Here is a 132506-nt window from a genome sequence, read left to right as displayed (position 1 = left end):
TGCTTTCGTCATCTTTTTATAACCATCACCACCCGTTTATTCTTCCCCTCTTTCCTATGGAGACTTTCTTGTAGATCATGAGTGACCATATTGCTGGCCTTTTCTCAATAGGCAATCTCTTTAGTATTTACCATTTTTTGTACTTCCTCATCCTTAAAACTTGTCTCCTCCTTGACTTCTGAAATACTCTACTCTCCTAGTCTTCTATCTCTTGGGCTGCTTCTCACACCCTCCATCCTCACTAGTTCCCCTTCCTCCACTTTATCTCCTACCTTTGCATCTACATTTCCTCTTATGTGAATGATTCCCAGACCAGCGCTTCCAGTACTGATGTCTCCCCTGAGCTCTTGTCATAGATTTCTAAATCTGCACTCAAATGTGTTCCTATCACCAAGTCTCACATAGCATAAACTTCACTGAACTTCTTTGCTCGCTGAACTGCACTCTCTGAATTTTCCTATTTGATTCTCTCCAGAGTATCATCATTCTCCTTTCCCTCCTGCATGAAACCTTATAGTGCTGCTGGCCTCCTTGCTCTTGTTCCATATCTAGGCAGACACCAATTTCTTTCCATCCCCACTGCCAACACCTCACTGCATACACTTTTTAAGATGCTATAGCTCTTTATCACCCTCACTTTAAGTATCACAGTAGTGTCTGAATTATCCCTGCCCTTTATTTTTTTATTGATCTACACAGTTCTTCCAAATTGATTGTAAAAACATATACAAACATGATACAAGTCAGTCTTCATTCTAAAACCTTCAGTAGCTCCCCATTTTTGTAGGATAATACCTGGATTCCTCAATAGATTCCTAAAACTGCTTTTTAGTTATTCCCTAAACATTGTCAAGCACGTTTCTTGGTCTTTGCCAAGTTGTCCGCAACATTCTCCTTCTTTTATTATTTAAACCTACCCTTCCTTCTATGAAAGGCCTACTTCACACTACACCCTTGAAGCTTTCTCTTATTTCAAGGCCCCAGATTCAAGCTGAATAGCTGTTTTGCCTATATTATTCACTTTGCAGTTTGTGCTACCTTGCGGTATTGTTTTTATTTATTATGTGTATATATATATATGCATGTGTATATATTTACACACTATATATATCACATACATACACGTATACTCTGTTAAGATGGAAAATCTTGGCAACCTAGACAGTAGTCATTTAATAAAGACCTGTTATTGATGAAGGAGAGAATGGTGATCTCAAGTAATGGGAGGACAAACAGGACCACCTTCAACCAAGAGTTTCGTGGATAGTGAAGACCATAAGTGATACGGGGTGACATCATAGGATGAGAGAGGATTTGTTAAAGATGCTCCTTTCTCAGAATTAATTCGGTGTCTTCTTCCATGCTCACACATTGCTTCATCTGTCTGGGGACCCCAGGCAGCAAATAGTTAAAGGGAAGTGCAAAAGTCATGGGATTAGAGGAACAGGACTGATGAAAGTGACCAGGGTTCATGAAAGTGTCTAAAGATGGCTGGGCACGGTGGCTCATGCCTGTAATCCCAGCACTTTGGGAGGCTGAGGTGGGCGGATCACGAGCTCAGGAGATTGAGACCATCCTGGCTAACACGGCGAAACCCCGTCTCTACTAAAAATACAAAAAAATTAGCCGGGCGTGGTGGCGGGCCCCTGTAGTCCCAGCTACTCGTGAGGCTGAGGCAGGAGAATGGTATGAACCTGGGAGGCAGAGCTTGCAGTGAGCCGAGATCGCGCCACTGCACTCCAGCCTGGGCGACAGAGCAAGACTCCATCTCAAAAAAAGAAAAAGAAAAAGTGTCTAAAGAGTTTCAGCCTACCCCTGTTGCCCAAGACAGGGATGATACTGAAGGCAAGAAAGACAGGAAGGGAGAATGACTCATCAGGAAATCAGGCAAGCCTGGTTTGGGCACTTTGCTTGATCAATACCACTAGACATTGAGTGGATATATGGAAAGGGACCAGAGAGCTCTGTCAGACTTATCTTTCACCATTCCATCTGTCTCTGTTGCCATCCTTCCTTCTTTCCTTCAAAGGAAGGAGACTCCTTTCTCCTAAGACCTGTGCTCTGAAGTTCAGCCCTGCCTGCCTCCTCTCTCTCTTCTGTCTTTATTTTCTTTCTGGTGGATCTTTTTTTCCTCTCATGTCCATGCTTCAGTCTCTCCTTCTACCCTGTGCCCCTCTCTAGCTCCCAATCTCTACTTCTTTATAGCCAAGCTGCTTGAAAAGAATAATCCACATTTGCTTCTCTTCTTCTTCTTGCATTTTACTCCTAAACACAGCTCTATCTGGCATTTGCTCTCACCATTCCTCTGAACTTGCCTTTGCCAAAGTTACCAATAACTTCATATTTGCTAAACCCATTGGATGCTTTTCAGTTTTTAACTAACTGAATTCACTATAGCTTTTGACAGTGACAGTTTTTTTGTTTCTGTTTGTTTGTTTGTTTGTTTGTTTGAGACAGGTTCTCACTCTGTTGCCCAGGCTGCAGTGCAGTGGTGTGATCACAGTCCACTGCAGCCTCAATCTCCTGGACTCAAGCGATCCTCCCACCTTAGCTTCCCAAGCTGGGATTATAGGTGTGTGCCACTATGCCCAGCTAATATTTTTATTTTTGTAGAGATGAGGTCTCACCATGTTGCCCAGGCTAGTCTTGAACTCCTGGGCTCAAGTGATCCTCCAGCCTTGGCCTTCCAAAGTGCTCAGATTGTAGGTATTAGCCACTGCGCCTGGTCTGACACTGACAACTTTCTTCTTGAAACTTTCTTCTTCCTCAGTTGCCATATGCTATTCTTGATTTTTCTTCTACCTTCTGCCGCTCTGACCACTTCTCTTTTTCTCTGCAGGACACTGCTTCTTCCACTTGGCTCTGAAATGTTGCTAGTTCCCAAGGTCCTTAGCCCTCCCTCTTTTTTTTTTTTTTTTTTTTTCTGAAATGGAATTTTGCTCTTGTTGCCCAGGCTGGAGTGCAATGGCACAATTTCAGCTCACTGTAACCTCTGCCTCCCAGGTTCTAGTGATTCTCCTGCCTCAGCTTCCCAAGTAGCTGGGATTATGGGCATGTGCCACCATGCCTAGTTAATTTTGTAATTTTAGTAGAGATGGGGTTTCACTATGTTGGTCAGGGTGGTCTTGAACTCCTGACCTCTGGTGATCCACCTGCCTTGGCCTCCCAAAGTGCTGGGATTACAGGCATGAGCCACCTCAATGGTGGCTTCTTCTTCCTCTTCCTCCTCCTCCTCTTCCTCCTCCTCTTCTTTTTCTTCTTCTTCTTTTTTAACTTTTTCATCCTCCCTTGATTGATGTGGGATTTGGAGGTGATTTATAAAGCATGAACCCACTTGTTACATGGGGGCTCTTTTTACTGTATTATTACCTCCATCATATCTCTGAATTCACTCCCTGTTTTCAATTCATTCTCTATAATCCTGTTAGTGATCTTTCTGCAATTCCAGTTTGATCATACTCTTTGGTAGCTCTTCCGTGCCTTTGTTTACTCATTTAATGTCCTTTGAGTACCTGGAATATGATTTTCCCAAATGTCTTCACAGCTTACTCCCTACTAAAATAATAAGTTCCTTGACAGCAAGGACTTTTGACTATGTGCCAGGCACCAGAGATGTTTTGTTAAAACAAGCAAAAAGTCCTGCTCTCATGGAACTTACCTTCTAGTAGAGGAAAGCACCCAATAAACAATAAATATGTCGGGCACGGTGACTCATGCCTGTAATCCCAGCACTTTGGGAGACTGAGGTGGGCGAATCACTTGAGATCACTGGCCAACGTGGCGAAACCCCATCTCTAAAATACAAAAATTAGCTGGGCGTCGTGGTGCACGTTTGTAATCCCAGCTACTCAGGATGCTGAAGCAGGAGAATCACTTGAGCCCGGGAGACGGAGGCTGCAGTGAGCGGAGATCATACCACTGTACTCCAGCTTGGGTGACAGAGCGAGACTCTGTCTCAAAAACAAACAAACAAACAAAAAAAAAAAACAAAAAAAAAACAATAAATGTAATAACTGCAGAACTATACAGTATGTTAGAATGTGAGAATGCCATGGAGAAAAATTAGGCAGAGTGAGGAGCGTGCAGTGCAGGATGAGGGTGTTACAACATAATTGGAGTGGTCAGGGTAAGTATCATTGAGAAGGTGATATTTGAGCAAATACTTGAAGGTGAAGGAGGGACCCATGGAGAAAAGATAGTTCAGATAAGGGAAGAGTTGGTGCGTGCTGAGAGAGGAACGTGCCTACTCATGTTTGAGCAACAGTGAGGAGGCCACTGTGACAAAATCAGAATGAACTAGGGGGAGAGGAGTAGGAGGTGCCTTCAGGATAAAACTCCATATGTCTTAAAGTGATATATATAATCTCATATGTATATATGGTTTCCCATGACCCTGCCTCTGTCAGCCCAGTCAACCTCATTTCTTGCACTGCCCCATCCAAACCCAAGCATGCACACCGGGTTTCAGCCTTCTTTTATGATTATACAAGCTACTACTTATTCTGCTTCGGACACCCTGCCCATTCTTCTTTGTCTAATGAATTCCAACCCATTCTTCAAAGCTCAGTTTAGACATCAACTTCTTTAGGAATCCTCCATTCATCAAGTCTTCATTAGGTGTCCCTCTGGGTGCTACCCATGGTACTCCATGATGACCTCTATCAAGTCTTTAACATTCTGCATTTCAATTTTCTACTCACTTGTCTGATTCAGCCCTCTGTTCTCACTGTTCCCCTCCTTTTCCACACTGGGAACTCTTAAGGACAAGGGACCTTGTCCTGTTTCGGCATCCTTAATACTGGGCCAGTGTCTGAAACTTAATATGATTTAATAAATGTTTAATAGTGAATAAATGGCCAAGATTCATGTTTCATTTCTAAGAAACTGATCATTAGGACAGATGACTGGAGAAATTTATTGTTCATTTCAGACAGATCATTTTTGTCTTCCGCTTTTCTTTTTTAAAAGGGCCTCATTCCTAAAACACAGAATCTGTAGTGCCATCTAGTGGAAACAGCTCAATAAAAATGCTATACTATGAATAAAACTCAGTTTCCTTCTGTTCTATTTTATTTATTTTGAACCAAGATGGACAGAGAAGGGAGGACTAGGTTGCACAGACTCCAGTGCACACTGCAGGCTGGGCATTTTTATTTTTATCTAAAAGTTCACTGTACCTGAGAGGACTGTAGTTGTGAGATCTAACAGGTTTAAATAGTCCCTTATCACTGACATTTTGTGAAAACGGCCAACTCTTCAACTTTGAGAAGGTAAGAAGGAAACAGCTAGAATAATGTGAGTTTTGGAACTCTCCTTGTGTAACTGCTTGTAGGTCAAACTAGAAGTACACAAGATATCAGTTCCATTATTAACAGCTATCCTTTTAGAAAAAAATTCTTTACTGTTATATCTAAGACAGACTCCTTAGCTCTTCTCAGTTGACTCCTAGTTGTCTCATCAATTGTTTGTCATGACCCCAAACTATAGTTGATATAGTCAGGACAGGAAGCTGCACCCAGTCTTAGTTGGTCTGGTATAAATATAAGTGGTTCTTAGACTATTTACACTTTATTCATCTATTTCTCTGAACTCCCATTTTTATGTTTATTACATAATAGAGCTCAATATTAATGTTGTTTGAAATACATGTTTTAAAAATTACCTGCTGCATTCTGTTAATGTATTTTATTTTTAAAATGTGGATAACTGTGTTGTGATTATATTATTTTTACATAAATTTATCTTCCATATAAAATATTCATAAGTCAAATGAGTAACAATAGTAAGAAAATGGCACATTTTAGAGACTGAATTTTGTGCTGCATTTGGCAATAATGCTTGTGATTAAAATTAGTACAGTGCTGATGCTGCTGTGTTAGAGAATTGATCATAAAAGGCTCTTGATAATATTGCATTATAATTTAACACTTTTTTCCTTTTAGGATTCTTTCATTACTTGTACTTATTAAACATGTCAACTTTAAAGATTGATTTTGAATGGAAAGTTTTGGTTTAGAAGGGGCCCTTTATTTGGAATAAGTTTGCCCCAGTTATCTTGCTCTCTGTCAGAATGCTAAGTCAATGAGGGCAATCTGTTGAGTTTTCTGTATATCCTCAGTGTCTAGTTGCAAGTCTGACTCATAGTTGGAGCTCAGTAAATATTTATTAAATGAATATATGAGGAAATTGAGGTGCAGCAAGGTAAAGACACTGATTGAAGGTCACATATGGCAAGGTAAAGACACTGATTGAAGGTCACATATGACATTACTGGCAGAATTAGGGCAAGAATCCATGTCTTCTGACTCCCACTCCATTGAGTGGTTAAATATAACACCTTGTCTTGAATCAGTACTGCTTTTAGATTCAGATGCCTGTGGCACTTGCCCTGGACCCTTTGCTTTCAAAGAGCCCACCCTGGCCCTTCTCCAGCCACACCTCTTCCCATGGGCCAAGGAATCCCAAGAGTACATCTCTCCCCTCACCACCCCATCCTCACCTCCTTCAGACTAGGTTCCAGCCACCTACAAGCCCGAAATTCTCTGACAAATAGCCAGAAGCCCACTCCCGGGCCCATGCAGTTGTGGACTGCGAGCGTAAGTGTACACACACTTAGGCCTCAGGAGTGGTCAAAGGACAGCTTTTGGGGGTGGTGGAACTTGATCAAGCCTGTTGGAGTGTCCACACACATATGCAAGGGCCTCTGGTAGGATGGAGAAAGATGAGAACAGGCTGTGAGCTGGGTGCCCCTGTTTGTCCTCTTGCTAATGGCCACTCAAATATTAGGGGTAGGCCTGCCTCCTATATTAAATCTAGTTTCTCCACATATTTAATATCATTTAAACCAGCACTAAATGAATGCCAGTATTATGCCAGACACTGTGCTGGATATTTTCAAATGCATTACCTCATTTAAATGTTATTCTTCCATAAGAATGCTCAGAAGTAACTTACCCGACTTACCTAAGGGCAAGCAACTGGTAAGTTAAATGCATAACCCGTATCCTCAGGAAGTAAGCGCAGCACCAAAATACGGGTGTGTGTGTGTGTGTGTGTGTGTGTGTGTGTGTGTATACATACATATATATATATACACATACTTTTTCTTGAGTAAATAATGTGTCTGATAAAAACATGCAAACAATTTACAAGAATATAAGTCAATAGTAAATCTCCCATGCTAGGCCTCGAGTCAGAGACAGCCAGTTAATAATTTTTTTAAATTAAAAAATCCACATATTTTAAAATTTATCATCAATAATTTTTAAACTTTTTTATTCGGGAAACTTCAGATATATGATATATACAAGCATAGGGAAAAGTATAATTAATCCCTAAGTACCCCTCACTCAACTTCACCAGTTACAGCATTATGTCACTCTTGTTTAATATACTTCCCCAACTTTTATTATGTTTTCTCTGCTGGGGGTTTTTAAAGGAAATACCAGATATCATGTCATATTATTAAATTATATTAAAATATTAGATGCTTAATTTATAAAGGTTTTGATGTAAAGATGGAAAATATTTTGAATTTTCCATGAAGACCTCTTAATTTAAAAAATGCCACATAAGATTGTATATACCATATAACATTTTACCAATGTTATTTAAATTTATTTATTTATTTATTTAGAGATGGAGTCTCGGTCTGTTGCCCAGGCTGGAGTGCAGTGGCACAATCTTGGCTGACTGCAACCTCTGCCGAGTTCAAGCAATTCTCCTGTCTCAGCCCCCTGAGTAGCTGGGACTACAGGCACACACCACCACACCTGGCTAATTTTTGCATTTTTAGTAGAGACAGGGTTTTGCCATGTTGGTCAGGCTGGTCTCAAATTTCTGACCTCAGGTGATCCACCTGCCTCAGCCTCCCAAAGTGCTGGGATTACAGGCATGAGCCATCATGCCCAGCCCTGATTTTTAAATATTCAATATTTCCTCCTTTGTTCCAAAGGACTCAGGTGAGAGTCAGGCAATACATAATAATTTTGTGACTATAAATTCAATGTGTGCATTCCACCTCATGCCATGCAGTTTTCTTTGCAGGATTCTGTGAGACTGAGTCTCTTTTTATTTTATAGTCCATCCACTTTTTATCATCCTTTCTCTTCTTTTGGAAGAGCTGTTGAAAATGGTAAGCAAATAAATGCCTTTTTTTCTCACTTCTCTGAGAGATAAAACCTGAAAATGATGAATATATAAGGGCAAACTATGATTTAACGTAGTGCCTTTTCTAATTCAGATGACAACTAACTTTTCTGAGCTGAAGTGTGCCCACACCCTGATGATAATATTTAGAGGATGAGTAGGTTATAATGTATCATGGCATGCAGAGAAGCCTGCACATGAGTTCCAGGAATGTTGCTAGGAAATATAAATAAATAATGTTCCTAGATGCAAGGAAATAGAAATAATTCCACCAACTGGGGCAAAGCCTAGGTATTTATTTCTATATTGACAGCAACTATTTTTTCTTAAGTACCTATTTTCTAGATGGCATTTAAATCTGCACTGCATTTTAATACATTTTTCACTTTTTTGCATAGTGTTCAGGACCTGAAAGCTCCTTCTCCTATTATTAATGAGGAGTATATGATGTCTTCAGGAAATTCTGATGTAATAAAGCCCTTCTATTATTCAGTGTTCCATGTCCCTCTTTTAGACAGAATCCCATCAAGAAAATCTTTGGAACAGTGCTGTCTGGAGCACTGGACTGGGGAGGGCCAGGTGAATCTCTGTGTTTGAGGAGCTGAGAGGCAGCAATCTGGGTGGAAAGAAGGTTCAGAGACTTGTTTGGAAGCTGCCTTTGCAGGGTAAAGCACTGTTTCGTATATGCGTCTAGTGTGGTCTGGAGCAATGCTGATAGAGATTGGGAGGTAGGAAGAGTTGAGGTGGGTAAAGTCCCTCCAAGCCACCTTTGGTACTGCCATTGCTCTAGACCTGTGTTGTCCGACATGAGCACTTGAAATGTAGTTGGTCCAAATTAAGATGATGCTGTAAGTGGAAAATGCACACTGGTTTTGGAAGATTCATTATGGAAAAAAAGAATATAAAATATCTTGTTAATAATGTTTTATATTAATTGTATGTTGAAATAATAATTTTTTTTATTTTTACAGTTTTTAAGGTATATACTTTTTTACAGCAGTTTTAGGTTCACAGCAAAATCATGCAGTTTTTTGTTAGAAAATTTACAATTTATCTTACTTTACATTTATATAAGTGATGACTATATTAATATTCTTTCTAAAAACTAATTGTAATAGGAGTTCATTCTATTATAATCTGATTTATTCCTTCTTTATGTTAGATCTGTTTATCTCATACATTCTTTTTTTTTTTTTTTGAGACGGAGTCTTGCTCTGTCGCCCAGGCTGGAGTGCAGTGGCCGGATCTCAGCTCACTGCAAGCTCCGCCTCCTGGGTTCACGCCATTCTCCTGCCTCAGCCTCCCGAGTAGCTGGGACTACAGGCGCCCGCCACTTCGCCCGGCTAGTTTTTTGTATTTTTTAGTAGAGACGGGGTTTCACCGTGTTAGCCAGGATGGTCTCGATCTTCTGACCTCGTGATCCGCCCGTCTCGGCCTCCCAAAGTGCTGGGATTACAGGCTTGAGCCACCGCGCCCGGCCTTATCTCATACATTCTAAATGGGAGCAATATTGCTCCTAAATGGACAGAACTTGGTTCTTGGATTGTTAAAAAATCCTACTCTTTTAAAAAATGTTTTGTTTTAGATGGGGGGTTACTCTGTCACTCAGGCTGGAATGCAGTGGCACAATCATAGCTCATTGCAACCCTGAACTCCTGGGCTTAAGCAATTCTCCTGCCTCAGCCTCCCAAGTAGCTGGGACTACAGGTGCACGCCACTATCCCTGGCTCTTTCTCTTTCAGCATACAAAGCACAGATACACATGTAGTACAAAACCAGAGATAGATAGATGATTGATTGATGATAGATAGATAGATAGATAGATAGATAGATAGATAGATAGTTTCCTGAGGGGTGATTAGGAAAAAAAAGGTCTAAAATTGTTCCTTATGGGGTAGGTCATGAAAGGCTGACAAACACTGGTTTATCTACACTCAATATTCTTAGAGTGTGTGCACGTAACAATGCAACTTTTTAATGAACTATCAATCTCCAAAGCTTCCTAAGGAGGGAGAAAAGTATAAAATAGATGAAAGATATAGAAAGATTTACATTTACAGATTAGGAGGAAGGAAGTATCTGAGGAATGTTAAAAATCTCTACCACTGGCCAGGCGCGGTGGCTCACGCCTGTAATCCCAGCACTTTGGGAGGCTGAGGTGGGTAGATCACCTGAGGTCAGGAGGTTGAGACCAGCCTGGCCAACATGGTGAAACCCTGTCTCTACTAATAACACAAAAATTAGCCGGGTGTGGTGGCATGCACCTGTAATCCCAGATACTTGGGAGGGTGAGGCAGGAGAATTGCTTGAACCCAGGAGGCGGAGGTTGCAGTGAGCTGAGATCGTGCTATTGCACTCCAGACTGGGCAACAAGAGTGAAACTCCGTCTCAAAAAAAAACGAAAAACAAAACAAAACAAAAAAAGCAAAAAGGAAATCTCTACCACCAACTAATCACCAAATGTTAACCTTTTTGCCAAATTCATTCCTCTCTCTCTCTCTCTCTCTCTCTCTCTCTCTGTGTGTGTGTGTGTGTGTATTATCTAGGTGAAGTGAACATAGATATTCATTGCATTTATTTTTTCAAATGTTTTCTAGGTGTGAAATTTTTCCAAATAAAAGTTGGGGAAAGGCTGAGCACCGTGGCTCATGCCTGTAATCCCAGCACTTTGGGAGGCTGAGGCAGGCAGATCACAAGGTCAGGAATTTGAGACCAGCCTGGTCAACATGGTGAAACCCCATCTCTACTAAAAATGCAAAAATCAGGTGAGCGTGGTGGCAGGCGCCTGTAATCCCAGCTACTTGGGAGGCTGAGGTGGGAGAATCGCTTGAACCCGGGAGGTGGAGGTTGCAGTGAGCCGAGATCGCACCACTGCACTCCAGCCTGGGCAACAGAGGAAGACTCCATCTCAAAAAAAAAAAAAAAAAAAAAAAAAAAAATTAGGGAAAATGCCATACTTCCCCACACCCTGTCTCTACCCATTCCTGTACTCCAGTTCTATACTGGGTCCTATGGAACCACAGTTTCTTGGTAACATGTTTTCTCTCACCTCTGGATGTTTGCATATATTTCTCCCTCTGCAGGGGACATACTGTCTGGCTTCCCACTTCGTCCTTCACATGCAGCCTTTGCCTAGATAACTCCCAAGGGTCTTTTAAAGTTTCACTTCCTCCAGGAAGCCTTTCATGATCACCTAACCCCACTAAAGTGTACACTAAGACTCTCATATATATTTCCTTTATTGTAATTGTTCTTATTATTGTCCTTGTCATACAATATTATACATGTACATTAAACTTGTCTGTTTTCACTGCACTATGAGTTCCTTAAAAGCAAGGATTATGATTTATTTTATTCATTCTTTGTCCTCTGCAACTATGACAGGGCCTCTCACAATATTTATTAAAGTAATAATTAATTTTTCAATAAAATGCATAGTTGCTTATATAATCCCATTCAAAAGGAAGAAAAAAACAAGAAAAAGGGGGGGGGGGAAAGAAACTTTGATGTTTTATTTGGTTTGTAAAGCTTTACTGATGACAACAGCATAATTTCAGGTTAGACTTTTATAAAATATTGAAAATAGCTCCCAGATCCCCATTATTAGAAACTCTGGGTGAAATATCCCTGACAGTCCTAGAAAAAATTGGTTGGTTGTTTCTCTCAGCGACAACCGAGCTGTTTCTGCCTCTATCTTACTCTGCAGGAGCTGCGGTGGGAGGCGGGAAGTCGGGGAGAGTGGGGAGGATACAAAGATGAAAAGTAAGGGAATTGTTTTTCAGGAATTTGGAGTTTAGCGAGAGATACAGATTCATGAGTAATACCAACAGTTCTACCTTACATTTCTATCATTTTTTTTTTTTTTGCAGTTTACAGTGCAATTTCCCATCATTTATTCCTCAAAAAGTCCTTTAAAGTAGGCATTATTAGCCCCATTTTAAGGGTGATTTTAACATAAGCCAGGATGTGCTATGAAAGTAAGACGTTCTTTTTGTTTGGTTGTTTTCTAGAGTCCAGACATTTCCCCCGTATCTAGAATCCATCATTTAAAATCTACCACTCCTTACCATATTCTGCACCTTTCCTATTGTATAAAAGTGTGTAGGTATAACCCAGGCTGCAACTTCAGCCTTCAACAGCAGGAACTATTGTCTAATGAAAGTTGTACTCCAGATGGAAAATTTCTCAAGTGAAATGGATGGGATTGGTAAATCCATTGTTTTCTAAATTAGCAAATATTTGGGTATGTAATAATATACATTTATTCAAGACAAAGGCTATGATCACAGCTTTTCAAAATACGTGTGCAAATGGATGAGGACTAAAGCATACACATTCTGATCATTATTAAGGAGGTGGATTTAGGAGTAATTATTTTCTCTATAAATTAAAAATCATCAATAATTTTTAGCATATGTACATACCCAAGTTTTGCACATTAATTAAAGAAAGCTGAGAATCACCTATTTTCAGTCCTAAAGGATTCTTTATTTAACCCACTAGTTGAGTAGCCATTTTCTCTCTGTCTTCCTAGCTCCAATCAAGACAATCTTCCCACCTTCTCTCAAGAACATGCAGAGGACTTTGCCAGAATTATTGGATCAAACCACCGCACCATGACACATTGACCTGGGAAAGAATTGTTTGTCTATTTCTCAACTTGATCACTCTTCTGTTTTGAACCTGCAGGCATAATGAATGCTTGCTCTCCCCTTCCTGATTACTTGTATTTGTATTAAAGGGGTGGTTCTTGGGCCAGGGGTGGTGGCTCACGCCTGTAATCCCAGCACTTTGGGAGGCTGAGGTGGGCAGATCACCTGAGGTTGGGAGTTTGAGACCAGCCTGGCCAACATGGTGAAACCCTCATCTCTACTAAAAATACAAAAAATTAGCCAGGTGTGGCAGTGGATGCCTGTAATCCCAGCTACTCGGGAGACTGAGGCAGGAGAGTCACTTGAACCCGGGAGGCAGAGGTCGCGGTGAGCTGAGATCACGCCATTGCACTCCAGCCTAGGCAACAAGAGCGAAACTCCGTCTCAAAGAAAAAAAGGGGGTGGGAGGGGTGGTTCTTGGATCACAAATTGAAAGTCTGAGGTCAGGAAGACTAGTCGAGAGTCTGGGGCAATTGTTCACTTGAGCGCTAATGCAAATCTGAGCAGAGTCCTGCAGGCCTCTTCTTCCCATATGTGGCAGGGAGCTGGCACCCTGCACATGTGGCCACACCCAAGTGCTCACCCTTTGTGTTGCAGTTTCAGTTGATCAATAGTTCAATGACATTTGTATGTAGGGAGGATTGCCTGACCGTCCTAATGGCTGTTAGGGAGGTCTGATTATTCCTTTTCTTTATCTGAGCAGATATACATCTGAAAGGCCCTGGAAGTCCTTGGAAGCACAACCTAATAACAGCTCCTGAGATTTGGGGGTTCCCGTTTCCAACAGGGCTATTTCTTCAACTGGAGGCTTGCATAGCATCATGGTTGCCTACTTTTCCTGCAAATATAATATAGACCATTACTGTGGGGAAGGGTCACTCTCTACTGGAACACTTGAACCTGATGAGTCTAGTATAGCTATGCCCAGCCTAAGTGCTATAAGGGCCCAGAGGATTACCCTGCTCCTTGAAATTTGATAGTGTTTCCCCAGAAAAGCCCTCTTTTATGTTTATACTACGTAGCTCTAGAAGTAAATGTGTCTGTATCCCTTTTGCCTGACTGGGCAGCACACACGTGTTTTCAGTCTTCAAGGACTACAAAAAGTTAAGAGTGAAGGAAAGAAAACACACACACACACACACACACACACACACACACACACACACACACACACACACACACATATACCGGTTTCTATCCTGAGAGCCCCAGGACAGAAAAGATTGTAATCTTCCTCTAGCCTAAAAACATCCTTAGCACTCAGCAATTTAGTTTAGTTATATGGAGACAAACTGCTCCTTTATCACTCAATTCTCTTCCTTTGAAGATTGGACCCACACTGGTTTATTTTTTATCTTTTCATGATCTATGGTCTTTTGTAACATTTAAAATAGTAACCTGTGGTTTGGGGAGGCCATTAGCCAATTCTCTTCCCTTAACAGCATCTACCTGCTGAGCCATTGTGCTCTAGTTTTTAAGTGTCCTCTGACCTGGTTTGCTATCAGTAGCTATTTGGATAAGACTTTCTGTTGTGTCCCAGCTGTTCAAGCATTAAACCTCTATTCTTGGTTAAATGGAGAGAAAAAAGCAAAGTTCATATCTTTCCTTTTGTGGTTCCTTGATATTCATTTGCTCTGACCACCACATGTACTTAATAATAGCTAATTTTTATTAGTTCCTTCATATATGCCCATGTTATGGACAGAATTGTGCCCCTCCCACCCCATATTTATATGTTAAATTCCTGACCTCCAGGATACCTCAGAATGTGACTCTATTTGAAGAATCAGCCTTTAAAAAGGCAATTAGGGTCAAATGAGGTCATTTGGGTGGGCCCAAATCCAGTATGATGGGTGTCCTCATAAGAAGAGGGAGAACTCCATGTGCCCTCCCCTCCCATCCTCCTTCCGCCATCTCTCCATGCTGCCATAATGGAATGCATGAATGCCCTGGCTGATGCTCTCAAGAACATAAACACTGGAAGAGGAGGCAAACACCAGATTCTTACTAGGCTATGCTCCAAAGTCATCATTGGGTTTCTAACTGTGATGATGAAGCATGGTTACATTGGCAAATTTGAAATCACTGATGATCACAGAGCTGGGAAAACTGTTGTGAATCTCACAGGCAAGTTAAACAAGCGTGGAGTGATAAGGCCCAGATTTAATGTGCAACTCAAAGATCTAGAAAAATGGGAGACAAATCTGCTCCCATCCCTCCAGTTTGGTGTCATTGTACTGACAATCTAAGCTGGCATCACGGACCACAAAGAAGTAAGACAAAAACACACAGGAGGGAAAATCCTGGGATTCTTTTTCTAAGAATGTGATACATACTTGCAAATAAAATGCCTCAGTGGAAAAAAATAAAAAGAAAAGGGAGCGCCATCAGGAGTGCACACACACAGAGAAAACGCTGTGAGTACACAGCAAGAAGGCAGCTGTCTACCAGACAAAGAGAGAGGCCTCAGCAGAAGCCAAATCTGCTGACACCTGATCCTAGACTTCCAGGCTTCAGAACTATGAGAAATAAATGTCTACTGTTTAAGCCACACAATTTGTGGTATTTTGTTATGGTAGCCCTAGCAGACTAACACAGGCAGGCAATGTAATAACTGCCTTTTATGAATTATCTCATTTAATTGTCGGTACTATTTAGACAGGCACTCCCAATATAAATTTTGCCCACAGCAGGAACTCTGTTGAGAGTATGCTCAGGCTTGACCCTGAAAGTAGGTAAGTAGAATGCTCCGGCTCATAAATGGATGAGGTGGGGAGAGAAGTTGAATGGACACAAGAATTCTCTGACACTTGTGTATCTTTATCGAGATTGTATCTAGCTGTTTGCTCCTTGTTCATTAAAGGAGAATGGTAATACCCTAATTTACACCAGGAAGACTTCTTACAAGGGTTTGTTTATTTATTAAACTGATAAGCCCTTTCTGATTATTCACTAACAATTTCAAATTTTTTCCTCTATTTTGTTCTTTCTTACCCATCTCCATGGAATGGCTGGGTGAATGTATGTGCACATAACATTTTCCTTTCTGTATATGCTGGCTAAAACTGTAGGTCTCAAAGGTTATCAAAAGTTCAGAAACAGATACAAGTATATGTAAGAAAAACATACATAATAAAATATTTTTAAAAGTCAGTGGGGGTAAGGATAAATTAATTAACAAATGGTATTATAAAATCACTTGAAAAAATAATAGTTAATTCATCTCATCGAATATACAAAACATTAATTTCAGATTGGATTACATATTTAAATGTTAATAAAACATGGAAGCATTAAAACATAAAGATTACTTTTTTGTATAATCGAGGGCTGCAGAAGGCATAAGTACTAAAGGAAGTACTTAACTATAAAGAAAGAAACCAAAATAGAAAATATTGGTAGATTTGACTCTATAAAAGCAGTGTGGTGGGTCATGGCAAAGAGGCTAGAACTATATGTCATCTATTCTCAACATTAGTGTACTCAGGAGGATTTAATAATTAAATCTGTTCTTTCCAGGTATACTTAAGGCCAACAAGAAGGAACACATAATCTGGTCTCAGGAAACATTTTGCATCATCTGGTAAAGACTTCTGCCTCATCAGATTACAGACTACAGGTGAAGCCTTGAAGAGAGCTCCAAGGAGCTGCATGGGCACAAGGCAGTGTCCTCACAGTGAGCTAGGAAGAGGCTTGCACTGTCACTGCCAGCCACTTTGTGCATCAGGGAAGGCCTGAGCGTAATACTTGAGCAGCCATTGCTGTCTCCTCCAGGGAGAGGAATCATCCTCCTCACAGACGGCTGAAGATCTTATGAAGCTGAACCTCCCAACAAATCCTCATACTTTGATACAAATAAGAATATGATCGTCAATATTCATGCAATGTTTTAAACCTTATGTAGCAATTTTGCACATTCTTGTACTCTTTCAGAAATAGTGTGGGTTGTGATGATAGATTTAGGTTTGAATTCTGGTTAACCATTTGGCTATGTGATCCTGGGTGACTTACTTAACCTCTCAGAACTTATTTTCTCCTCTATAAAATGGTGATGGTGATGGTGCTAGGGTCAAAATGATACCACCTTATGGGATAAGGATTGGATGACAGAAATACCTAGTTTGACCCATAGGAGGCACTCCATTTCCTTCCCTTCTATAAAAGTGGTTAGTTGCATCAGTAGACCTCAGATTTCCACAATAGTTACATGTTTATATAGTGATGTGTTCTCTTCAAACGTGTTTCATGTTACATGGTGATTTTTTAAAAAAGATAGGGTCTCACTCTGTCACCTAGGCTGAAGTACAGTAGTGTGATCCTAGCTCACTGCAGCCTTGAACTCCTGGGTTTAAATATCTTACCGCCTTAGCCTCCTGAGTAGCTGGGACTACAGGTGCATGCCACCACACTTGGTTAATTAAAAAAAATTTTTTTTGCAAGCACAGGGTCTTGCTATGTTGCCCAGTCCGGTCTTGAACTCCTGGCCTCAAGTGATCCTCCTGGCTTGGCATCCCAATGCACTGGGATTACAGGCATAAGCCACCACACCTGGCCTCACAGTGATTCTTAACTCAGCAATGTGGCATGGAGGCGTTAATATCTGTATTGCTAAAAAGCACCCCTGAGCCTCCTGAGAATTGTCAGTCTATAGTATATGATACCCCAAGTATCTCTCATGAGTTTGATATTTTTGTGATACCTTATTCTTCACTCTTAGTAGCTTTATTTCAATAAAGTAAGGCTTTGCTTACATGGGAAGGCAGTGCATTAAGCTAATGAAAATTGTAGTTGATAAACTACCTTCTCATATATAGCTGGATGCCAGGGAGTATTTTTGTTGGGGGTGGTGCTGGAGGGAGTTTTGATGGAAATAATAGTAGAAAGATGGAGAGTACACAAGACCTAGAGGAGGGATGATTGAACCATAAGGAAAAACAGATAAAAGGGAAGGTGAGAGGAATTAAGACAATGATCATTTTTCTCATAGAGCCTCATTTAGCAGGCTGAGACTTGGCTGTTTCAGGAGTACCAGCTGTCTCTCACTAGAAACTGCCATCTTTATGCTATCACCGTGTCTCTCATCCAGTCTCACCTACCCAAGGTATAAGACCTGCACTCACCACTTAAGTTATACATGGCTACCTGATCCATCTCATCAAAGGCATATTAAGTACTATAAGATTCTCGGATTTAATCTGTCAAAACCTAAATAGTTCTCCCTATAATGATACATGAATGGTTACAAATAAAGTTTGGTAACTGCAAATATAGAAAACTAGAGAGAAAGGAAGTGGTCCCAGTCTACCATGAGCAGCTCATAGCCTACGTGAACTGAACATAGCTTTTGGTTTGTTCTAAGGAAAGGATATAAGACCAAAGTGTCCATAAAGTTCTTAAAGTAACTTTTAGAGTTTGGGGTAAGAGATCTTTCCATTGAAACTACTAAGAATACTTCTTAGGCCAGGCAATTAGATTTGAACTGAAGAGGTAAGATAAAGCTGAAGGTCAAAGTTATGACTTTGAGAAGAGTCAGGCAATGTCATCATCAAGGGAGGCAATCTTCCAGTAGACAGGGGCTTCTGGAGTGATTAACTACAGACCCGCTGTTTCCAGGCTGCAGATTAATTGCATTGGCCCAGCAGACACCATCAGTAAACAAGCCTTCCAGGGAATATCTACTTGATCCTCTTTCACAGAGCAAACTTCCAAGGGCTGCCTGGGTCCAATCCTTATTTTGTTATCATCTTCAGGGAGTCCAAGTGCACAGCAATGAAAAAAAAATTGTGTGATTTTGTGCTAAAATGCATGTGTAGACTAAAGAAAAGAGTAACATCACGGTGCGTTGGACCATGGAGTGATAGATAGCTTCATGAGGAAAGAAGAATTTTGGAGGGAACTTGATGATGGGTAAAATTTAAAGAAAGATGGGAAACAGCAAATGTATCCATACTTCTGGAATGTTTTAGCTTTTGGCACTTAGGTTTGAGTATCCCCAGATGTCTGTGGTGTGTACCTCAAAATCTGGTTCTTGCAGTTGGGCTGATGTGATAACATCTGTTGTCTAAGGTATCTACTGTGTGCTCATGGACAAGGCATCTGTTTCTGTGACTGTTTATTTTCACTGATGACTCCCATATCGAAACTCCTGGGAATGATTCCATGAAAGATGAAATAAGCCAAGGTTCGAAGGAGCAAACAGTTCAAACACATAGTAATATAGTCGGAATTAGAGCAGCCTGATGGATGTGTGGAGATTTCACCAGCTGGAAGCAGACTGGGAATTACAGGTTTCATCAACAGAACCAAAGCACATGACCTATGCCACAGGGCAGAATCCTTATTATGTAATAATGACCCCTGCACACTTCTCTCCCTCAATTAACAATGCACAGATTGAGGTCATTGTGTATTTACAACCTGGAGATAGCTGATAGCCCATACTTCACCTTGAAGTTTGGCTTGTCTGTTTCCTCAAATGTGTTAACACTTCTGAAACGTTTTTGCCTTTGGCACCTCAGTTTGAACATCTCCAGATGTCTATGGTGTACCTCAAAATCTGGTCATTGCAGTCGGGCTGATATGACACATCTGTTGTCTAATGTATCTACTGTGTACTCATGGACAAAGCCAAATAATCTGGGCCAGGATTGTTTATGCTTTCACAGTTTGCTTTCTCAGTTTGGTTCGGCATTGATCTCTTCTTGCAGAAAGCCTATATTGGGACCAAACTGGGAATGCAACAGGGCAAAGTTGGTCTAAAAATCCTCCGGGAATTTACCATTTGGCAATTAAATTTTCTGTAGATTACATCTCTCTACCAATTACCAGTGTGACTTTTAGAACGTTATAAAATCTGAGCATAGCCAGTTACATTTCTTTTACCTTGAGCCTCTGGGTCTTGATCTGAAAAATTAAAGGACTAGAAAAGATGACTTTGAGTTTTTTACAGCTCTAATATTTGAGAATTTAATAATTGCTCAGTAGTGAAAGTCAGATTTCTCGACACTAGAGCAATTAGTTTGTCCACCTATATGTATTCCTTCTACATTTATCTGCCTGAAGCCCATTGCCACTAGTATTTTCCAAGATGGAAATGTGCCTGGCTGGTATAAGCCCAGTGCATTTTCACCAAGAAACTAGACCCAGCCACCCAGCCCATACTCACAGTCTTATCATTCCTCCCATTCATTTACCCATTCACTCAACAAACGTTTATTGAAGGCCTGTTAAGTGCTAGGTACTAATCTTTAGAACCTACTCTATGGCTTTTCAGTCCATCTTGCCTTCACTCACTTTTTTTTTGACAAACCAGGCAGACAACGGTGTAGGAAATGTATATTTAATCATTCTCTTGAACGATCAGCACTCTAACACCAGTTTTCCATAACAACATGTAATACAGTCACCGTGGCTCCAAGGTCCAGGAAGGCAGTGGTTAACACATGAAAAGTGTGGGAAGGGGGCTGGAAACATATTCTTGTCCATCAAAGCTTCATTCCTCAGGGCCTCAATTCCAACAGTCATTGTCCTTGCTTTCAAAAGTCTCTGTGTGCTTTGTGAAAAGCATATGTTTGTTGCCTTAATTTGAATCGTGGCCAGGCAGGGTCTGGAGATCTAAATTCAGAGTAAGAAAACCTGAGCTAGAACTCAGGCAGCTCTCTTACAGAACTTGGCTTGCAGGGTAGAATGAAAGGAAAGAAACTTAGAAGCTCAACAAGCTGAAGATAATCCCATCAGGCATTTCCCACAGGCCTTGTCAACTCCGTTCGCTGAGAGATGTTATTCTGGTGCCTGATAGAGTTCTGGCTCTCTGTGCTGAGGCAGCAGCCAAACAGACAGAATGCTTACTTGCCAATGACTAATGTGAGGAAGCAGACAGCTTTGTTGGCTCCCCTCTTTCTATGCCCTTTTCTACTCGAAACCAGGGTTTCTTAGCCCTGACACAGTTGACCCTTCAGATTGGGTAATTGTAATGGGGAGACATCCTGTACATGGTAGGAGGTTGAGCAGCATCCCTGGCCTCTATCCGCTAGATGCTAGTAGCACTGTATCCTCCTCCACTCCCTCACTGTGGTAACAAAAATTGTCTTCAGACATTCCCTTGGGGATGGGGGGCGAAATCACCCCAGCTGAGTCCCACTACTATTGAAAACTGAGGTCATAGCTGTCCATGCAGGACGGAAAGGAGAAGCCTCAGAGCTTGTGATGATATAATGCCATCTATTCAGGGTGAAAGGTCCTTCCCTGGACCATTCACGGATGAACATCATTTGAGAAATAAATCCACATTTGTTTAAAAAGAAGGTGCTCAGTTTATTTATAAAATCAGTGTTGCCGACTGCTTTGTTTATGCTAAAATTATGATCATTTTTCTTATCTTTGGCATTTGTCAGTTGGGAAGAGAAGCTGAGACACCTTTGGAAGCATCATAAAAAGTAAATCGTTTGACCCATTACTAAAATGCAGCTGCCCCTGAGTTGCGAAGTGGCAGTCAATTAGCAGCGTCTTAGAGTACCTACTACAGCTTAATTTGTGGAATATAAGATGTGGATATATTGGGATAGGCTTTCCAGGAGTTTCCTCAGAGCAGCATTACAGCACATATAACTAAAAATTCAGAGACAAAGGACATTCAATATCCTATCCTATCCTCTCACTCCCCAGGTGATAGGTAGGGGGAGGTCCCTGAGATCTGAGATCACTTGTTCCATGTGCACTTTACTTATCACTCTTAACACACTTGCCTAGTTCAGATGAATTATTTTCCCAACTTCTAATATGCCTCTGAAGATAGATTTATCTTGTTCATGTTGGAGTCTTTTGCTTTTGGCTTCCTTTTGTTTCTTGTTCTTGTTTGTTCACTCCAGACTTCCAGATATGAATTCATTTCCTCCCAGAAATATAAAACTAGGTCATATCTGGTGGTGAAATACTTGTGTAGATCCCTGGGATTGTGGAAATAACAGCAATAAGATACCATTATAGCCATTTACAAAACAATTATTGAGAACTGAGAGCTTCCCTGCCACTGCGTGGTGTATCTCTTGTTTAGAAAGGGGCTTATTTTTCAGTATTTTGATGTTGTTCTATTGAGGCCACATGGTCCCATGGGTTGCTGGGGAAAAAGAGATAGCTTGCATCTCTCCTTAATGGGGTATCATCCCAGTGGCAGTCTCAAGGAAGAGACGGGTCCTCATAGTAAATGAGAACTGAGAGGAGTCTGGGCAGTCTCCTGAATAGAGGTGGAAGGGTGGTTTCTGCTGCAATTCCTAACCAGGGAGTGTGTGTGGCCTAAAATGCCATGACTCATTATATTGTGTGTCTCAAATAATGTTCTATTCATTTACTTTTATTAATTTTTTTTGAGATAGGGTCTCACTCTATTGCCCCACCTGTAGTGCAGTGGTGCAAACAAAGCTCACTGTAGCCTCAGCCTCCTGGGCTCATGCAATCCTTCCACCTCAGCCTCCTGAGTAGCTGGGACCACAGGTGCACCTCCATGCCTGGCTAATTTTTTAATTTTTTTGTAGAGATGGGGTCTCACCATATTGCCCAGGTTGGTCTTAAACTCCTGGGCTCAATCAGTCCTCCCATCTTGGCCTCTCAAAGTGCTGGGGTTATAGGTGTGAGCCTCTGTGCCCAGCCTTATTCATTTACTTTAAAAAATCTACTTGATTTATGGTTATTCCTCTATGGTGCCAGGGAGGAAAAGGTGGACTGCAGCTAACTGGGTAATTGTATGTAAGCCTACATGTGCTGCCTGTGAATATTATCCATTAGATGTATGTCATGGCTTTTTTTTTTTTAAGCTGTCAATTATTACTGTAAGGGAATACAAGGTAAAGATGAGTCAGCTATGTTATATAGGACATTTTATTTAGTTGCAGGTTATTAAACACTCATTTGCAGTGTTGTGGGGAATCAGCGAGAGAAAAAAGTGCTTTTCCCTGTACTAGTGAGATTCCCAAGTTACAGTTTCCTTAGGGAAATCTCTGCTGACAACTGCGGAGGATTGGAAATGATGAAAACTGGCGGGTTTCCTTACAAAGAATCTCCTTTGTTCGCTGCACTATAGTGAAATCTTGGAGAACAAGAGAAGGAATGAAAAGAAGCAGATCAACAGATCTTTACCTGCCCCTGAGGACTTAGCAATGTAGGCAAGGAATACATGCGCCTTGGAGAGTGTAAGCTATAAATCATACATGCATGCCAAGAGGATGTAAAATACAAAGACCCTCGGGAAGGTGGGATATAAGCTAGGAAGCACTTTCCTAAAATGGATAAAGGAAGTAGTGGGTATAAGTTGCCATAGAGTAGAGAAGATTTTCAGGAAAAGACAGTGAGGGAGGGAGCAAGACCAGAAAGTAACGGTAGGTAGCAGGTAGTGGTAGGCAGCAGTAGTGGTAGGTAGTAATGGTGGGTAGGTATGTGTCTGTGACTTTAACTTTGATATAGTAATGCCCAGAGAGTCACTTTAGGCTCTGGAGCAAAGGAAGGCTATGATGAAATCATGTTTCAGAATACTTCGATTCTGGCACCGTGTTTCCTATCAGCTAAAATAGGGAAAGGAAGGAGCAGGCACAGTGTTTCAAAACCAGGCTGGGTGTGAGATGATGAAGGCTGGATTAGGGTCCATCTGAGAGGCAACATGGGAAAATGTGATAGGTAGGGGTTAAGAAATTGACATGAGGGACAGAGGGGAGACAAAAATAGCTCTGAGGCTCTAAACCTGGAGGCTTGGTGGGGATTCCACTGAGTAATATGGGAGTATCAACTGGAATTGCATGATCTCAGCTTTCTACACATTTCATATGCAGAAGAATATTCAAAAGGAAATATCCTAACAACCATTGGAGCCAGAGGACTGAAGTGAGAAGGAAATCTCAGCAGGAGGGCTAGTTGGTGAGTCATCTGCCAACTGTCCACGGGGGCCGGCTGGAGGGGCAGGGAGGGGTTTTCATGTGAATGATGATATGCATGTCATCATGCTTTATAAATAACAGTGAAATTCAGGGTCATTAGTCAGGGCTAAATATCTCTTTCTCTTCAATAAGTTATTTTGCCTTCATTGATGACTGAGTAACTTATAAGGTATTTGAATTTACACAAATACTTGAATTGTATGTTATTTTTCCTATGGGTCTGTCAATGAAGTCTAGGCTGTTTGCTTACCTAACAAATGATTACCTTTCCCAGTAGTAGTGGAAATAATGTCACAGCCCTGGTGTCATTAAATGTTTCTCTGTGTGGCTGATGCTGAAGGCTATCTGACTCTCATTAGGAGCACAAGCACCCACAGAACCAGTCTCCCACACTATTTGTGATTAATCTCACCTGTTGTAACAATGACTTTGCATGCTTTTTTTGTGGCCGAGGCACATTATTTTAGCATCAGGTAAGGGGCGAGAGGCAGAAGTGCCCAGCTGATGGCAAGGAAAGAAGAGACACACAGAGAAGCCTTTGAGTTTAGCAGCTGTAGGTGACTCCGTCTTTTGATCTCAGATTCTGTGAAGTGAGAGAAAAAGTTAAGGATCAGCAGGAGAAGCTGGATATCTTCTTCACATGACTGGTTAGCAAAGAAAAGTACCTGAAAAACAGAACAAGTTGTTTCTAATACAGGCAGTTTTTTACCCTTTGCCCACCTTTCCATAACTGGCTTAAAAGTAGAGCTTTCTCTTTCTTCAAAGAAAATTCCATTCTGTGGTCCACTCCAGTGAACACTCAGCCGAATGAAAAACTATACCAATACAGAGATTGTTATTGGTTACCAAATAAAGAATAGGCTAAACAAATAGCCATGGCCAGTTCTTGGCTTGAGATGCATTTTCCCTCCAGGCAGTGATCTTTACAGGATCCATGTTATTACATTAGCTTTCATCATACCATTATATAGTGTCTGGGAAGTATTATTCCCATTCTGAAGTAGAGAAAGGTAGATGTAAAGAAATGAAATAATACTTCTTTTGCTCGATTTCCTCCCTAGACAATCCTATCTCTCTCTCTCTTTTTTTTTTTTTTTTTTTTTTTGAGACAGAGTCTCGCTCTGTCGCCAAGGCTGGAGTGCAGTGGCCGGATCTCAGCTCACTGCAAACTCCACCTCCCGGGTTTATGCCATTCTCCTGCCTCAGCCTCCCGAGCAGCTGGAACTACAGGCCCCCACCACCGCACCCGGCTAGTTTTTTGTATTTTTTAGTAGAGACGGGGTTTCACTGGGTTAGCCAGGATGGTCTCGATCTCCTGACCTCGTGATCTGCCCGTCTCGGTCTCCCAAAGTGCTGGGATTACAGGCTTGAGCCACCGCGCCCGGCCCCAATCCCATCTCTTTTATTTCATTTCAGCTCTGTCACTTACCAGCTGTGTGACTTTAGGCAAGTTACTCAATATATGTGCTCCAGTTTCTTCATCTATAAATAGGGCTAAAATACTAATAACCTACTTCATAGGGTTCTTATGAGGATTAATGAGTTAATGCATGCCAAGCACTTAGAACAGTGTCTGGCCCATAATAAGCACTCCATAAGTATTGGCTGTAAAAACAACAATAGAACCAACATCACTCAAGCCTACTAAGCATCACTTTCATGCTGGTCATTTCCAAGTCTACCTCCTTAGTTTGAACTCTGTCCTGAGTTCCACATCTAGATTTCCAGTTGCTGCTAGATAATGTCGTTTAAAAACATAATTATTCAGTAAATATTTCTGAGTACCTACTATTGGGGTTCAAAGGAGTCCAATAAATAACAGCCTCTTCCCCAGCTTAGCTCTGAAGCAATTAAAGAGAAGGACAAAAAAGTAAGGCAACTGGAAGATCAAAATATCACCCTTAGTGTTGAAAATCTGTTAATAGAGAATGAGGCTTTGTAGGCAGGCAAGTGGGCTACAGCCTAGACTCCCCAGTCAGACAGAACCAGACTGGCACAAGTCTACTGCAAGAGCAGATTCTACCCCTGAACAACTGACGGCCTGGAGGAGCACAGCAGAATGGACACGGGCTTCCTAAGTGTTAGCAAAAACAAAGAGAAAAAGAAGGAGCTGAGCTACTTATGTCCAGCTGCTCCTAATATACTCATCAATCAGATAAATTAATTCCTTGTTCTCCGGGGAAGAGTGAAAGAGGGAGGAAGAGAGAGGCTAAAAAGATTACACTGGTGGGGATCCCTTCTCATAAAAGGAAATATATGGAGTAAGGGTGTAGTGTTTTCCCCAAAACCTATCACATGCTGGAGTATTGTGCTAAGCACTGGGCATCGCTACCTGGGTACACTATGGGCATTTTAAACTGAACATCTCTAAAACTCTCATCTACTCCTCATACGTGTTGCTCCTATGTTTTGTTTTTTTTTTTTTTTTTTTTCCTGGTAGCATCACCAACCTTCTAAGTATTCTGGGTAGAAATATCAAACCCATTTTGACTTGTGATTTCTCTTGACTTTCACATTTGCATCACCGAGGACTGCACATTATTTTGTTTAAGCAACTTTTGATTCTTCCCCCTTTTCTTTCCCATTGCCCCTGCCCCAGTTAACACTCTCACAGTTTCTCCCCCAGACCATTACTGTAAGCTCCTGACTTCATGTCTTCCCATTTTATCCAAACCATTTTTTGTCTTCCAGCCTGAACTCTGCCTTATCTATGGATCCACTTCAGTCATAATTAACAATCCTTTCCCATAGGTACTAAATCTACACTGTGATTAATTTCTCTTTTGATACTTACACTATTCATTTCAGTATCTCAGGGGGCTTAAAAAAGTACTCTGAACATACTTGGCACACAATAGATATTTGTTAAATGAATGACCTAAATTAGTAGTATAGGCAGAGAACACAGGATGTAAATCCCATGGCCCCACTTAATTGTTTAAAAACATGTATGGAGCACCTACTTCGTGTATAACAATAAGAAATTCTGCTATTTTCTTAATTTTAAGCTACTAAATGTTGCATTTCATCCTAGACTGACACTTCAAACACTTGTTTTGATGTATCCAACAAGCATGTAAAGAAGAAAGATCTATTAATTGAATAAAAGGTGTGCTCAACGTCTATGTCTTGTTCCGTTATGGCTCTTGCTACTAGAAGACATTATTTACACAGTTTGGAGCTTTTTACTGAGAACTGGACTGAGATACTGTTGTCAGCACCCATTGTTTTAAATGACCAATACTTCAGTCCCTCCTTCCTTCAGTCCCTCCTTCTCTTCTGCGAAGGCCTTTCATCAGATACTGACTCATTTGCCTAGGTATGGGCAACTGACCCAAGTTGAGTCGAAGTCCTTCTTGGGAATGTAGAATGAGACTGATGAATTGAGGTTCAGTCTCATCACTCTCTTAAGAGATTTTTGAATACAGGAATACTTGGCAACCACCTCTTGCCATATGGACTAAAACAAGAGAGAGTAAAGAAAGAATTAAGTAGAAATGAGAGACAAAGAATCCCAATGGGCTTTAAGTTCCTGGTTCCAGCTGTTCCTGAAGTCAACTGAACTTCCTGTCTTTGGTTCCATCACATTCCAGTACACTTCATACATTTCCCTTTCAGCCTAGGTTTATTTATACCCGTTTTCTGTTACAGGCAACTAATAATCCTAACCAGGATAGTTGCCAATTTGTTCCTCAAGATGGCGCAAGAGCTCTCACTCTCATATATAATTTTTTAATTAGATACTTTTAAGAAATTGCAGTAAAAACACAACAAATGTACCATCTTAACCATTTTTAAGTGTACAGTTCAGTAGTGTATATCCACATTGTTATAAAACAAATCATTAGAACTTTTTCATTTTGCAAATCTGAAACTCTATACTCATTAAACAAAAACCTCTTTCTCCTTCAACTCCTCCACCCTGCCCCCTGCTAACCACCGTTCTACTTTCTGTTTCTGTGAATCTGACTGCTTTAGGTGCCTTGTTTAAAACATAACAGTATTTGTCTTTTTGTGACTGGCTTATTTCACATAGCATAATGTCCTGTAATGTCCTGAAAGTTCATTCATGTCGTAGCACATAATAGGATTTCCTTCCTTTTTGAGCCTGAATGTTATTCTATTGTATGTGTATACCATATTTTATCTAGTCATCTACTAATGGACATTTTGGGTTGATTCTACCTCTTGACTTTTGTGAATAGTGCTACTGTGACCACTGATGTGCAAATATCTGATTCAGACTCTGTATTCTTTTGGAGGCATACCCAGAAGCAGGACTGTTAGATCATATGGTAGTGCGTCCAGAATTGGTTGCTTCTGGTGGGTTCTTGGTCTTGCTGACTTCAAGAATGAAGCTGCGGACCCTCGCGATGATTGTTATTTTTTTATTTTTTTATTTTTTTCCTCTTTGAGACGGAGTCTTGCTCTATTGCCCAGACTGGAGTGCAGTGGCACGATCTCGGCTCACTGCAAGCTCCACCTCCGAGGTTCACGCCATTCTCCTGCCTCAACCTCCCGAGTAGCTGGGACTACAGACGACCACCACCACGCGCGGCTAATTTTTTGTATTTTTTTTTTTAGTAGAGACGGGGTTTCACTGTGTTAGCCAGGATGGTCTCAATCTCCTGACCTCGTGATCCGCCCGCCTCAGCCTCCCAAAGTGCTGGGATTACAGTTGTGAGCCACCACGCCTGGCCTGAGTGTTACAGTTCTCAAACACGTTGTGTCTGGAGTTTGTTTCTTCAGATGTTCAGATATGGCACGTCTGGAGCTGCTTGTTCCTCCTGGTGGGTTCCTGGTCTCGCTGACTTCAGGAATAAAGCCACAGACCACTTCAGTGAGTGTTACAGCTTTTTTTTTTTTTTTTTTTTGAGACGGAGTCTCACTCTGTCGCCCGGGCTGGAGTACAGTGGCCGCTCAGCTCACTGCAAGCTCCGCCTCCCGGGTTTACGTCATTCTCCTGCCTCAGCCTCCCGAGTAGCTGGGACTATAGGCGCCCGCCACCTCGCCCGGCTAGTTTTTTGTATTTTTTTAGTAGAGACGGGGTTTCACTGGGTTAGCCAGGATGGTCTCGATCTCCTGACCTCGTGATCCGCCCGTCTCGGCCTCCCAAAGTGCTGGGATTACAGGCTTGAGCCACCGCGCCCGGCCGAGTGTTACAGCTTTTAAAGGTAGTGCGGACCCAAAGTGTGAGCAGCAGCAAGATTGATAGTGAACAGCGAAAGAACAAACCATCCACAACCTTGGAAGAGGACCCCAGTGCGATGCCGCTGCTGGCTCAGGTGGCCAGCTTTTATTCCCTTATTTAGCCCTAACCACATCCTGCTGATTGGTCCATTTTACAGAAGGCTGATTAGTCCATTTTACAGAGTGCTGATTGGTCCGTTTTTACAGAGTGTTGATTGGTGCATTTACAATCCTTTAGCTTGACACAGAGCGCTGATTGGTGCATTTACAATCCTCCACCTAGGCAGAAAAGTTCTCCAACTCCCCACTTGACCCAGGAAGTCTGACTGGCTTCACCTCTCGGTAGTTATTTTTTTAATTGTTTTGATGACACTTTATACTATTTCCTATAGCAGTTGCACCATTTTACAGTCCCACTAACAGTGCATTAGGGTTCCAATTTTTCCACATCCTCACCAACATGTTATTTTCTGTTTTTGCTTTATTTTGTTTTGTTTTTAGAGTAACCACCCTAATGGGCATTAGGTGATATCTCATTGTGGTTTTGACTTGCATTTCTCCGATAATTAGTGATTAGCATCTTTTCATTTGCCTTTTAGTTATTTTTATATCATCTTGGGATGAATCTGTCTTCAAGTACTTTGCCCATTTTAAAATGAAGTTATTTGATTTTTGTTGTTGTTGAGTTGTAGGAGTTCTTAATATATTCTGGATTGAAACCCCTTATTTAGATAAATGATTTACAAATATTTTCTCACATTCCATAGGCTACTTTTGTGTGTGTGTGTGTGTGTACAATTTATTTTTTAAATTGATATATCAGAGAGTTGTAGATAATTTTGGGTTCATATGTATAATTTCAAATTAAAAAATCATAAGAATATGATTTATTCAGTTAGATTCAGCAAACATTTATAGGGTACTTATAATGTGTAAGGTATTTTGTGCCCAGTGCTAGGTTTGATTTAAATGGCGGCCTCCTGACATACTCCTTTCACTACAGTTTGAACCCAGTTTAGCCCCAGGAAGGATGGTCTTAAAAGTCATAATTCAGTCTATGCATTTTCTTGATACTAGCTCAACCTAAGGTTTTGTATGCTCTAAAGCACTGCAGGGAGACTAGGGTGCTGGGAGACCAGTTCCATCTAAGGGTTTCAGATTAATCCTGAGCCAAATTAGTGGGATCATGAGTCAGTCCCATGAGGGATGAACAAAACTAAGTCAGGCTCCAGACTTTAGTCTTCAGATTCACAGGCTTCTCAAAGTCAGGGTGGAACCAAACCTTGGTTTCTAGTCTAAGATTTGGAGGGCCTGAAGTCCAGCTGAACATATCAAAGATGTCAAGTAATTAATTATCACTTCCCCACTGCTATGCCAAGGTAGTCCTACTGAGTTACACAGAGCCTCAGAATCCTAAACACTGTTCCCCAGACAACCGGTCAATGAGAAAGCATACAAGATGAAACCTAATTGCCATCTTCGACCTATATGTCATACATATTGTTTTGTGTTGGGCTTTCTCTTATGTAATACAATCTTAACTGGAATTGAGTGATCAAACTCTTAGTGAAGAGGACTCTATAGAGATTTTTGTGCCTTGGTATATGTATCTATTAATGTAATTAAATTTTAATTTAGATTTTACTCTTTCCTCAGTAAATCCATACAAAAGTAGGGAGGAACCCACCTGTCACTTTGATATCCCCTGTTGCTTTGGCAATGTCATTTTCAATCATACAGGAGTATGTGTTGTTGATCGTAACATTGTATAGCACAGACACAACCTTCATGGTCACATTCTCAGAGTTCAGCTCAAAGCTGGTATTGGAGACTTCCGAGAAGTTGGCTCCCTGGTCAACTTGGGATGCCCAGACCACTGTGGGCTGGGGGAACCATCGGGGAGCCTCACACCGCAAGGTCTCTGAGCTGGCGTTATAGTCCACATTCACCTCTGGCATGCTGAAGGCTGCAGGGTCAAAAGTCGGAAAGAGCAGATGCCAAAGTCAGACACATAAGTACTAGGTCTTAAAAATGCAGTCTTTTTTTTTTTTTTTTTTTTAAACCATTGAAGCTACTCAGTACTTCCTCAGAGGTCCATCTGTGTGTGGCCGATTGTATTATAGGCATGAATAATTATTTGCTCATAGTATTGCTATACATCACAACCCTTTGGCCAATCACAAACCCCAAGGACCTAAATTCTAGGTATATTATTGTTACAATAGATAATTTTCTCCACGTAAGAGGAACTTCAGTGGTCATAAAAAAGCTTATCCCTTAGGGAAATTAGGCATTTTCCTAGGGATCTAAGAAGCTTCCGGATTTTATGTATTTTTCTCCCTGGAGGATAAAGTTAGGGTGGGGAGGGAGAAGGAGAAAGAAGAAACAAACAGCATTCATCTATCACCCAGAGAAATTCCATCCACAAGCTTTGTCATCACAGAGATTTGGAGTTTGCTTGGGCAGATATCGTCCAGCTCTGGTATCCAGGGATAGAAATAGAAATTTGTTTTCCTCCAAGGTAATTCTCCTCACTAGAGAGGTAACTGCATTTTGAAATTAAGACTTAGCTTCCTCCCATATCCAGGCAGAGAGACAGTTGTGGAAAAATGTTAAAGCCTGGGCTTTTTATGGGGGAAAAATATAATTTATTAATTTATTTGGCATCTTCCTTTACCTGGGACTGAGCTGGTGCTGAGTAAGTAGTAAAAGGAAAGCCCTTGCCTAACCCTTAAGGAGTCTGTTATCGAGCAGGGGAGACAAGACTCATATGCTCGGAGCAGGCAGGGAACATGCTCTTGGGAGATGATGTGGGAAACTAAGTTTACATGACAATGAACCACCATTCATTGAGGGTATACTCTGTGCCAGTACTGTATTCCAGACCTTATTTCATTTGATCCTCACAACACTCCTGTGAATACTATCATCCCCATTAAAAAACAAATCAACTTTTGGGAGGCTGAGGCAGGAGAATGGCGTGAACCTGGGAGGCAGAGCTTGCAGTGAGCTGAGATCCGGCCACTGCACTCCAGCCTGGGCGGCAGAGCGAGACTCCGTCTCAAAAAAAAAAAAAAAAAAAAAAAAAAAAAATCAACTTTTAATTTTGAAATAATTTTGGGTGTACAGAAGAGTTGCATAGAAGGTATAGAGTTCCGGCATAAGCCTCACCCAGTTTCCTCTAATGTTAACATCTTAAATAACCAATGTGCATTAGTCAAAACTGAGAAACCGGCCAGGCGCAGTGGCTCATGCCTGTAATCCCAGCACTTTGGGAGGCTGAGGTGGGCAGATCACCTGAGGCTGGGAGTTCGAGACCAGTTGACCAACATGGAGAAAGCCAGTCTCTACTAAAAATACAAAATTAGCTAGGTGTGGAGGCGCATGCCTGTAATCCCAGCTACTTGGGAAGCTGAGGCAGGAGAATCACTTGAACCCAGGAGGCGGAGGTTGTGGTGAGCCTAGATCGCGCCATTGCACTCCAGCCTGGGCCACAAGAGCGAAACTCCATCTCGAAAAAAAAAAAAAAAAGAAAAAACAGAGAAACTGTCATCGGTACATTACTATCAATTAAATACCAGATTTGATTTGTATTTCAAGTTTTTCCACTAATGTTCTTTTTCTGTTCCAGGATTCCATCCAGAACACCACCATGCTTTGGTCATCATGTTGCCTGAGTTCCTTCTAGTCTGTCATGTTTTCCCAATTTCTGTATATTCCATGACCTTGACTGTTTTGAGGAGTACTGGTTAGGTATTTTCCATGACCTTGACAGTTTTTGAGGAGTACTGGTTAGGTATTTTGTAGGACGACCCTCTGTTGGAATTCATCTGATGTTTTTCTCCTGATTAGACTGAGGTTACAGGTTTGAGAGAGGAAGAGCACAGGAGGCAAAGTGCCCTTCTCATCACATCCTATCAGAAGGAACATGCTGTTAACATGACTTATTAATGATGTTAACCTGGATCACCTGACTAAAGCAGTGTTTGCCGGATTTCTTTGCAAGCTGGATTTCACTAAGTCCAATATACCCTGAGTGGGGTAGGGAAGGTTTCAAGCTCCATTTTCTGGAGGGGAAGAGATCTAAATAAATTATTTGGAATTCATCTGTAAGGGGAATTTGTTTCATATCCCTCATTTATTTAAAAAGTATGAAGTCATATGTATTTATTCTATACCTTTGAGTTATAATTCAATACTATGTTATTTATTTTGTTGCTTAAATTGCTACAGCTTTGCCATTAGAAGCTCTTTCAGTTGGCTCCAGTATTCCTTTGACATGACCCCATTTTAAGATGAAGAAACTGAAGCTCAGAGAGATTGCTTTGCCCAGGTCACTGTACGTACACAGCTCTGATTCTAGATCTGAGCTTCGAATCATTGCACATACATGTTATGAGGTGTGCAAGAAAGGCCTGTGCATACTAGTTTAGGCTGGAAAGGCCCAGTTTCGGTCTATCCTTCAAGGCTGCCCTCCAATGCCAGCTTCTCCAGGGGGCTTTCCCGTGCCTCCCCTCCTATGCATTTGAACGGGATCTCTCTCTTCCTCTCAATCACTCTATTTTTATTTCTCTTAAAGCATTTGATACACTTTACTAATTATTATCATTTACAGACTTTTATTATCTCTGTCTGGATGCTTAACTCTGTGAGATCTATACTATGAGCTCTGCAAGGGTAAGGGAAATCTGTTTCATCGTCTTTGTACTCCTCACAGTACCTGAGTCCCTTGTATATAAATTCAGAAAACATATGTTAAATTGGGTTGGCAACAAAGGGTGGATTTCACTGTTGCAGGGGAAGGGGAATTGATACGTTTACAGGGCAGTGTTGTTTTCGTTTTGGTTAGTTCCCTTTGAACTTCTAAAATGTGCCCACTGTCATGAGTCTCTGAAGGTACTGATTTCAGGACTGGACTTGGGTCTACTTAGCATGGAAATGTCCCAGGCTAGGCTGCTCTTATTACCTATACCAGGGGCTGCCACAAAAGAGACTACATTTATTTTGTTGAATAGAGAACACACCGGGAAATTCAGAAGTAGTGAGAACCCAGAACAAAAGATTTTTAAGGCCTCTCTTATAGTTGGCTACTTTTGGGGTTGGTGTGGGTCTTGGCCATAAAATGGCAAAAATAGCTATTAGCAGAATTGGGAGCGTCATTGTCTGATATTGGTCACAACATGATATTTCATCAGCAACTCATAATCTTTAGCCTCAAATACTTTTGGTGCTTAAAAAAAATGTCTCTCCAAAGTAACTCACCTCCAGTTTTATACTCAAGGTTAGCATTCCCCTTGCCTTTAGAAGTGATGATGTAACATTTGTAGGTGCCAGCGTCTGTAAGTTGTACATTTTTCAGCCGCAGAGAGGCATTGCCAACTATCACTTGATCAGCAAACACTGCTGTCCGGCCTCTGAACATTTCATCCTGCTCCGACAGCTCATCTTTGCCTTCTTTGAACTCATGGACCAAGCCTATAACACCTTCCTTCAGCCATTGTATCACGATATCAGAAAGTTTGATGTCAGGTTCAAAAGTGCAGCTCAGGATTCCATCCTCCCCAATGTTCCCAGCTGAGGCAACAGTAGTGACTGTGATGGAGTGTCTCCCTGCAGTTCAGGAAGCAAAGATCAATGCTAAGGGAAGCCTTGGAACTTCTACAACCAAACCCTTCATTACTGAAAGCCAGACAGAGACTTCTGTGATAAATTAAAAATACAGAAGAACATGAGAGGCATTAAGAAAAAGAAGACAAGAAGAGAAAGAGCAGGAAGACAATCGTTTTGATATATATATATAGCAGATCTGTCATATATAATGGCTTATATAAGACCAAGTAACCCAAACCCTGAGAACACACTGGACTTGGGGTTTGAAGATGAAAATTCAAGTCTTGATTTTGTCACTTAATAGCCATGTAACCTTCAATAAGTCATGTAACCTTCTTGGATCTTAGAAAATTGGAGGTAACAATATCTGTCTTACCTACTGTATTAGTCCATTTTCACGCTGCTGATAAAGACATACCTGAGACTGGGAAGAAAAAGAGGTTTAATTGGACTTACAGTTCCACATGGCTGGGAGGCCTCAGAATCATGGCGGGAGGTGAAAGGCACTTCTTACATGGTGGTGGCAAGAGAAAAATCAGAAAGATGCAAAAGCGGAAACCCCTGATAAACCCATCAGATCTCATTAGACTTACTCACTATCACAAGAACAGTATGGGGAAACTGCCCCCATGATTCAATTATCTCCCACTGGGTCCCTCCCACAACACATGGGAATTATGAGAGTATAATTCAAGATGAGATTTGGGTGGGGACACAGCCAAACCACATCATTCCATCCCTGGCCCCTCCAAATCTCATGTTCTCCCATTTCAAAACCAATCATGCCTTCCCAACAGTCCCCCAAAGTATTAATTCATTTCAGCATTAACTCAAAAGTCCACAGTCCAAAGTCACATCTGAGACAAGGCAAGTCCCTTTCACCTATGAGCCTGTAAAATCAAAATCAAGCTAGTTACTTCCTAGATACAATGGGGGTACAGGCATTGGGTAAATACAGTCATTCCAAACGGGAGAAATTGGCTAAAACAAAGTAGTCACAGGGCCTATGCAAGTCCAAAATTTTAAAGCTCCAAAGTGATCTCCTTTGACTCCAGGTCTCACATCCAGGTCATGCTGATGCAAGAGGTGGGTTCCCATGATCTTGGGAAGCTCCACCCCTGTGACTTTGCAGGGTGCAGTCTCCCTCCCAGCTGCTTTCATAGGCTGGCGTTGAGTGTCTGTGGCTTTTCTAGAAGAATAGTGCAAGCTGTCAGTGGATCTACCATTCTGGGGTCTGGAGGACAGTGGCTCTCTTCTCACAGCTCTACTAAGTGGCACTCCAGTGGGACTTTGTGTTGGGGCTTCAACCCCATATTTTCCTTCTGCACTGCCCTAGCAGAAGTTCTCCATGAGAGCCCCACTCCTGCAGCAATCTTCTGCCTGGGCATCCAGGCATTTCCATACATCTTCTGAAATCTAGGTGGAGGTTCACAAACCCCAATTCTTGACTTTTGTGCACTCACAGGCTCAACACCACATAGAAGCTGCTAAGACTTGGGGTTTGCACCCTCTGAAGCCATGCCCAAGCCCCTTCTGGGCACAGCTGGAGCAGCTGGGACACAGGGAACAAAGTCCCTAGGCTGCACACAGCATGGGGACCCTGGGCCCGGCCCACAAAACTATTTTCTCCTAGGCCTCCAGGCCTGTGATGGGAGGGGCAGCCATGAAGACCTCTCACATTTTCCCCATTGTCTTGGGGATTAATATTCAGTGCCTCATTACTTATGCAAATTTCTGCAGCCAGCTTGAAATTCTCCTCAGAAAATGGGTTTTTCTTTTCTTTCACATTGCCAAGCTGCAATTTTCTGAACTTTTATGCTCTGCTTCCCTTATACAACTGAATACCTTTAACAGCACCCAAGTTACCTCTTGAATGCTTTGCTGCTTAGAAATTTCTTCTACCAGATACCCCAAATCATCTCTCTCAAGTTCAAAGTTCCACACATCTCGAGGGCAGGGGCAAAATGTCGCCAGTCTCTTTGTTAAAACATAACAAGAGTCACCTTTCCTCCAGTTCTCAACAGGTTCCTCATCTCCATCTGAGACCACTTCAGTCTGGACCTTATTGTCCATATCACTATCAAGTTTTTGGTCAAAGCCATTCAACAAGTCTCTAGGAGGTTCCAAACTTTCCCACATTTTCCTGTCTTCTTCTGAGCCCTCCAAACTGTTCCAACCTCTGCCTGTTATCCAGTTCCAAAGTTGCTTCCACATTTTCAGGTATCTTTTCAGCAGTGCCCCACTCTAGTGGTACCAATTTACTATATTAGTCCATTTTCATGCTGCTGATAAAGAAATACCTGAGACTTGGAAGAAAAAGAGGTTTAATTGAACTTAACAGTTTCACATGGCTGGGTAGTCCTCAGAGTCATGACAGGAGGTGAAAGGCACTTCTTACATGGCAGTGGCAAGAGAAAATGAGAAAGATGCACAAGCGGAAACCCCTGATAAAACCGTAAGATCTTGTGAGACTTATTTACTACCATGAGAACACTATAGGGGGAACTGCCCCCATGATTCAAATTATCTCCCACCAGGTCCCTCCTACAACACATGGGAATTATGGGAGTATAATTTAAGATGAGATTTGGATGGGGACACAGAGCCAAACTATATCACCTACTTTAAAGGTTTCTTATGAGGATCAAATCAAATGGATATTAACTTGATTTGCAAACTGTAATTACACATATAAGGTATTGTTATTCTCAGTTAACCAGAAGTGGCACAGAAGTGAAATCTCATGTTAACTAAATGTGGCTAGTCATTCTGAAGAATGCTGAATTCTAAAGTGCTGTGACTTTTATCTCAATTTGAATGATGAAGAAACTAAGGCATTGAGAAAATAAGTGATTTGATCAAGTTTACAGTGCTAGCTATAGCATAATGAAGAATTGTGTTTAATTCGGTTGACTTTTGGTTTAACATGAAAGCCACCCTCTCCTCTCCAAACATACCACCAGTAGAAATATTAATTATGTGCCAGCTGTATCCAACTACTTCTTCCTCGCTTGGCCAGACTACAGCCCACCCAGTCAGGGAAGGATCAATCAGCTGTTCATTGTACACTGGGGGCTGCTGACTGAGGACACCTACTGGGGTGATTTAATTAACTGAATCTTCTTGAGAGGCTCTTTCTGTGGCTTGGATATGAAACTAAGGGCAGATGGCCTTGGAGCCCAAGAAGAGAGTGGAGGAGACACAAAGAAGTATGGGAGAGAGACCAGGGGAGAGAAAAATGGAAAGAGTCTTCTATCCCCAGAGCTGTCTTGGATCCTGGGGGTGTTCAGGTCTAGTTCCTGTCCTAATCTCTGCATATCCTTTAGACAACACCTGATATTAAAGTGGCCTGCACAAATCTCTCTTTCTTACAGCCAAAAAAGCCCAACATAACGGGTCCCGAGCACTTCTTAACTGGACTTTTCAGCTTCTTTATTGATATTTCTACCTTTCATCTTTGCCTCCATCCAATCCACTTTACATGCATTAATCCTACAGGTAGACCTTCTTACAATATAATTTGAACATGTCTGTTTCCTAATCACTCATCTTTAATGGTTCCTAAGAGCTGTGGAATGGATTTCACATTTTCCAGCCTGACCTTCAAAGCCAAATACTGCCTGGTACATAGTAAATGCTCCATACATATTAGCTCTTATTGCTATCTTTGCAGCCCTATCTCCAACTACATCCTCTCATAGTCCATTCTGTCTATCTGTATCAAATTATTTGTTGATTTTCTGCCTTCAATAAAAAACACACAAACAAAGCAGACATGTGTGTTTTTTTTAATGTAAGAGGTAAACATTATCGGCATAAGGATATCCTTGGCTCTTCTCCTCTTCCAGCCTATTAGGGGTTGGAATTATCTCATTGACTCCTAGACCTCTACAAAGTCAATGAGGGTAATGAATGAGGAAGAGAGAACTGGAGAAGCTAATCTAGATGGATTTGCAGCAGAAAGAACAGAAGGCTACTGATGGAAGAAAAATTATAGCTAGAAAAGGAGGAAGAGGAGACAAAAATAAGTACATAGCCTGGTTTGGAAGGATGTTTTAGAGGCTTGAGATTGTGAGAAGAGAGACTTTGGAAGCAGCTGCCATGCATGGCCATTCCTGTGGGAGATCTGGGAGAGGAATTATAAAAGGGGACAAAATGAAGTTTTTGTGGTGTAATAAGAACACAACACACCTCCATTCCCTGCCTTGGTATTTTCTTGAACATTGATTTAAAGATTCAGTTTGCTTTTCAAGTATTGTTACTTAAAGACTGATATCCAAGGCATCCCAGGCTAGCATGGGTTATACAATTACACTATGCGCCTTCACACCCCTGTTCATCTTGCACCTTTTAATTCACAGCTCACACTTCTTTACCACCAGTTATCCAAATTCTACTTATATTCAAGTCTGTTCAGATGGCAGCCCTCCCATGAAACCTTCTTTTAATTAACGAAAGGAAAAATTAGTAGATTCTCTCTTTACTTTCTTGTAACTTTTTTTTTTTTTTTGCCTTTATTATAGCAGCTATCTCCCTCTACCTGGTCTCTAGTCTATCTCTGGAACTAGTTTGTGAGTGTTTCAAGAGCAGAGACTGTCTTAATCCTATCTGTAAGTCCTGTAGTGCCTACAGCTATGTTTCTGCAGAGAAAAATAATGTTTGTTGAGTTTATGAATAAATGACTAAATAAATGGAAATCAGTAGAAATCAAAGCATTGTTTGAGATAGGCTAAAATTATTGTAGGGGTAAGGGATGTTTGGCGGGATTACCACATCTAAGTTTTGGGGAAATGTGAGCCAGTGAAAAGGAAGGCAATAAAAATACAGAGAGGTTCACAATAAAATCATGAATCAAATACAACCATGTTAGAGCAAGGGTAAATTTGAGGGTTGTTGATAAAGTGCCATTAAAGTTGAATTGAAAAATTACTTCTCAGAAAAAAAATACATGATTAGCATGGTTTATGGAGAGAATGAAATGGCAATGACATATCTTAGTTCAGTAATTGTATTACTGAATTAATTTTAATATGTTGGCCTTGAGCTCACAGGTAGGAAAACCAGCCACCTATCTCCCAGAGAAGCTAATGATTAAAAGCAGCAGCTGTAGAGTGCCCCAGGGACCTGCTGCAGGTTCTAGTCATTTAAGGTGCATTAATGATGTGGCAGATGGAATGAGTGTAATGTTGATTAAATCCCCTCCACCCCAATGTCAAATAAAGAAGAGAAATAAGAGCCAGTGAGAACTTAAAAAAACCACAGGGACCTAGCCATTGCTTTGCACCCAGAAAGCAGTCAATAAAATACTTGTTTGTTAAGTGAATAAATGATTGTTAAAAGTGATAAAATTTAATTTGCAAGCAACCACATGTAAATATTATTTCTCACAAGAAAAGAAACTATTCAGACTTGCAAACAAACATAGGCTCAAGGAGGATTATACCATCTGGCCTCGTATGACTCTCCAGGCCTATTGACCACCAGAGATTCTTTCTTATTTTTGTTTTTTGGAGACAGAGACTCACTCCACCAAAGATTCTTGTGTGATTTGTTGAGTCAAAGGACAAAAGGGCCCCATGGAGATGGGTTAGAGGCAGGTACCTATTGATAGAGAATTCATTAAATGGGCACAGATTTTAAGCATTTCATTAGCCTCTAACATTTCATCAAACCCCTTTAAAATTGGAAGACTGAGCCACTTACTGAAAATTAATTATCCAGCTTGTGAGGGCTAATTACTAGCACAGCTCCTGTCTGCATGAGGAAAGTGGGGCTGTTAAAGCGGGGGCAAGAGGAAACCTGAGCAGCCCTGTGTTCACACGGCGGGAGGGAGTACTATTCAATCAGTGCTCCGTTGTAGGAGCAGGAATATCCTGAAGTGGGGGTACGGGTAACACAAGGCAAGGATTCTTTGCAGAAACTATGATGCTAGGGCAGCCTACAGCACTGGATAAAACCTGGAAAATGAGCTGTCCTTTGAAATGACTCAGAAAGACAAGTTCTGTACATTCCAATAGCATAGAGAGCATGCTAGATGTCTTCAGCAGATGGTCATCAGCATCTGCTAAAACTCAGCTGTCCAGATGGGCACCACAGCACACGGCTTACAAGGTGGAAATGCAAAGATTAACCTTGGGATCACACCTGTGAGTGCCACTCTTGCCAAAGAAGACGGTGGGGTTGAGAGAACAGTTCGTTCTGTGAGAAGAAATTTAAAAGGACACTGGGCCAGGCCAGATACGGAACAATGTAGGAAAGCAGCAGAACATGGTGTTTGAGAACATGGCACAGGTACAGGCTGTCTGGGTTCAAGTCCCAGCTCTGCCACTTATTGGATATGTAACCTGGGTCAAGTTTTCCAACGCTTTATTTCATAATTTTTTAAAATCTGTAAAATGGCGATACTCCCTTAGAGAGTTCTTGAAAGGACTTAATGATACGATGCAGGTAAAGTGCTTAATACAGTACCTGAGTTGCCACATGCTAAACCTTAAATCAGTATTGATATTGATAACCATTATTAACTAGAATCATTTGGAAAGATTGCAGATCAGAGCCCCAGGAGGTAAGGAAAGCAACATTTCACTAAATGTTTGCTTACAGTGACTCATTTTAAGCCATGAGAGAGTAAGAATGACCATTATGCCCATTTATGGATAAGGATAGAGACTCCGTGAGGTTAAATGGCTTGCTGAATGCCTTGGATCTAACTGTTAGTGAAGTCAGGGTCAGACACAACGTGGTCTGGTCCTGAGCCTATGTCCTTTCTACCATATTTTGCTGATACCCAGGGCCAGATTGAGACATGTAGAGTGCCAACCCAATAAGAAGGTATCCCTACTTCACTTAAAAATCCAAACAACTAAAAACCACAAAATAAGTGTAAGAAAGGCCCATAGCTGTTTATTTTCTCAGATGACTCAGAGTTGTTTTTTTTTTTTTTTTGGATAGATCAAATATTTTCTAAATAAACTGTGCGATGTTTCCGTTTTGGTGTCATCAGCACACACCTAGTTGGTTTATCCAATGTCTGAAGCTGGAGCATTACTATAGTGTGATGGGTCCTTCACCAGGTTACTTAAGGGTTTGTGTCTGCTGCTTGAACCCCAACAGCTGGGCGGTGAGCCAAGGCCTTGGTGCCCAGCTGAGGAGCAGATGTCCCTGAGAACCTAAACATCCCAGACAGTATCTGAGAACACACCAAGAAAAACAGTCTCATTGCAAACACACCGCAGGCAAAGAGCCAGAAAACCAGCTTAAATGCAGCTTAGACATGGGAGATGGCACAGATCTCTAGGGCTGTCTTGTGCCGCCCAGGAGTGCCCTGTATGTAAGTCCTAATAAACTCAATTACTCACCAGACTGGACTTGTCTAAGTCATTCTTTGGTCTTTCAGCTGCTTCCCAGTTCTGGCAGAGGGGTGGGGGTTGTGGGGGCGATGCGGGACACATGTTACAGTTCCAGGTTTTGCTCCTAACAATTATTAGGAGGCGGCATCCTGTGGCTTCAAAGGAGGCCCTTCCTGGTGTGACCAGGAAATTGTGCAGTTCCTAGGAGGTGCTATAGGAATGCGTTAATAATAGCAAATTTTTACTAAAAGCATTGATGGCATCAATATAAATAACAATGGCAGTTGTTTATCACACACAGGTGTCAGGTACTCAATAAGAACTCTCCTTTAATTCTCACAATGACCCTGCCTATTTTACCAGTGAGGAAACGTTTAAGTTGTATCCCAAAGGATATACAGTTACTGTGAGCCCTGAGATTGGAATGGCTCTGATTCTGAGATTCCTCCATTATACAGAGCTGTTCAAAGTCGCTCAGAGAGTGCCTGATAGCGCAGGGACTGGGCTGGGTATGGTTAGGGGCCTTTCCATCATGTCTCCTTCCTTCCTGAAGGCTTATCCACAAGAGCTGTCCTTTAACCAGGGGCTGATTGGAACCCCTCCACCTCTCTTTCAAATGGTCCACCCCAAATGCATTTTATGTTTTATGGGGTCTTTATTTAGAATTTGTAAGGAGCAGGATGGCTATGCAAAGGTGGCCTATACAGCATCAGGAGAGTTACAAAAAAATAAAATTTCTTTCTGTATTGGGGAAAAGTTTTACATTTTCAAAAGCTATAGTCTCAGGAATCATGCCTGCAAGGCAAACCACAAAACACCCTTCTCCACCACAACTCTGTGTGGACGTTGTCCTTGGTATGGGGTGATGGGTAGGAGTGTAGGTTAGGGAAGCAAATTCCCAAGGCTGGAAATACAGCCATGCTCACTTGCTGACTGTGTGTGTCCTTCCAGAAATTTCTCATCTGAACATAGTAATAACATCTACCTCCTATTTGTTGTGTGTGGTAAGACAAATCATGTATGCAAAGTTATTTAGTACAGCAGAGTGCATGAAGAAAGGATTCAAAAGATGTTATCATCATGATAAAGTTTAGATATTTGTCTTCACCCAAATCTCACGTTGAAATGTAATCCCCAGTGTTGGAGGTGAGGCCTGGTGGGAGGTGTATGGGTCATGGGGGCAGATCCCTCATAAATGGCTTGGGCTATCCCCTTGGTGATAAGTGAGCTCTTGGGCTCTGAGTTCACATGAGATCTGGTCATTTAAAAGTGACCACTCTCTTTCTCCCTCTTGCTCCTGCTTTCGACATATGACATGCCTGTTTCCCCTCGCTGTCCATCATGATGGAAAGCTCCCTGTGGCTTCACCAGAAGCCAGGCAGATGCCAGCACCATGCCTCCTGTAAAGCCTGCAGAATCGTGAGTCAATTAAACTTCTTTTCTTCATAAATTACCCAGTCTCAGGAATTTCTTTATAGCAGTGCAAGAATGGCCTAATACACATCATTGTCTGCTTAATGCTTTTTGCTTAATTTCAACGTCTTATATATTAAACCAGCTAACATTTTATTGAATTCATGTAAAGTGTGCTCATATGATGATCTCTGATAAAGGTTATAGTCCTTTTAATAGAGGCAATTGAAAAATCCAACTAAACAGTATTAAACTAATAAACTGCCCATTTTATCGAAATAACCAGCTGTCACCCAGTGAAATGGGAAGGAGGCAGAACACCTTTTTATTGGCAGTAGTAGAGTTTCAAATTTTTAAATTACTGTATTGAGTACATTACTGGATTGTACATTACTGGATTGAGTAGACTATTGCTTCTATCTATTCACACCTCCATGTATCCATCCAACTGTCCATTCAAAAAGCACTTAAGGAGCACCCTGTGTATACAAGGAACTGAGTTCAGTTCTCGAGGTGGCTGTCGCTATGCTACAGGAAAAGATATGAGTAGCAAACCTGTTGACTAACACAGGGAAGTTATGACATTGTGAAAATTCTTGCTAGGGTAGTCAACACCACTAACAACCAAAAGATAAACAACTCTCTGAGTTCTGATGCCAAGTCACTGAGCCTCAGGTCCAAGAAAGTTTTGTCATTAAGATTTAGAGTGACAAACAAATACTAGGGTTTTAATTGAAGGCGATGTATAAGATCAGGAATAGGGTAAATTATAATTAAGAGTTAAACCTTAGTGAGGAAGGTACCAAAATGTACTTTAGCATTAATATCTTTAAAACTTATTCTAAAATATTTGGTTTATCAGTCAATATTTTATTTCCTTATAAAGAATATGTATGTAAATCTGAGAGCAGTGGCTCACACCTGTAGTCCTAGCACTTTGGGTGGTTGAGGCGGGCAGATCACTTGAGGTCAAGAGTTCGAGACCAGCCTGGCTAACATGGCAAAATCTTGTCTCTACTAAAAATACAAAAAATTAGCCAGGTGTGGTGGTGCATGCCTGTAATCCCAGTTACTTGGGAGGCTGAGGCAGGAGTATTGCTTGAACCCAGGAGGCAGAGGCTGCAGTAAGCCAAGATTGTGCAACTGTACTCCAGCCTGAGCAACAGAGCAAGACTGTCTCAAAAAAATATATATATATATGTATATAAACATAAAGTGTATATATACATTCATGACATTCTATACATATTATATTTATATACATATATTTACAAAAGTTTTTGTATGTCTGTATTGAAGTATACAAACATAACAATCCACACATCATAACTGTACAGCTTGAAGAATGATTATAACTTTATTCCAGGTAACCATCATCACATCAAGGAATAGAACCTTACTGCCCTCCCAGCAGTGCCCTCATGCCCCTCCTCACTGCTACCCGCTTACTTGTCCCCAAAGGTAAGAACCATTATTATTATTCTACCTTTTACCAGCAGAGATCATTTGCCTGTTTTTCAACTTCATATGCATGGAATCATACAGAACTTACGCTTTTGTGCTCTTCTGTAGTTCCACATTATGTTTTGCATATGAAAATGTACTCAGTCTCTGTCACCAGGCAACAGAAATTAAAACCACAAAATTCCACAACACCCAGTATTGGTGAGGGCGTGGAGAGCTCGATCTCTCATGCATTGTTGTTGAAGAGTAGATTGGCTCATCACTTTGAAAAACGGAATGGCAGTATCTACTAAAAGCTATTTATTGGCCTTTTGTACATACTCCTTGTGAGCTGCTTTTTTAAGCACTCACACTTCTTGTGAGCTGCTTTAAGACATTAGAAAAATAATTGAAAGATGGCCAAATAAAGCAGGAAGAGGAATATTAATAAAGATAAAAGCCAAAATTAATAAAATAGGAATACAAATCAGAGAAAACATAAATAAGCTAAAAGCTGGTTCTTTCAAAACTGCTATAAAGATAACAATACCTTATAAATCTATTTTAGTATATGAGAGAGAAAGAAAGAGAGAACAGAAGAAAGAAAACAAGAGAGAGAGCAGAATAGAGAGAAAGAAAGAGAGAGAGAGAAAAAACAACCGAGATTATGAACAGGAAAAGAAATAAATTAACATAGGAAATCAATATTAAAATGAAACAGGCTAGTGAATTCAGAAACAGATGCCCACATATTTGGATACGTGATTTACGACCATGATGGCACTGGAGGGAAGTGGGGGAAGGACAGTGTGTCCAATAAACAGTGCTGGGTTTACTGGATACCATAAGGAAAAAAATGAAACTTGACCCCTCTCTTGTACTACGTACAAAATTAACTTGAGACGGTTTGCAGATATAAATGCGAAAGACAAAAAAATGAGGCTTCTACAAGATAATCTAGAAGAACATCTTCATGACCTCGCAATAGGCAAAGATTTCTTAAACAGGTTACGAAAAGCTCCAAATATAAAGAAAAGGATCAACAAAAATTAAAATTAAGAACTTCTGCTCATTGAAAAACATCATTAAGAGAGTGAAAAAGCAAAGTGTAGAGTTTAAGAGATTTGGTGATGCCTGTAACTAGTTTGCATCCAGGATATACAAGGAATTACTGACAAATCAAAAAGAGAAAGACAAATATCCCAATGGAAAAAAATGAATGAAAGACAAAATATACATGTTATTTATTTTTTTATTTTTAATGTAGAGACAGGGTCTCTTTTTGTTGCTCAGGCTGGTCTTGAACTCCTGGCCTTAAGCAGTACTCCCACCTCAGCCTCCCATAGTGCTGGCATTATAGGCATGAACCACCACACCTGGCCTAAAATATACATGATTGATGATGAAGAAAGTGGGGAAGGGATGAATGTCTTTTCTAGCAAACACAACTCTAGCAAGTTTTCTTAGCTTTGACTTTGTGACAAAATTGAGTGGCAGCATGTCTACACTGGAGGAGTGTGGCAGAAAGGTCTCTGGAATATAGAAACTAAAGTTATGGAGCTTTGGTCACAGACTGAGTTAAAATGAATGTGTTGGACTGAGTCAGGTGGTTTATGAAAAAAAGAGCAGAAAATTCGCCTCAGAGAAGACAGCTGCCGGCCTTAACTCACTCAGTGTCAAAATTAAAGCAGCATCCATAAAAGATGCTTCAGAGGAGTGGCCTAGGCAGAAGAGCAAAGTGAAGACTCTTCCACAACTGACATTGGTTAGCTACGTTCAGAAACTAGCCATCTGTGCTACAGTGGTATCTGTTTCCTACAAGGTAGAGTAGTCATGACCAGTTTTCTCTTTACCTAAGACCCCTGTGTACAAAGATTTGACATTCTTTAACACTTCAGTTGAAGCTTCGTTGCAAAGAAATCATCCACCCAGGCCAACCACTGACAGAATGGCTCAGAGGCAGCACTTTACCTGTGATCCCAGAATGACATCTTCAGCACTGACTGATAGATAGACTACTGATAAACACGTCGTTTGATTATCTCAACTAACTGGAGATGTTGACAGTATCTCCCCACTCAAAAATGAGGAAACTAGGCTGGGCACGGTGGCTCAGGCCTGCAATCCCAGCACTTTGGGAGGCCGAGGCAGGTGGATTGCTTGAGCTCAGGAGTTTGAGGCCAGCCTGAGCAATATGGCGAAACCCCATCTCTACTAAAAATAAAAATATTAGCCTGGCGTGATGGTGCATATGCCTGTAGTCCTAGCTACTTGGGAGGCTGAGGTGAGAGGATGGCTTGAACCCAGGAGGTGGAGGTTGCAGTGAGCTGAGATCATGCCACTGCACTCCAGCCTGGGCAAGAGAGCCAGATCCTGTCTCAAAATAAATAAATACATAATGAAAAATGAGGACACTGACGTCGAGGACTTAAATGACTAATGTGGAGAGAGCACAAGAAGTAGAAGAATGAATGCTATACTCTGAGGTTTTCTGGGTCCAAGCTCTGGGCTGTTTCCATGCTACCACACTGAGTGATTAGGAGTTTAATGGTGAGGGGTGAATAGATTGCAGTAATGCAAGAAATCACATACCTGAAATACCAAAGCCAATGATGAGTGCAATTGCTCCAGCCAGAATAAAGATGATGCTAATTATGCTACGGGAAGAGAGAGAGAAACAGAAAATTACTTCTCCGTTCCTCTTGATGTGCTGCTTTGCAACCAGGGTACGAATCTGTTGTGGATAAGATGAGTTACATAAAGCATCTCAACTTTTTCTTCCACAGAAGCTTCTTCCTAGAAATGGGTACCTTAGAAAGGAATTTCAGCAATTCCATCCCCATCCCCCTGGGGCTCTGTGATCAATGAAAAGAGTGACCCTTGCCTCTGACTGTGCCATTTACTGTCCTATTTCCAGATCAGGGAAGACCATATATGAAGGCTATTGGGGCAAGAATGATGAAAACACCTCTTCAGTGCCGGGTGCCACGTGAGAAGGACTGGTCCCTTTCCCAGCCTGCCCTGAGCATCACTGCCCACCCTCTTGTGTCATTTGTCTTCCTGTCTTGTCTCCTTCCATAGACTTTCAACTCCATTAAGGACAATGGCCACGTCTTCTTCACTTTGTACCCACTCATGCCTCATCTACTGCACTCCATACATCCTCAGTGGGAGTCTGTTTTCTCTTATTAAAAAAACAAAAACAAAAACATATTTACTACAGAAAGTTTAGAAAACATAAAGAAGCAAAAATGAGGCCGGGCGCGGTGGCTCAAGCCTGTAATCCTAGCACTTTGGGAGGCCGAGACGGGCGGATCACAAGGTCAGGAGATCGAGACCATCCTGGCTAACATGGTGAAACCCCGTCTCTACTAAAAATACAAAAAAACTAGCCGGGCGAGGTGGCGGGCGCCTGTGGTCCCAGCTACTCGGGAGGCTGAGGCAGGAGAATGGCGTAAACCCTGGAGGCGGAGCTTGCAGTGAGCTGAGATCCGGCCACTGCACTCCAGCCTGGGCGACAGAGCGAGACTCCATCTCAAAAAAAAAAAAAAAAAAAAAAAAAAAAAAAAAAAAAAAAAAGAAGCAAAAATGAGACAAATAAATCACCTGTAATCCCATCATCTAAACACAACCACTGTGTTTTGATATGATCTTCACCAATTATTTTTTATTTTAAGTTCTGGGATACATGTGTAGAACGTGCAGGTTTGTTACATACGTACACATGTGTCATGGTGGTTCGCTGCACCTATCAACCCGTCATCTAGGTTTTAAGCCCCGCATGCATTAGGTATTTGTCCTAATGCTCTCCCTCCCCCTGCCCCCTAACCCCCGACAGGCCTCAGTGTGTGATGTTCCCCTCCCTGTATCCATGTGTTCTCACTGTTCAACTCCCATTTATGAGTGAGAACATGTGGTGTTTGGTTTTCCGTTCCTGTGTTACTTTGCTGAGAATGATGGTTTCCAGTTTCATCCATGTTCCTGCAAAGGACATGAACTCATTCGTTTTTATGGCTGCATAGTATTCCATGGTGTATATGTGCCACATTTTCTTTATCCAGTCTATCATTGATGGGCATTTGGGTTGGTTCCAAGTCTTTGCTATTGTAAATAGTGCTGCAATAAACACACGTGTGCATGTATCTCTATGGTAGAATGATTTATAATCCTTTGGGTGTATACCCAGTAATGGGATTGCTGGGTCAAATGGTACTTCTGGTTCTAGATCCTTGAGGAATTGCCACACCATTTTTCACAATGGTTGAACTAATTTACACTCCCACCAACAGTGTAAAAGCATTCCTATTTCTCCACAGCCTTGCCAGCATCTGTTGTTTCCTGACTTTTTAATAATCACCATTCTAACTGGTGGATCCTCACCAATTTTTAATGAACAGATTAACAAATGACACCCGGGAAACTAAATAAATAAATAAGGAAGTATTGCTTACATGTACTAAGTGCTAGAATTATATGGCAGACATGTTGTTCCAAGCAGCATTTATAACTTATATCAATTATCCATTTAGTAATCTCAGGAGGAGAGCAAATTTTATTGTCTCCATTTTATAGATGGGGAAGTGACACAGGGAGATAAAGCATCTTCCCTAAAGTCACACAGTTGGCAAGTGGCAGAGCAGAGATTAGAATTTAGAATTTGTCTCTTAAATCTGTACTCAACTCCCTCCAAGTGTACCAAGGGTAGGAGCTCACGGATGGGGCGTGTCCCTTTCCTTTGCCAAGGGGAACATGCACTCCTTGAGGGGTCACCTGCTTTAGCTCGTGAGAGTGACTCAGGCAGAGCAGAAGGCACAGGTCAAAGTGGTTCCTGGGAAGCTCGCCCGTTGCTGCCTGTCCTGGCGCATACATCATCAGTCAGACGTCCTCAGCAGCCCTCTCACAGGGCTGCCAGTTCACACGCTCCCAACACCCACGCTGATGTTACTCAATAGGCAGGACAAAAGAAAGGCACAGGGAGGCAAAGAACGATGCTATAGAGAGGAAAATGAAGCACGGGGCATTGCACTTTCTGCCCTGAATAGGCTCATTGTACCCAGCCTCCTATGGCTCAGGAATGGACCCACCAGACAGAAACAAGAGTACCCTGCAGGCCAAGCCCTCATGAGGTGCAGCCTCAGGGCAGCAAGCGATGCTTTAAATAATAGGGCATCTGCTAAAATGATTCCAAGGGGAGACCACATTTGGCCACTGCTCCTCTTTTTCCACACCTCAGTGCAGCCTCAGTTCTTACTGGTCCAAGAGAGTGAGAACAGCTAGATAAAGTTATAGCAAGAGGCACCATCCTCCGGCTGTCTTTGACTACTGAGACAGGCAGCTGACTTGTGTGTGACCTAGGGTTTTCATTCACTTTGGGTAAATTACTTCATCTCTCTGAGGCTCATTTTCTTTTTTTGTAAAATGGGAAATAAAGTAATTCCTGCTTTACCTATTATAAAGGTTGCATGTGTCCGCCCCCCTGCCAACATTCACGTTGAAGTCCTAACCCCAAGTACCTCTGAGTGTGCCTTTACTTATTAATAGGGTCACTGTGAGAGGTGAAGCCAGCTGGACTTCCTGGTCAAGTGGGGACTTGGAAAACTTTTCTGTCTAGCTAAAGGATTGTAAATGCACCAAGAAGTACTCTATAAAAATCCACCAATCAGTGCTCTGTGTCTAGTTAAAGGATTGTAAACACACCAATCAGCACTCTGTAAAATGGACCAATCAGCAGGATGTGGGTGGGGCCAAATAGGAGACTAAAAGCTGGTCACCCCAGCCAGTAGGGGCAAACTGCCCGGGTTCCTGTGCACACTGTGGAAGGTTTGTTCTTTCGCTCTTCACAATAAATCTTGCTGCTGCTCCCTCTTTGGGTCTGCACCAACTTTAAGAGCCGTAACACTCACCACGAAGGTCCATGGCTTCATTTCTGAAGTCAGAGAGACCCCGAACCCACTGGGAGGAACAAACAACTCCGGACACACCACCTTTAAGAGCTGTAACACTCACTGCGAGGTCAGTGGCTTCATTCTTGAAGTCAGCAAGACCAAGAACCCACCAGAAGGAACAAATTCCGGACACAACTGCAGATGTAATTAGTTAAGGTCATACTAGAGTAGGGTAGTGGTGAATTCCTAATCCAGTATGGCTGGTGTCTTTATAAAAAGGGGAAATTTGAACGCACATGAACACACATACCCACACACACACGCATGCAACACCATGTAAAGATGAAAGCAGAGATCTACAACTCAAGGAACACCAAAGGTTGCCAGCAAACCTCCAGAAGCTAGGAGAGACATGCAACGGATTCTCTCTCACCACTCTCACAAGTAACAAATCCTGCAGACATGTCCATCCCGGCCTGTAGCCTCCAGAGCTGTGAGAGAACACATTTCCATTTCTCAGCCACCTGGTTTTTGGTACTTTGTTACAACAGCACTAGCAAACTAATACAAAAAGGTCATTTCAGGATCAAATTAGATGATGAATGTGGCATTATTCAGAAGGGGCTATTCATACACACTTTTACTATAAATACATTTTATATATAAGCTATTGCTGTACGTTTATTATTAAAAGCTGTGACTTTTACAGGAGGGGACCTGAGCAGCGACACTGAACAGATACATGGGCACTCACCAAGAAGAGGGGGACAATGGAAGTTGTGTATTTCAGCCAAAGCTCCTAGCCCCTCCATCACACCAGGCCCACGTTTCCCTCACTGTGAAAACAGAAGTCTGCCATCTGTCACCAAATTCCCTATCGGAGCAGGAATCACCTTGAGGTTTGTTCTGAACTAGTATTCCCTTGGGAAACAGTTCAACTTCCAGAGCCTTGGAAAGAGAAGCAGGAACTATCAGAGCAGCCAAATTAATTCCTGTCTGTTGCTTATTAATTATTTAGAAAGATGAAAAAAATATTTCACTGTAGGGGTTCTTACATTGCTTTCTGATCTTTGCTTTCCCCTCAATGATTTCCAATAACTATGCTACAGGAAATGTTTAATGCAAAACTATGTCTTCTAACCACTGCATTGGGATTCACAGTGTACTTTTGGTACCCACTCATTACAAAAGGGTCCAAACAACAATCAATGCTTTTGGAGGGCTTGCTCATTTAGTAAACATTTATTAAGTACTTACTATGTGAAAGACATAGTGCTAGTCAATATGAAGGAAACGGAGAGATGATGTAAACAAAGTCCCTGCCCTCAAGAAGCTTATAGTTAAACTGAGGTGACATACACACAAACCTTTGTAATAATCTGAGGCAGAATGTGATCAGGGCTTTAGTAAAGAAACAAACAGACCAGGCGCGGTGACTCACACCTGTAGTCCCAGCACTTTGGGAAGCCGAGGCAGGCAGATTACCTGAGGTCAGGAGTTCAAGACCAGCCTGACCAACATGGTGAAACCCTGTCTTTACTAAAAATACAAAATTTAGCTGGGCATGGTGGTACACACGTATAATCCCAGCTACTTGGGAGGCTGGGACAGGAGAATTGCTTGAGCCCGGGAGGTGGAGGTTGCAGTGAGCCAAGACTTAGGGAGGTAGGAAAAATTTAAACCAAGGGGAAACAGAGATAATCAAAGTGCATTTCCATGAACAAATTTCAAAGAAAGTGAAGAGAAAGGCTTTATTCAGAAATGTATTGAGGTGATCCATGCTGCTATATACTCTCTGTCCAAGGCAGAAACACACAAAAAAAGGTATTATTTCTGCTGCACTGGGGGTGCAGGGGGTCAGGATCTAAGCATTGCACTTTAGTGCTCTGGGCTGTGGGCTGGGAAGGTGCTTTCAGAGGCTGCAGAACCCAGAGCCTTCCAGGTGAAGGAGCAGCTTTACAGCCTGGAATTCTGTCCCCCTTCCTGAGGAGAGCCTGGTTCGGTTCCCTCACATGCCTGCTTCAGCTGCCGCTGCCTTCTGCAGCACGTGGAAGAAACTGGGCCTTTGTTAAAACACGATATGCACATTCCTGAAAAGCCTCACATTCTGCGAAATTACACAATAAAAGTAACAGGCTTTATGGGGAAAAATAGGGTTAAAGGCAGACCGCTCGAAACCTATGTGGCTTTGTCATTACTCTACTAACAGAAACAATAACTAGTACCTCGGGAGATAACTTGGACAGACAAGGCAGGCAGCTCAGTAGGGCCGGAAACTACTTTAGAGGAATATATAAATATAAAAATGAATATAAAAAATGCACAGATATAATGAAATAAATACTCCGGCTGCTGGGTGCTGTGAGCCGGCGTGGTTGCTGTGAAGGTGGGTGCGGCAGATGTGCAGCCTAGAACTCGCAAGGGTAGGATGTACTTCCCTGGTGAGGGAGCCCGTGTGCAGATGTTCATTCAAAAAAATTCTTTTTAATAAAATAAAAATAGAACTGAAAGCCATGCTAAGCCTTTCCCACTGAAGTTCTCATTCTATTCTGCTATTTCAACTCTCCTTGCTTTGGGAAAAAAAAAAAAGGCATGTGAACCAACACAACTTCCATGTTGTCCTGCCATCATTCCCGTTTTTAAACCATACATGAGCTCATTGATGCTATAGAAACATATACTGCAGCACACAGGCTGTCTTACTGTACCACACACCAAAAAATAAACCAGAATAGAGACAACTATCTCTCCCTCTCTCTCTCTCTTTTTTTTTTTCGAGACGGAGTTTCACTCTGTTGCCCAGGCTGGAGTGCAGTAGCATGATCTCAGTTCACTGCAACCTCCGCCTCCCAGGTTCAAGCTATTCTCCTGCCTCAGCTTCCCAAGTAGCTGGGATTACAGTCGCGTGCCACCACGCCCAGCTAATTTTTTATTTTTAGTAGAGATGGGGTTTCACCATGTTGGCCAGGCTGGTCTTGAACTCCTGACCTCACGTGATCCGCCTGCCTCAGCCTCCCAAAGTGCTGGGATTACAGGTGTGAGCCACCGCAGCTGGCCGGAGACACCTATCTCTTAAGGACAACGCTTCATTTATCAGAGGTCCATGGAATGGCATAACAGTAGCTGATGCTTAACAGGCATATGTGGTAATTCTTCATTATATGGTATCTCGTTCAACCCTACAGCAACCCCATGAGATAAGTACTACCCTTATTACCTTTTTACATGTGGGGAAACTGAGGCTTAGCTTAAGTAACAGATGAAGCTGTCATAGCTGGAAGGTGGGAATGTCAGGTTTCGATTTGAGGGAGTATGACTTACAGACTTGAGGTCTTAACTACATGCTATACTTCTAGAAAAAGTGGCAGGAGGCCTCATGTTTGGAAGGCTCCTGTCACCTCCTCAAGTTCCTTTTCTAAAAACAAGAGCTTTCTGCATCTGCTACACAGTGTATAGAGCCCTCAGTCTGGAAAACATAAAATGCTTTTTGTTTTATTCAAACATGAATGGCTTCTATGTTCTCGAGTTTCTGTTTCCTTCTCAAATACTAACAGAACTGGGAGATACCACATTCCTTATAGATCATAGTTCAGCTCCACTCATGTGATTGCTAAATGTTTAAAACTGAAAACTAGATTAGTTTTGCAAATGTGTGATTTATTTGAATATACCAAGCAGGATATTTGAGTAAATCAAGTTGCAGCAAACATATTACATTGTTCACAAACCAACGAAGTGACTCGGTTTATAAAGAATGCTGAAATTAAAGACATTTACTTCAGCCTATCCAAAGAGGAGATTAAGGCCGGGCGCGGTGGCTCACGCCTGTAATCCCAGCACTTTGGGAGGCCGAGGCGGGCAGAGCACTTGAGGTCAGGAATTTGAGACCAGCCTGGCCAACATGGTGAAAGCCCGTCTCTACTAAAAATGCAAAAATTAGCTGAGCCCAGTGGTGTGCATGCGTAGTCCCAGCTACTTGGGAGGCTGAGGCAGGAGAATCGTTTGAACCCAGAAGGCGGCGGCTGCAGTGATCTGAGATCGTGCCATTGCACTCCAGCCTGGGCAACAGAGCAAGACTCCATTTCAAAAAAATCAAAAAATCAAAAAGCAAAAAGGAGAGTAAAAGCAGAAAAGGAAATTTATTTATGGGGAAAAAGTATTTCCTATAAAGGGGAAAAGGAATTATTTTCAATGCTATGTGGAATAAAGCACTGGGCTTCAAGGTAAAACTAAACATTTTCCAGATATTGATTAGCATAGGTTTCAGGTTTCTGAGCAGCTTAGATTGTTGTCCACTCCAATTTTTGTTTTGCTGAAGAATTCAAGGTGTAGAGTATGTTTTGGCCGGGCGCAGCGGCTCACGCCTGTAATCCCAGCACTTTGGGAGGCCGAGGCGGGCGGATCACAAGGTCAGGAGATCGAGACCATGGTGAAACCCCGTCTCTACTAAAAATACAAAAAATTAGCCGGGCGCAGTGGTGGCGCCTGTAGTCCCAGCTACTCAGGAGGCTGAGGCAGGAGAATGGCATGAACCCGGGAGGCGGAGCTTGCAGTGAGCCGAAATCGCGCCACTGCACTCCAGCCTGGGCAACAGAGTGAGACTCCGTCTCAAAAAAAAAAGAAAAAAAAAGGTGTAGAGTATGTTTCCTGGCCTCTACTCCTCTCCCTGTATCTCTTTATACTGGTAAAGTCAAGGCCTGCTTTGGTCCAGGAAACCAAGAGCAGAAGCATCAGGAATGGTGAGTATAGGCTTGAGGAGAACTTGGCAATGAGGAAGAGTCATTACATGAGACTTGAGGGGTGTGTGTGGAAGAGAGAGGACTTCCTTTCAGGGCAGCCTCTGCTCCATCAATATGGCAGTGAATGGCCAGGCTTTGTATTTGGGAAAGGAATTTTGGGGAATTGCGTACAAGAGACTTGGCTGCTGTTGAGTATCAGGTTGAGGCATCCTCTTTTCTTTCTAGCTACCCCCAATAATCATAGCACAGTTTAGTGGATTCCTCCAAAGCACAGGCCCCAGAATAAATCATGACCTGGGTCCCAACACTGTAAAACTAGGGTAACATGGCTGGCAGAAAGATTTCATCTTGTATGCCAACAATCATTTGAATGACTGGCAGTTGTGGCTTAGAATACTGTGTTGAAAAGACTGCAAGATTGCCTCTGTGTTCACAGGGAAGAGTGCCACCACTAATGAGTGTTTTCTTTTCTTTCTTTCTTTTCTTTTTTTTTTTTTTTGGCGGGGTGGGTGGGGTGGGCGACAGCATGTTGCCTATGCTGGAGTGCAGTGGTGCGATGATGGGTCACTGCAGCCTTGACCTCCCACACTCAAGCAATCCTTCCACCACACCTCCCTGCAAGTAGCTGGGACTAGAGGTGTACACCACCACAGGTGCACACTACCCAGCTAATTAAAAAAAAAAAAATTTGTAGAGACAAGGTCTCACTATGTTACCCAAACTCCTAGCCTCACGTGATTCTCCCATCTTGGTCTCCCAAAGTGTGGGGATTACAGGCACACCTGACTGCGTGTTGTCTTTCTTTCTCTCTCTCTCTCTTCCCTTCTTTTATTTCCTTCCCTTCCCTCCCTTCCCTCCCTTCCCTCCCTTCCCTCCTTCCCTCCTTCCCTCCTTCCCTCCTTCCCTCCTTCCTTCCTTCCTTCCTTCCTTCCTTCCTTCCTTCCTTCCTTCCTTCCTTCCTTCCTTCCTTCCTTCTTTTCTTTTCGAGATGGAGTCTCTCTCTGTGACCCAGGCTGGAGTACAGTGTCATGATCTCGGCTCACTGCAACCACCACCTCCTGGGTTGAAGCAATTCTCCTGCCTTAGCCTCCTGAGTAGCTGGGATTACAGGCATGTGACACCACACCTGGCTAATTTTTTGTGTTTTTAGTAGAGATGGGATTTCATCATGTTGGCCAGTCTGGTCTCGAAATCCTGACCTCAAGTGATCCGCCCGCCTTGGCCTCCCAAAGTGTTGGGATTACAGGTATGAGCCACGGCACCCAGCCTACAGTGTTTTCTTTTCTTTTTTTTTTTTAGAGACAGGGCCAGCTGTTCCCCTGGCTGCAGTGCAGTTACACAATCATATCTCAATGTAGCCTTGAACTCCTGGGCTCAAGCAATCCTCTCGCTTTAGCCTCCTGAATAGCTGGGACTGCAGACATGTGCCACAATGCTCAGCTAATTTTCTTTATTTCATGTAGAGACAGGGTCTCGCTATGTGGCCCAAGCTGGTCTCAAACTCCTGGCCTCAAGCAATCCTCCCACCTTGGCCTCTAAAGTATTAGGATTACAGGCGTGAGCCACCACACCCAGCCTTGTAAATGTTTTCTAAGTGAGCATGTGGGCCCCATGTATTCCATCCCTGGGTTAGCAGAAACACATGAAAAGAGACTTTAAGTCACTGCTAGCTACAAAACCAGGGGAATCTCAGGCTAATTTAATAGCAATGTAATGGCAGTACAATAGCAATGTTAGCTGACACTCCTCCATGCACATTTTTGGCTCACACTTTAAGGAGAACACTGATTAACATGCATACTTAGAACAGGGTTTCTCAAACTCCGCATTTTCTCAAACTCCGCACTACGAACTATTTGTGCTAGATAATTATTTGTTATTGGGGGTCATCCTCTGCACTGTAGCATGTTTAGCAGCATTCCTGGCCTGTGCCTTCCAGATACCAGTACCACCACTACCCTTGTTGTGACGACCAAAAATGTTTCCAGACATGTCACCCCAGCTGAGAACCATTGATTTAGAAGAAGTGAAATCAGGGCGGTGATATGACTAGAAATCATGTTTTTTGAAAAATAGTTGAAGGAACTAGGGTGGTTCAATTTAAAGAAGACTAAATATAGTGATGTCATTTCAGTATTTGAAAGGTGGTGTTTGCAGGAAGGGGAATATCACACACCGGGGCCTGTTGTGTGGTAGGGGGAGGGGTGAGGGATAGCATTAGGAGATATACCTAATGTAAATGACGAGTTAATGGGTGCAGCACACCAACATGGCACACGTATACATATGTAATAAACCTGCACGTTGTGCACATGTACCCTAGAACTTAAAGTATAATAATAATTTTAAAAAGCAAAAAAAAAAAAAAAAAAAAAAAAAAGGTAGTGTTTGGCCTGTTCTCCATCACTCTGGAGGAAGAAACAGAGGCACTGAGTGAAAATTCTAGGAGATTAGATTTAGACTCAAAATACGGAGAAACTTTCCAACAGAGTTCGCGGAGACTGGCCTGCAATTTCATGTGCAAGCAGGGGCTGGGTAAACACACAGTGGGCGGGAAAAGTTTCTAGTACCAGCTAAAGCTTCAAAGAATTTTGAAAGTCCTTTTCAAATAATTTGTTATATGATTCTGTAATTTGATATTCCCTGGGATTTGCTGCGGCCTTGGCTTTGCCTGCACATGCCTCCTAAAACCTTTGTTAATAATATAAGAATGATTGCTAATATTTATTTGAGTACATTGCCTCATCTATCTAATATAATCCGTAGGACGACCTATGGAGATAGATACTATTATCTTTGTTGTATAGATGAGGAAGCTGAGGCCTAATGCTAAGTAATTCCCCTGAGGACTCAGTCCTGGGAAATTAGAGAGAGCAGGATTAGACTCAGGTCTCAGATGCCATCATCATTAGTCTTCATCATTATACCGTATTTTATATTAATTAAAAGATTTGTAAATCTTGGGATTTGAATCAGGGGCTAGGCTTGTGTTTGTACAGTTGTAACTGATGGAAGGACAGTACACAAACCTTACATAGATTGAAAAACATTTCTCTCCCCCACAGGAAGTGTCTTTCATCTCGGACTCTGGAAGGAAAACTGGAAGGGGCGTGAGTATCAGGTGGAAAATTTCACAATGTTAACAGTAGACACCTTTCCTTAAACCACATTTGAGTTTTCAGCAAAGCCATTCTATTTTATTCTTCAGCCTGTCCTATATATAACATCACCCTGATTGCCGTAAGCACACATTAGCATTTCATCATCATCCTTGAGCACACTATTTGTCACTGGCACAAGCGGAGCGAGACAAAAGGCAATGCAAGGTTGATTACCAGTCCTTTTCGTAATCATACCTGTATTTCCTGTTCCTCCTTATTCTCACTGCAGAGAAAAAAAACATTTCCACAAGATTCCTTCAGCAGCATAACTGATCCTATTGTGTTGAATAACAAACCCACTCCAAACCTTTCATGACCCTCCCACAAAGGGCCTGTACTGTTAGAAAAGCCGAGTATCCCATAAGCGGTCTCTGTGGTGTAAACAAAAACAGCCTAATTATGTGTCTTCTGAAGTGGAGGTTAAGAGAGATTGCAGGGGTGCTCACAGCACCTGGGGGAGGTCTGGCTGATAATGAACACTTCTTTTCATGGTTGGCTATTGTCCTGGCTGCTCTCCCATTCACCAACTCCCCCCCACCATAATCTTGGCATCCCCTTGCTCACCCCACCTCTCTCCACTTCTGTTCACCTCTCCTCTTCCAGCCCAGCCATAGACAAGGGCAGGAGCACCGCCCAGGGACAGCCTGATCATTTCTGGAATGGATGAAACCAAAAGAAGCCGCTGCTACTCCTCCCTTTATCCACTCCATGGAGAACCCAGCATTTCCTAACAGGGGCTCCACGGGAGCAGGAGACATGAACAGCTGGACAACACTGCAATTCATCCTGTACCTGCCTCCAGATTCAACACGACTTTTTCCACAGGGCTATTGTGAGGGTCCAAAGAAACAAACTATTCCTTACAAAACGTAAATATTAGCCGTTATTTTAAAACCATAAACGTTAATTCTTGTCTAGGCATGGTGGCTCACGCCTGTAGTCCGAACACTTTGAGAGGCCGAGGCGGGAGAGCTGCTTGAGGCCAGGAGTTGGAAACCAGCCTGGGCAACATAGTGAGACCCTGCCTTTACAAAAAAAAAAAAAAAAGTAAATTCTTATTTTTACTTTTCACTATTCCCAAATTTAAATAACTCCTGATTGCTTATCAAAGTTCAAACTGTTCTTGCCTGGTGGTCATGGAAAAGAAAAAAGAAAATTGAAACTGATCCTAGAATTTAAGACCACCTTTAAATGCCCCGAGCTATTTTTCTAACCCTTCTCCCTTTAGGAAGCCCTGTGTTCTCATCAGACTGTTCACTGCCCTGTTGCTCTCTGCTTAGAACACGCTTCCACCTCTTCCCAGGTAATCAGAAGCAGGCCCATCCAGAGCCCAGCTCAGCTCTGACCTGCCTCAGGCTCCTTCCTGAGGGCCAGCCTGGAATGTGCCCTCCCTTCTCTTTTTTAAATGGATATAAGGGAGTGGGAAGGCAGGTGAACCTCAGGAGGCTGAACCCGTGTGAGAAGAAGAGGAGGAAGGGCTTGAGTGGCACTAGGGTTTGAGACGGGAGCTGGGAGGGGGAACTAGGCCCCGAAAGGGCTGACGGGAAGGACAGGGCAGGCTCCCTGTGAGGGACTTGCATTTCTATTTAGCCTGTCCTCCCCATCAGTCAGCGAGGTCATCAGTCAGCGTGGTCATCAGTCAGCATGCTCATCTGTCACCCTGGTCATCAGTCACCCTGGTCATCAGTCACCATGATCTGGGCCTCAGGCAGATGGATGGCCTGACAGGGAGAGTGAGCTGTAATCTAGATTACCTTTGCAACACCCTAAAGCCACCGCGACTGTTTTGAATTTCATTCCTTTACTTGCCTTCAGGAAATCTGTGCCTGTCACTGAAGAGATTCAGAGAAGCACTTGGGCTGGCTGCTTCTCAGAAAGCCTCGCCCTGGGATCAGTTCACTGTTTATTCATTAATAAAGCTGGAAACAAGTACATCTATTACCCTCAGAGCTTTTCTCTACGAAAGCCTTAACACCTGTCTCAGGCAGTCTGTGAGTTCTCCTATGTACTAGGTCATAGTTGTACACTCCAAGGCTTCTGTCATCCACTGTCTTTATTTTATAATGCCAGAATTATAGTTTTCCCAGTGAAAAGCAGACCACTGTATCCTAGAAGTAAGTAGGGGATGTATTATTCAGTCTTCCAAAAGATCTACCATGAGTTCCAATGCAAATCCTCGCCTGCTGGGACCCACATTCTCTTAGTTTATACTGGGGCCCAGTTCTGCAGGTGTAGCCATGTAGAGCTTGTGAGAATTCAGGTATGAAAATCAGGCTGCCAGATCCACCCCTTGAGGGCCTGGCTTGCCTGAGCAATTCCCCGGCTGCAGCCCCTGGGGCCGCTCTGTACTATAACAACCCTTGCCTGCCTACATCAAGGGGCATTCTGAAACCCAAGGCAGGGGAGATGCTCCCTGTCCTAGGGTGGAGGTATCCTTAAGTAGAACCCTTCTGTGGTCCTGACCATCTGTAGCAGACACAGAGGAAGCTTCCCAGGCCTTCCAGCCTGGAATCTGTAGTTTTCTTACTCCTTGGAGCTGCCTTCAACCCAGGGCCTGCCTTGTGATTTCAGATTCTGTTACTTGGTCTTTTCTCTCTGGTCCAGCCTGACTTCCTGGGCACCAATCTTAGCTTTCTCCTATAGATTTCAGCATTTCCCCGGTAGAGACTCCCAACCTGATGCTATGTGCTACGTCCTGTACCTACCCCACCTCCGGTTGCCATTCTGACCCACTGAAGCCCCGGGCCGGACACTGACCTGGAGATGGGTTATGGGGCGCTTATGAATCACAAGAAGTCTGTTTTATTTTCTAAGCCTTCTATACATTCTGATACCATTTCTTAGAGAAAAAGAATAAGATTAAAATATAAAGTATTGATTTAAGCATGGAAAGCGAAGAAAGCATACTAAACCTGAAAGTTTGAATAAAAATATAAGCTCAAGAAGAATTTACATAAACCTGTGACTACTTTCTCCCATCTCCCATCAGCTCCACACTCCATCCATTCTAAACCACTCTGGGTCCCTGACTACGCCAGGTTGCTTTTTGCCTCCATGCCTTTGTTCCTATTATTTTTCAAGTTCTTGGAACATGCGAGGAACTTACCAAATGCTTGTTGAATAAATGCCCCACCTTACAGACTGTTTCCCTCAGAGCGTCTAGCACATAGTCTTTAAAATATGTTGAATTAATGAACAAATAAATATCCATGCTGTGCTATTAAGAGAAACTAACACATTCTTAACTTTTGAGAAACCATTTATGGGAGAAATTGTCATTTATCTTTCTCTTTAAACAGTCTTTTGAAAAATTGTGGTATGGGAAATCTTGCTGATGCTATAAATTGTAACAAAATGCCTTGGAGGGTTGTACACGGACGACCTGGTTGGCTGTGGTTAAGAAGGGAACCTAGAGATGCATAATAGCTGTGCTTGAATAATTGTTAATCTTGAGTCCTCTTGGCCATTTCTCTCCACAAATAAGTTACAAAATAGAAGTGTTTCTCTAAAAGAGAAATGACTTTGTAGGGAATGAAGAGTTAAATTTCCAGAATAGTGCATACTAAATAGCCTTTTAAAAAATCCTTGCTAAAAATACTTAAAATGCTGAATAAAAAGAAAAGAAAAGAAAACAACAACAACAATAAAAAACAAGACAAAACCACACACACATTTTTGAGTACTTCATTTTTGCCAGCAAGAAAAATGAGGGAGATTTGCAGAGGCTAAAAATGAAACCAACACATGCATCCAGATCAGTAAGAGAGTTCTGGGCACACTGGCTATGCATTCCAGGGACCAAAAGCTTCTGTCTTCCATGCCAAATACCAGAGACAGAGCTAAGGGGCCATTCAAGCTGGGGACTCACTGCCAAGAAGGAGCCCTTTAAAATGAAATCTTGGTTTCAGGGGTTTTGGGAAATGGAGGTGTTATGAATTCAGGCCTCAAATCTGCATGATGACTGGCTTATATATACACAATTTCAGGGAATATATATATATTTTTTCTTTACCTAGCACCAAGACCAAGTGAGGTTGTTGCCTTCTCATACTCCCCGTGCCCCAGCTTTGCTGTCCGGCAGTCCAAGTTATCAAGAACCTTAAGATATGGAAGGTATTTATTAGGCCAGTCTGGTGTCACCTGAAGTCTGGGCAACACTGGGCTATCTGCAAGGCTGACTGAGCTTGTCCTTCCAGCATTAGCCAAGCAGGAGCAGCAGCCTATCTCTCCCATCCCTGAGCAACACACCCACAAAAAGGGACCAGATGGAAAAGTTAAGATTCAATAAACTTATCTAGAAATTTATAATCAGGAAAACTAGAAAGAAGTGATTTTAAACATTTTTTTTTTACCTTGTATGTATTTTTATAGTTCCGTATTCTTTATACTTTGAATTCTATGCTGGCGGGTGGGGATGTCAGTGGGCAGTACTACCATCTTTTTAATACTTACAGCATTTTTCTGAGCTTGAGGGAAGAATATTTACAGTCCAGGGACGGAGCTCCTTTCTTCACTTGGTGCCCTTCTTCATGATGTGTGTATGTAGCGTTGGGAGGATAGTGCCTGGCATGGAGCAAAGGCACTAAAGATGTTGGCTCTTTCCTGCTACTCAGAGGTTAAGGACCATAGCAAGAGCCAGGGTGACTGTGGATACCAAGTGTGTTGTGTTTCAAGGCCAAAGGGGTGAAGGATAGAGTTAGGAGAAGGTTTCATCCAGAGACACTTAGAGGTAGATTCTGTTAAGGACTGAGAATCCTACTAGGCCTAGAAGCAATGCCTAGCCAGTTTTCCCTTGATCTAGAAACTAATTAGCTTTGCTTCTTGCTAACCCAGAGACAAGAAAAGGAACCAATGCTGGTACCTCTAATGCTGCCACAGCAAAATCAGATCTTGACTTAGACTTGAGAAGTCAGGATAAATAACTAGCTCTGTTAGTTTTATATTTATAATGTTTCTTAGTTTCTCCCATCTTTTAGGCATATCTTACCCAAACCTAGGGCAGAAACATTTTTTTCATATTTTAGTCAAATACAACAGTTCCCAGTGGTCACGCAAGTCTCAGGTTTCTTCCTGAGAAACCCAGGAAAGACCAAGTTATGGCAGCAGAAACCAGGGCCTTATGGGAAAAGAGGCAGGAATGACTAGGGTCTTGGTCCTTTTCCATCCAGACAATTTTTCTACTACTTAATGGAAACGAACCACATTCCACTAGAAAAAAGTTTCCATGGGCTGCCATCAGAATCAAAATATAGCTAGGCTGGGGATGTCCGGATCAGTGCAAAAGTGGCATTTGTAAACCAAAAATAAAATTCTGAGACCCCTCAACTAGCTGAATGGACCCCTCCTCTTGGCCAAGGGCATTCCAAAGTTAACCTGCAAAATTAGTTCAGGCTGTGATGGGAAGCACAGACATATCCCATTATACCCTTCTCTCTTTTGGAATTCAAGAAAAGCCCACCAGCATTACAATCAACACAGGTTTTATCCGATAAGAAACATTTACAATGTATTATTCTCTCTGAAGCCTGCTACTTGGAGGCTTCATCTGCATGATAAAATCTTGGTCTCCACAACCTCTTATCATAACCTAGAAATTCCTTTCTATTGATAATAATTCTTTCAACCATTTGCGAGTCAGGAAATTTTTAAACCTACCTGTGACTTTGAAGCCCCCCAACCCCCACTTAAGGTTGTCCCACCCTTCTAGGTTGAACCAATGTAAAGCTTACATGTATTGATTGATGTCTTATGTCTTCCTAAAATGTATCAGAGCAAGCTGTGCCCTAACCACCTTGGGCACATATAATCGGGACCTCTGGAGGCTGTGTCATGGGCACATCCTTAACTTTGGCAAAATAAACTTTCTTAATTGATTAAGACCTGTCTCAGATACTTTTGGGTTCACACATTCCTTGCATGAAATTCTGCTTCACTGTTCTGAAATGTGGTCCCTAGCTATAGAAGCTATCTTTTCCAGAAACTGGAAATGTCGTTCAACCATAGTCATGAGTGTTACTTCCAGGCATGAGAGATCTGAAAGGTATAGTTTGGCTTCATAGCTATTTGAATTTCTGGAATATGCCAATGGTTGGAGAGACAATAGGTAATATAGCTGAAATAAGAACAATCATGTTAAATCTGAGGCATGCAGCTATCGGTGTGGTTGGACTCCCAAGGAGGCATTTTCTCTCAGTGCGTAAAGTGGATTATACCTGCTAGGACAGCCAAATGAAACGTCTTCAAGATGCTGGGGCTCAGAAGCATAAACCAGGCAAGGCCCTTAACTGGTTACAGCTTCCTGCTTCCCTGCCTCAGCAGTATTAGAGGAGCAAGTTCATTCTTAGGCCTTTTGAGTATTTTGTGATTTTATAATGTCATGTTTTATGTTGGGACTGGGGCTTGGAAAGTGAAATGAACTAGTTATTGCAAAGGAAAGGAAATAATTGGATAAGAGATACAATGCAGGGAATGAGAGGGTAGGTATATTGGATGGGGCCCCTTATTTTCCCTCTCCACTTCAAGTCTAGATATTCTCTGTACATTCATTGATGTCCGTGAAGCCATGGGCACTGTAGGAAGACACATCTGAATTATCCAGGTCAGTGGTTGCTCACATCTGGAATCCCAGCACCTTGGGAGGCTGGGGCAGGAGGATTGCTTGAGGCCAGGAGTTCGAGACCAGCCTGGGCAACATACCTCGTCCCCATAAAACAAATTAAACAGTGTTATTCAGGCTCCAGAACTGACCCTGTTCTTGAATTCCTTAGGGCAGATTCAGAGGGGCTTACCATTTTTATATATGGCTGCTAAGATTTCTGGGCCCTTTTTCAAACCTTTAAAAAAAGAGCTTTTTGGCTGGGAGCAGTGGCTCATGCCTGTAATCCCAACACTTTAGGAGGCCAAGGCGGATGGATCGCTTGAGCCCAGGAGTTCAAGACCAGCCTGGGCAACACGGTGAAACTGTACCTCTACAAAAAATACAAAAATCAGTTAGGTGTGGTGGTGTGCACCTGTAGTCTCAGCTACTTGGGAGGCTGAGGTGTGAGGACTGCTTGAGCCCAGGAGGCAGAGGTTGCAGTGAGCCACTGCACTCTAGCCTGGATGACAGAGCAAGACCTTGTCTCAAAAAAAAAAAAAAAAAAAAAAAAGAAGCTTTTCCCTACCTATTTAACAGTATTACCAAGAACCTCTAATTTCATTATTGTTCCTTCTGGCACTTGAGGAACTAGGGGACAAAGCAATAGCACGAAGTCCCCAATGACATACAGGATCCTGTCAGCGCACTTGTGAGCTACGCAGACGACTCCTTCTTTAGTGTATAGCTTACCTCCAGACAATTTTTTAGGGAAACTGGTGACCATATACATCAGAAACTGTTTCTGTGTCCTCATTATAGCAGATACAGTCCTCTAACACAAATGTGTTACATTGTATTGAAATTATCTGGTCACACATTTGTGTCTCCTTTAGTCTCCTCTAAGTTTCTCAAGAACAGGGACCATGTCTTTTCATTTTTGTATAACAGGATGTTACATTTAAAGTTTCAGCTGAGGTTCCAAGATACAATAGATGCTGCCTACCAAAGTGAGGTGCCACATCACTATGCAGAGCTTAAAAAGGGAATCTTCAAAGAAAAAAACCAAAAATAAAAACTAAATGATAAAATGAAAAAAAGAAAAGAAAAAAAAACTAAATAAAAAGGGGGTATTTGACAATCATTTCCATAATTCTTACCCACCTCACTCACTGAGACAATTATTTCCATAATGCTTAGCTGCTTCACTCAGATGAAGGATATGAAAAGGACCAGGGTAGGAAAAGATTTGGGAAGATATTTCTTTGGGGATTTTTTTTTTTTCCTGTGCTGTGTGAACATCCTCCTCCCCGCCTCTAACACACGAATACAAAGCTTAACTTGAAGAGCTTGTAATGTGTTCTTGATGGGGTAAGGTGGGGGACACCAAGGATTAGAATTTAAATCATACTTGAGAAATTCAATATGATCTAGAACAGATCAGAGAGAGAGGAGAGAGACAGACAGACAGAGACAGAGAGAGGGAACACAGAGAGCTGCGAGACACTCTTCTATGAGGCAAGGAATGTACATCCTTCCAGCAGGACAGATGTCCTAGAACCATGTGGAGTCCTCACCAGTAGGAATAACTGGGAGAGGGAACTGAGTCATGTGTGAAGTAGACTTTTGGGGAATAAGGGACTGGGGCAACATCAGGCAGTTGAAGATAAAACCAGGTTTTCATTAGAGGCTTTAGAAGTTTCATCATGTATTTCTATACATACACTTTAAAAGGTCGAAGATAAAAAGAAATTATTCCTTTGATTATAACTACTGGTCATGTTGAATCAATTCATCAATCACATTTATTTCCCTAAGTGTCAGACATCATGCCTGATTCATCCTAGGCATTTGATAAATGCTAAACTGAGCTCACCTGATTTTGGGACATGTTCTATTACTATACCAAAATATGTCCATGACACAGCCCAACTGAATGGCAGCCCATTTTTTTCCCCAAGATCCTTCAGGCCATTGAAAGCAGTTCATATTTTCATTTCAGGGTAATGACTCCTTAAATTATACTTTTGGGTAGGTTTTATGTGAACAATTTTAGGTAGTTTTATGTGAACAATTACAATTAACTAAATATAAATACATATTTAGAAATCAGCTAATTGGCCAGGCACAGTGGCTCACACCTGTAATCTCAGCACTTTGGGAGGCCGAGGCGGGAGGATCACAAGGGTCAGGAGATCAAGACTATCCTGACTAACATGGTGAAACCCAACCTCTACTAAAAAAAAAAAAAAAAAGTGGGTCTGGTGGTGGGCGCCTGTAGTTCCAGCTACTCGGAAAGCTGAGACAGGAGAATGGCATGAACCCGGGAGGCAGAGCTTGCAGTGAGCCGAGATCGTGCCACTGCGTTCCAGCCTGGGTGACAGAGTGACACTCCATCTCAAAAAAAAAAAAAAAAAAAAAAAAAAAAGAAAAGAAAAAGGAATCTGCTAATTATTATATATAAGTAAAAAATAGTTTTCTAACTCCAGAGATACAATGTTATTATAATCCATATAAAGTCCTGATGTCTGTGGTCTAGGTTTTGGCAGTGTCACAGTAAACAAAGTATCAGCCAAGCAGAAAAGTTTAGGTGAAACCAATGAATATTTAGAAAAATATCAAATGCATTACATGGATAACACAAGGCAAAACTTCCTCTTGAAAAGATCCTCTTTACCAACTTCCACCCTTCTTACTAGTTCCCCCAAACTTTTCCCTTCCTAGAATTTCCTCAAAACTCTCTCTGAAGTTCACTTCCTCGTCTCTTCTCCCTCTGTGCCCACCCTGCTGCCTATTTTCTTGTTTTGCACCTGCAGGTCCACTATCCTCTGTCCTTTCTGTCATTTCCTTTTCAGTCTTCTCTGCATGATTTACTCCATTGAACTCATAATTGTGAGTTGGGGAATGTGGAGATTTAGCAAAAAGTACGAAGATTTTCACGAGAAGTTGGGTATAAAAAGAAAATTCTGTGAGTACTTAATTGTTTTTCCTTGTCGTTCCATGAAAGGGAGACTTGGCAAAAGTCAGCATCGGGAACAACAGGAACAGATGACCTGCTTTACTTGCTCTGAAGCCCTGCAGAGGTGGACTTTCTTCACCTCAAAATAACTCTCATCTTTAGCCTGATAATAAAGTGAAACTTTAGAACAAGGAAGTTATTTCTTTGTTTTTGTTCCTGATTATAATATTTAGTATGATGTTTCACTCATTAGTTATTGAGAGCTGGGTAAATGAGTGTATCAGTTACCTTACTGGGAGTAGAGTTGGGTGGTAAATTAAAAGGAAGGCAGCTAAGAAGAGGGACATCAGTAAAATGGTGGGATAGGAGATCCCCACTCATATTCCCCCATAGCAATGTTAATTTGGCAACCACTGGTGGATCCAGGTACCTTTGTGGGAGCTTTGGAATCCAAGTAGGAGGTTGCAAAACCCCAGTGAAGCCCAAGACCAAGGAGGTAGGCTCATGCCTTGGTGGCAGACTCACTCACCACAAGATCCAGAAACAGCTTCATCCTCTGTGGATTCATCTACAACCCCATTTGGTCTTGGTCCTGCCACCAGCAACATCAGCCAAGGAGCCCAGGAGGAGTCACACACCACACATAAGTGCCGCAGGTAACAGGCCCATTGATCTTGTTCCCATCTGTGGGCTGCAAATCAGCCTGTGACCCAGTGCTAGTCCCTCTCCACTGTGCCCGTGAAGCAGTCCTGTTCACTCGGGACTTGATGGGAGACGTAACTGTCCGTGCCCATGGAGACAGACCTGCCAATCTCAGTCCAGCTGAGGATTCTGAAGCAGCCCTATGACCTACCTTCAGCACTTCTCAGGCTATGGCCTCGGTAGTCCTAACCACCCAAGAACCTGGCAGGAGCCATGCCCATCCATGTCTGCAGAGGTAGGCCTGAAAACCTTGGTCTCAACTGTGGATCCTGAAGGAACTCTGTGACTTGGTTTCAGCCCCTCTTAGCCACAGACCAGAGCCAATGCTGCCTGCTCACTAACTCAGCAGGGATTCTCCCAGAGACTTGGCAGGAGCCATAGCCATACACACACCTGATAACAAGACCACTGTCCACAGACCCGTAGACCCTGAGGCAGACCTTTGTCTCAGTATCAGCCCTACTGACCAAAATCTAGGACTCCTCCAGACAGGACCCATACCTGCCCAAGCCATTGGTAATGGGTCCACCAGCAGTGGACTCCGCTGCAGACCCAGGAGCAGCTATGTAACCCGACTCCAACCCTGCTTAACTACAATCCTGGAGGCAATACCATCAGCCCAGGGAACCAACAGGCAAATGTCCTTAACCTGCCAAAACCAATCTATACAGTCTAAAACAGATGTTTGGTCCTTACAATACATAAACACTAATGCAAGTCTATGCAGATTAAGAAGAATCAGGCAAACGTGACACCACCAAAGAAACTTGTAAAATTTCAGCAACCAACCCAAAATATGAACATCTATTAATTGCCTGACAAAAATTTAAAATAATAATCTTAAGCTCAATGAGATGCAAAAGAACACAGACAATTAAACAAAAATCAGAAAACAATACATAAAAAAGAAGAGTTTAATAAAGAAACAAAAACCATGAAGAAGAACTGAACAGAAATCTTGGAGCTGAAGAATGTAGTGACAGAACATTTGATAGAGAGAGAGCTTCAACAGCAGACTTGATCACGCAAGAAAAAAAAAACCAACGAACGTAAAGACAGGTCATTTGCAATCAGCCATTTAGAGGAACAAAAAGAAAAACAATGAAAAACAGTAAAGAAAGCACATAAGACCTTTGGGCCACTATCAAGTGATCAAATATATCCATTATGGGAGTCTTAGAAGGAGAAGCAAGACAGAAAGAGGAAAATATACTATTTAAAGATGTAATAGGCCAGGCGTGGTGGCTCATGTCTGTAATCTCAGCACTTTGGGAGGCCAAGGTGGGAGGATTGCCTGCAGCCAGGAGTTTGAGACCAGCCTGGGCAACATAGCCAGCCAGACTACATTTCTATAAAAAATAAAAAACAGGCTGGATGCTGGGAGGCCAAGGCGGGCAGATCACCTGAGGTCAGGAGTTTGAGACCCACCTGACCAGCATGGAGAAACCCTGTCTCTACTAAAATTACCAAATTAGCCGGGTGTGGTGGACCATGCCTGTAATCCCAGCTACTCGGGAGGCTGAGGCAGGAGAATTGCTTGAACCCAGGTGGCAGAGGGTGCGGTGAGCCGAGATCACACCATTGCATTTTACCTTGGTTGGGCCACAAGAGCAAAACTCCATCTCAATAAATAAATAAATAAATAAAATAAAATAAAAAATAAGCTGGGCATGGGGACAAACACCTGTAGTCCTAGCTACTTGAGAGGCTAAGGTGGAAGGATGTCTTGGGCCTAGGAGTTTGAGGCTGTAGTGAACTATGATCATGTCACTACACTCCTGTACTCCAGCCTGGGCAACTAAGCAAGACGCTGTTCGGGGTGGGGCGGGGCGGGGGGGAATATAGTAGTTGAAAATGTCCCAAATCTTAGGATATATATATATTGACATCCAAATTTACAGAGCTCAAAAGATTTTAAGCAGGGTCCCCAAAGAATATTACTCCAAGACACATTATAACAAAATAAAATCCAAACTCAAAGATAAAGACAGAATTTTGAAAGCAGCAAGAAAAAAGAGGCTTGTCACATATAAGGGAAACTTTATGAAGCTACTGGTGGATTTTTCAGCAGAAGCCTTACAGGCCAGGAAGAAATGGGATGATATATTCAAAATGCTGGAAGAAAACAACTGTCAACCCAAAATACTAAACCTAACAAAACTGTCCTTCAGAAATGAAGAACAGATGAAGATATTCGCAGATAAACAAAAGCCAAAGGATTTCATTACTACAGACCTGCCTTATGAGAAATGCTAAAGAAGGTTTCCCAAGTTGAAATTAAAGGATGCCAAGTAACAATATGAAAGCATATAAAAGTATAAAATTCACTGGAAAAAGTAAATATACAGTCAAATTGAGAATACTCAAATTCTATAACTGTGGTACAGGAATCACATTATATTGTAGTGTAAAAGTTAAAAGACAACAGTATTAAATATAACTATAGCTATTATTTATTTATTTATTTATTTATTTATTTATTTATTTATTTATTTTTGCAATGGAGTCTCGCTCTGTTGCCCAGGCTGGAATGCAGTGGCACGATTTCGGCTCACTGCAACCTCTGTTCCCCAGGTTCAAGCAATTCTCTGCCTCAGCCTCCCAAGTAGCTGGGATTACAGGTGTCTTCCAGCAGGCGCGGCTAATTTTTGTATTTTTAGTAGAAACGAGGTTTCACCATTTTGGCCAGGCTGGTCCTGAACTCCTGACCTCGTGATCCACCCACCTTGGCCTCCCAAAGTGCTGGAATTACAGGCGTGAGCCACCACATCCAGCAACTATAGCTATCATTTTTTAAAGGGTATATACTTTTAAAAATATAAAGTGTGACATTAATATCATAAGAGGTATGTGTTGAGGGTAAGATTGTAGAGTTTCATGTGCAATTGAAGTTAAGTTGTTAGCTTAAAATAGACGTATAAGGTGTTTTATGTAAACCTCAGGATAACCCAAAAAAAATTCTAGTAGACAAAAGATAAAGAGAAATGAATCAAAGAATAACACTACAAAAAAGTAATCAAATCACAAAGGAAGACAGAAAAACAGAAAGAAAGAAACTACAAACCACTCAGAAAACAATCAACAAAATGAAATAATAATAAGTACAGTTAGTCATTAGTATTCATGGGTTCTACGTCTGTGGATTCAACCAACTGTGCATCAAATATTAATATGTTAGGAAGAAAACAATAACAATAACACAGCAATAACAATGGAAATAAGAATAACAATACACCATAACAACTATTTACACAGCATTTACATTGTATTAGGTATTTTAAGTAATCTAGAGATGATTTAAAGTATATGGGGGATGTGCATAAATTATATGCAAATACTACACCATTTTATATAAGGAATTTGAGCATCTGTGGATTTTAGTATCAGGTATTTTGGGGTTGGGGGTGGTTCCTGGAACCAATTCCCCACAGATACTTAGGGATGATTGTACTTGCCTATCAATAATTACTTTAAATGTAAATGGATTACATTTTTCAATCAAAAGACAGAATGATTGAATGGATTTTTTTAAAAGATCCTACAATATGCTGTCTACAAGAAATTCATTTTACCCTTAGGATACAGAACGAAAGTGAAGAAATGGAAAGAGATTCCATGCAAATGGTAACCAAAAGAGAAGAACAATGGCTATGCTTATATCAGACAAAGTAGACTTTCAGTCAAAATTTGTTGGGAAAGACAAAGATAATGACAAAGGGGTTAATCATCAAGAGGATATAACAATTTTAAATATATCTATGCATCCAACCTTGGAGCATCTAAATATATAAAGCAAATATTAACAGAACTGAAGGGAGAAAAGGCAGCAAAACCAAAATAGTAGGGGACTTTAATATCCCACTTTCAATGATGGATAGATCATTTAGACAGAAAATCCATAAAGAAACGGTAGGCCTGAATAATTCTACAGACCAAATGGACCTAATAGACATAGACAGAACATTCCATCCAATAGCAGCAGCAATAAATGGTATTGGGAAAACCAGAGATCCACATGCAAAAGAATAAAATTGGATCTTTATCTTATACCATACACAAACATTAACTCAAAATGTATTGAAGACTAAATATAAGACTCAAAATTCAAACTACCAGGAAAAAAGCTCCCTTTGATGCTGGATTTGGCAATGACTTTTTGGATATGACACCAAAAACACAAGCAAAAAAGCAAAAATAAATAAATGGAATACTTCAAACTAGAAATCTTCTGCAAAGAAAACAATCAACAAAATGAACAGGCAACCTAAAGAATAGAAGAAAATATTTGCAAACCACATATCTGGTAAGAGTTAATGTCAAAATATATAAGGAATTCATATTACTCAATAGCAAGAAACTAAATAACCCAAGTTTTAAAAATGGGCAAAGACTTGAATATACATCTTTTTCAAAGAAGATACATAAATGGCCAACAGGCAAATGAAAAGGTGGTCAACATCACTAATCATTAGGGAACTATAAATCAAAACCACAGTGAGATATCACCTCACACCTGTTAGGATAGCCCTTACCAAAAAGACAAGTGATAAAAATGTTGGTGAGGCAAGGTCAGGAGATTGAGACCGTCCTGGCCAACATGGTGAAACCCTGTCTCTACTACAAAAACAAAAATTAGTCGGGCACAGTGGTGGGCACCTGTAGTCCCAGCTACTCGGGAGGCTGAGGCAGGAGAATGGAGTGAACCCAGGAGGTGGAGCTTACAGTGAGCTGAGATCACACCACTGCACTCCAGCCTGGGTGACAGAGCAAGACTCTGTCTCAAAAAAAAAAAAAAAAAAAAAAAAAAAAAGGTTGGTGATGATGCAGAGAAAAAGGAACATTTGTATACTACTGCTGGGAATGTAAATTGGTATAGTTATTATGGAAAACAGTACAACGTTTCTTCAAAAAATTAAAAATGGAACTACCATTTGATCCGTCAATCTCACTGCTGGGTGTCTATCCAAAGGAAATGTAATCAATGTCTAGAAGGCATATCTGCACCCCCACGTTCATTGCAGCATTATTCATAAGAGCCATCATATGGAAACAACCTGTGTCCATCAATACATGAGTTGACAAAGAAATTGTGTCTCATATTTACAATGAAATATTATTCAGCATATGAGAGGCAGGAAATCCTGCCGTTTGTGGTAACATAGATGAACCTGGAGGTCATTATGCTAAGTGAAATAAATCAGACACAAAAAGACAAATACTATATCATCTCATTTATATATGGAATCTTAAAAAGTTATACTCATTGAAGCAGAGAGATGAATGGTGGTTGCCAGGGGATGGGGGTTAGGGAAAATGGAAAGGTGTTAGTCAAAGGGTACAAAATTTCATGTATAAGAATAATAAGTTCTGAGGATCTAATATACAGCATGGGGCCTGTAGTTAAAAATATTGTTTTGTAGGCCAGGCACAGTGGCTCATGCCTGTAATCCCAGCACTTTGGGAGTCTGAGGTGGGTGGATCACCTGAGGTCAGGAGTTCGAGACCAGCCTGACTAATATAGTGAAACCCTATCTCTAGTAAAAATACAAAAATTAGCCAGGCATGGTGGCGGGCGCCTGTAGTACCAGCTACTTGGGAGGCTGAGACAGGAGAATTGTTTGAACCTGGGAGGAGGAGGTTGCAGTGAGCAGAGATCACACCACTGCACTCCAGCCTGGGAGAGAGAGCAAGACTCCATCTCAAAATAATAATAATAATAATAATAATAATAATAATAATAAAATAATATTTTATTGTATACTTGAAATTTGCTAACAGCAGATCTTAAGTGTTTTCACTGCACACACACACACAAATAACTGAGGTGGTATATGTGTTAACTGACTTGATTGTGGTAATCATTTCACAATGTATATATACATCAAATCATCACATTGTATTCCTTAAATACATAGAATTTTTGTCAATTATACCTCAATTAAGCTGTGGGGAAAAAAGAGAAAGGAGGCTAAGAAACAAGAAAGAAAATCTCAAATATTGAAGAAGATGGAAATGTTAAATTAAAATTTTGTCATTTTCTTTTTCAATATGTTGGCAGGGTTAGTGCTGGTTCTGGAAAAAGGCTTTAGTGAAAATTAATACTTTAAGGCATCTAAATGGTTGGTAGGAGCATAAGTTGGTACCAATTTTAGTGTGGGGAGAGGGGAAAAATTTGGCCACATATATCAGAAGGCTTACGATATGCACAGCCCACTTTGATCCAGTAATTCTATTTCTAGAAATTCATTCTATCGAACCAACAGGATGCATTTCCAAGGTTTTCTATAGTGTTGATTAAAATTAATGTAATAGGATTGGGTGCAGTGGCTCACACCTGTAATCCTAACCCTTTGGGAGGATGAGTAGGGAGGATTGCCTGAGCCCAGGGGTTTGAGACCAGCTTGGGCAACATAGGAAGGCCTTGCCTAAATAAAAATTTAAAAAATTTAGTCAGGCATGTTGACATGCACCTGTAGTCCCAGCTACTCGGAAGTCTGACGTGGGAGGATCACTTGATCCTGGGAAGTTGAGACTGCAGTGAGCCATGATGGTACCACTGCGCTCTAGGTGAGGCAACAAAGTGAGACTGCGTCTTGATGATAATAATAAAATAAAATAAATGTAATATTTGTGGCAAATAATTGAAGGCAATTAAATGTCCAACAACAGGGAACTTAATGAGTGAATTAAGGTTCATCATTAGTGACAATACTATGCATTTGTTAAAAAATCATATTATAGAAGATTTATTTGAGAAATACTTATAAGACCAATAAGTAGAAAGTAGTTTCCAAAATAATATGTATAGTATTTTACTATGTATTAAATACATATATATATATAGAGAGAGAGAGAGGAAAAAACAGACTGGAAGGACATATAAATAGTGGTTATCTCTAGGTTAGGACTGATAGAGATTTTTTTCCTTTGTGCTTTTTTGTATTTTCCAAATTTTCCACACTAATCCAATATTATTCTTATAAAACAAACAAGGAAAACATATTCTAAAAAAGAAAACCCTGCCTTTTTTTTTTAAGAGTACAATCTAACTCTTTTAGATGTTGGGCAAACAGGCATCTCTCCCTTTAATGCTCTCATAAAGCTGGTAACTTAAATACTTTCCTGGGTTAGTGGTTTGCATTTTCAGAAGAACTCTCACAGAAAGAGCTAGTACCCAAGTGAATATGTGCTATAAATTATAGATAGCTTGTTTTTCTTCATTTAAGTGAGCAAGCATGTTCTTCATAAGTTGATACATGGCTCACAAGCTACCCCAGGCAATGGTTAGAGAGCAGCCTCAGTTCCAGAGAGCCCAAGCAAGCAGCACCTGGAGCCCCTAGAATTTTCGAATAAACAGAATACTTCCTTCACAGTTTGACACCTTTGGGGAATGCTAATGAAAGCCACCATCTTGCAACTCACTTCTTTACAACTTTATTTGCCTTAAAGATAGAAAATTGTGATGCTAGCAGGAGCCTCTACCCATATTAAAAAGATTCTCTTGCAGTTCACATACTTTCTGCCCCGGAAAATCATCATTTACTTTCACGCAACATGTTTATTAAGATAAGTACAATATGTTGGGGTCAGTATTAGTGAAACTATAAGTACTTACTTGCTAAGCCCATAAAAGTCAAGCATTTCATTGACCTAGTAATTTGTCTACTAGAAAACATCAATGTAGAAATACAAGAAAACAGATTTATCATGTACTTAAAGAGAAGTAGCAATGGTCACACCCCTCCCCCTTCTCATTGCTCTCAGAGAACCCAGGATATATTATTAGGATTTTTTTGACTTTTATAGAAGACAAATTTGAGGCAGGAGAATAGGGTCTGGAGACAGGGAGCATATGGCCCATTCATGCTGACTTCCTAGAACTAAGTCAAATGGAAACGCTTCAGCTATAGCAGGAAATATCCTCTCCATTTACTTAGGGAGTACACTGAGTAAATGACTTTGAAACTTTACTTCATCCTCTTCATTTACATAGGGCGTACACCAAGTAACCAATGGAAACCTCTAGAGGGTATTTAAGCCCCTGAAAATTTTGTAACAGGGCTCGTGTGCCCCTATGCTTGGCCTGCTCCCACCGTGTGGAGCATACTTTCATCTTCAATAACTCTCTGCTTTTGTTGCTTCATTCTTTCCTTGCTTTGTTTGTGTGTTTTGTCCAATTCTTTGTTCAAGACGCTGAGAACCTGGACACCCTCCACCGTAACAAAATGAGAGGTAAGGATCTGGAAGATGGCATGGCTTGTTCAAGGTTTGCCAGTGTTTGCTTTTTCGGTGAGTCTAAATCAAGGGCTGTACTTCCATTTACATCATGAGAAAGCAAAAGGTTTGTTCTTATGCCTCCTGGTAACTGGGTGTTTGTAGCAATGCCCTTGAGAGTCCAAGAATTTCTCCTGTAGGTATACTCACTCTGGGCACTGCTTTCTACTGCAGGAGCACAAAACTGTCAGGGCCCCATTTAATGTCACTTCAACCTTACCCAGCTACAGTTAACCACTTTAATTACATTAATGTTGCTATCCTAGGGACGTCCCCACCCTACCTTTCAACTCTCATCTTCTACTTCCCTGAAGTATCACGATTATTTCTATTCACGTCTAACAACTGCTAGGTAACCAGATCAGATTGGCACAGTGATGTCAAAATGCCTCCTCACTCTCTAGAGAATTGGTCATACTAACAACATGTGAATGACAGACAGCCCTAATAAAGGCTTGTGTGTTATATGTGAATGACAGACAATCCTGTTAAAGGATCTCTCATGGGAAAGATTCCAGATAGTGGGACAGTGGAGTAAAAAAAGAAAAAAAAAAGTAGAAGTACTAAGGATTTAGTCCTGGCCAGCCATTCTTTCACTGTACTCTGATTCTACCCCCATCCGACATTTCCATTCCCTGTCTTAGACATTTGGCTCCAGTGGCTGCAGAAAAATTAATTCAAATTCTGGTTACTTGTGCCTTCAGCATCCGTGGTCTCTGTAGAGGCATAGGTAACCTAGGGCTGCATCGCCTCCTACATCCACGCTGGCATCACCCACCTGGTAGTCATCAGCAAATGAAATGAACATCTATAAACTAAGATGAGAATAATACCCTGAAAGGTAAAGTAATTAAAATTATAACAATGAGATGGCAGTCAAAACAATACCCATGTTTATTTAATATCTGTCATTTGAGAACTATGGGGTGGCCCATTCCTATCACCTCATGAATCCTCTCTATACTTTTATGAGAGAGGAAAGAGCGTAGGTCAGTTACAAAAAAAGCCAATGTGGGGCAAGGTTAATCAAGAAAGCATTGTGGTAGAAGGGGAAGGCCTGAAAAATATGATGACTTTGGATATCAGATATGGGAGGGCATTCCTGGGAAGTAAAAATACCAGCCTGTCCTTTGGTTCCTGGGCATCTGCTCAGCCAGCATCTGCATCCAGTTTGGAAGGTGGGAGAAGGCCCCAGACGCTGCTCCTGGGCTCCCACATTCACATACTTTTGTCTCGTCGTGGCTTCTATTCTTTTGTAATTACCCCAGTGCCTAGTTTCTTGAAGGTGTCCTAATGTATATTAACAAGTATTATTTTTAAAGGCATTACATTTTCATAATATTGGGTGAATCACAATTAAACAGATTTCTTTAAGTCTATAGGATTTTTTAAAGCCTTTAATATGCTAATATGCACAATGAATGCCCTAGAAGAATATATATTAGGTCAAATCCTTTGAAATTACCATTTTTCTTTTTCTTTTTCTTTTTTTTTTTTTTTTTGAGACTGAGTCTCACTCTGTCTCCCAGGCTGGAGTGCGATGGCACGATCTCTGCTCACTGCCAACTCTGCCTCCCAGGCTCAAGTAATTCTCCTGCCTCAGCCTCCTGAGTAGCCGGGGTTACAGGCGCCCACCACCATGCCCAGCTAATTTTTATATTTTTAGTAGAGACGGGGTTTCGCCATGTTATCCAGGCTGGTCTTGAACTCCTGACCTCAAGCGATCCACCCACCTTGGCCTCCCAAAGTGCTGGAATTACAGGTATCAGCCACTGCGCCCAGCCGCAAGGTTTTTTTTGTTTTTTTTTTGTTTTTTTTTTTTTGAGAAGGTGTCTCGCCCTGTCGCCCAGGCTGAAGTGTAGTGGTGTGATCTCGGCTCACTGCAACCACTGTCTTCCAGGTTCAAGTGATTCTCCTGCCTCAGCCTCCCCAGTAGCTGGGACTACAGGCATGTGCCACCACGCCTGGCTAATTTTTGTATTTTTAGTAGAGACGGGGTTTCACCATGTTGGCCAGGATGGTCTCCATCTCTTGTGATCCACCCACCTTGGCCTCCCAAAGTCCTGGGATTACAGGCTTGAGCCACTGTGCCCGGCCCACAAGGATTCTTTTAACTGTAAAATTGCTTTAAAATTTTGTTTTAACACAAAAGGTTTTCATGGAGAAAGCAGAGCACAAAAGCACACACATTGTATTAATAACTATGTAAAAATTATTCACAGTTGGACTTTAAAATGGCAAAAACAAACAAACAGAAAGAGTCATATATAAGGATAGAACTATGGGCCAGTCATGGTAGCTCATGCCTGTAATTCCAGTTCTTTGGGAGGCTGAAGTGGGAGGATTGCTTGAGCCCAGGAGTTTTTGAGACCAACCTGGACAAGATAGGGAGACACCGTGTATAATAAATAAAGTAGCCGGGCATGGTGGTGAGTACCTATAATCCCAGCTACCTGGGAGGCTGAGTTGGGAGGTTGCTGGAGCCTGGGAGGTCGAGGCTACAATGAACCATGATCTCACTGCTGCCACCCAGCCTGGGAAACAGAATTCTGAGAAAAATCCCAGTGTACCCCCTCCCCATTCTTTCCAAGTTTGGAGAGTAGTGTCAAGGAGAAGATGACCTCCAGCCAGGACTTCAGTATTACGTTCCTCTGCCTCCTCAGTGAGCTAGGTGGACTCCAAGACCTAAGAGACAGGTAAAGCATTACTCTTTGAACAGCTTCTCTGTCTCCTTACCCAGATGAAGCCTGCCTACATAGATCTTCTTCAGGAATACCCGAAGTCTTCAGGTATTCCCATCATCCAATGGCTCTTTTCCAAAGTTTGCATTTAAGTTGGTTATTTGAAGTTCTGTACAGGATCCTACAGCAACACTATTTACAGATGATGGTTAACTTTTCCAGCAGGGCCCCAGATATCTGTTGGATTCTAATGTTTTAGATGTTCTGCACATTTATTTACTTTGAGGCAGGATCTCACTTTGTCACCCAGGATGGAGTGCAGTGGTGTGATCTCAGCTCACTGCAACCTCCGTCTCCTGGGGTCAAGCAATCCTCCCATGTCAGCCTCCTGAGTAGCTGGGACTATAGGTGTAATCCCCGCTACTATGCCAGGCTAATTTTTTTGGTTTGTTTTTTGTTTGGTGGGGTGCAGGAGGTAGAGACAAGGTTCCTCCATGTTGCCTAGTCTGGTCTTGAATTCCTGGGCTGAAGTGATCTTCCTGCCTTGGCCTCCCAAAGTGTTTGGATTATAGGTATAAACCACCCTGCTCAGACAATTCTGTACATTTATAATGGGAAAGGAAAATAGTAGAAAATAATCCTATCATAAATGCAAAACTATAGTATAGAATGTACTCTTGAGGGTAACTTAGGGAACTAGCTCCAACTTACAAAGCTGTGTCCATGGGAAAATGTCTTCCTGGGCTTGCTTACATCACTGTTCCAAAAGCCCCTCAGCAGCCTCTTGGTGGAGAGTGAGACTGTCATTGCCCAAGAGAATTCCTCTGCCCAGACCTTTAGACAAAGCCTGGCCTGCGGGAGGGACTCCCAGTGCAGCAGCACCACAGAGCTGCTGACCAGAAAGGCACAGTAACTCAGGATTATGGCTTTCTCCCCAGGGCTCTGTGGGGGAATCCCTCCGTGTAGGGGAAATTCTGGAATCCTGATCTCCCCCTTTCCCTGCACACATCCCACTCACAAATGCAGTCTTGTTCCTAGGTTCTGAGCCAGCAGCAATTTGCAAGCCTGCCCCTAATATTCCTTGCATACTGTCCTTCTGAAGGGCCTGACATGAGTAAGTACCCAAGAGATATATAGCCCCTCTATGGGGAAGCACCCACAGAGCTGGTCCCAAGGTGAAGGTGACCACTGTGGGGGGCAGGGGTGGGCCTTAAAAACTTGGCTTGTTTTGCTAAATTGCCATGACACCATATTAAGGTCATTAGACAAAGATCACCTGGCCTAAGGCCAATAAAATGACACCATGACTTTCCCATCAAATCTGGCTGCTTCTCTCTTGGCTGCAGAAAATCATTAATATTTGTTCTCTCTTCAACAAATGGAAGAAAGAAGGAAGAGGCTAGAAGGCAGTTTCCTTGCATGAGCAGAAGTGAAATCAAATCTCAGCTTCTTGCCTCCCTCGTCCAAATCTCTCCTGCCTCAGGGCTTTCCACCAGGACCTGTCTGGAAAACTTATCTCAAGCTTTAAGGGCTTATGCCTGGGGCTCCTCTGGATGCGAAAAGAAATTCCCTCCCACACAGTACTTGCTATTACATGACTTACCCTATCATGCCTCATAAGACTTTATGAAGCTTCTGCCAACCACTTTAAAGGATAATTGTTCCCATACTGTTATATTCTGTTCCTGAACACTTAGGTCTTTTGGCAAAAGGTAGGGTCAATCACCAAATATAGGAAACGGATGAAATGGTATGTCCTTGTACCTGACTGCAGAGCTTGGTGGCTTTGAGTCGTGGGGGCAGCAGAGGAGAAAAGCTGCCACCAGCAACTACATATAGAGAAACGGAGGCTGAGAGACCAGCCAATGTCAGGAGTGAGGGGGAGAGCAGCAGATCAGGGGAGTGTAGTGTCATGGAAACCAAAAGAAAGAGCTTCAGGGAGGTGGTGGGGACATCTGTGTTGAATGCTGAAGTGAAGACAAGATAAGAACAGAGGTGTAAACATTAGACTTGGCCATGTGGAGGTGATGAGAGGCATTGACAGGAACAGTATCTAGGTATAGTGGGGACAAAATCCATCTAGAGTAAGTTGAAAAGGAAATAAGAATATGTTGCTAAGCGCTTTATGTCTTAGCTCATCTAATTCCTATTACAATCTTATGATGTAGGTTCTAATATTATCCCCATTTTACAGATGAGGAATCCAGGCACAGAGAAGATAATTAAATTGCTCAAGGTCACACAGTTAGAAAGTGTGACTCGGCTCACTGCAGAGTTGGATGGACCCAGACAACCGGGCTCCAACCTGTGCTTGAAACCTCTACCTCACTCTCCTTTTGCAATGCCACAAAACCAGGATGCACACTCACTCCAGGCAACACTAGCAACAAGTGCTGAAAAGGAAAAAAAGAGAGATGGGGTGGGTAGCTGGAGAGGTTGTGGGACCGAGACAGGGTTTTCTTTAAAGACAGAAAATCCTGATACACGGGTTGCACGCTGATGGGGATAATAGAGGTGCAGAGGAGAGATTGATGATGTCGGCTGGAGGAGGTGTTTGTGAGCTGGAAGATGAGATGGATCCAGAGCACAGAGGGGCTGACCTTTGATAGGAGCTGAGCAAATCCTCTGGTACCAGGAGGGGAGGCAGAGAAAAAGGGCACCCGGTGAGTGTAGCAGGTAGTTTCGGATGTGAAAAGATGAAGGAGTACCTGTCTGCTGGTTTCTCTTTTCTCAGTGAGGGGTAGAGCAAGATAATCATCTGAGGCTGGGCTGGGGAGAAGGGATGTGGATTGTAAGAGGATTGAAGAGGGAAGAGAGGTATGAAATGGCCATTCTGGGGGTGGAGGTGACAAGAAAACACAATGAGGAGGCAAGGCGGGGAGCTACAAGAGACAATTCCTACATTTTATGGATGCACTCTCTGTCTCTCAAATCTTTCATGGTTTTTATCTATGACATTTTTCATTTTAAATTGCAGAAAAAGAAGGAGGAAACCTGCCTGCCCTCTCTCCCATGATCCCTGTGCTGGCAGCAGCGGGAACACGTCTGAAGTGATGTGATAGGAAATCAGAAGCATTGCAGGCGGATGGTTTGGGATTGTGAAAAGCGCATACAGAGAGAAATGTAGCCTGGGTTTCTTACCTGTAGAAACTTCATGGCTTTTCCTTTGTTTTCATCGAGACCCATCTGCAGCTCTGTAGCAGACTTCTTAAAGAAGAATGTGCAATGATAAATGATCCCAGGTGAAATTTATATCTGTCTGCATTAAATCCTTGTGCTTTTCTGGAGGAATCAGGGAGCACAGAGAGGCTGCTAATACAGACAATCACCTGGAGGTCTTGTTACACCACAGATTACCAGGCCCTGCCCCCAGAATTTCTGATTCTTTGCAGGATGGGGGGAATGAAAATTTGCATTTCTAATAATTCCCAGGTGGTGTGGATGCTGCTGGTTGGAAGACCATACTTTGAACATTGAGTTTGGATGGGGAAGGCCTTAGGGTTCATCTAGTTCACCACCTCAGGTGGCAGAGGATTTCCCACACCTCACAGCACAAGGATTAGAAAGAGGATATCTGAATCCATTGAAATCTCAAAAGATTCCAGACAGAAAATGTCCTTAAGTCCAGCTGCTATTGTTGGACTTGTTGTTCCTCTCCCTCCCTCCAAGTCTCTGTTTTCTGCAAAAACATTGGAGGGAATAATTTGAGAGTAATTAACACATAAAGTGCTATTTACAAGACGCTGCTCTGAGCTCTTTACTTGCATTAACTCACTTAGTCTTTATAACAGCCCTGTGACCTAGGTGCTACTATTATTAATGCCCAATTTACTGATAAGGTAATGAAGACACAGAGAGGTTAAGTAACTTCCTTGAGGTCACCCAGCTAGGAAGTGGAGAGCTGGAATACATCCACAGATCAGACTAACTCCAGTATCCACGTTATTTCCACACTTTCATATGGCAAAAGTAAGTATGTATGAAGTCTGGGTCTCTCAGATTTGTGGATTCTTGGTGCTTGGGTAAAATGTGGTCTGCTAGGGTCCAACACAGTTCTTTTTTCTTTTTTCTTTTTTTTTTTGAGAGGGAGTCTCACTCTGTCGCCCAGGCTGGAGTGCAGTGGCGCGATCTCGGCTCACTGCAAGCTCTGCCTCCCGGGTTCACGCCATTCTCCTGCCTCAGCCTCCCGTATAGCTGGGACTACAGGCGCCCGCCACCACGCCCGGCTAATTTTTTGTATTTTTTTTTTTTTTTAGTAGAGACGGGGTTTCGCCGTGTTAGCCAGGATTAAATGGCGCCCGGCCACTCAACACAGTTCTTAGCTAGGGTCCCTGGGCAATGTAAGATCATTGAAAAACCCTGTTTTGGCCGGGCACAGTGGCTCACGCCTGTAATCCCAGCACTTTGGGAGGCCGAGGTGGGCGGATCACGAGGTCAGAGGATCGAGACCATCCTGGCTACTACGGTGAAACCCCGTCTCTACTAAAAATACAAAAAATTAGCCAGGCGTGGTGGCGGGCGCCTGTAGTTCCAGCTACTTGGGAGGCTGAGGCAGGAGAATCACTTGAACCTGGGAGGCAGAGGTTGCAGTGAGCCGAGATTGTGCCTCTGCACTCAGCCTGGGCAACAGAGTGAGACTCCATCTCAAAAAAAAAAAAAAAAAAGAAAAGAGAAAAAAAAAAAAAGAAACCCTGTTCTACCATTCTTTAAATGCATGGCCCTTGGACAAGCTGCATACTTTATTCTGATTATCCCATTGATAAAATAAGGTGTTCTGACTTTCTGAATTTTTAAGTTAAGAAGGAGTTTAAATATATATATATTTATATAAATATATAATATATTTTTTGTATATTTTATGTGTGTGTGTGTGTGTGTGTGTGTATATATATATATATATATAGAGAGAGAGAGAGAGAGAGAGAGAGAGAATGAGAGAGAGAGAGAGGTCTTGCTCTCTTACCCAGGCTGGAGTACAGTAACACCAAGGCTCACTGCAGCCTTAACCTCACAGGCTCAAGCAGTTCTCCCACCTCAGTCCCGAGTAGCTGGGACTACAGGTATATACCACCACATCTTGTTGATTTTTGTATTTTTTGTAGAGATGGGGTTTCACCATGTTGCCCAGGCTTGCCTCAAACTCCTGAACTCCTGGGCTCAAGTGATCCACCTGCTTCGGCCTCCCAAATTGCTGAGATTACAGGTATGAGCCACGGTGCCTGGCCAGCATATAATTCTCACTGAGTTTCAGTCACTCCTTACTCCTGCACTCATTCATCTAGAGCAGCTGCCTGAAGCAACACAGACCAACAATCCACAGTTTCCAGCCAATTCTGGGAAGAGCTCTGCCCTTGGCCAGCTAAGAATTCTTCTACCATGACAGTCACTGAGGAGGTGCGTTTTTTGCCACTGATGAAGGGTTCTGCTTAAGTAGCAAGAGAATAAGCACAGCTGATTAGAAAGGTAATTTTTCAATAAAAGTCAGTATAGAGGACTAGGTAGTAACAGGTTGGTTCCTGCCACTGGCTGCCTAGGAGACATTGAGCAAGGTAACTTGCCTCAACATTTGCATCTATGAAATGGAGATAATTAGGACTATGAGACAGTTGAGCTAATTAAGCATTACCACGTGCTTGGTCATAGTCACATCGCTCCAACTGGCCCCTGAGGTTGTTGTTCTTGGTGTCAGCAGTGCCTCGGCAGAGATCTAGACGCTGAGCTTGTACACACTAGGACCTCCCAGATGCACCTCACCCACCCTGAAGCTCTTCGCCACCAGCTTTTAATGCTCTATACTGGAATTAAAAGAGTCAGACATTTAATAAGTCTAAATCCTAGCATCCTCAGGTTTAGAGAAGGAGTGTGTCTCAGACTCATGGCAACAAAAGGTGTGGTGGACTCTATTATTATCATTATTATTATTTTGTAGAATAAGAATCTAGAGAACTCCAGAGTTCTTTTAGAGCTAACTGAATTTAAGAGATCCCTGGGGCAATTAATCCAAAGTATACCCTCACTGCGACATCTATTTCAGGGTCAGAAGTGCCAGTGGAGTCGTGAAATTGAGCTTAACAAATTTTTATGGAGAGCCAACCGAGTACCATGGATTGTAGAGGGAGTTGCAAGTAATGAGTATAGCAATAGCTAACATTTATGGAGTTCTTAGGATGTGCCAGGTACATAATTATCACATGTCATTCATACAGCCCTAGGAGTTAGGTACTATTATCTGCCCCATTTCATAGATAGGGCAATTGAAGCTCTTGGAGGGTGAATGTTCATGGTGGAACAAGGATTTGAATCCAGATGCATAGCCATAGTGCTGAATTGCCTCCCTACCACAATGAGCAAGACAGAGTCCCAACCCTCAAGGAGTGAACGCTGGTGAGGGAAACAGGCACCAGGAACAGATATTCATAAACATGGCTGACTGTGAACATAAGATGGGCAACTGATGGCAACTAGAAAAATCCTGTAAGACTTCGAAGTGGAGGTGGCATTTGAGCTGAACATGGAAAGAAATGAGTAGCATTGCAACAGGTGGAGACGGGGGGAAAAGCGTAATGCTCAGAAAATCATCTACCCCCGATGGGGGCAGGAACACAGGTGCCACCTATTTAAGTCTTTCTTCCAATGTACAATTTATCTTATTTTGCAGATTCCTGTCCTGTTCACAGGATGGACTCAGAAGGTTCTGAAGGCTCAGATTTTATAGGCTCAGGGAAGCTGAAAGTTGGACACCAATATGGCCTGTGCTGAGATCTCCTCAGCCCAGGCTCAAGCAAGATTTTCTTACCAGACAAGCTTCCATGGTGTTGCTCGGCACTGTTTTCCCCGACCATCAGGGTCTGAGATGTCTGCGCCAGGCACCAGCTGGCAAACTTAGGAGAAATGGGAAACCAAAATTCCAAAGCAAACTCCCTGAGCCTCCTTGTTCTAGGCTCCCTCGTTCTCTACTTCATCCACCTTCCTCTGGTAGAAAGATCCCTGCTCCTTCTCTACTCAGTAGCTTCCTTCCTGTGATGTTTTTATCAATCTCATTGTCACCAGTGATTTCAGATGAAACAGGGCAAATGTTTATGGATCACCAGCCTTGCGTGTTCCATGAGACTCCGCTCTGTTGACATTCATTAATCTCTATCCTGACCTCTTGCTACCTTTCTTGCCATTTATTCTCAGCTCTTACCTTGACCCCCCCCTCTTCCTCTGCCCACCCTTGAATGTTGGTGTTCTTCAGCTCTCCATCCCAGCCCCTTGCTTCTCTCCCTCCATGTGCTATCCTTAGAAGCCACCCACTATGACTATTCCTTGCCCTTGAGCTATTGACACTCAGATGTCTATCCCCAGCCCTGACTTCTCCTAGTTTTAGCCTCATGCCTTCTGCTGCCCAGGGAGCATCCCTGTCTGAAGGTCCCAGGGGAATCTCAAGCTCAACACATTAACTAGATCTCCTCTCTCTTCCTTGTCCCCAACTCACTGCACCCAATCCAGAAACATGGAAGTCATTCCAGGATCTGCCCTTTGCCTCATCTACTCTTATTCTGCAGCATCCTACCTGCCCCTCCAATCATTGATCAAACATCACCAGTTTTAAGTCCAGTGTTTCCTGAATCCATTTTCCTCCTGGAGTTCTTTACTGTCACTCTCATCTATGCCAGTCCCTGTCATTCTGTATACTCTGACCACAACTGTTTCCCAACTCTTCTTCTGGCCTCCAGGCTTACTGCCCACCTGATGAAAACCACCTTGACCCCCTTCTGAAGGCTCTGAAGGCTCAGATTTTATAGGCTTAGGGATATTGAAAGTTGGACACCAATATGGCCTGTGCCTGTAATGGCTCCTCGTCACCACAAATCCCAGTTCTGAGTCTAGTGAAGAAGGCCCACTGTGGCCTGGTGTGATCACTCAGCCTCATCTCCCAGCATTCCCTGCCTCATCTTCATGTTGTGATGATAATACAGAGTAGTGTGCAGCTTTCCAACATACCATACTCATTCGTGAGTGTTACTGCATTTGATTTAATTCTGTTTCCTCTACTTAGACAGCCTTTTCCACCCTTCTTCACCTGGGTCATACGAACTCATTGTCCAAGACACAGCCCACCAATCCTCTGGCTCAGAAACCCTCCCCAAAAGCCTTGGGTGACGGAAGTGCTCCCGTTGCAGCCTGTGCTTATTGTCTCAGGACTTAAGGGTGGCACATTAGAGTTGTTGTGTGGGAGTCTTTCTCCTCCATTAGGTTATGACCTTAACAGCATCTTGCATCTTAGTCACCTTTGCCCCATTGTCTAGTGCAATATTCAGGACATAGTAAGTGCTCAGTTAATATTGTTCACTGGAACTTAATCCCCTCAGAGCAAGGGTTTTCTACCCCTGTCCTCCGAGCAGGCACTCTGCAAATGTTCCATAAGTGAACGCTGCTGCTGTCGACAGCCGTGATGGGGAGAGGGGAAGAGGGTTCTAGTCACACAGCTCCTAAATGTGCACGGAGGCCAGGCATGGTAAAAACTGCACATCAGCATTCGATCCCTGAGCAGCGTGCATGCTGGGAGTGAGATCTGAAGGAATTAGGCTCTCTGGTAATTATGAATACTTAGGAGAATAACTCACCAGGTCTGCAGAGGATGGCAGGCCCTTTCATGAGCGTTCCCACATCACCACTGTTATGATCACCTCCAGAAGAGGTATTTTTATGAATGAAGGCCATTATGACAAAGAGAGAGGGTTGTTAGGGTCAAGAGTTCCCCCAGGCAGGCTCCACCTGCATCCCTAAGACGAGCTTTCATGATCCTGCTCCCCACTGAAGCTGCTCATTGGCCCTCTTCCTGGAGGCCCCTTGCACAAAGGATCTGCCACCCTCATGGACAGTCACTGCTTCTGAAACTGCAGAGCGTGAATAGCTAACAAGGCACGCAGGGGCCAACAAGAGGAGTCTCTGTTGATTCCAATGGGTTTCTGAAGGGTGGGGGATCCGAATTTTGAACACCCACCTCCTGCTAATCCTCCAGCAAAACCAGTCAGACTGGATGCAAAGCATTATGAGAGAGCCCACACATCCCATCTGACCTCCGAACAACGGAGCCACTTGTCATAGGAGGAGCGTTTCATGTCCTTGGGATCAAGGCTGGAGGAATGGGGGGCATGGGGAGCTGGGACTGGCAGGAGCAGGGGCAAGGGTGGCAGGGGGAAAGAGCTTGGGATTTCAGAGCAAGATCCCCGCATGCACAGTTTCACAGTCACCCGGCCTTAACTTCTCTGAGGTGATAACGAGCCCTCACAAGGCAGTGGTGGACACACTGCTCTAAGCCACCTGGTGCAGGGCAGGGAAAGAGGCGCTCACAAAATGCTGGCTCCTCTGACATAGGTGCTTCTTAGGGACATCCTCTCAGGGCAGAAGGGTCTAGAGGAAAGCCCCCGCCACCCACTGCTTCTCCTGGAGCACAGTGCTCTAGCCAGGCACAAGGGAGGGGAAAAGTGCTGCCGCAGCCACCCCCGCCAGCCCTGAAGAGCTCCCCACCCCTGCTACCAGGCAAGTGATTTCAGATAAATGTGAATCAAGTCGGCGGGAGCTGATATTTTGTTTCAAGGAAAAGAATTTTCTAGGCTGCCTCTGGGAAGTAACATTACTGTCTTAGTCTCTTCACAAGCTTTTCACAGTTGACCTGAGGATTCCTTTCCTCTCTCCTTCCCTCTCTTCTTTTCTTCCTTTTGTGGGAAAAAGAAACAGAAATTGGAGGACGAATCCTTCAAACAACCTCTAGAACCACCAAGTATCAGTCTCCCTAAACACTGTCCTGAGTTGTGACTGACATTGGATCAATCGTTTCAAGAAAACCCTGCACTTTCCATCTCTTTCTCTCCAGGACGGTAAATGCTGTTCTGAGGGAAAAAGAGGCAACTAGAATGTAGCTCAGGGGAGAAGCAAAATGTAGGGGAGAGGACTTGCTTCCTTCTTCCTCTCTGGAGAGTTCAGCAGCAGCAGCAGCAAGTTCTCCTCTCCAAGGAGCTCCTAGGAAAACTAGGGACCCCACCTTTGAGCTGGGTGGGGGGCTGGGGAAGGGTGTTGGTGAGAATTGCTCAGGAGTAGCAAGAAATCACACCCACAGAGAAATGAAAGTACATTCTCCTCCTTCCCCCTGGGCGCTGCATAAAGGGTCCTCCTGCATCCCCTCCACCGTCGCAGTCATGGATTCCCTGCCATCCCGCAATGCAGCCCACACCAGCCTGCTCGGTGTCCCCAAAACGGTGCTCACAGCCTTGACATCTCAGGGGAATGCCCAGCCTGGCACACACTCCCCTCAGTCCAAGCTGCCCAGCAAGGGCCAGCCCTCCATGGCAGGCCACCAACCAAAAACCTCCCTAACCCTGAGCAGGTGCCCTGAGCAGCTGAGGTGGGATGTTAAGTAAAGTCCAGTTAGGCTTTTGTCTGGCCAGGCTCCCGCTGGACCAGATAAAATTATAGGTGGGGTCCTATGGGACAGCCCAGCAGTGCTCAGCACCCCCAAAAAACCTCACTGCTGTTCCCTTCACCCATAAGGATAGACAGAAGTGTATATACTACCTCCAGAAGAGGATCTGCCCCAGGGAAGCCATGGCTGGGGAAGGTTCCCAGCGTATCTGGGTACTGGCTGAGTGGAGCTGCTGCTGCCCTCCTTGGTGACTCACAACCAGCTCCCGTGTGCTGGCCTTAAATAGTGTGTTCAGGCCGGGAGTGGTGCATGCACCTGTAGACAGCTCAGGTATGAGGAAACTGGCTGTGCAGAATTCCCTGCAGGCACAGTGGCTGCCTGCTCCAGCCAGCCAGCCAAGCCAGGGGCTCAGAGCTGCCTTTCCAAGCCTTGACTTTGGGAGAGGGTGACGGGGAAAAGCTTCCCAGGCCCTTGCTTCAGGGCTTGTATTCAGCAGGACTTTCCTCCTGACTATGGAAGGGAGCTGTAGGGAGGGAGATTTAATCTCAAAATAAGAAAGGACTGGAATAACTCAAAGTGTCAGGCTATGCTAGGAGCCTGGGGGCCAGGAGTCCCCATCTCTGCTGATAGATGATGCTCAGAGGCTGGGTCACCACTGGTCAGGTCTCTCATGGAGGAGACTCATGCTGGGGGACCTCAGGAAGGCCATGAGCTGAAGTGACAAGACCACTGAGTTTGTCACTCAAGACTGTCTCCTGAGATGCCCAGCTGGGTGTGCAATTCTCTTCCAGTTTCATTTCAGTGGGAGCGGGAGAGGGCCAGCACTTCCCACCTTGCAATTTTTTTGACACTCCAAAAAGACACTGAACATGCTCTGCTTCAACTGGCCCTCTCTCTGGAGATCCCAAGACCCAGAAGCATTGCTGTCAAAGGTGAGTGGGTTAGCAAAAATCTCTGACATTTCATCCAGCAGATTGCCAACTAGGCAAGATTCTCGTTAAAGCCTAAGCCTTGCTTTCTGTCTCTCTCTCTCTCTCTTTCTCTCTCCTTATTGTTTCCTCCAGCCCCCAGGAGAACCTTGGACGGGAAAGTTTCATGACTGGTTGCCCAGTTTACTGCTGCTGCTGACTGACTATGTTTGCAGTGAAGGTGCTCCAGGCCTTCAGCAGCATCCTCCTAGGGTTGGCGTATGGGCAGGTGGAGCAACCATTGAGTAAAGATGGTGCAGGAAGGGAGAACTGAGTGATGAAAAGAAGGCAACAGGAGAGGGCAAGGTCACAGTGGAAAGACCTTCAGAGTCACACAGCTAGGTTCAATTCCTGGATTCCTAATTCATCATGTGGCTTTGAGAACATCACTTTACTTCAAGGCGTGTCTCACCGGGCTGGAGTGAGGAATAAATGAGAGGGGGTCTATGTGCCTTCCCTTCCCCAGAGTAAGTAAAGGGCGATGCCCTGGAATCTATGCAGCACCGGTGCTGAGTGGGTCCTTCCCGGGTCTGGGGAAGCTGAGGGCAGTGGGAGCAGTGGTTTCTGTAATTCCAATCAAAGGCACAGGGATTCTGCCCTGCCCCTCAATGAGCCTTAAGAAGAGCAGCCTCAGCTGGGCACTGCGGCTCAAGCTTATAATCCCAATATTTTGGGGGGCCAAGGTAGGAGGAATTTTTTTTTTTAAGACTGAGTCTCGCTTTGTCATCTAGGTTGGAGTGCAATGGCGCAATCTTGGCTCACTGTGACCTCTGCCTCCCAGGTTCAAGTGATTCTCCTGCCTCAGCATCCCAAGTAGATGGGGTTACAGATGCGCCACCACACCCAGCTAATTTTTGTATTTTTAGTAGAGACGGGGTTTCTCCATATTGGCGAAGCTGGCCTCAAACTCCCGACCTCAAGTGATCCACCCACCTCGACCTCCCAAAGTAATGGGATTACAGGCATGAGCCACTGCGCCTGGCCGGTAGGAGGAATTCTTGAGCCTAGCAGTTCGAAACTAGCCTGAGCAGTATAGTGAGACTTCGTCTCTACAAAATTAAAAAAAAACAAAACAGAATCCTTCTTGTAGGAGGCAGACAAACAAAAAATTAGCTGGGCATATAGTCCCAGCTGCTCAGGAGACTGGGTGGGAGGATCACTTGAGTGGGAGGTTGAAGCTACAGAGAGCCATGATCATGCTACTGCACTCCATGCTGGGCAACACAGCAAGACACTATCTCAAAAAATAAAATAAAAAACAAAAAAAGCAGCCCCACCTCAAACATCCTGGGGCAGAGTCATGGAGTTTCTCTCTTCTAGCCATGCATCATCACTACAGGAACAGCTAAGGATGACCCTGGAGGGAAAATCAAGAACCCAGCAGAGACACCTCCAAGTAAGAGGGAAAATGCCGCTGAAGCGGCCCGCCTGTTAGAGGGCAGGCATTACCTGGCAGGGATGTGGAGCTGAAAAGCATTCTGCTGCCTCTGGAGAAGCAAATGGACAGTACTCTGGTTCTGACTCCAAAACCTGAAGAGTATCACACACAAAATAATGAGGGAAATCATTGCAAATCTACAGCCCAAACGTGTGTGTGTGCACGTGTGCACGTGCGTGCATGTGTAAAGAGAGAATCTTGGAAACATGGAACTCTCCAGCATTTGAAAGCTTCTCTTGGTTCCCCTGACACTGTTTTCTGAGACTCTCACTAATGCCCCTTACTGCCTTGTGCCCAGGCCCTTTTCCTTCACCTCTCCCATAAGTGATAGGGGTCCCTGTGGTCCTGTCCTCTGCCTTTTCTTCTCATAGCATGCATGTGCCCTGGGTGACCTCGTCCACTGCTCTGCTTCAACTGCTCCTCTCTCTGGAGATCACAATATCTGCATCCTCACCTCCCTTCCCTTGACCAAACCCCAACCCCACACACCCAGCTGCTTAGTGGACATCTCTACTCGGCTGTTTAGAAGGCACCATCCCCCATCTCTAACCCGGCTACTCCCCCTAGGTCACACTTTTTGGAACACAACAGCATCCCACACTAGGCTGCACAGTCAGAAACCTCAAAGCCACCCTTTATTCCGCCTGCCCATCTCCCTACATCCCTGATTCCTCCTCCTTGTGTTAGTCTACTGAGGCTGCCATAAAAAAGTACCATAGACTGGTGGTTGAAACAATAGAAATGTATTTTCTCATAATTCTGGAGGCTGCACAGCTGAGATCAAGATGTCAGTGGAGTTGGTTTCTCCTGAGGCCTCTCTCCTTGGCTTGTAGATAGTGTCTTCTCCCTGTGTCTTCACGTGGCCTTCCCTCTGTGTGTGTCTGTCCTGATCTCTTCTTCTTCTTTTTTTTTTTTTTGAGACAGAGTTTCACTCTTGTCGCCCAGGCTGGAGTGCAATGGCGTGATCTCGGCTTACTGCAACCGCCACCTCCCAGGTTCAAGCAATTATCCTGCCTCAGCCTCCCAGGTAGCTGGGATTACAGGCACCCGCCACCACGCCCAGCTAATTTTTTGTATTTTTAGTAGAGATAGGGTTTCACCACATTGGACAGGCTGGTCTCGAATTCCTGACCTCAGGCGATCCACCCGCCTCGGCCTCCCTAAGAGCTGGGATTATAGTGCTAGCCCTAATCTCCTCTTCTTATAAGAACACCAGTCATATTGGATTAGGGCCCACCCTAATGATCTCATTTTAACTTAATTGCTTCTTTGGAGGCCTTATCACCAAATACAGGGGGTTAGGAGTTTATGAAATCTGGGGAGAGACATAATTCAGCCCGTAAAACTCCTCTATGCCTCCTAAGTCCATCCCTTCTCTCTATCCCCAATACTATTGCCCAGATTTCCTCCCTCATCATTTCCAATTTGAATTACATTATTAAATAGTGTCCTTCTCCTAGTCTGCCTCTCCCTGTGCTGATCCACCCACTTCCACTAGAGTGATCTTTCTCAAATGCAAATCTGATGAGGCACTTGCCTGCTTGAAATGACCAATGCCTCTCCAGAACCTGTGGTCTGGCATCTGCCTACCTGTCCAGATTTTTCCCTCACGTCCCCTCTTCTCATTCTGTGGACCAGCTCTACTGCGCTGCTTCAGGTTGCTCTAAAATGCCTGCCAGCATGTTCTCCCAAGCCATCCTGCCTTTACATACGTTGCTCTTTCTACTTGGAATCCATCCCTGCCTTTTTCTTGTTTTATATAAAAGTTATGGGAAACATTCCAAACAACTACCATCTGGCAGGTGCCATGCTCTGGGCTCCCATGTGAACCTGGTGCCACTTACTATGTTCCTAAATTGGGACCATTGAATTGTCTGTCTCCTTCACTAGACACACCTTAGAAATAGAAAGGTGTCTTACTCATTTTTGTATTTCACACCAGCATAAGGCATGCATGCACAGAGTAAGCAATCATTAAATGTTTGTTGGATAAATGCACATTTTTCTTTCACAGCACACAGTAATGGTACTATTTTCCATTTATGCATCTATCTCGTTGCTAGTCTGTGAGCTCCTGGAGGGTAAAAACTAGGCCTCATTCATCTTTTTTTGTTATCAGGTCCTAGCACCGTGCCAGGCATAAAAAGCACTCAGTAACATTTGATGGATGAGTGAGTAGGGATCAACCTGGGGTGTGATCAATCAAACATTTTCTGGAGGAGATGTCTTGTGAGCTGGATTGACACTATTAGAGGCAGCAGAGAACAAGTCGCATTTGAGATAGAGGAACAATTGATGATTAAGACAAAGGTAAGGCAGATGTAGGAGATAAGCACAAAATCTATTCTCTCCTTGTTGATCTTAGGGAAAGAGACAGACACTGCTTAATGTATCTGGAATCAAAATGTCTTATGAATTTTTTTAAAAAATTATTTAAATCATCCAGTCACCTGGAGTTCTATTTTCTCATTGTGTATCTGCACATTTTCCTGTGTATAAGGCTTACATTTCCTTGGAATCACAGCACATTCTGGCTCTGATAGGAAGAGCACCTGCCTGTGAGTAAGTGTGGGTCTAGCCAGTTGTTCCAAGTGTTGGCACAGAAGCGGGCTCTGTGCTGTGCTTGTGACTGGACCAGGCATGTTGCAAGCCACTCCCCTGGTGGTCTCTGGCATCCAGACAAGGGGAATGCAGTGGCACCTAGGCAGGGGTGTCCATGACCCCAAAGCCCCAGAGGGGGTGTTACAGCATGCTAATTAGTTCTTATAGTCCCAGTTTCTGCTGCCTAGTGGACAGTGGCATGTTAACAGCTCTGTGAGTTCCTCGCCCCACTCTGGCCAGCAGCTCTGGGGCTAACTTGGCACCACCACTGCTTTCCGTCGCATGGGGCAGCTGCCCTTCACCGGTGGAGGGCAGGGGACCACAGTGTTACAGCCTTCTGTGTCCCCTCATTTGATGGGTCCTAAGTTCTTGTCCCATGTCCAAGAAGAATGAGGTCATGCTGACAATTGAAGGGTTGGGCCTGAACAAGGCCTGGGCAGGGGCATTGCTGACAGGAGCTCTCCGACTGGCAGAGTGATCAAGAAAAATCCTGTGTCATTGTGACCTCTGGAGTAATGGCTGGCAATTGTTTGTCTACACCTTAGCAGAATTCAGGCTCCCTTATCCTCCTAGCCTGGTGGTCTGTTATTGGTTTTACAAAGGCAGTTAAGTTTGGGGGAAGAGCTATTCTCACTTAAACTATAAACTAAATGTCTCCCAAAATTAGCTTGGCCCAAGCCCAGTAATAAGTGTAGCTTGAAGGCTAAAGGTCAGAAGTGAGTTGGCTAGATCAGATCTCCCCAACTGCCATAATTTTCTCACTTATAATTTTTGTAAAGGCAGTTTCAATTCTGAGAAACACCTTGTCAATAGCAGGAATTTGGAATCCTGCTAAAGGAGAAGAGATCTTATAATATTCTGCAGAGCTGGGAAGAGCAGACCTTGTAGTCTTAATATAGCAAACTTCAAAAAGGTTAATTGAAGGGGATGCTGACATCTGGTAAAATATTAAGGAGCTATCACTTTATCTGAGACCTTGACTTTCTTCTGCTAGTTACTAGCACCTCCATATAAGGGAAGGGCTGATTGCTTCATCACTGGCCAGGCTGAGGACCAGTATCTGAGGCAGATGCTATGCTTCTTCTCCATTCCTCCTTCCTCATCCTTCAGCCAGAAGCCTTCAGACATCAATTCCTGGCAGCCCTGCCTATTGGTTTACCAGTTCACAAATTTGTGTGACCCCTACTGTTATCACTAAGTCAGAATGTCCTGGGGCCTGAGTGGAATCTCTGGTCAGCAGACCCCAATTGATTTATTTATTTGACACAGGGTCTGACTCTGTTGCCCAAGCTGCAGTGCAGTGGCGTGATCTCAGCTCACTGCAACCTCCACCTTCTGGGATCAGGTGATCCTCCCATCTCAGTCTCCTTAGCAGCTGGGACTACAGGTGTGCACGACCACACCCAGCTAATTTTCATATTTTTAGTAGAGATAGGTTTTCAACATGTTTCACAGGTTTTGGCCAGGTTGGTCTCGAACTCCCGGCCTCAAGTAATCTGCCCACCTTGGCTTCCCAAAGTGCTTGGATTATAGGCATGAGCCTGTGAGGAAGGATCCGTTCCACGCCTCTCTCCTTGGCTTGTAGATGGCCATCTTCTCTTTATGTCTCTTCATATCATCTTTACTCTATGCATCTGCCTCTGTGTCTAAACTTTTTCTTTTTATAAGGACACTGTTCATACTGGATTTAGACCCACCCTAATGACCTCATTGTAACTTGAATACCTCTAAAGATCCTAACTCCAGGCCGGGCGCGGTGGCTCACGCCTGTAATTCCAGCACTTTGGAAGGCCGAGGTGGGCAGATCATGAGGTCAGGAGTTCAAGACCAGGATGGCCAACATGGTGAAACCCCATCTCTACTAAAAATACAAAAATTAGCCATTCGTAGTGGTGCATACCTGTAATCCTAGCTACTGGGGAGGCTGAGGCAGGAGAATCACTTGAACCCAGGAGGCAGAGGTTGTAGTGAGCCAACATCATGCCATTGCACTCCAGCCTGGGTGACAGAGCAAGACTTTTTCTCAAAAAAAAAAAAAAAAAAAAAAAAATTCTAACTCCAAATGAAGTCCCATTCTGAGGTACTAAAGGGGGATGGTTAGGACTCTAGTATATCTTTTTGGGAGGTGCAATGGACTGAATATGTCCTTCCAAAATGCATATGTTGAAATCCTAACCCCTGATGTGATGGCATTGGGAGACGGGACCTCTGGGAGGTGATTAGATCATGATGGAGGAGCCCTCATGAATAAGATTGAGTGCCTTTATGAAAGGGACCCCTGGCCGGACACAGCGGCTCACGCCTGTAATCCCAACACTTTGAGAGGCTGAGGTGGGCGGATTACCTGAGGTCAGGAGTTTGAGACCACCCTGGCCAACATGGGGAAACCCGGTCTCTACTAAAAAAATACAAAAATTAGCCGGGTGTGGTGGTGGGTGCCTATCATCCCAGCTACACTGGAGGCTGAGGCAGGAGAATCATTTGAACCTAGGGGGCGGAGGTTGCAGTGAGCTGAGATTGCGCCATTGCACTCCAGCCTGGGCAGCAGAGCAAAACTCTATAGCAACAACAACAACAACAACAAAAGCTGGGAGACCCCCGAGAGCTCTCTCACCTTCTCTCTTCCATGTGAGGAAAAACGAAAGCTCAGCAGTCTGCATGCCGGAAGAGAGCCCTCACCACAACCTGACCATGTTGGCACCCTGATCTTGAACTTTCAGCCTCAGAATTGTAAGAAATACATGTTTGTTGTTTAAACTACCCAGTTCATGGTATTCTGTTAGAGCAGCCCAAATGGATTAAGATAGTGGGACACAATTCGATCCTAATGTTCCCTGGAGGAGGCCCACTTTCCTTCCTTTCTCCACTCTGCTGCTCCTGACTACACACACGCTGTCTGCTCTGAGCAAGATGCAAGAACTTGGAGAGAAAGGTTGGGTGTGAGGTTAATTTGACTCTGAGACACATTATCACAGGCCAGGGATGATGTGCTGGCCTACCCGGTGAGATGGGCTCCCCAGCCTGCTTTTGACTCCAGGTGTGTGCTTTTTCAAAGCTGCACATCAACAGAAAGGACAATGATGGAGGATGAAATGTTCCCAAATATTTGCTGTCCCTTCTTAGGGGAAGATTGTACTTCGCTACCCTGTTGACAGCAGGATTGGTCATGTAACTTGCTTTGGCCAATGAAATATGAATGGGAGGGACATGGGCTATTTCCAAGGGGAGGCTGCAAGACGCAGTGTGTGCTTGGTTGTGCTTTCTCTCCCTTTGGGCAAGATTGGTAATGTCTTAGATGGAAGTGGTCCACTGGTCTGGGGCCTGGAGGAAGGTTCATATGGAACCGAGCTTATACCAAACTGTGATGGGCACGTAGGATGAGCCAGAAATAAACCATACTGTTAAAAGCCACTGAGACTTAAAAGTTGCTTGTTACTGGTCATAACTTTGCCAATCCCGAATGAAAAAACAACCTTCCCAAATAGAGGAGAACTGGGCTTTAGCTAAGAATATATTGGTGGAGTGAGCACAAAGGTGAATTCTAAATGGATCAAACTTTATATGTGATGAATGAAACCATAAAAGTACTAGAAGAAAATAAGAATTACCTTTATAACCTGAGAGTGGGGAAGGGCTTTCTAACTATTATTCAAAACTCAGAACCCTTGAAGGAAAAGATTGCATTACAAACTGCCTTACCTAAAAATTTCATACTTGATAGAAAAATAAACTAACACCACTATCACCAAGAAAAGAAGTAAAAACCAAGCAAACAAATCTTATAAGTGTGGTAGATTGTTTGCAAAAATAGCCACAAAATTCCTTCCTTTTATTCACACTCTTAGGTATTCCCTTCCCATCCTAACTCTAGCTTTACCATGTTACTTGCTTTAGCCACAGAGACAATAACAAATGTGATGCAAGCAGGGTCTTAAAGCACGTGGGCGTTGGTGCTTGCTCTCTTGCTGTTTCCTGGAACCTGTGACCAACATACAAATAAAGATGAACTGTCTCAACAGAATCCAAACCGTAGAATCTTGAGCAAACAAGTGACTGTTGCTTCGAGCCAAACAATTTTGGGATGGTTTATACACAGAAAAAAGTAACTAATGTAAGGAGCAAAATCAAAATGAAAAAGTTATTTGCAACTCATACCACAAACAAAGGGCTTATGTTTCTAATACACATTTTTCGCTATGTAAATTTCCTTCTTATAAAATTTAAAAGCCCAACAACTCAGTAGAAAAATGGGCAAAGTCGTGGGGTGGGGGGAGCGGGGAGGGATAGCATTAGGAGATATACTTAATGTAAATGACGAGTTAATGGGTGCAGCACACCAACATGGCACATGTATACATATGTAACAAACCTGCAAGTTGTGCACATGTACCCTAGAACTTAAAGTATAATACATAAATAAATAAATAAATAAATAAATAAATAAAACTTAAATGTAAAACCTTAAAAAAAAAAAAGAAAGAAAAATGGGCAAAGATTATGAACATACAGTTCACAGTGAAGAAAATACAAATAGTTGTTTAAATATATGGACACACGCTCAAACTCATTCATAGTAAGACAAATTCAGATTAAAACTCCCTCAGGATAGAATTTTTACCTGTCAGATTGGCATAAATACAAGGGTTTGGTAACATGCTGAGCTGGTAAAGACATGAGGAAACAGGCACTCTCATACACTGTGGGTGGGAGTAAAACCTGATAGAGGACAATTTGGCAACAGCTATGAAAATTACAAATGCACACATTGTTTCATCTAGTAACTGTATTTCTAGGAACTTATCCTACAGTGTACTCATATACAAAGTGACATATGCACAAGGTTATGCAATGCAGTATTGTTTATAATAGCAAAAGATTGGCAATAACCTAAATTCATCCCCCTTTGTAGACTTACTCATGCAATGCTTCCAGTGGATGGCCTCCTTTTCTTTTCTTTTCTTTTTTATTTTTTTGAGAGGGAGTCTTGCTGTGTCACCCAGGCTGGAGTGCAGTGGCACAATCTCAATTTCTGCAACTTCCATCTCCCAGGTTCAAGTGATTCTCCTGCCTCAGCCTCCCAAGTAGCTGGGATTACAGGTGCCCACCACCACGCCCAGCTAATTTTTGTATTTTTAGTAGAGACAGGCTTTCACCATGTTGGCCAGGCTGGTCTTGAACTCCTCACCTCAGGTGATCCGCCCGCCTCGGCCTCCCAAAGTGCTGGGATTACAGGCGTGAGCCACCGCGTCCAGCGTGGCCTTCTTTTCTTCTCTCTCCCTTCTCAAATGTTGCCCATCCTTGCAAGCCCATATCAAACTCAACTTTTCATTTGCAGACTTTCATGACCACACCCTTAGCAGTGACTTCTTCCTTCTTCATTATCCTTTTGTATGTATATGCTTATTTCCTTAAATAATATTTACCTCCTTATGGTGAGAAACTTTATTCATCTTTGTAAATGAAATAAGGCATATAGAAGGCCTAACCCAGAGTTTGGTACACAGAAAACAATACTCAACACATGGTGGTTCTGTGGGTCTCCCTCACCACCCTTAACATAATACCTTGTCCTTGGTAGCTGCTCCACAAATGATTGCTTATTAAAAGCATAGTTGTCTTCAGTGACCATGGGACACACATCAGAGAGGGAAAACTTAGCTTGGGGAGGCAGACATCCAGGTAAGAAACTGACAATTATGAATTCAGAAATGCTGGCCCAATATAATCACTTCCAGAACTTGTGGCCCTATCAGAAAATCATGTTACCCCACTCTACTGTGGCCTCCCATAATGAGAGCTGTATCCATCTCCCAATGGGCGGTCTTAGACACAGATGACTGAGGCCACATACACCCAATCCAAATAACCGATGATGGGTGTGGCCCAATGACTGTGGAAAGACCCCAAAGAATTCAGATTTATAGACTTATTGAAGAAGATTTACTGTGTGTCAGAGATGCTCATATATGCTGTCTAATTTGATCTTTCCAACAAGCCACAAAATCAGAATGCTTATCCCTGTCTCATAGATGACAGACCTTGGCATCAATCATGCCAGGATCCATCAATCATCTATATAGCATGTATCAAGCACCTCAGGAGGTACAACTATAAGATTCAATTGCTGTTCTTAGGAAACTTCAATTTAGTAGGAAAGTGATTTATACACGTAAAAAGAAAATGACTATCGTGAAATCAGCTACATGGCAGATCAAAAGCCTCTCGGGTTGGAAGGAAGGGAGGGAGAGAGAGAAAAAAAAAATAAAGGGAGGAAAGGGGTTGGAATGGTCATTAGGCATGCCACCCCAAACATTTATGAGGAATACGAAAGTGGGATGAAGCCCCAAACCCTCTTTTTACTGCTTCCATAGTCCCTGGATTGGTGGCATCATAAGAATCTTTGGTACATGTGGGCACTTTCTGTGACTTCCTTTCTTCTCCTTTCCTCTCTTTCACTGGTCATCACAGCCAGCTTTTACTTCAGTTTGTCTTTCATCATCATACCTCGTTTCCCATATCCCCCCACACCCCATAACTCCCTTCTTACCAGAATCAAAACAAAACCAAAGCAGGCTATCAAGCCTCTCAGCCTCATGGGATATTCTTGGCTCATGGCTTTCCTGAGGTGGAGCCATCAGTGTCACTGGGTCTGAAAGGGAAGAGGGTTTGACAGCAGTCAGTCCTGTTGAGTCTGCTTCCAACCACTCCACCCAAGGGGCACTTGAGCAGCAATGGGTGGAGGGGATATGGGAGAAGAACCAGCATCTTGCTATCCTAGGCAGCACCAAAGCTTCCCTCACTTGCTTAAAGCCTACTGGAGGAGTGAAGATAAAGGATTAGCACTGGGCAACAGAAACTATGAACTCTCTCCTGAAGTACCTTGCAGGCTCCTCGATACTCTTATCACCAAGTCCGTTATTCACACAGTGGCAGCCACAGTGACCAAATTCATAAAGCAGATCACATCATGTACTTCCTAACAACCCTCCAGTGGTTTCCCACTCAAGCTAAACTGTCCTGGCCTAGAAGATCTGGTCCCTGTTACCATGTCATCACTGCATCCTCTCATCTTGTCATCTGTAAAATGGGAATAAGCATGGCGGCTTTTAGAATGAAACAAGATGACATATGTCACACACAGACACACATACCATCACCACCACCAGGCCATCATGGTAGAATCTGAATAGTAAGAAATGATTAAGTTGAGCAGTTTTGCAGCCATGTGAAGAATGATAGAATCAGGTACCTTGTAGATGTGAAAGGGTCAAGTTAATGGCATGGTTAATCCATCTTTGAACAAGACAATTGGACAAAAGTCTGGCACAGAGAAGTGAATGACAGAGAGAATGGAAACTTGAAGCACTAACAAGTGACATGTTGAACTGTAGTCTCCAAACTGTGATCCATAAAGAGTGGCCGGTCTAAGATTTTTAGAAACGCAAAAACATGTTTACTAATTGTCTAACCCTTGAGCTGGTGGGCCACTAGTATCTAATAAGCTTCATCACACAAGCACAACAGCTGTGTAACTGCTTGCTATGGTTTGGGTATTTGTCCCCACCCAAATCTCATGTTGAATTATAATCCCCAGTGCTGGAGGTGGGGTCTGGTGGAGGCGTTTGGATCATGGGGGAGGATCCCTCATGGCTTGGTGCTGTCCTTGTGATAGAGAGTTCCAGGGAGATCTGGTCACTTAAAAGTCTGTGGCACCTCCCCTCGTTCTCTCTTGCTTGCTCTTGCTTTTCCATGGAATGTGTCTGCCCCCTCTTTGTCGTTCACCGTGAGTAAAAGCTCCCTGAGGCCTCCCTAGAAGGCAAGCAGATGTCAGAGCCATGCTTCCTGTACACTCTGGAGAACCGTAAGCCAATTAAACCTCTTTTCTTATTGATTACCCAGTCTCAGGTATTTCTTTCTAGCAATGCAAGAATGGCCTAACACACTGTTCTGCCTGGTCTAACACTAGCTGGCTTTTATACATTAATGATGATATTTGAGCCTGAGTGTAATTCTATAACGTTTCATCCTACCCAAGTTTCATGTTGAAACTGGGCATGTGGGGGGATCCTGACAAATAGAATAATTGGTATCATCTAAGCATCTGTATGTACTTGGTCCTTCCCAGAACTTGTAGGGCAAGCATGGACCATTTGAATTCCCATAATCATGAATAAGGGATTCATGTGGTCCACACCCAGGTATCTGTGGTCATGTGGCTTGCTACTAAGAAAACTGGGTGTGCCTCTTCACTAGTTAAAAGCCATCACATTTGGAATAAATAATAAACATTTGCCTGCTTCTGTATTTCTTGAGGTCTAACAACACACTTTGAATAATTTTGTATGTGGGCTCTTTGTATCTTTCATGCCTAATTTCTTTCTTTATTTTTTATTTTTTATTTTTTTTTTGAGACGGAGTCTCGCTCTGTCACCCAGGTTGGAGTACAGTGGCTGGATCTCAGCTCACTGCAAGCTCCGTCTCCCAGGTTTATGCCATTCTCCTGCCTCAGCCTCCCGAGTAGCTGGGACTACAGGCGCCCGCCACCTCGCCCGGCTAATTTTTTTGTATTTTTAGTAGAGACGGGGTTTCACCGTGTTAGCCAGGATGGTCTCGATCTCCTGATCTCGTGATCCGCCCGTCTCGGCCTCCCAAAGTGCTGGGATTACAGGCTTGAGCCACCGCGCCCGGCAGGCCTAATTTCTAACAGCGTCATTTCCCATCTGAGTTCTGATTCCAGGAAGATCAAACCCTGCAGTAACTGCTATTGGCACCCGGTGTTCACCTTGGTCCCTGGTCTGATCACAAGATATTCAACACATTCCAAGCTGAAGTCTGAGATCACTATGCCATAGTCAAAGGAGTCTAGTTCCTTAAAAAAAATGCTGGGTGCCTTTCTAGTATGGGGAGTGGGGGAAGAGACTGTTTTAGAAGCACATCAGGAAGTTGTTACTCAGTTTGATTATGTTAGGCAAACAGAAATTAGTTAACTGGCAGGAAAACACAAAGCCAAGTTGGAACCTCAAGCTGAAACCATGGTTTCAAGTGACTATTTGTCACTCCCTGAAATTGCAGCCCCGGATTATTTCCTTCTTTCCATCAGAGCCAAGGCCGATGACCTGCCAGGGCCTTGTATATCATTCTCTTTCTCCAACAATAAAGCCCATAGTTTACTTCTGGGTTTGCCATCCATGAGCTACAAGAAAACACACTCCAAGCTGACTCCATTGCTGTCAGGCCCCTTTGCAGTGTTTACGATTAGACGAGAAGGGCCACTTGACCTGCAACTGGATTGGCTGGCCAGTGGCTCTTGTTGTTGTTAATTAAAGAAGGAGGAAAGCAGATGTCATACAAGGAGTCCTGATCAAAAACCTTAGAGGGCTGTTCAAGGAATGCAGGGACTGTGTTTACGGTTGGATTTTACCTCAAACACTGATCTGCTGCGTGACTTTGAGGAAGTCCCTTCACCTTTCTGTGCCTCAGTTTCTTCACCTGTAAGATTGCCCTAGTGATGAGCTTTATACCACGTACTTGAGTCTAAACTTTTAAAACTAGGGACCCAGCTAACACCCCATTGGTTTCTCTTCAGAAAGGTGTGGTCTTTTCCATGCAGATTGCATTCCATTTCCCAAATACAATGGTCTGTTTCATAGTTTGGGTGATTGGATTTACTGGCTCATTACAGTTTTAAAAATAGAACAAGTCACATAGAAGTACAAATTTACCCCCTGAGGCTGATTGTGTTGGCAGGCAAAGAGGCAGCACTTTCCTCTCTCAGGATTTGACCTGAACACACAGGTTGTATGCATTTGAGGGATTCATATGTGGTCAAGCCTCCAACCTTTAAGCATCAGAGCATAGGAGGAGAGAGGACTGTTGACCCCAAGGCTTGGGATTTTCTACAACTGAGCCCTTGATCTACTACCTCTTTGCCTGCTGGCTGCCTTCCGTCCTCCTTTGTGCAACAAAATCTTAGCTCTCTTTCAAGGCTTCAAAAGCCTCCTCCATGTTGCCTTCCCTGGGCCTTCTTCCTCCTTCCCCTTGCTGAAAGCAGTCTCCCTCCTCTTTCCCCTCTATAAGCACCATTTGTGCTATACATGTAAATTATATCACACTGCTTTGTACCATGGATATTTGTGCCTATGTTTCATTCTCTTCCTTGAGGTCAGGGACATTGTCTGTGATGTTAGATCCCTTATAGTACCCAGACACGGCTTTGCCTATAATAGGAAAATGGATAAACAAGAAAATGGAGGACTTTGGGCAGGAGAATTCACTGACCTGGTTCTCCTTGTCTTTCTGTCTTGCATGTCATGAACCCTCACTGCATCTGCTCTGTTTTTGGATCTCACTGAGTTCATTTGTTCAACCAACCACCTTATGGGGCTCTTATGGGCACTATGATGTGCTACACAGCTCCTGGGGGTGCTGCTGACAGCAAGCCCTCAGCCCTTATCACACAATACAATTGTCTAGCTAAAAAGAGCCCCTCCTCCAACGTCATGCCCCCTTCCTAGGACAACCTGCATGAATAACTGGTCTATGTGGGTTTATAAAGGTTCAGGCCCCATACACCAATTTGGAACAACTTCAGAGCCTTCTATGAGATTGGCTGGAGCTGTCGTCAGACTGCATCACAGCTCAACTTCTTCCTCTGCCCCATCCTGTTTCCTTCTTCTCCTTTTATAGCTGTTGATCCTAAGAGCACTCTCTAACAGAAGTCATGCACATCAAACTATTGCAGAGTCTGCTTCCCAGAGAACCAACCTGCAACAAGTGGCTACCAAGTACCAGGTACTAGTCTAGCTTGTGGCATAGTGAACAAGCACAAGTCTCTGCCCTCACAGAGCATACAATCTACTGGGAGAAGACAGACAATAAACAAACACACACATAATAAGTTAAAGGAGGTGATGATCAGAATAAGCAAATTGGAAAGTGACTTAGGAGCTGTATTAGTAAGTTCTGATGCTGCTAATAAGGATATATCTGAGAGTGGGTAATTTATAAATGAAAGAGACTTAATTAACTCAGTTCAGCATGGCTTGGGAGGCCTCAGGAAACTTACAATCATGGCAGAATGGAATACAAACATGTCCTTCTTCACATGGTGGTGGCAAGGAGAAGTGCCGAGCAAAAGGGGGAAAAGCCCCTTACAAAACTGTCAGATATCAGCCGGGCGCAGTGGCTCATGCCTATAATCCCAGCACTTCGGGAAGCTGAGGTGGGTGGATCGCGTGAGGGCAGGAGTTCGAGAGCAGCCTGGCCAACATGGTGAAACCCCATCTCTACTAAAAATACAAAATATTAGCTGGGCATGGTGGCAGACGCCTGTAATCCCAGCTACTCAGGAGGCTGAGGCAGGAGAATCACTTGAACCTGGGAGGTAGAGGTTGAAGTGAGCCAAGATCATGCCATTGCACTCCAGCCTGGGCAACAAGAGTGAAACTCCATCTCAAACAAAACATCAGATCTCATAAGAATTCACTCACTAACATGAGAATAGCATGAGGGTAACCACCCCCATCATTCAATTACCTCTCACCAGGTCCCTCCCACGACACACAGGCAGTTTGGGAATTATGGGAACTGCAATTCAAGATGACATTTGGGTGTGGACACAGCCAAACTATACCAGGAGCCAAGCAAGAATGTTATTTTTAATGAGGATGCTAAGGAGGCTTCACTGATAAATAACAACACAAATAAAATGAGGGAGAAAGACATGAAGATATCTTGGCAAAGAGTATCCTAGCCAGGCGCAGTGGCTGAAGCCTGTAATCCCAGCACTTTGGGAGGCCGAGGTGGGTGGATCACGAGGTCAGGAGATCGAGACTATCCTGGCTAACACGGTGAAACCTCATCTCTACTAAAAATACAAAAAATTAGCCGGGTGTGGTGGCGGGCGCCTGTAGTCCCAGCTACTCGGGAGGCTGAGGCAGGAGAATGGCATGAACTCGGGAGGCGGAGCTTGCAGTGAGCCGAGATCAGGCCACTGCACTCCAGCCTGGGTGACAAAGTGAGACTCTGCCTCAAAAAAGAAAAAGAAAAAAAAAAAAAGAGTGTTCTAGACAGTTGAAATAGCAACTTCAGACTATGCCAAAGGAACAACAGCAAGGAGAATGGTAGCAGATGAGGACTCAGAGAGTTAGATCATGTAGGGCCTTGTGGGCCTTGTGTCAATGTTCTATTTTCTGTATTGGGATGTGGGTTCACAGGTATTTATTGGATTATTTAAAACAATAAATAAACAAAATTTAGAAAGAGGGCCAAGCACTGACAAAAACAAGTGTGTCATCAACCACAGATTATGATTCTATGTGCCTGAAATTTAAAAGAGAGAAACGTCTATTCAAAATCCAAGAGGAGATGTTGAATACATGAGTCTTGCATTCAGGGCCTGGACGTACACTTGAGAGTCACCAGCACTTAGACAGGACACTAAGATGGAGAGGGTGATAGAAACGAGCTGTCTGGGGGCAGAAGCTGGGAGATCCCAACATGAAAAGATTGGAGAGCTGAGTAGGAAGCAGTAAATTCAACTGAGAAGAAGGGGCCAATGAGGAAAAGGGAAGAAGAGGCGACTCACTCATCAAATGGTGCTTGAAAGGTCAAGTCAGAAGAGGTCTAAGAACTGGATTTGGTAAAATGGAAGTCACTGGTGATCTCAAAAGAGGAGTTTCAGTAGAGGAGTAAAGACAAAAGTCCAATCAAGTGAGAGCAAGAGAGACTAAGAGGACAGGAGGAGAAGACAGTGAGTATATAAACAATGATCTTGTGGATTTTGCCATAAAAGGGTGCAGATAAATGGGATGGTAGCTGGAAGGGATGTGGAGTTAAAGGAGGGACAATTGAAGATGGGAGATATTCACTCTTCAGTGACAATGTATTAAGCACCTACTTATTTTCAGGTGTAAAATTACGTACTGAAAACTGTGTAAACTCCTTTAGCAGGTGTTGTGGGTGCCCTGTGGACAGGTCTGTGCAAGTTTCTAGCATCCTGCATCAGACACACACCAGAGGACCTCTTTGCTTTTCTACCTCAGGGATTCCTCCAGAACTTCTCTGTATACTGATGGGAATTATCCCATTGAGAGGCAAAACTGATCATGCAGGAGAGAGAAGAGTCAATCAGTAGGAAGGGTAACATCCATTGCACAGTTGGGAGGGTTAGCCTTAGACAGCAGCTGGGACAAGCTGAATTATGATGAGTGGGAAGGAGCCCTGTGGATAAGGTTGCACGTGGGCTGGTTGACTTTGTTGTGGGAGTGTGTGGATGTTCTCTTCAGATTAATTCTATTTTCACAGTGGAACAAGTAGTAAGACCGATAGCTGAGTGCAAATTGTGGTAAATGAATTTGAGGTCTGAGGAAAGAGGAAAGAGTATGAAATGACTAGCCATACACATTCACTGCATGTAATATACCAGGCACTCTTGCAGGCACCTGGGATAGCACAGAGATCCCTGTCCACGCAGAGCTCACACTCCAGTGAATCCACTAGAGAAATGTGCTCAGACTGCCGGGCAGCACTCGGGACCCTCTTGAGGTTAGAATCAAAGCTATGAATGAGAGCAGTCCCATGACTGTGTGTTGGTCAGCTAAGGGATTCTGATGTCCAACAGAGCACTGTCTGGAGAAAATGAAGTAGGAGCAGAGACATTAAAAATAAAACCCATCAATTTAAAATATCTACCTAAAACTAAAGAGACCCCAACTTAGGCCGGGCACAGTGGCTCACGCCTGTAATCCCAGCACTTTGGGAGGCCAAGGCAGCAGATCACCAGAGTTTGAGAGTTTGAGACAAGCCTGACCAACATGGAGAAACCCCATCTCTACTAAAAATACAAAATTACCCGGGCCTGGTGGCACATGCCTGTAATCTCAGCTGTTTGGGGGGCTGAGGCAGGAGAATCACTTGAACCCGGGAGGTGGAGGTTGTGGTGAGCCGAGATTGCACCATTGCACTCCAGCCTGGGCCACAAAGTGAGACTCCATCTCCAAAAAGAAAAAAAAGGGACTCAAACTTTATTGATTGGGTCTACACGCCCCCCATACCCTTCTTTATATGCCTATTCCCACCGCTCTAGTTCAAACACTCTGTTCTCAGCTGAACTATTGCAATAAGCTCTTAATTTATGTCTCTTTTCCGTTATTTTCTCCAGTTAGGCCAGTCCACAAAACTTGGTTAGATTACTTTGCTGTAATTATAACTGTCAATGTGTCATTCTCCCGCTTGGAAACCTAAACAGCTTCTCACTCCCTACAGAAGAAAATCTGTCTAAACTTTTATTTATTTATTTGTTTGTTTGTTTGTTTGTTTATTGAGATGGAGTCTCGCTCTGTCGTCCAGGTTGGAGTGCAGTGGCATGATCTCGGCTCACTGCAATCTCTACCTCCCGGGTTCAAGCGATTCTCCTGCCTCTGCCTCCTGAGTAGCTGGGATTACAGGTGCCTGCCACCATGCCCGGATAATTTCTGTATTTTTAATAGAGATGGGGTTTCTCCATGTTGGCCAGGCTGGTCTTGAACTCCTGACCTTAGATGACCCACCCGCCTCAGCCTCCCAAAGTATTGGGATTACAGGTGTGAGCTACTGCACTTGGCCTTATCTAAACTTATTTTTATTTTCAGTGCTCTTTTCAATCTGGTTCCCAATGTACCCATGCCATTCTTGCATTGGCACATTTGAATGTCCTACTCCATTCAAACTAGATTACTCCACGGCCCTTGACCTTCACAAGCTTTTCACAATCATCATGCTCTTCCTTTGGCACACAGCACCCTCTCTGCCTGTCTTAATGAACTTCTCCACAATTCAAGGGCGTGCTCAAGTAACATCTCTCTTCCCACCCAAGGCTGCAGTGAGCACTCGCCCCTTGACTTCCATCCCAACTAATGCCCCTAATTCCAATTGTTTATATTATTCCTTTAGTTCTCTTACATGCTACCTACATTTATCAAGATCTTTTGTGTCCCTTTCACACCTCTACAGAAAAGCGATGCTTTAGTTTCTCTGTCTGATCCTCAGCAATGATGCACTTGGAAAGTCAACCTTTCTTCAGCATTTAATTTTGTGTGCTGACTCAGAGGCAAAAAAAAAAAAAAAAAAAAGAGAAAAAAGGATTCCTTCAGGGAGCTCTCATGCGGACACCTCTGACTGGTGGTTCCAATTACAGGAAGCTCACAAGAGAAGCCACCTCCCATTTGTTTTCACTCTATTAGGAAATTCTTTGTGTTAATTCAACATTTTGTCCTATGACCCATTAAGTAAAGCTCTGTTGAAAGCAATTTAATTAAAACCCTTGTGATTTTTGCAAGATTGCCAAAAATTTTAGCCTCTCTAGGCAGAACCATGGCTGGTAAAATGCAGCATTTTCAGATATCTACATATCAGCCAGGAGCCCAGCAACTCCGGCTTGTGCAAAGTTGAAGTTCTGAGAAGTTCCTCCCACTTTGGTTGAGGTCACTTGGCTGGTAGACAGATTTTGTAAATGTAGCTTACTGTCAAAAAGCTGTAGCATACCAAATACAGCCTCCCTTTCCCCATACATATAGACACATACACCCTCTCTTTCTTGCCTAAATAAATATAATAGCAACCTTGGTGAGCCAGCATAGTCTCAGCAATTACAGATAAAAACAGCAATTAACACTTCATAACATCTCAAGTTCTTGGTTCTCCAAATGAAAAGTCACCCTGTTTGAAGCTGAGTCTTTTCTGCACCCAGAACAGCCTTTCTATTATTTTGCCCAGTAAAGATTTATTGAGGGCTTACTATATCAAAGATAAATGGAGTTGAAGTAAACAATACAAAGGAGTAAGCTCTTAAGAGGTTTACAAACTACTGATAGAAGGCAGGTAATATAAGGTTATTAAACTCAAGTTCAGGTGCTAGGTGAGATATGTAAATTGGAAACAGTGGGAATAGAAGGAGGGATAACTTGGGTAGGAAGGGAAAGGACAGTTCAAAAAAGTCTTCAGAGAGGATGTTGTAAAAGGTGCTCAGTTGATTGGTGGTTCCTCATTAAGTTAAACATAAAATTAGCATATGATCTAGCAATTCTACTCCTTTGTATATACCATCCAAAATTGAAGCGGGTGCAAACAAAAACTTGTACACATATCTTTAAAAACAGGTGGGGTAGGCTGGGTGCAGTAGCTCACGCCTGCAGTCCCAGCACTTTGGGAGGCTGAGGCAGGTGGATCACAAGGTCAGGAGATGAGACCATCCTGGCTAACACAGTGAAACCCCGTCTTTACTAAAAATACAAAAAAAAAATTAGCCAGGCGTGGTGGCTGGCGCCTGTAGTCCCAGCAACTCAGAAGGTTAAGGCGGGAGAATGGCATGAAGCCAGGAGGCGCAGCTTGCAGTGAGCTGAGATCCTACCACTGCGCTCCAGCCTGGGCGACAGAGTGAGACTCCATCTCAAACAACAACAACAACAACAAAAAGGTGGGGTACTAACTAGTCCAATGTGGCATTAGTTTTGCTGTTGTAAGTTTGCATAGAATAGGCAGATTGTTTAACCAATTAAAAGTGATTACTTAGATACGGCAATTTTCTCAAATTCAGGAAGTTGTATTAAAATGGTAGTTTGTTGTGTCAAGAGAAAAGGTCTTTACGATATTTTATTTAAAGATAATCTTATAGGAACACAAACTTGGAATATGGCCTTATTTTATGAGGTACTTAAAACTAATTTAATGGGCCTGTCTGGAAAAGATAAAATGTTATGCAAGTGAACTTCTTCTCCAAGATTCTATCCGTTAAGTGATAATGGATGCTGTTTACTGGAATGGGGTAAGCCTTTTGCAACCATATTTTCTGATCAAAATAGTTCAAAGGGTCACAGATGAAAGGAAACCCAAAGTTTACCTATGCTTAGAAACACTTACACAAAAGGCAGTCCACTGCTTATTGCTTGGAAAGTAGCCACAGGCTCTTTTGAAACACACTTTAAGTCACTAGTTCAGCTTGGAGACACAACGTCTACTCCCATTTGTCCTAGGGCCTTGTTAAAGTATGACATTGGTCAGAAATCCTTCATTTCCTTCTTGATTACCAAGATAGTTAAATTGGATCCTTTTTCCAAGGGAGTATCATAGCTCATTAATTGAAGGTCTTTAAAGCAGGCAAGAACATTGCTACTGAGCGTGAGGCTCCACAGCAGCCCTGGCCCATGGAAAACAACACAAGCCACATCTGTGGCTTTACATTTCCTAGTAGCCACATTAAATAAGTTACAAGAAATGTGAAATGAATTTGACTTATATATTACCTAACCCAGTATGTTCAAAATAGTATCATTTTAACATGTAATCAATATAAAAATTATTAACAAAGAAAACTAGGTGGGAAAAAAATGAAGAATGAAGGGAGAGGGATGAAAGGGAGAAGGAAAGAGAGAAAGAGAAGCATGGAAGAAAGTTCTACAATTTGCTGGCACAAAGATATTTTTTCTGTGATATAAACACCTTTTCCTCTTAACCAACACCACTCTCATGGATCCAAATCTCCACAAATGTGTAAGCACACTCATCTATACACACACACATGTCCCCACAGGAGAGGGTGAAGAATCATTTAGCACTTAATTATGGTGCTGCTTCTAGGTATCAGACATTATTCAGTTGGTCTAGGTTACCCCTCTAGGTTCAAACTCCTTCTCTCCCTCATCGGTGTCAGCTCAGCCCTGCCAAGGCCCATTCTCCTCTGTTGATCTTCCTCATCACATCTGTAAAGTGTTACCTTCTTGCCCCCAAACTGCCGCTTCCTCCATGTCCCTCATCTGGTTAGTAACATCACTGTCCACCCTGACCCCCAACAGCATCTTAATTATACCATCTAATGACTTTTTCAGTCCTTGCCTGCTTAGCTTAAATGCAGCATTGAGTCATCCAAACATTCATTCAAAACATACTCGTTAAGAGCTTGCCATGCGCATCATGGTGCAAGGCATTAGCAATACCAAGACATAGAAGGCTCTGATGTCCTCTTTTCCTTTGCCTTCTATCCCATTACATCATCTTTATCTCTTAAATGTTCAATTGTTCCTTCTACCAAAACCCTAGAAAACCAGAAATTTCTCTCACATACCACAGCTAACCCTTCAGCAGTTGTGTTGTTTCTGCCTTCAAAACGCATGTCAGGTTTGCCCTCCTCTGACCATCTCCATTGCTCCCATCCATGACCCAACCACTGTGATCTCTGGGCACCAGCTCAGTGGCCTGCTGGTGGGTCTTCCACTCCACACTTACTTTCTACAGTCCACAGTAGACAAACTGGGCCTTTAAAAAGCAAGTCAGATCATGTCACTCTCCTCAGAGCTGCCAGTGAGGTCCCCAACACATCTAAGAATAAACTCCAAGACCTTTTACCAGCGCCTACAAGGCCACAGCCAAAAGTCTTCTTTCCCTGCCCAGCTCCTGCTGGCTCCTCTGCCTTCCTCTCTTCCTCCCCTCCCCAGTACTCACTCTGCTGCAGCCCTGCTGGACCCTGCCTGGCTCTGCAGCCATTCCCCAGACACAACCAGCTGTTTCTCAACTCAGAATCGTTACACATCTCATTCCTCCGCCTGGAATGCTCTTCCTCCAGACCTTCTTATGGCCGCCTCTTCTCAGGTTTCTACTCAGATGTCACTGTCTGAGAGGCTTCTCCTTATTCAATCAAAAAGTGCTCCTCCACCCCCACTCCTCTTCCTCCCTCCCCCACTTCCCCACGTCCCATCAATCTCAAGCCCTTATTCTGCTTTATTTTCTCCATGGCACTATTTAAAACCATATTACATATGTATGTGTTTGTCTATTGTGTGTATTATTTTACATTAGAATGGAGGCTCCAAGAAGTCAAGGCCTTGCTATCCCAGGACATAGAAAAGCACAGGGCACACAGTAGGACATCCCAGGAAAAGCATGGGGCACACAGTAGGACATTCCAGGAAAAGCATGGGGCACACAGTAGGAGCTCCATTGTGCAGATTCTCCTCCTCCTCCCACCTCCTGAGTGTAGGTGGTTCACAAAAGCTGTTCTCAGGAGCCTTTTGTTCTTCCTAGGCACTCTGGGGAATCTCTACTTCCATCGCAGTGATTTTCAAAGTGTGATCAGCCCAGCACCTGCATCCACATCTTCTAGGATGCTGCTTAAAAATAGATTCCTGGTCTCAACACTGAATCTAACTGAATCTTTCTCTCCGCAGAGTGGAGCCTGAAACCTGCCATTAAATAAGCTCTCCAGGTAATTCTTGTGCTTGATAAGCTTAAGAACCACTATTTTTAGATTTTAGTAATTACTTTTACTGATTGCCAGATCTGTGTTTCCACCTTTTGTTTCCAAAGGATCCCCAAGGTTTGTTGATTCTGCTTCTGAAGCCTCTCTCAAATATGTGTGTTCCGTTCACATTTGTGGTCTCTTACCTGGCTCACAGCTTTATCTGAATCGCTACAGTAGCCACCGAGCTAGTACCTGTGATCTTTCTAAAGCACACAGCTAACCCATGTCATTTTCCTTTCTAAAACCATCAGTGGTTTTCCACTCTCTCCTCTCGGGGTCCCGTTTGAATACTTTTAAAATCTTCCCTCTCTAACAAGAATCAGTTTATGTGCCAATTTCTCTGGAAAATTCTCAGCTGAATGTGGTCTCCACTCCCACTTTGATGCCCGAAGAGCTCTGTCATCTCTTAAGGTATTTATTCACTTTACCTTTAGTAGAGCTATTTATTTATCTGTCTTATTTCCTCAAATCATGTTCCGTGAGTTCAGGAAATGTGACTTATTCGTCTTTTTATACTCCAAAGCACTTAGCCCAATGATTGGTACTCAATAAATGTTTGTTGAATGAATGATTGAGCTCATGTTTGGTTCAAAATATACTTCATCATTCTGTGTTTTTTCTCTTCCAGTAGTTAAAAATGAAACCCACAAGATAGTAATTCAAAAATTTTGTTCATTCATTTCTGCTAAAAGAAAAACACTGACAGCCAAGCACTGACACTCATTTGTGATAATCATCAATTTAGATATTGCAATGAATTTCCAAAACAAATTTATCATAATCAAGGAACATAAAACCATTTACTAAGTATGACAAAGGACAAAAAAAAAAACCTTTGAGTCCTTAATTATGGTCACAAAACAGGATTCAAAATGAATGCAAAGACAAGCACCCCTTTGTGAATATTCAATGTGTAATATAATTTAAATATAGCAAGGGGGAGAGTTGACACTCAGAACTCCACTCCTCAAGGTAACTTTTCCTTGTTCTCCAGTTTGCAACAATTTTGCCTTCTCTTAGGCAGATGCAAAGCTTGGGTGTATCTACTCAGTGGATTTGATCACCTACACAGATCCCTGCCCATAAACTGTCTTCACCACTGCAAGTCTGTTTCTACTACTGGGCTGGGGGAGATATGTCTATGGCATTACAGCTGGGAGTGTGGACTTTTTTTCCCAAGAAAAAGATGCTATACATGAGGCTAAATAAATCAAAATAAAATTTTGAAGAATCCTATTTATTTATTTATTGAGATGGGGTCATGCTATGTTGCCCAGGCAAGAGTGCCATGGTTATTCACAGGTGTGATTCCACTACTGATCAGCACAGGAGTTTTGAATTACTCCGTTTTTAAACGGGGCTGGTTCACCCCTCCTTAGGCAACCTTGTGGTCTCTCATTCCCGGGAAGTCACTATATTGATGATGAACTTAATGCAGACACATGATCAGCACACAGCACTGCACCCCTCCTGCCTCAGCCTCCCCAAGTAGCTGGGACTACAGGCATGAACCACCATGTCCAGCTTAATAACCTTTTTATATTTAGGGTTAAACAGGCTCTTAGAATCTAGCCTGGTAACCTAACCATATAGTCTTGATGGTTTGGGCAAATGCATTTTGAATTCCTACCAAGAGATGAACTTTTGAAACACTCTCTTTCTGGACAGATAAACAACTGGATAATGTTCTCCCCTTTCCTCACTTAGTCCCATTGACCTTGCAAAATAGCTCTTGGTCCTGTGGCTTCTGTCCCGGGAATATGGAAGAAATTAGAATTAGACATATCATTTGCTGAATTACATTTGAAACCCCACAAGAGTGGCATTTCTTACAAAGTAAGAAAACCAAAAAATGAAACTGTACAATAATAAAGCATTTAAGATAATTTTGGAAATGTTCGTCCTGGGATTTGTTGCCATTATATTCTATTCATCTGTGCAAAGACAATATACTTCTCACATAATTCATCTGAAACCTATGCTGTTGTTCTCATTTGCCCTACAGTCATTAACTCTCAAGGTTGGAAGAGCCCTTGGCGATCATCTGGCTAAATGTCCTCGTTTTGCCTACAAACACAATGAAATTGCTTTAGTTTTATCTTTGTTATAAATTTGATATGTCACAAATATTCTGAATGCTTCCCGTGGGTTACAAATATAGCCCATTGGGTTCTATATTGAACCAGTTTTATTTATAAAATTGCGGGAAGAATTAATACATGGTATCTCTTTGGATAATACAGGACAAAAAACAATGTCAGAATCAATTTTATAAAGCGGTATTCTGGAAATAAAAGACAACAGACTCAAAATTTTAAACTAAAACTCTGCATGCAGGAAGAATAAATAGGAGAAGCACTCCTATTATTACGATTTAAACTCAGGAGGAATGAATGACTTAACTAGTGGCTTAACTCCCAGACTCCTTGGTACTTTAGAGACACATTTAATCTTGCATTTAACTTGTTTGGAAACTAGCTTAGTAACTTGAGCAAACAGAAGCCTCTTTATGAGAACTTTCTCTGTGGTTAGAGATATCTTTGTCCAAAAACTTGTTCATTTGGATTTTTCATGACTGGGAATTTTTTACGATATATGAAAGCTGTGAGCAGGGGCGCCTCATAGCACAAAGAGTTGTTTTGGGGGACATTTCATGATACAGAAGGGTTACAGATACTTCTATCTAAAAAGGGTGAGTGGAGTCTTCATCAGGTGATGGAGAAGATGAGGAAATTGAGGAAAGTGGCAGAAAAGCAAACCTCTTATATACATGGATGCAGACAGAAAGAAAACTATGAAAAACCAGAATAGCATCTGTATCAAATGCATTGATTTACTCTTCAACAAGATCAGTTCCACCTTCATCTAAATTACGTGCTGAGATTCCTTGTAACATTTTGTTTTTAAGGAGTTGTACTGTGGGGTGTTCAAAAAGGCTTGAAAACCATTGATCTATTTCAATTCCCTCGATTTAAATCAATTACACAGACATTAATTAAGCACCTGCTACATTTTGTGAAGTATTCTTGTTTCTAGGGATATAAAAATAAATAAGACACACTTTCTGCTCTTTAGAAGTTTATCATCTTGTGGGAAAAACAGACTCATTAATCATCACAACAGAGATGATAAGAGCTATGGGAACACAGATGAAGGAACAATTAATTCAGCTGGAGAGAGCCAAATAAAGATATAAAAAGACAACATTTGAGCTGGGCCTTTAAATATGTTGGAAGTTTGTCAGGTGGACAAATAGGATAAGAGCACTCAAGGGTAAATATGCTTGGCATGGCTGAGGTTTGATGCTTGCGAGAGTGGTGGGCCTGCTGGAGATTTTTGGGAGGGGATGCTGGGGGTTGGCTCAGTGAGCACCATACCGTGTTAAGTGGTCACCAGTTGCCAATATTATTGTTTTAAGAAGGGGGATGAAAGAATCAGATCTATGCTCTAAATACGTAACTTTGGAAACAACATGGCAGATAGAAGATGGAGGAGAGACCCCTTGGGAGGCCTTAAAAGAGTCGAAGTGGAAGAGGATGGGAGCCTGGACTCTGCACATCTGGATGGGAAAGAACAAATGCAAGAAATATTTGGAAGTAGAATTGGTTGTACTGGGTAATAAACTGAGTGTGACAGATAAGGAAGAATAGCAAAACAAACTCTGATTCTTTCTTGGGAACGGTGTGGGTAAATATTGGTCTTATTATTCTGTCTGCAAAAGTCAGAAACTCAACTCGGGCAAAATGGTAACTATATTGTCCTCAGAATCCAAATTTAGGTTAAGAAAACAAATTGGAGATGCAACTGTGTATCTAAAACTAAAGAACAAATGTAATCTAAATCCATTCTTCCCCTTGCCTGCCCTCTCTCCTACTCACAACCCTACTTTCTGCTTCTTTCTACTAGTTTCCCTCTCATCTCTGCTTTTTTTTTTTTTTAAACAGCTCTGTTGAGGTATTATTGAATTGAAATGATAAAATAAACTGTGCATATTTAAAGCATACAATTGTATAAGTTTTGAAATACGCACACACCCATGAAACCCTCATTATATCCAACACCCCCAATCTCCCCATGTCTCTTTGTAATTTCCCCCTCCCATACCTGCCTCACCTCTCCTCTCCTCCCTTCCCAGCAGTGACTGACCTGATTTCTGCCATTACGAATTCGTTTCCATTTTCAAGGGTTTTATATAAATGGAATCATCTAGTAGGTACTTATTTTTGTCTGATTTCACTCAGATTGATTCATGCTGTTGTGTGACCTGTATTCATTCCTTTTGATTGCTGAATAGTATTCCATCATCTCTGCTTTTTTCTCTGTATTGTTTTATTCTTTCTCTGCTGCCTATTTCATGCAGAAAAAACCTGGCTCATGGAAGTTCCAAAGTTTACACTTTATGATTACCTCCACCAAGAACTGCCTGATTCTCTTTCTGGTCTCCAGTTCAGAAATTCCTGAAAAGGTTTTTGATTGGCTCTCTTCTGGGTCAGAGCCTCAATCCTGGGCCAGATATCTATGGCTGGATGGGCAAGGCTTCATGGAGAACATGGCAAAGCCACGAGAATCATCTGGATGTTTGTGTCCAGCCTTCAGATCACACAGTACCATCCTTCTGACTTTTTTCCTGGCCCCACTCCTCAGATTCACACTGAAATTGTGAAAAGCAAGTATTCCTGTAGAAGGCTTTAGTTTAGTATTATTTTCATTTCCCAAATTTCTCTGTCCTTTAGGATATATTTCTGTTTTGGCTGATAGCTCAGTGATTTACACAGTTTTAAATATTCTGTTATTTGACAGATCAGTACAACAGAATCAAAAATTCAGAAATAGGTTCAAATACATATAGGGATTTATGATAGAGTTGCTATCTCAAATCAGTGAGGAAAATAATAGACTATTCAATATATCATGTTGGAACAACTCTGGGTCCATTTGGAAAAAATAAAGTTGGATTTATGCCTGATGTATTATACCAGGATCCATTGCAAACGAATCAAATATTATATGTAAAAAGTAAGTCCTAAAAGGAACATTCCTGTATAAATTCAGAGCAAGAAGACCTTTCTAACTATGAGAGATAAAATCTAGAAGGCATAAAGGAAAAGGTTTTAAAAATTAAATTCCATAAAAATCAAAATCTTTGCTTGGCAAAAACTATTTGAGTAATGTCAAAAGACAAATGGGAACAAGTTGTTTGCAACTCATTTCACAGACAAGGTTTAATGTCCTTAATATTTTAAGCACTCGTACAGGCCAATAAAAAAAGATCAATTATCCAAAAGAAAATTGGGCAAAGAATATAAAGAGACAGTTCAAAGAAAAAAGGAAGTACATACAACTTTTAAATATATGAGTGTCAACCTTACTCACATTACTCGAGCTACAATGAGATACCATTTTCACTATCAAATTAGTAAAACTGAAGTGTACTAATTCACACTGTCATCATGGAAGAAGGACATGAGTACTACCCTACCCACTGTTGCAAATGGCATTTAGTCATGTAGGTAGGCAACATAGCAACAACCATCAAAATTGGTTATTCAAGGCTGGGTATGGTGGCTCATGCCTGTAATCCCTGCACTTTGGGAGGCTGAGGCAGGCAGATTGTTTGAGCTCAGGAGTTTGAGACCAGCCTGGGAAGCATGGTGAAACATCGTCTTTACAAAAAATACAGAAAATTTGCCAGGCATGGTGACATGCACCTATAGTCCTATCTACTTTGGGGGCTAAGGTTGGAGATCACTTGAGCCCAGGAGGTCGAGGCTGCAGTGAGCTGTGATCACACCACTGCTCTCCTGCCTATGCAACAAAGGGAGACCCTGTATAAAAAAAAAAAAAAAGGCCAGGCACTGTGGCTCAAGCCTGTAATCCCAGCACTTTGGGAGGCCGAGACGGGCGGATCACGAGGTCAGGAGATCGAGACCTTTCTGGCTAACACGGTGAAACCCCGCCTCTACTAAAAAATACAAAAAACTAGCTGGGCGAGGTGGCGGGCGCCTGTAGTCCCAGCTACTCGGGGGGCTGAGGCAGGAGAATGGCGTGAACCCGGGAAGCGGAGCTTGCAGTGAGCCGAGATCCGGCCACTGCACTCCAGCCTGGGCGACAGAGCGAGACTCCGTCTCAAAAAAAAAAAAAAAAAAAATTAGTTATTCATTGCAGTTACTGTAGCAAGAAATTTGACAACAACCTAAATGTCCACCATTAGGGGATTGGTTACATATATTATAGTACATCCATATAATAGAATATTGTATAGTTGTATTAATAGAAAAAGAATGAAGATACTTTTTATGAATTGATATTGAAAGGTTGCTAAGATGAATTATAAAGTGAAAAAAAGTAAGACGCAGAATAATATGCATAGTTTTCTAATTTGTATGGAAAAGAAGAGATTGAATTGTGAATTTGTATTTGCTCGTATACGAACGTAAAATCTCTAGAATAATTCAAGGAAGCCGGCCACAGTGGCTCACACCTGTAATCCCAGCATTTTGGGAGGCCAAGGTGGGCAGATTATGAGGTCAGAAGATTGAGATCATCTAGATTAACACGGTGACCCCCTCTCTACTAAAAATATAAAAAAGTCCCAGTTACTCAGGAGGCTGAGGCAGGAGAATTGCATGAACCCGGGAGGTGGAAGTTGCAGTGAGTCAAGATCACACCACTACACTCTAGCCTGGGCGACAGAGCGAGATTCTGTCTCAAAAAAAAAAAAAAGAATTCAAGGAAAACATTGACTGGTTACTGGTTTGCAAAGGTGAAGTGGAAATGAACATATGCAGGACAGGGGTGGAAAAAAGAAATATATGTATATAAGTTTATTTAATTTTGAATCATATAAACATTTTATTTACGTTAAAGATTAAATAATTTTTTAAAAAATTATTCTTTGTCTTAAATCAAATTAAGCCCCCCCTTTTTTTTTCTAAGCTTTGGTTCAAGGTAAGCTTAACTTTTAGATTTACCTTAGTTCAGCAAACCAATATGTTTGTTGGAGGATTTAGCTTCATGATTTTGGCTTAAGTCCCTGACCTTACATATCTATGTTACACCAATACACACATTCACATGCACACTGCAGTGAACACTGTACATAGATAGGCATAGACACTCATCAAGACAGTGTGGTCTATGCAGAGGACCATGCATACATAAAACTCAATAACAGAGTTGAGTGAGTAGGCATCTGCATACAAGATGTGAAAGCAAAATAAATCTTGGGACCCCAAAATCACTAAGCTAAAGGGAAAAGTCAAGCTGGGAACTGCTTAGGGCAAACCTGCCTCCCATTCTATTCAAAGTCATCCCTGTACTCAGTGAGATAAATGCATATCTGGATTGCTTCCTTTGGAAAGGCTGATCAGAAACTCAAAAGAATGCAACGTTTGTCTCTCATCTATCTATAGCCAGGAAGCCCCCCTCACCACTTGTCCCACCTTTCCATACTGAATCTATGTACATTGTACATATATTGATTGATGTCTCACGTCTTTCTAAAATGTATGAAACCAAGCTGTGCCCCGACCACCTTGGGCACATATTGTCAGGACTTCCTGAGGCTGTGTCACAAGTGCGCATCCTTAACATTGGCAAAATAAACTTCCTAAATTGACTGAGACCTGTCTCAGTTATTAGGGGTTCACAAGGAAGAAGGTGGGGTCTGAGTAAGTGCAGTGTGGGAGGTAATTGGAGGGAGAAAGAGAAAATAAGTAGGGGGAATGGAGGATAGAATCAACAGAAACAGAACGTAGTTCTTTTATGTCTCTTACTGCAAATGCTACATGTGCCTGTAAGGAGACAATTATCTCTGACTTAGCAGGAGATCTCAGAGCTGAATCATGCATCCTATAGCTTCGTGGGTGCTGACCCAAGAGGCCCAAGCTGGCCCCACTTCTGTGACTCCCTGTATTGGATTTTCTTTAATTTAGGGCATGGGCAGCAGAGCTCTGAGGACAGCCAAGAGCTCTCTGGGCACATCAAGGCCCTTTATGACTTCCCTACTGGCTTTCATTCCTGATGATGAGAAAGAAGCCTAGTAGAGAATGCCCACTTAATGTCCTCATTAGGGAAGTGACAGAATCTCTGTGTCACTGTGCCAGATTCAAATAGAGTCCTTCTTCCAAGGGAAAGGGTTTGCTGGCTTTAAGGCCTCTGGGACTAGAATCTTCATTTTTGGCTCAGGTACAAGGTATGCCTTCTGAAAGTCTCCAGCTCATTTCCTGAGACACGTTCTGTGTCAGCCTGTTTTGTATTGCTCTAAAGGAACACTGAGAATAGATAGTTTATAGAGAAAAGAGGTTTATTGGACTCACAGTTTTACAGGCTGTACAAGCATAGCATTGGCATTGGCTCAGCTTCTGGTGGGGCCTCAGGAAGTTTTCCTCATGGCAGAAGGCAGAGGGGGAGCAGGTGTGTCACATGGTGAGAGAGGGAGCGAGAGAGAGAGGCAGAAGGACCCAGACTCTTTTTCACAACCAGATCTCACGTGAACTGGTAGAGTGAGAACTCCCTCATTACTGTGAGGATGGCACCAAGCCATTCATGAGGGATCTGCTGCCATGATCCAAACACCTCCCACTAGGCCCCACCTATAACACAGGAATCACATTTCAACAGGAGACTTGGAGGGGGTCAACACCCAAACTGTATCATCTCCCTTATGTCATCACTGGAAAATGTTCTCAGGCAAGGGCTCCGCATGCACTAGAGTTTGATCTCAGTCGTGCTCTGGAATGCTTCCAGCTCTGAGCCTCAGGACCCTCAGAATACACCTCTTAGGAGAATAAATAGGATGATGAACAATCGGTAACATTTATTGAACACTTACTATATACTAAACAACTCACATACATGATTCAATCTAACATTCAGAACTGCTTTATACACTTTGTGTACTTGTAACCATAATAGGTTCATTGCCCAATGTGTAGCAAGTCAATGTGCCAAGTCAGTGTGCCAAGATGCCAGGTTGCAGCAGAGAAAGAGGTTTAAGTGTAGGGCTTCTGCCTGAGGAGACAGAAGGAAACCTCAAATCCACCCCCCGAGGAGGAGGGTTTTTAAGGGTTTTGGAGTGGGCCAAAGTGTGGAGATGGATGATTGGTTGAAGAGTACAGGGTGATGTCGTGAGCAGGAAGATAAAAAAACTGTATTCCAATGTTGTTTGGGTTCCTTTGTGGGGGTCTTCAAACTGGTTGGCATCAGCTATTCAACCAGAATTCAGGATCTGCTTAAGCAATTCCTAAAACAAAACCTTTATGATTCTAATGTCAGATATTCTATCTATCTTAAACAAAAGCCTTATGACGCTAACGCTAGAAAACCTATCTATGGGAACAATGGGGATACAAGTGGTCAGTATCTAGTGCTCCCTGACTTTTGGTTGCAAAAAAGTGAGTCAAAATTCAGCCTGATTGTTTAATTATAGCTATATTTCTGCCCAGAATTAACTATGTTTCTGTCTTCTTGTTAGCCCTGTGAGGACAGCTTCTTACTGTTTTCATCCAGTTTTACAGATAAAGAAACTGCAGCTTAAAGGTTAACTAACTTGGCCATGTTTGCAAAGTTGGTGAGAAGGGAACCAGTATCTAAACTCAGACATGTAAGATACCACCCCAGAACACGCATAAGAAAACACTTTGCAAGCTAAGGTTCCACACACATTACCTCTTGTTGTAATGTATAATTGTATAGCTGTTGCTGTTCATAGCTAGCAGTTCTTGAGTACTTATGATCTGCTGCACATTTTACATCTATTGTCTCAATCTTAACATTAGCCCTTTGAATATATTACTGCCCACATAAGGTGTTTCTTTGTTTTTTTCCCAGAGTAACACAGCTGATAAGTTTTGAACCCTGGCAATCTGGCACCTGCTCTTCTCACCACTAAACTATGCTGTCTTCCCAAAGGCTCAAAGATTCATGAAAAATATATGATGAGGTGTTACTATTTCTTTCTTTTTTTTTGAGATAGAGGCTCGCTCTGTTTCCCAGGCTGGAATGCAGTGGCGCGATCTCAGCTTACTGCAACCTCCGCCTCCCGGGTTCAAGCAATTCTCCTGCCTCAGCCTCCTAAGTAGCTGGGACTACAGGCGCATGCCGCCATGCCCAGCTAATTTTTTTTTTTTTTTTTGTATTTTAATAGAGATGGGGTTTCACCGTGTTGCCAGGCTGGTCACAAACTCCTGAGCTCAGGCAATTCACCCACCTCAGCCTCCCAAAGTGCTGGGATTACAGGCATGAGCCACTGCGCCCGGCCGACGTGTTATTATTTCTAAACAGAAACAAACAGAATTGCAACATTCCCATTCTGTGTGAGCTCAGAACTTTAATGCTTGTGCAGATCCACTTTGCGTGAGACACAGTGTGAGCATCACAAATTTTCTCCCACAAGTACCTTTCTAACTCCACCCTAGTTTTGTGTCAGTTATGTAGTGCTCTATGCCCTTTGTATGAAGACCATTAATGATCAGGGAACCAGCACAATTGTTAATTTAAGTACTGCTCTCCTTTCCTCCTCCCCTAAAAACTTCATTTGTTCCAGCAAACAAACTGATGTGTCTTTTTCCCATGGGATTTTCTTCTGCCTTCTCTCTCATGGGTGCTTATCTGCAGACCTACTGTCAACTCAACTATGCATGGGCAAACCAACCCCCATTCTGCCAGGAAACCACATTTAATTGTCCTCAGGAAGAAATTCTATTTGCTCCCTCTATAACACAAAAATGCATTTTAGCGATGTCTACAAATTCCACACGCCCACAAGATTACTCCTGAGTTGTACATTAAGATTGAGAGAGGCCGGGCACAGTGGCTCATGCTTGTAATCCTAGTACTTTGGGAGGCCGAGGCAGGCAGATCACCCGAGGTCAGGAATTTTGAGACCAGCCTGGCTACTAAAACTACAAAAATTAGCTGGGTGTGGTGGCAGGCGCCTGTAGTCCCAGCTACTTGGGAGGCTGAAGCCGGAGGAGAATCATCTGAACCCAGGAGGCGGAGGTTGCAGTGAGCTGAGATCGTGCCACTGCACTACAACCTGGGCAACAGAGAGAGACTCCATCTCAAAAAAAACCCCAAAAAACAAAAAAAAACAAGGTTGGTCGGGGGACTACTGCAAATTTACAAAATTCTCCTATCCTAAATTCACAGGGCTGACATACGCGCATATATCTCTCACTCTAGTACAAGCTAAAGACTGGGACCGTTTTGTATTCACTTGTATCTCCCACAGTGTTTTACACATAGTTGGTGTTAAGTATTCATTTGCTAAATGAATGCTATTTTTATACTTAGAAAACACTATTTTAACCAAGGAGTATGCTTTCTTTTTCTTTTTCTTTCTTTCTTCTTCTTCTTCTTCTTCTTCTTTTTTTTTTTTTTTTGAGACAGAGTCTTGCTCTGTTGCCCAGACTGGAGTACAGTGGCATGATCTCAGCTCACTGCAACATCCACCTCCCGGGTTCAAGCATTTCTCTTGCCTCAGTCTTCTGAGTAGCTGGGATTGCAGGTGTGCACCACCACACCTGGCTAATTTTTTTGTATTTTCAGTAGAGACACGGTTTTACCATGTTGGCCAGGCTGGTCTGAAACTCCTGACCTCAAGTGATCTGCTCGCATGGCCTCCCAAAATGCTGAGATTACAAATGTGAGCCACCACACCTGGCCTATGCTTTATTTTTCTTGTGCTTGTCTCTAAACCATAAAAATTTCTATTGACCTGACAGTTAAGATGGTCTTGTTATATAAAGCTCCTACTATGTGCCAGGTACTCTGTCAGATGCTGAGAATACTAAGAAGATAAAAGCTAGTTCCTCTGCTCCAAGGGCATGGTCTGTTTTTTAGCCATTTTCCCCGAGGGAGGAGTCCCATTGTTCACTTAAGGCATAGAGATAGTTCCAGACTAGAGAATTCTGTCCTACATTTCCAAATTACCAGATGTAAACACAGAGAAGACAATTTTCACAAGCTGGAAAACCAGGCAGCTTGAAAAGGGAAAGTCAGGCTGTCATGTTCTGCTCACGATGCCCTTGCTATTGTTCCAGGTGGAAGGCAGAGGAACAGCGGATGAAGCTTTTTAATTTGCTGACAATTAATTCTTTCACTTACTTGAAATTAAAATGTTCAGCTTCTCCCTGTCACTCATCAACAACAGTTAACATCAGTGTCTTTTCAGCATTTGGAAGGCTGTAAGTATAAATAGCCCATTACCTTGCAATGAAAGATAAATTGTAAACTCCTGATTAAGTAGAATGCTCTCGGAATGAGCCTTCCTGGCTTATTGATTCTTCTACTTATGAAAGACTTAGCCGGAAAATTAATTTTTTTAGCATTCATTCATTCATTAATTCAATCAATTAATCAACACGACAAACGATAGTGGTTAAGATGAATCGCTGGAGCCAGTCTGCCTGGATTGGATCTCAGCTCCATCACTTTGTTCTATTGGGCAGACTGCTTACTCTCTCTATGCTCTGTCTCCTCATCTTTAAATTGGAGATAGTAATAGTACTTATCTCATAGCATATATATGAAAATTAGATAGATTAACATATGTAAAGTCCATAGGAAGGTGCCTAGCACATGGTAGGTAGTACGTAACTGTTACTATTATTATTGATCACCTCCTCTATTCTATGCATGAGAGAGCAGTGAGCAGGATAAGTATGACCTCTGTCACATCATGAATTCCCACCATCATAAAAAATTCAAACAATATAGAATTATACAGAGTAAAATATGAAAGTCTACTCCATCCTGCCTAATTCTACTCCCCAGAGGTAATCATTATTAATAATTTCATGCATATCCTTCCAGGCTATTTTTCTAGGTATATGACAAGGTATACATAAATATCTATTGTCTATTGTTATCAAAAATAGAATCATTCTGCTAACAACATATTGTGGGCAGTTCTGCAAGTCAGTCGATACAGACATACCTTCTTTGAAGTGGCTGCTTTGCTTTCTATAATAAGACAAACTTTATTAATCTTCCTCATACTGCTGGCTATTAGGATGTTTGTACTTTTTTGCCAATGTAAGCAATACCACAATAAATATCCTTGTAGGTGTACCTTTGCACATGTGTATAGTACTTCTTTAGGATGTATTCTTTAATAAGCATTGCCATCCATTTTTCCCCTCAAATAAAATGCTTTGACAAACCAGAGACTCTCTGATCTTGCAAAGATGGCCTCAGTGAGATTATGACAAATTCTCACTTCATCACAGAGAGTTGTGGATGTCATCATGGAAGGGTAGCCAATTGGGCTGAAACTCTGGCATAGGCCTACGAGATTGGTTTTTTGAATGGATCTCTAATAACAGCTGATTTGATCATAGTTTTTTTCTTTCTCAAGGTGTGGTGAAAACATTCATATTAATGGAGAGCTGTGACTCTGGGTAACTAAGGCTTTCATCTTCATATTAGAATCTCATTCATATCCTCTTTCTCTCTTAGTGCACTCTTCCCAAAGTATTATGACCCAGTCAATTAATCCCATGACTCCATGACTTCAGTTCTCAAAATATTTAGAGCTTCTGTACAATAAAAGTGAGCATTAGGGGAGGATGAGTGAAAAGAAATGACAACCAGATGGGGATGATAATATTTAAACCGGAAAATCACTCAACAGAAACCTCCCACTGAAACTATGCACAGATTATGACAAAGTGGGTAGATGCTTTTATGGCCTTCAGCTAAACTAAAGGCATGCCCAAAGGCAGTGCCTGGATATATGAGTTAGGATACAAGTTTAACTGCCCTGGCAAAGAGACCCCAAAGTACAGTGAGACAGAAGTTTAATTTTCCCTCTTGGAAGGGTCCATAGAGAGTCTAGAATTCCAGAGCAGACAGGCAATGCTGTTCCCTAAGATTATCCCAAGGTATCGGCACAGGGCAGCTCTGTTACCCTCAGTGGTGGCACCCATGTGGCCTAAAGTGGCTGCTGCTGTTGCTGCTCTTCCCCACACAATAGGAAATGGATAGTGGAGCAAAACAAGCCCTTTTATCTATAAAGAATGTGGCCCTGATGTTCTTCACATCACTTCTACTCACACTCCAATAGGAGGAATTTGGTCATATTTCCCTCTTAGCTACAACAAAGGCTGGGAAATACAGTTGCTAACCGAGTGACCATTTGCCCAGCTAAATATTGGTGTTTTATTATAGAAGACAGAGAAAGAGACAAATGAAAAGAGAATGATAGATAGCTATTGGGGCTTTGATCTCTGGTACAGCGAATTTATAAAGAGAGGCATTTTATAGGATTTTGAACTAGAGGGTAAATATGGGAGCATTGCACACCAAAGAGTAAAACTAGCCAGGCAGAAGTTGGGGACAAGTGTCTTCCAGCTTAATTTAAACAATATAGAATTATGTAGCTGAGCACGGTGGCTCATGCCAGCACTTTGGGAGGTCGAGGTGGGCAGATCACGAGGTCAGGAGTTCGAGACCAACCTGATCAATGTGGTGAAACCCCATCTCTACTAAAAATACAAAAATTAGCTGGGCATGGTGGCATGCACCTGTAATCCCAGCTACTTGGGAGGCTGAGGCAGAATAGCTTGAACCTGGAAGGTGGAGCTTGCAGTGAGCTGACATTGTGCCACTGCACTCTAGCCTAGGTGACAGAGTGAAACTGTCTAAAAAAAAAAAAATGTACCCATTGAGGGCACCTTCCTGGGATCTCCACTATGTCAGTTTCCCTACTTTACCTTGAAACACCAGACTGTGCTTCTCCTTTCAAAGCCCTGATCATACTTACAACTGATAACAGATAGTATAGGTATATCAGCAGTTATATTACTAGGTAAATCCTATAAGAAGGGAATTCAGAAAGTGTCATAGGAACACAAAGAAAATAATTTCCAATTGAGAAGGTGGATGCTGCCATTGAAAGCTCGTCAAGTTGAAGTTTAGGTTCCCTTGCTGAACCAAGGAATGAAGAAGCCAGATAATTCCCAAATAGGAATACAAATCTTGACACATGACTAATGACTGAGCCTTGGGTAAATGGTACAAACCATGGAGAAACAAGGGAATCATTGCAATATTTTATTGCCCCAGGCCCCTGAACACCCACTGAGTACCCATTCTTTCAAAACTCAGCCTTGAACATCACTTGCTTATGACAATTTATCTGATTTACCCTATCCCACCCCATCCTCCTCAGATAGAAATGACCTCTTCCTCCCTATATCCACATTGGATACTACATTTCAGTCTATCACAGCACTTGTAGCTCTTCAGAGCACTTACAGTTTAGATTCTGAGACCCTCTAATAGTCCATTCTTACACTGCTATAAGGACACACCCAAGACTGGGTCATTTATAAAGGAAAGAGGTTTAATTGACTCACAGTTCAGCATGGCTAGGGAGGCCTCAGGAAACTTACAATCATGGCAGAAAGGGAAGCAAACACGTCTTTCTTCACATGGTGACAAGAGGGAGAAGAATGAGAGCCAAGTGAAGGGGGAGGCCCCTTATAAAACCATCAGATCTTGTGAGAGCTTAATATCACAAGAACAGGATGGGGGAAACTGCCCCCATGATTCAATTATCTCCATCATGTCCCTCCCACGACACATGGGGATTACGGGAACTACAATTCAATATAAGATTTGGGTGGGAACACAGCCAAACCATATCATTCCTCACTTGGCCCCTCCCAAATCTCAGTCCTCACAATTCAAAACACAATCATGCCCTTCCAACAGTCCCCCAAAGGCTTAACTCATTCCAGCATTAACTCAAAATTCCAAGTCCAAAGATTCATCTGAGACAAAGCAAGTCTGTTCTGCCTGTGAGCCTGTAAAATCAAAAGCAAGTTAGTTACTTTTTAGATGCAATGGAGGTACAGGCGTTGAGTAAATACACCCATTCCAAAGGGGAGAACTGACCAAAACAAAGGGGCCACAGGCCCCACGCAAGTCCTAAATCCAATAGGGCAGTCATTAAACCTTAAAGTTCCAAAATGATCTCCTTTGACTCCATGTCTTACATCCTGCACATGCTGATACAAGAGGTGGGCTCCCACAGCCTTGGGCAGGTCCACCTCTGTGTCTTTGCAGGGTACAGTCCTCCTCCCAGTTGCTTTCAGGACTGGTATTGAGTGTCTGCAGCTTTTCCAGGCACGTGGTGCAAGCTGTCAGTGGATCTACCATTCTGGGGTCTAGATGATGGCCCTCTTCTCACAGCTTCACTAGGCAGTGCCCCAGTGGGGACTCTATGTGGGGGCTCCAATCCCACATTTCCTTTCCACATTGCCCTAGCAGAGGTTCTCCACAGTGACCCTGTCCCTGCAGCAAACTTCTGCCTGCACATCCAGGTGTTTTCATACATCCTCTGAAATCTAGACAGAGGTTCCTGAACCTCAATTCTTGACTTCTGTGCACCCACAAGCCCAATGGTATACACGTGGCATACCCACGTGTATACTACAAAGGCTTGGGGCTTGCACCCTCTGAAGCAATGAGCCTGAGCTGTAGGCCCCTTTTAGTCATGGCTGGAGCTGAAGCAGCTGGGACTTAGGCCACTATGTCCAGAGGCTGCATAGAGAAGAGAGGCCCTGGGCCTGGCCCAGGAAACCATTTTTCACTCCTAGGCCTCCAGGCCTGTGATGGGAAGGGCTGCTGTGAAGGTCTCTGATATGCCCTGGAGACATTTTCCCCATTGTCTCAGTGATTAACTTTCAGCTCCTTGTTAATTATGCAAATATCTGCAGCAAGCTTGAATTTCTCCCCAGAAAAGGGGGTTTTCTTTTCTGTCACATTGTCAGGCTGCAAATTTTCCAAACATTTATGCTTCACTTCCTCTTTAACACTTTGCCACTTAAAATTTTTTTCCACCAGATACCCTAAATCATCTCTCTAACTTTGAAGTGCCACAGATCTCTAGGGCAGAAGGAAAATACTGCCAGTTTCTTTGCTAAAGCATAGCAAGTGTGACCTTTACTCCAGTTCCCAACAAGTTCCTCATCTCCATCTGAGACCACCTCAGCCTAGACTTCATTGTCCATATCCCTTTCAGCTCAAAGCCATTCAAGAAGTCTCTAGGAAGTTCCAAACTTTCCCACGTTTTCCTGTCTTCTTATGAGCCTTCTAAACTGTTCCAGCCTCTGTCTGTTGCCAAGTTCCAAAGTTGCTTCCACGTTTTTGCGTATTCTTATAGCAGCACCCCACTCCCTTGGTACGAATTTACTGTACTAGTCCATTCTCACACTGTTAAAAGGATATACCTGAGATGGGGTAATTTATAAAAGAAAGAGGTTTAACTGACTCACAGTTCAGCATTGCTGGGGAGACCTCAGGAAACTTACAATCATGGCAGAAGGGGAGGCAAACATGTCCTTCTTCACATGGCAGCAGCAAGAAGAACTGCCAAGCAAAAGGGGGAAAGGCCCCTTATAAAACCATCAGATCTTGTGGGAACTTACTGTCACAAGGACAGAATGGGGGAACCCTCTACCATGATTCAATTATCTCCAGCTAGTCCCTTCCATGACATGTGGGGATTATGGGAACTACAATTCAAGATGAGATTTGGGTGGGAAAACAGCCAAACTATATCAGACCCCCAAGAGGAAAGGCTCCCTGAAGGCAGGAATTGTGCTTGATTTATCTTTGTTTTCCAGTACATTGAACAGGCCCTGGTGTTTAGGAGGCACTCAATAATGATTGATAAAAGTCAATTTGTGGCTATACTTCCAAACCAATGACTCTGTACTCATCAACTACTCACTGCCTTTAAAATAATCCCTTTACACATAAGTAGGATCTTGACAGGTAGGGATGGGTCTTGACCCTTTGGTTGGAGAGTTGGGGATTCTTAACTGCGGCCAGCAAAACTTTTGGATAATTTTCAGTCTCAGCATGATTGAGCACAAAGAACAATGAGAGGGAAATAACTGAAGTACAAATGGCTTAGAAGATTATGCAAGTGAAGGTGCTCAGAATAGGCCCCCCCAAATATGCCACTTTGGCATAAAGATTATTTTGAGCTGAAGGCAACTAAAAAACAGCAGACACAAAAAAATTTCTCTATCCTCCTCCTATTTGCCTAAAGGCAGGGCATAAATTTCCCTTCATGAGGACATTGCCCTTTTCATCGCTCATAC

General features: G+C 42.7%; 1 protein-coding gene and 1 long non-coding RNA gene across 3 annotated transcripts; one reads left to right on the top strand and one right to left on the bottom strand.

The window, feature by feature from the left end:
* The first annotated feature begins 8320 nt into the window (after positions 1-8320).
* Positions 8321-16696, top strand: LOC105479102 (uncharacterized). 2 transcript variants are annotated; one of them, XR_985689.2, is made up of 4 exons: positions 8321-8813; positions 10746-10913; positions 12683-12790; positions 16320-16696. It is a non-coding gene; the product is annotated as an uncharacterized lncRNA (long non-coding RNA). The 2 variants fall into 2 exon arrangements; XR_011623187.1 differs by lacking the exon at positions 12683-12790 and having other exon boundaries at positions 8325-8813; positions 16320-16689.
* A 3273-nt stretch (positions 16697-19969) lies between these two features.
* On the bottom strand, positions 19970-90366 carry LOC105479103 (V-set domain containing T cell activation inhibitor 1). Its single transcript, XM_011736916.2, has 6 exons — positions 90263-90366; positions 47320-47384; positions 34175-34522; positions 30600-30878; positions 24135-24305; positions 19970-21745 (listed from the first exon to the last, which is right to left on the bottom strand). Exons 1-5 carry the CDS (start codon positions 90292-90294, stop codon positions 24181-24183), a joined length of 849 nt encoding a protein of 282 aa, XP_011735218.1. The 5' UTR covers positions 90295-90366; the 3' UTR covers positions 19970-21745; positions 24135-24180.
* Between the last annotated feature and the right edge of the window lie 42140 nt (positions 90367-132506).

This window comes from Macaca nemestrina, chromosome 1 (assembly GCF_043159975.1).
Source record: "Macaca nemestrina isolate mMacNem1 chromosome 1, mMacNem.hap1, whole genome shotgun sequence".
Classification (NCBI taxonomy): domain Eukaryota; kingdom Metazoa; phylum Chordata; class Mammalia; order Primates; family Cercopithecidae; genus Macaca; species Macaca nemestrina.
Note: the sequence above shows the minus strand (reverse complement) of the source record. Positions and strands in the feature narration are given on the sequence as shown.

Bases quoted from the DNA above. Each gene is read 5' to 3' on its own strand.
- LOC105479103 (XM_011736916.2), bottom strand. From the start codon at position 90,294: ATGGCTTCCCTGGGGCAGATCCTCTTCTGGAG. The intron at 47,385-90,262 runs GTAGTATATACA...CTCTTCCCGTAG, and splicing joins GGGCAGATCCTCTTCTGGAG to CATAATTAGCATCATCTTTA. The intron at 30,879-34,174 runs GTGAGTTACTTT...TTGACCCTGCAG, and splicing joins CCTTGAGTATAAAACTGGAG to CCTTCAGCATGCCAGAGGTG.